Source organism: Aotus nancymaae, unplaced genomic scaffold (genome assembly GCF_030222135.1).
Source record: "Aotus nancymaae isolate 86718 unplaced genomic scaffold, 86718_ANA_hifiasm-v0.15.2.pri h1tg000040l, whole genome shotgun sequence".
Taxonomy (NCBI): Eukaryota; Metazoa; Chordata; class Mammalia; order Primates; family Aotidae; genus Aotus; species Aotus nancymaae.
Genome location: NW_026988454.1, coordinates 60193526 through 60337704, shown reverse-complemented (window position 1 = coordinate 60337704; position 144179 = coordinate 60193526). Strand labels below are relative to the sequence as shown.

Below are 144179 nucleotides of genomic sequence, written 5' to 3'. Positions count from 1 at the left end.
TAACCATTAGGTCACACTCCTTTGTGCAATTACATTTCCAGGAGGATGTCCATTCTTCATCAAACCTAAGCAGAAAAGCAGACAGTTCTCCCTGGGTCCTTGGTTTTCATTTCTGAAGGTTCCTGTGTCATGTAAAACTTTGATTTTGATAAAATAAACATGTTATATTTGTTAATCTGTCTTTTGTTACAGGAGTGTCAGCTGTGACCCTTATAATGGATTGAGAAAGACATCACCCATTTCCATCTCTCCAAATGTGTTAGAGTGGACAAGTATTAAACAGAGTAGGCAGCACTGGAGGAGCTGAGGGGGTTAGCAGAGTGGACATCTCACCCAAGAGCTTTCCAGACTGAGGGAGAGCTAGCGTGGATGCCAGGAGGCAGGAGCATAGCTGGAATCGTCAAGGAATGGCAAATGAGCAGTGTGGCTGCAGCAGGGTGAGCAGGGCAGTGGTCAGAGAGAAGCTCAGAAAGTTTAAGAAGGAGTCTTCAAGGACCATGATTCTTCCTTCCTAAAGACACGTTACCAAGATGATTGTATCTTGAAAGGTGACACATCCCACTGAAGAGCCTTGGGCCCAGAGTACTTACCCCATGTCTTCAAATCACAGAAGAGAATACACTGTTTACACTGTTTACTTTTTCTAACTTGCAGAAGGCACCCTGCAAATCTCCATTTATTGCCACTTTCCATCCTTAACGTTTAACTTGGAAAGGCTTCCCAGCAATAGTTCTTTCAGATGAATGTTGTAAACATTACCTTTCTGTTGGCTACAAAATTGTTGGCACTTAAAAATGGCGTTTGCTTTTAGTTCAGACACATGACTTTCTTCTCCAGCCTTTCATCACAGTTGTGAACCTTACCAAGACACTGAAGGGGATCAGAACATGCCATCCCAAAACACACCACTCTGTCGTATTGATTATTTTGAACTGAAGGCAATCGAGAAACAAGTATGCTTTGCCCTCCCTCTTTCTGTCTAAAACCAGAACATAAATTTCCTGTGAGAAAAGAACCTTCCCAATACTAAGAAGAAGATAACACTCTTATCACCAGAGATGAAAAGTTGGTGCCAAAGTGATTCTGCACAAACAAAGCTTATCTTCCATTAGTTTGCCCCAGATATTTCCCTGTCACATTCTCACAATTTACTGCCCCAGATGCTCAAACCTCTTTCTTTTCTAGTGACTTCCATGCAATGTTTCACCCTTCGCTAAGATAGTACATAAGCCCTGGAGTCTAACTGCTTCTTTGGAGCTTTCACTTCTTTTCTATGAGGCCCCCCTGTGCCATGTAAAAATACTAACATCAAATAAGATCTGTATGCTTTTTCTCCTGTTAATCTGTCTTTTGTCATTTTAATTCACAGGCTCAAGGTACCTAACTTAAGCAGGTAAAGGAAAAGTTTTTCTTTCCCTGCAATATTTTATCTCATTCCAATTCTTAGTCCCTCAGTCCTCCACTTTCCACCCTACAGGCCTCTTTTCTGTGCCTTCTAGAAAGAAAAATTACTTTTTCATCGTTCAGAGGAGGGCTAGCCATCTTGTGGTTCATTTACACTTTTTGCATACTAACTTCTTTTCCCATTTTAGTCATTTCAAAGCATCATTACCAGAGAAACTTGGAGATAATATTTTATAAAATACATTTACCTACATTTGATAAAGTATCATTATTTCACCAAATCCCATTTTATTTTTCTCTTACTGTTGCACCTGAGAAACTACCTTTTCCAGTTTATCTTGCAGTTTTACTGAGGCCATGTGACTCAATACTGGCCAGTGAGGGATGGGTGGAAATGACATAAGCCACTCCCAGGTCTGAACATTAAAAAATACCATGCAGTCCTCATCCTCTCTTTGCTTTCCTCAACAATCTTGGAGGCCTCATGTTGAGGTTACATCACAAGAAGATGGAACATGGATCCCAGGGTCTCCAGAAAGAATCCCCATTGGCCCATGCATGAATAAACTTTGTTTGTACCAAACCATTGAAGTCACTGAATTTCAGAGTTATTTAGCTCTGTAACACAATCTAGAATATTCTAATACTATACTCTTATTTAATTCTTGTTCTGCTCCTCCATGCCTCCCAAAAATATTTCACCAATGGAGAAACCAGAGTCAGTGAAGCTACTGACCTAGCTAAGCTAGCACACCCAGTAAGTGAGGCAGACACTCTTCAGTTCTCTCCACGTCATAGCTACCTTGTTGCTAGTGCTCTTTTGTGTAAACTTTCTGTATAGAAGAGGAAAAGGAGCCCTCCTAAGTTCTCCGGCTGGAACCCTGTAGATTAGACTGACAAAAGACAGACTAGCAAGAGAAAAACAAAGTGTATTAACACATGCATCATACATATACATGGGAGTAACCAGAGATGAGTACTTAGTGTTTAGAACTTGGACACGTACAGCATTTTAACAAAAGAACAATCTGTATGTAGAGAAGTGGCAAGGCAAAGAAAGGGACTTTGAGCTTCTAGGGTGGCAAATTGTATAACACTAAATGTGTGGGAGAAGCTAATGGAAGATGAGGGACAGTTAGTAAGGTGAGTTACACAGATTCTTCTGATCCCTTAGCAGCTTCTCTCGGCTGATAAGGGTCTACACTTGTCTCTGGTAGTTAACCTTTGTCCTTCCTAGGAGAAAAGAAAGGGAGAATATCTTTCCGAATTTATGTTCTGCATTTAGGTGAATAGGTGGAAGGCAGAGAGGTTTTTTTAATAGCTGTTTCTTCTTAACTGCCTTCAGCTAAAAATAATCCTTATGCTAAGGTGGCATCTTCTGTTACCCTTCAGTAGTGGTCTACAACCCTCAGTGGACCATTCATCCCAAAGTGTCATACATTTAATCTCTTCAGAAAGGTCATTTATTCCTATCCATCACTACTCTGTTTAACACGCAATAAGAGACACGCTGTAGCTATGAGGTCATGATGAGAGATATCATAATGGGGAATAATATCAGACCCCTCTGATATTCAGCTTATAGCACAGAATAGCTCACAAGTCTCATGCTTCCAACCACGATGGTTAAATAAACAAAAAGCCATGTATCACAGCAAGGACTCTAAAGAGAGACTAGAGCAAAAGTCATCATATGCTATAAGGGGTGGAAGCAAATCATCAGAATTCCGCCCTTTCTAGTACTATGTGGGTTAGAACCTCAAAACCACCTGCAACGTGTTGCAGCCACACTGCCATCTATAAATAATGATACCTCCCAAAAGACATGAGAAGCATAATTCTCCATTTACATGTGTGTGTGCGCATGTCCAGGTTTTAGAGATACCTTCAAGAACTTCTTATATCTATTCTTCCCTCTCTATATAGATGGCACTACCATCTACCCAGTAATGAAAACCAGAAACCTGAGCATCATTCCTGACTTAGCCATTTCTTTCACCCAATACCAGGTCCACTAATTCTTCCTCCAAAATAATCTTCATCTCAGACTTTTCCTCTCCATCTTCAATATCACCTTATCTCTTTCCTGAGTTAATGGAGTATACTATTAACTGGTCACCTGGCTGTCACTTGAAATCTCCTCTACTCCCATTTCCTCAACAAAAGGGATCTAAAAATATAAGTCAGGCCGGGTGCAGTGGCTCACGTCTGTAATCCCAGCACTTTGGGAGGCCAAGGCAGGTGGATCACCAAGTCAGGAGTTCGAGACCAGCCTGACCAAGATGGTGAAACCCCATCTCTTCTAAAAGTAATAAAAATTAGCCGGGCATGGTGGCGCATGCTTGTAATCCCAGCTATTCAGGAGGCTGAGGCAGGAGAAATGCCCGAAACCAGGAGGTGGAGGCAGCAGTGAGCCGAGAGTGTGCCACTGCACTCCAGCCTGGACGACAGAGTGAGACTCCGTCTCAAAAAAAAAAAAACGTAAGTCAGATCATGTCATCTCTTCACTTAAAATTCCTTTTGGTTTTTGTTTGTTTGTTTTGTTTTGTTTTTGAGAAAGGGTCTCAATTCTATCACCCAGGCTAGAATGCAGTGGAGCAATCAGAGCTCACCACGGCTTCGACCTTCTGGGCTCAAACAATCCTTCTACCTCAGCCTCCTGAGTAGCTGGGACCACTGGCGCATGCCACCAAGACCAGCTAATTTTTTTTAAATAGAGACATCGTCTCACTCTGTTGCTCAGGCTTTGTCCCGTTCTCACATTGCTATAAAGAACTACCTGAGACTGGGTAATTTATAAGAAAAGAGTTCTAATGGGCTCACAGTTCCACAGGCTGTACAGGAATCATGGCTAGGGGGGCTTCAGGAAACTTACAATCGCTGCAGAAGGAAAGAGGAAGCTGGCACATCCTACATGACTGGAGCAGGAGGAAGAGAGAGTGAAGCAGGCTGGGATGCTCTACGCTTTTAAACAACCGGATCTCGTGAGAGCTCAGTCATGTGGCAACACTAGGGGGATGGTGCTAAACCATTAGAAACCACCCCCACGATACAATCACCTCCCATCAGGTCCCTCCCCCAACACTGGGGATTACAATTCGACATGAGGACACATAGCCAAACCGTATCAGACTTCCACTTAAAATTCATAAATGGTTCTTATTGCACCTACAATGGAATCCAAACTCTGTACTGTGATCTCCAGTATTCCATATGACCTGGCCCTTCCTGTCTCTCTTGCCTCATCTCACAGAGTTTTCCCTACTCCCCACTTTCCAATCACTGTCCCCTCTGCATCTTTCTCTCATCGTTGCCACTACATTTGTTCTTACCTGTGTCTGAAAGGCTTTGCCCTGTTTCCCCTCATGGCCAGTTTCTTATCCCTCAGGATTATATTTAGATGTCACCTCTCCAGGGCGGCCATCTGACCACCATACCTGGAGAAGGTCCCTTATCCATTATTCTCTGTCATGATATTCAGTCTCTTCAGAAAACTTATCAGTCTGTGCAGCCATAAAAAAGAATGAGTTCATGTCCTTTGCAGGGATATGGATGAAACTAGAAGCATCATTCTCAGCAAACTAACACAGGAACAGAAAACCAAACACAGCATGTTCTCACTCATAAGTGGGAATTGAATAATGAGAACACACGGACACAGGGAGGGGAACATCACACACTGTGGGGAAAGGGGAGGGAGAGCATTAGGACAAATACTTAATGCATGTGGGGCTTAAAACCTAGATGACGGGTTGATAGGTGCAGCAAACCACCATGGCACATGTATACCTATGTAACAAACCTGCATGTTCAGCGTATGTATCCCAGAACTTAAATAAACAAAATAAAACTTAGTCTGCAATGATCTTGTCCATCTTATGTTTATTTGCCTACCTTCCCCACTGAAATGTAGCAAAGGTAAAATAACAATAACGAATACTTTCCTTTTATCTTTTTTTGAGACAGAGTCTTACTCTGTTGCCCAGGCTGGAGTGCAATGGTGCAATCTGTGCAATCTCTGATCACTGCAACCTCTGCCTCCCAAGCTCAAGCAATTCTCCTGCTTCAGCCTCCCAAGTATCTGGGATTACAGGCACATGCCACCAGGCCCAGCTACATTTTTTGCATTTTTAGTAGAGACGAGTTTTCACCATGTTGGCCAAGCTGATCTCGAACTCCTGACCTCAAGTGACCCAACCGCCTAGACCTCCCAAAGTGCTGGGATTACAGGCGTGAGCCACTGCGCCCGGCAATAACAAATACTTTCTTTGTGCCACATGCTGTGTCGAGTGCAAGTATAGCCTGCCCAGTATCTCCCAGAAACACCTTTTGTTTTTAATTCCCAAACTTCATAGAATGTATGTATCTCTCAATACAGAGTTCACTTGTTTATACAGTAGCTATGATCCCAAAAGGTACCAGAGGAATATACATGTAGTCTTTGAATGTTGCTGTTGCTAAGAGTGACTTCAGAGCCTCATGTTTGACTGAGAAACACTATGCTATGCGCAGGTGCTTGTCTTGAAAACATTTCCCAGCTTTTCCATTTTGAGGCATTGTTCTGCCTAGAGCTATACAATGAGTACCAGAAAAGTTGATAGCTTTGAAGAGAATTATGGATAAGGAGTTAAAAATAAAAAGTGATTACAATGGAAGATATATTAATGCACATAAAGCAATGTTTTAATTTTCTGGTGTTTAATGTTTTAAACATTTGACATGCTTTTTTTTTTTCTGAAACGGAGTGTGTCACTCTGTCGCCCAGGCTGGAGTGCAGTGGCACGATCTTGGCTCCCTGCAACCTCTCCCTCCCAGGTTCAAGCAATTCTCCTGCCTCAGCCTCCCAAGTAGCTGGGATTACAGGCAGGCACCACCATGCTCAGCTAATTTTTTTGGTAGAGACGGGGGTTCATCATGTTGACCAGGCTGGTTTTGAACTCCTGACCTTGCGATCCACCTGCCTCGGCCTCCCAAAGTGCTGGGATTACAGGCGTGAGCCACCGGGCCTGGCCCAACATTTTACATTCCAATGTAATGATTGCTTCTAATACATAGGTGTGTGAGGGGGAGGAACACTTTCGATAGCCTTTTTTTTAAAAAAAAAAAAAAAAAAGACAGGGTCTTCTTCTGGTACCCAGGCTGGAGTGCTGCAGCATGATCTCAACTCATGGCAACCTCCACCTCCCAGGCTCAAGCAATCCTCCTGCCTCAACCTCCTGAGGATCTGGGATGACAGGCACACACTACTGTGACTGGCTTATGTTTTTTTTCTTTTTATTTGGAGCGGGAACAGAGTCTTGCTCTGTCACCCAGGCTGGAGTACAGTGGAGTGATCTCAGCTCACTGCAACCTCCGCCTCCCGGGTTCAAGCAATTCTCCTGCTTCATCCTCCCAAGTAGTTGGGACTAAGGCATGTACCACCACACCTGGCTAGCTTTTTGTATTTTAGTAGAGACAGGGTTTCACCAAGTTGGCCAGGATGGTCTCAATCTGACATTCTGATCCACCCGCCTTGGCCTCTCTAAGTGCTGAGATTACAGGCATGAACAACTGTACCCAGCCTAATTTTTATATTTTTTGTAGAGACAGAGTTTTGCTGTTTCTCAGGCTGGTCTTGAACTCCTGAGCTCAAGTGATCCACCCACCTTGGCCTCCCAAAGTGGATTACAGGCATAAGCCACTGTGCCCAGCCTTCTGAAACCATTTATGTTTACTGATTGGGGCCTGCAAATTAAACTCACAAAAGACAGATTAGCAAGAGACCAATTTTTATTCAAGTACGTATGTGGGAGGTCACAGAAAAATATGACTCAAAGAAGCAGTTAGAACTGGGGGCTTATATACATGCTAATAGAGGATAGAGAGGAGCAAGGAATACTTCCAGGAGAACAAATGACTTTGTAGAAGAGGGAGGTAGAAAGAAGCGCACTTATAGAAAAACAGTGACTTTTTTGAAAGCGAAATGGCCCCTTAGAATAGATGAGAGGTGTGATAGTTTGTACCAATGTCTGCCCAGGTATGGTACCAACTACTTGGCGCACAGAAGAAGGATTAGAGTTGCTCCTGGAAAGGGGATTTATGACAATTGGGTTTTTGGGGACACTCTGCTTTTAGGCAGATAAGAGATTTCAGGAAACGAAATTCCTTCAGCTCAAAATAACTCTTATGCCAAAAGTGGCATATTTTGGGGTGGCATATCCTGATTCCTTCCAGGAGTGTTAGTGTCTTTTAGTTATGCTTTAGAAAATTGGTGGTTGGGGATTTGGGGTTGATGTGTAATGATGTATTATAATTTTTTTTCTTTTAAAACAGCATGAAATAGAGCCCACGTAGCACAGAATATCTAATTTTCAGACATAGAGTACTGATATTTTAAAAGAGAGGCTGGTATTAACTCATTCCAAACAAATCTCTATCTTGTGTGGTGGGTATTCTCATTCACCTTCCCTCTTTCTGTAAGGCATAGAAAGGTTAAGTAGCGTGACCAAGACCTAATGAAGTAGGTAACAGAGTTGGATCCTGAACCTAGACATTCTGTATCTGAACACACTATAGAAAATTCGAGGCTGGGTGCCGTGGCTCACGCCTGTAACACTAGTACTTTGGGAGGCGGAGGCAGGTGGATCACCTAAGTTCAGGAGTTCGAGACCAGCCTGGCCAACATGACAAAATCCCGTCTCTACTAAAAATACAAAAACTAGCTGGGCATGGTGGTGGACACCTGTAATCCCAGCTACTCAGGAGGCTGAGGCAGGAGAATCACTTGAACCCGGGGGACAGAAGTTAGAGTGAGCCAAGATCACACCACTTCACTCCAGCCTGGGCGACAGAGCAAGACTCCATCTCAAAAAGAAAAGGAAGAAGATTCTAGGGCCAGGCGCAATGGTTCATGCCTGTAATCCCAACACTTTGGGAGGCTAAGGTGAACAGATCACTTGAGCTCAGGAGTTCAAGACCAGCCTGGGCAACATGGTGAAACACCATCTCTATCAAAAATGCAAAAAATTAGCCATGTGTGGTGGTGTGCACCTGTAGTCTCAGCTATACGGGAGGCTGAGGCAAAAGGATCCCTTGAGCTAGGGAGGCAGAGGTTGCAGTGAGCCGAGCTGGTACCACTGCACTCCAGCCTGGATGACAGAGACTTCATCTCCAAAAAAAAGGCTCTAGGGGCCCTCTCCTAAGGGAAAGCCCACCTCTACCTCATGCACTGTATACCCCAAATGCCTGACCGGGCTCAGCATATAGTATTAATAGATAATCAATTAATATCTATCCTGAACGAATGAATAGATGAATAAAACACACTAAGTTTTGCCTTAATAACTGGCCTGTACTCTTCAAAAGTATCAAGATCCTGGAAGTCCAAAACAAAGGAACGCCTCGATTGAAGAAAACCAAAGCTAAATGTCTCGAGCGATCCTAGATCAGATCTTTTGCGCTAAAGGATGCTATTGAGGCAATTGGCAAAACGAATGGAGACGGGATTAGAAGGCAGTAACTGCGGAGACTGACAACCCGCCTGAGTGATCTAAAGATTCCTTAAAAGTGAAAACAATCTGAGCTACAACAAATGCAGAAAGACATCTTGTCTGATCTTTCCTTATGAGAGCTTTAGGAGGTCAGCTGCCACAGCTGCTCCTCCTTCCCCACCTCCAATCCGGGAGACCGGACCTCGCGCACTGGCCGTTCCGAAGACTGTGTAAACAATCCTCATCCAAACCTTCCATCTTTTGAAGCTGTAAACACCACTAGCTAGTTAGTAGATCTACGCACCCCTCTCTCTAGTTGTTCTCTAGCTTCATTTGAAAACTCCCACGTGTAAATAAACTTTTCTCTGGTTCATCTGTCTATTGTTAGTTAATTTGTGGTGCCCCCATCATGCAAACCTAAGACAGTAGAGGAAAAATTTTTCTCCCAACATAACCTATCAGTGTGAATTTTCTGATGTTGATGGTGGTGTTATGGTTATGTAGGAGAATGTTTTTGTTTATCAGAAAGAAAACTGTTTTCTGTGAACACTTTTGCCATGAAGTCTATGGAATCTTTTTTTTTAATTATGAGGTGGATGAAATTTGCACTCCCTCACAGAGGGAGATGAGCCAAGTTCTATGGTAGTGGAAGAATGAGTACCAATAGTCACAGATATTAAGGCTGGTGGCCATAACTGCCAACAGAGGCGGAGTTGGTAGAACCCAGGAGAATTTCCTGCAGTCTCAGACCTCTGAACATCAAGGACTAGTGGCCATGAGGTAACCGCCAATCAGGAGAAGAGCAAAGGGTGAACTTTCAGGTGACTTTCTTATATCCCCACCTCCAACCACGAACATCACCTTCTGCACCCACTCTAGAGTCCACCTGAGTTGCCCATAGTTAGGCTGTAATTGAAGAAACAGTCCTGTGTGGATCATCAATTGTCCCTAATAAAGTCCATTTGGGACGACTCCAAAGATGATTGCCACCAAAACGGAATTTTCCTTTCTTTTTCAGAAGGTTTGCTGTCATACACCTACCTGGGTTTTTCTCAACATCAGCTGACAAAGGAAGGTGCAGACCCAACCAGATTTATAGCAGTCTGCTTTCTATGGCAAATGTCTTCCTTTGGGGAACAATTTAGATTCTTGGCTCTCTGATTTCCTGCAGATACTGAAATAAATGCTGCCAGTCTTGGAAACTTATTTTAATTCCATTTTATATATTAATTTGATGCAAAGACATCATTAACTCTTCCACCATACCTTTTCCTCTGGATGCTTCCCTTAACTACCTGGGAATCTGATTCTCACATATTAACAAGGGTGGTTCTAAGTTTTGGCACACTTAAAAGGCCCAATGGGGCTTCTCCTTTCTTCTTCACCTGTTAGTATCAGCCATAACTCAAGTTTATGTTCTATTTGTTGAGTATCACTTTAGGCTTTATTTTCACTGTGTGGAGCATTTTATCACCATGAATCGACCCAGTTACTATGCCCATTTAATTATATTGCCTAACTTTCTTCTTTGGAGAAATCTTTCAAAACCTTAAGAAGGCATTTTAGAGAGTGATCGATCAGGCTGGTTTCCAGGGTTTTAATCTTCACGCTTAAGAATTTTATTTAAAGTGAGCATAGTTAAAAACAAAACGAACTATAGACATAGAAAAATTATTGAAAGAAAATACATCAAAATATGTTTTCTTTTTTAAGTTAATGCTGGAACGAGTTACAATTTTCAGGGACTATTGGGAAGGCATGATTGCATTTTGCAGTGTAAGAAGGACATGAGATTTGGGAGGGGCCAGGGACAGAATGATATAGTTTGGATATTTTTCCCCACCCAAATTTCATATTGAACTGTAATCTCCAATGCTGGAGGTGGGGCCTGGTGGGAGGTGTCTGGGTCATGGGGATAGACCCGCTATGGCTTGTTTTTGTTTTGTGATAGCGAGTTCTCATGAGAACTGGTCATTTTAAAGTGTGTGGCACCTGCCCCTCGCCCTCACTTGCTTGCTCTTGCTTTCCTCGTGCCACATGCCTGCTCCACCTTTTTGCCTTCCACCCTGACTGTAAGTTTCCTGAGGCCTCCCTAGAAGCTAAGCAGATGCCAGCACCATGCTTTCTTAAAGCCTGCAAAACCATGAGCCAAATAAACCTCTTTCTTTATAAATTACCCAGTCTCCATATTTCTTTATAGCAATGCAAGAATGGCCTAATACAGTGGTGAATTGTTTTCTGATGGGTAACAGATGGCACATCCTTGCCTTCTATGAGGGTACATGGAATTCACTCTGTGAATCTAAATAATGACCAATTAGTGAGAACTATTACTCATTACTGGTGGAAAGTGGAGGTGGGGAGCTTGAAGGTATTATTCTTAAGCGCACACTTGTAAAATAGTTTACACTTATGTACTCTGTGAGCAATTCTCCTGGTCTTATCCAGATCGTGGCTATAGCGGTGACCTGAGATGGCCCAGGCAGAGTGAGAGCCTCCACAGATCAAGGGCCGACACTCATCCCCACGTATGCACATAGCAAAACAAAATGTATTAACATCAGTGTATTCATTAACTTGTCTCCTCCTTTCATTTACCAAAGAAGATCCCAGCATTTCCGGTCCAACTTCCCTTCCTCCCAGCTACACCCTGCCTCTGAGGAGAGGCCACTCTGCACAGTTCCTCCTGGACTTCATATGAAAAGAAAGTCAAAGGAGGAGAAATAGTTTGTAGGGAAGAAAAAAGCCTTTTTTCCTCTACCCTCCTGGGTTCTCCAGCTGGGAGCTTATAAATTAGACTGACAAAAGACGGATTAACAACAGAAGCCATACAGAAGTTATATAAATGTATGCATTGAGCATACACATGGGAGAACTCAGTGATGTGTAACTCAAATGGTTGATTGTAACTTGGGCTTATGCAGCATCTTAACAAAGAACGGTACATTTTTTTAGAGAAGGGACAAGACAAAGGAAAAGAACTTTTAGTTTCTACAGGTGGAAAATTATGGAGAGGGAGATATCTAGGGGATCTAATGAAAGAAAAAGGCAAATTAGTAAGGCTTATTATGTAGATTTCTCCTGTGCTCATTCTGGGCTGAAAGGTCTAGCATTGTCTTTGGTATATAATTTCTGTCTTTCCCGGGAGAGAAGGGAGGTGGGGAACCTTTCCAAATGTATGTCTTGCTTTTATGAAAATAGGGGGAGTGTAGAGCGTTTTTTGTATCTTCTTCTTTTCTATTGCTTTTAGCTCAAAATAATCCTTATGCCAACACAGCATATTTTGGGGTGGCATATTCTGCTACCCTCCAAGTTTAAAGAGATTTAGTCAATCCACATCCTTAAGAGATTCTACAGCGGGAGTCAACACACTGACGCTGGGGAGAGTAATGTGGAAGTGTGGATTATGACACACCTTGTGGAACAAAAAAAGGGACCTGAAAAGGGCTGCTAGGGAGTATGACAGTGTTCTTCATCACCTTGTAGAAACCTGAATGAAGAAAATAAGCATATATTTATCTATCCATCTATCTTCTTTGCCTTTTAGGACCACACTTATTTAAATGTGACATATTTTTCTAGGACTGAATGCTGAAGTCACATAGCATATCTAGACACCTCTACTTCGTTCTGATGAGAACTGATGTGTGTCTTCCACTCATTGTGTCCAGAAATGAACTTTTGATTTTCCTCCACCATCTGCTCTACCCACAGCCACTCCTCCTCAGATAATGGCAACTCCACCCTTCCAGACACGTAAGCCAAAACTCATGATATTCTCCATGACATCTGACCTCATTCCAGCATCCAATTCAAGAGGAAATCCCGCAGGACCTATCTTGCAAATATATGTAGAATTTGACCACTTCTCACCACTGCCAGGGCTCCTCCCCATCTGAGCCTCCATGGTCTTGGATAATAGTAATGTCCTCCCAACCTGCCCTCTGTGTCCACCCTCACCTTCCTACTATTCTCAATAGAGCAGCCAGAAAGATCTTTATAAAGTAAGTCAGCACATTTTCCTCCTATGCTCAAAACACTGCAATAGTATTCCTTTCTCTCAAGATAAAAGCCAACATCCTTTTAACAGCCTAGCAGGATAAGTCTTTCCCTGCCCATCTCACTTCATCCACTATTCTCCCTTGGGATGTCTCCCCTTCAGCCACAATGGCCTCCTCAATCTTCCACGCCCTTACTGAGTATGCTCCGGCTTTGGGACTTGGGAACCATGGTTGTTTCCTCTGTTGAAACTCTCAATAGCCTCAAGGCTAACTTCCTCCTCTTCTTTGTAGCATCTCAGAAAATCATAACCCAAAATGAAGCCCTCAGAAACAAGAGACTCTCTAACCTTCTCCTGCCCTCCTGTGCCTGGTCCCTCATCCTCCCCAAGGCCAGCCATAGAAACTAGAATTCTTCTTCCCCAAGACAGGTCATAGAGACTGAACCCCCTTTCCCCAAAGCTAGTCATAAAACCTAAGAATATCGTTCTAACCACCCCACTCCCCTACCTTTCTGTTTAAAAATTGGCCGTAAAAAAATAATCTCACCTACCTTGTTTGACTGTAGGTCATAAGACCCCTATTCCAGAGAGTGTACTGCCCCATGCCCAAAAATCAGGAATGCTGCACAAAGAGCCCAAGAATAATCTGAACAGACAAGACTTGCTGTGTTTCCCACCCAGTCTGTTACCATTACATCATACTTCTTTTGTCCAATCACATTTCTACAATGCTGTCCACACTTTGTTTGAACCTAAACATAAACATGGACAGCTTCCCCATATCTTTGAGTCTTCCTTCTGAGGACTCCCATGTCACATAAAACTATGATCAAATAAATTTGTATGACTTTTCCAATTAATCTGCCTTTTGTCAGTGATTTTCAATAAACCTTCAGAGGGTGATGGGGAAGGTTTCCCTTTGCCCCTATGCTTTCAAGTCTGCTCAAATGTCACTTTCCTAATGAGACATACATCTTTAAAATTTTGCCACTCTCTCGGCCGGGAGCGATGGCTCATGCCTGTAATGCCAGCACCTTGAGAAGCCAAGGCAGGCGGATCAGTTGAGGCCAGGAGTTCAAGACCAGCCTGGCCAACATGGTGAAACCTCCTCTCTACCAAAAATATGAAAATAAGCCTGGTGTAGTGGCGGGCCCCTGTAATCCCAGCTACTTGGGAGGTTGAGGCACAAGAATTGCTTGAACCCGGGAGGCAGAGGAGGTTGTGATGAGTGAACATCACGCCACTGCACTCCAGTCTGGGTGACAGAGCAAGACTCCATCTCAAAAATAAATAAATAAATAATTGCCACTTTCCCATAAAGCCCCCATTCCTGATCCCCCTTACCCTGCTCTATTATTTTTAGCACTTACCACCTTATCAACAATGCTAATTGTTTAGCCTGACCAGAGTGTAAGCTTCTTGAGTCCACAAGGGCAGTCACCTCTGTTTTGATCCCTACTGTATTCCTATCACTTGAAAGAGTGTCTAGCACAGAGTAACAGCTCAATAAGTATTTGATGAATGAATGAATGAATAAACAAATATAATTGCTTTATACCAACAAGCAATCAAGGATGACTTCAAGGCTCAGGGACCTACCAGTGCCAGGAGCAGCCACTGTGCGCTGGGCTGTAAGGAGCTAGTCTTACCCCATGACAGATGTCAGCTGGGTTCAGAGTCAAGTTCCAGGGCACCTGACATACAGACTTTTATATTCATTATTAATCTGTTTTGCAGCTGAACAAAGGCGAGGACATTAAAGTTGACACAATTCAACGACAACTCCTACAGCATCGGTGCTTCCCTTTGTTCAACGGCTGGAAATGCAGCAGGCCCCAAGCTCCAGACCAGATGAGGGCAGCGGATGGTTTCAACAAAAATCTTGGATATATGTGATAAACACGTGTGTGGGCACGCTTCCTAAATTCCTTTCAGGAGGTCTGAATGCCGAAGCAACTGGTCTCCAATGCAGTATCTGGCAGCAGTAGGCAAGGTGGAAAAGAAAGCTAGGGGAACATCAGGGGCCTCTTCATCTTTTCTGGGGAGACATATTTCCCTCTCCAGTCTCAAGGCAAGAACAGGCAATGTTTACCCTTTTCACCGTGAATCAGGAGCAAATGTACCTAATGCTGCAGTTACAGGGCCTCACCAGGAGCCGAAACCCAGCCCTGAAAATGAGCACTGTGAGAACCGTGAGAAAGATGGATCAATGAGCTCTGGGGCTGGGTGTCGTGTGAGGGGGTTGCTGCATACATAATAAGAAAATTGAGCTTTTCTCAGCTTTGAACTTAAAATATCTGAAGGGAACAACAATGAAACACAGGCTACATTTCACTGGTGGCCCTACAGACAGTGCAGTTAATTCTGCTTGCTTATGTTTTATGTGCTTTCTGTGTGTAAGAGAGAAAGTGAGAGAGAGGGAGTGTGTGTGTGTGATGTATGTAAGTATAGGCCAGGTGTGGTGGCTCACACCTGTAATCTAAGCACTTTGGGAGGTTGAGGTGGGAGAGTTGCTTGAGCCCAGGAGTTCAAGACCAGCCTGAGCAACACATAAGGAGATCCCATCTCTACAATAAATAAATAAATAAAATTGGCCAAGCATAGGGGTGCACAGCTGTGGTCTCAGTACTCAGGAGGCTGAGGTGGGAGGATTGCTTGAATCCTTCCGAGGCAAAGGCTGCAGTGGGCTGTGATCGTGCCCCTGCACTCCAGCCTGGGTGACAGAGCAAGACCCTCTCTCCAAAAAAGTATGAATGTGTATATATAATACATATATAATATATCTTTTTAAAAGAAAATTGGTATTTTTCAAGATAATCAAGTGTTGTGAATTGAATTATGTACCCCACACCAAAAAAAATTTATGTGTTGAACTTCTAACCCTCTATACCTCAGAATATGACCTGATGTGGAGATAGGGTCCTTACAGAGATAAGATGTTAAAACGAGGTCATTAGAGTAGGCCCAAATCCAATATGACTGATTTCTTTATAAAAAGATGATATTTAAACTCAGGCATACATAGCAGGAAGATGATATGAGGAGACAAGGGAGAAGGTGGCCATGAACACACCAAGGACAGAGGCCTGGAACAGATCCCTCCCTCACAGCCCGCAGAAAGAACCAGCCCTGCCAACACCTTGATCTCAGGCTTCTAACTCCAGAACAGTGAGACAGCACATCTGTTAGTGAAGCCAGCCAGTCATGGCACTTTGTCATGGCAGTCCTAGGAAACTGACAGATCAAGAAAAGTACATTTCACTGTGTAGTTAATACGATAATCCTGCCTCGGTTTACTTCATTGCCATTTCTTTTTTTCTTTTTCTTTTTTTTTTGTGACAGACTCTCACCCTGTCACCTAGGCTGGAGTGCAATGGCAACATCTTGGCTCACTGCAAACTTCGCCTCTCAGGTTCAAGCTATTCTCCTGCCTCAGCCTCCCGAGTAGCTGGGATTACAGGCACCCACCACTACACCCAGCTAATTTTTGTGTTTTTAGTAAAGATGGGGTTTCACTATGTTAGTCAGGCTGGTCTCGAACTCCCAACCTCAGGTGATCTGCCCACCTCAGCCTCCCAAAGTGCCGTGATTACAGGTGTGAGCCACCGCACCTGGCCCCTTCATTGCTATTTCAAAACTCGCTTTGACTTGATCTTTCAGTTTATGTAGCAGTGGGCCATGGCGGGAACTGCCAGAGCCCCAAATACTGATTTCAGTGTTCGGCATGTTACAAAAGGCTGTCATTCACCAGGAGAGTTTGTTCGCATTACCTATGGCCATCACTCATCTTCCATTTCCCTTTCAAACAGGACTTTCCACTCAAAACCTGAAAAACTTATCAATGCTCCAACATCCCCCACCCCTACCCCATCCCTCCTCCCCAAGTCTCACTTGAAGAATATGCTTGACTAGTGATTCCTTTTGGCAAAACCAGATTACTCTTTTTATCAATTCTCCCTGAACCATAAATTCATGCCTTTCGGGGTGGACCTTCCACAGCCCATTCCACAGCAAATTTATTGCCCACTCCATCTTCCCTTTGCACTACTTAATCTGCTGTATTTTAATTGGGTAATAAAACTCTGTGTGCCACCCAGAAAAATTCCAGAGCAAGCAATCATCAGGGACATTCTCTCAGCAGCCAATTTCTAATTATTTATTCAGGCCCAAAGCCTAATTCCACCCCTTTGTGTGGTGGTTCTCAGCTGCTGCACTCCCTTAGTGGAGCAGAGCCAGAGTGTGGTGGGGGTGACTGGCCAACACTGGAGCACATCCCTGGACAGGAGACTGTCTCTGAGACAGGATGATGTGAATGTACGGGAAGGGCTCTTCTCTGTTGTTAGGCAAATAGGAGGATTGCCTTGGGGCTTTTCTTTGTCAGGCCCTGAGACGCTCAGAAATGAGACTGCCCCAATTTATAAGGGAGTGTCCTCCACTAGGTCATGCTTGAGGAAAAAAAAGACTAGTCAGCTACCAGCTACCAGGACAACTGGATAGGCATCTATTCCATTTCATTCATTTAGATGGAATTTACACAAGATAAATTTACTCAGGATAAATTCCATCTAAATAAAAACATTATTATAAAAATAAGTATATTAAAATGTTAGGATAGGCTAGGTATAATGGCTCATGCCTGTAATCCCAGCCCTTTGGGAGACCGAGGCAGGAGGATCACTGGAAGCCAGGAGTTCAAGACCAGCCTGAGCAATATGGCGAGACCCCCATCTCTACAAAAAAAAAAAAAAAATTTTTTTTTAATTAGCTAAGTACTGCGGCTGCACCTATGGTCCCAGCAACTCTTGAGGCTTAGGCAGGAGGGCCACTTGAACTCAGAAGATCAAGGCTACAGTGAGTCATGATCACAACACTGCACTCCAGCCTAGGTGACAAAGCAAGACCCTGTCTCAAAAAAAAAAAGAAAGAAAGAAAGAAAGGGCTTTCTAACTACAGCACAAAATCCAGAAATCTTAAAAGATCAATAAATTTAACTATATAAAAAATTTAGAAATTCTAGGCCAGTCACGGTGGCTCATGCCTATAATCCCAGCACTTTGGGAGGCCAAGGCGGATGGATCACTTGAAGTCAGGGGAGTTCAAGACCAGCCTGACCAATATGATGAAACCCCATTTCTACTAAAAATACAAAAATTAGCTGGGCATGGTGGCGTGCACCTGTAGTCCCAGCTACTTGGGAGGCTAAAGCAGGAGAATTGCTTGAACCTGAGAGGCAGAGGTTGCAGTGAGCCAAGATCGTGCCACTGCACTCCAGCTTGGGCAACAGAGGGAGACTCCGTCTCCAAAAATAAATAAATAAATAAATATAAAAATTTTTAAATTCTGAAACATGCATTTTCCGCCCCCTCCAAAAACATATGAGCAAAATCAGAAGAAAAATGATAGATGGGCAAAAATCAAATCAATAAGAAATATCAACAACCCAATACAAAAGGTATAAACATTTAAAAAGAGGGTTATTAAAGGGAAATAATGACTAGCTCTTTAAAAAATTTTAAAGTCCATTATTTAAAAAATGAAAATGAAAATTACAAGGAAATAGCATTTTTCACTTATCAGACTGCAAAAACCCAATGTCATGCATTGTTGGTGGGAGTATAAATTGGTTCAATTTCTGTGAGGAGCAATTTAGCATTATTCAAAGTACAAATACATATGTCCTTTGACCCTGTGAATATGTATTCCAGATATGCTCACACACGGGAAAGAACACCTTGTATAGGATTATTTATGAGTCATTGTCCAGAATAGCCCAGATGTCCATCAAAAGGGAACTGATTTGATCAACTATAGTAAATACTTACAATGAAATACTCTTTAGCTGCAATAAAAGAATAAACAGAGTCTTAATGAATCAATGCAATAAATCATGTATACAAATACCAAAACACATACCATCCAAGTGGGTAAGGCAGACAGCCACGTATATAGAAAAAGTGAGGGAGGATTAAATATGTCTTTATGACTTACTTATTCATAAAAAAAAACTAAAAGGACAAACAAGAAAGAAAGAATATAGAGCTGGATCTAAAATAGTTATTAACGGAAAAGAAAAAAGAACAATGGTTACTTTACTTGTGGGGATAGGAACTGAATAATGATGGATAGTGGAACAGAATATTTTTGTTCTATGGCCTTTTGTTCTTTTCGAGGTTTGAACTATGTGACTGTTACCTACCTACTCAAAAAACTAAATTTCTGTGAAGAATTTCACAGGTAGAGTGAGAGGAGGGGACTCAGAGACTGATTATATACATACTGTGGTTTCCTGGTAACCAAACCTCACCAAACCTCATTCCCTCCCTCCAGAGCCTATCATGACAGCCACAAGAGGTGAGGGTGGAGGAAGGAGGAGAGGGAAAGGAGGGGGACAGATCTAACATGACCCCACCATCCACGTAGTTCTACTTTTGACATTACTGTCAAATGGAATTATACACACAACATTGTTGTCAAAGGAAATTAAACCTAAAACATTGTGTTGTATGTGTGAAAGTGTTCTTGGCTAAATGAATATTTTGAACTCTGTTTTTCTATATGTAAAAATAGGCCACTAGCCTAAAATAAAGGAAGCAGCCTTTTATTTAATGGCCTCTTTGGATTTCTAAGAAAACCGACCCATGGATTTTTTGTCACATTTCCCTTTGTTCTTAAAACTTCCTCCTGAGTGTTCACTGTAATCAAATTTCACCGGGACATAAATATGACATGGGGCACTCACAGAAGCCTCACCAGGCGCTGCACACCCCTAGGAGGCCCCAGCTCAGGGAAGTAAACAGAGGCCACATGCTGTTTGTCCAAGGTACACCTGCCGCTTCTACGTGATTCAATATTCAACAACTATCTGGTGCAGCACTGCTTCGTAGGTATTTTGATACACTGTTAACTGAAGAATCATGAGGTTCATAAATTTGGAAAGGAGAGCTTTATTTCTCATAAAGGGTTGCAGTTTGCAGGGTGGCCGTTCTAACAGGCTGGGAAGTATGGCCTCCAGTCAGATGCCAGAAACAGCACTTCAAGGGAGTAGTAAAGGCAACAGGAATTTATGCTGAGCAGGGTGGCCAAACATACATATTGAATAAACTATAAGATGAGTCATGAATATTTATGAAAGGAGAAACACAAGTCTGCGCGATTGAACTTTATGCTCTTCATGGATCCCAGGGTGGAGTTTTCCGCCTTCTAACGTCAAAAGGTGAAGCAGAGGACGCGAATGTATTCAGTGCACATCATCTGTAGACTGGCCAGGACCACTCCACAGGCAATGAGTGGTCTCTCATCAGGAAGGAAGGCTGATCAGTGTGTCAAAACCACAAAAGGGAAGAGGAGTGTCAGCGAGTTGGTTGATATCCACAGTGGAGTCTTTCAAAAGGGCTCGTTTCTGTTTAACCCTTAGGGAAGAAAGACTAATAGCAATTATCAAGGGAGGAGGTATAATGAGGCATGTCTGACCTGTCTGACCTCCCATCCCATCATGGCCAGGAACTCAGGTTTCAAGGTTTCTTTGGGGTCCCCTTGGCCAAGAGGGGGTTCATTCAGGCAATTGTCTGGAGGAGCTTAGGTTTTATTTTTATTTCTCAGTATTGCGAATCTTACCCATAGGGCTTTCTGAGGCAAAGCCTCTCCAATTTTGGTTCCAATGTTAGTTATTAATGAAAGGTAAGAGTGGGAATTTGTTAGCAAAGAAAGGGAATTTGATGTCTTTTAAAAACAAAACATGGTGTAAGAATGAATAACAAAATCCGAATTCTCTGGAGAATTCACTTCCACTGGCATATATACTGTTTATTTAGGGTGTCACACAGCATAAAGAGGATTTAGCACCTGGCAGGAAAGACTGAATGTTCCAAAGATGGAGTAAACCTAAGATCCTATAAAGAATTGCTGGTGAAGGACTCCATCTGCTCTCTTTGGCTGGAGTGACTGGTCATAAGGCATTTCTGAAGCATGATTTTGAGTAGAAGAAGCCATATCCATGTACTGTTTGGTTTGGGGGAGCCCAGAGAAGAGGGGCCCAGCAAGTTCTAGGAGAAGCAGGAAGAAGTCCAGGAATGACACCATTCCACCCACAGCTCTGAAGACTAGAAGAAGCCCTCCATACTAACACGCACCAAGGTCCCAGCTCACCTGCCCCCGCAATGCCAGCATCACCCTCCTGCCAACCCGCTCTCTCACCTCGGCACTCTCCCAGGTTCTAGCACTGCTGCCTTGATGTCTACAGAGCTTCCAGGGTCCATCACAACAAAGCCACAATCATTTTGCACCTAAGATGTAGAGCCTTGACCTTGGGGAGTCACAGAGATTACAATGAGAGATACAGGATGCAAGGAAATTCCCACTGGGTTTTACTCCTCTTAGGCTGCTCAAGTCCTGACGTCTACATAAAAGCAAGTTACCATGAAGATGGGAGGCAGCCACTGTCCGGCCTTGATTGCCCTCACGGTCCTCTGGGGTAGAAGATGAGCCTTTAAAGCGGCTAAGTGCACACTGTGAGGAAGAGAGTTTTAAGTGTTACACTGTGGGAAGAAAAGGTCAAACAGAAATCCAAAAGGATCATCTAAATGCCATGTTGAAAGAAAGCGAGAAAGCATAGGTCAGGAACCAGGAACAAGTAAGGCCTTGGGAACTTTCTGGAACCTTTCTAGTTTCCTCATGTTTGCGGCTTCTATTATCTTTCTAGTATACTTTCCAGCAGCACAACCTTTTTAAACACTTAAAGCAGAAAGGATCTGTGTGTTTGCTTTGAGATCAACAGTTAATCACAGGCCGAGGCAGCCTGAAAGGAGAAGGAAAACCTGAGGAACAGGGTGAGTTGGGAAACTTTGGAGAAGACACACAGTTGTCATAGAAGGAAGGAGAAGCAGCTGGACCTGTTAGGTGACCCAGAAACTTAGTAATAAAGGAGCGGTTTCTCCAGAGTTTTTATTTTTACGCCCTTGTACAGTTTTTGTATATTCCTATATAATCTATTTTTTGTTTATAATCTACTTTTTTCCATAAAAGATTTACATAGTCTGTAGGATATAAGAAATATATTTAATAAAATATAAAGTTAGGACCAGGAAAATGCAAAATATTTTAAAAGGTTATGACCAGGAGAAAATTAGAACATGTGTTTGCATAAGGCCCTACTCTGTCACTAAACAGAGGCTCAGATGTTTCTCTGAACTTCTAGGCAGCTGAGGACGAACAGAAATCAGATGGGTTACTTAAATCTCATTGTTCACTAGAAGACAAACAAATGCTGAGGTAAAGTAAAAGATACTTATAGCACCTCACAGAATGATTGGCAAAAAGCAAAGTGACACTTCCACATTATCATCAGGAGAAAGTTCACAAAGTTGTCTTTCTTGCTAAGAGGATGACTCGAAGTCGTTACTCAGCGTTTCTGTGGGAACCCTCCCCTCCTCACCTAACTAGGAAGCAGCAGAGCCAGATTTGGAACACAGGTCCTGTGACCTCAGCTCCTGTTTGCTTTGTACCTCCTTTCACCCAGCTATTTCCTACTTCTCTTTCAGTCTCAATTTAAGCTTCACTTCCTGAAAAAGACCTTTCTGGCCCTGGGCTGACTAGGCCCCTGTTAGGTTCTTAGCACCCTGGGTCTTCCCTATCTTTCACATATCACATTCTTTGTTCTCATTGGTTTGATGTCTATCTTTACCAACAAAATGAAAGCTCATGAGAGGAGGGATCATCTAGTCAACTATTTTTTTTGTTTGAGACAGAGCTTTGCTCTTGTTGCCCAGGCTTGAGTGCAATGGCACAATCTCACCTCACTGTAACCTCCACCTCCCAGGCTCAAGTGATTCTCCTGCCTCAGCCTCCCAAGTAGCTGGGATTACAGGTGACCACCACCATGTCCAGCTAATTTTTTTTATTTTTAGTAGAGACGGGGTTTGACGATGTTGACCATGGCTGATCTCAAACTCCTGACCTCAGGTGATCCATCTGCCTCAGCTTCCCAAAGTACTGGGATTACAGGCGTGAGCCACCACACCCGGCCCATCTGGTCATCTTAATAGATGCTGAAGGCCAGGTGCAGTGGCTCACGCCTGTAACCCCAGCACTTTGGGAGGCCAAGGAGAGTGGATTGTTTGAACCCAAGAGTCCAACACCACCCTGGGCGACATAGAGAAACCCTGTCTCTTAAAATACACATGTATTTATAAATTTATATTCCTATATATAAAGAAAAAAATAGATGCTGAAAAAGAATTTACAAAAATCACCACCCATTTATGATGAAATCTCTCAGCATGCTAGAACTAGAAATAAACTTTCTCAACTTGATAAAGAACATCTGAGAAAAACTTAACATTAATATTATTGTACTTAATGGTGAAAGACCAAATGCTTTCTCCTGAAGATCAGCAATAATGTCTACTCTAACCACTTCTGTTCAACATTGTACCAGAGGTCCTAGCCTGTGAAATAAAGCAAGAAAAAAGAAATAAAAGGCACCAGATTGAAAAGAAAAAAAATAACACTTCTTTTATCACAGATAACATGATTATCTATGTAGAAAATCTTGAGTTTGATTTTTAAAAATCTGTGCCTATTAGTAAATATAGCAAATATAAAAGATACAAAGTTAATATATAAAAATTAACTGTATTTCGGCTGGACAAGGTGGCTCACGCCTGTAATCCCAGCACTTTGGGAGGCCAAGGCAGGTGGATCGCAACATCAGGAGATCAAGAGCATCCTGGCTGACGTGGTGAAAACCCGTCTCAAAAAAAAAAAAAAGTTAAAAAAATAAATAAATAAACTGTATTTCTATAGAACAGTAATGAACAATTTAAAATGAGTTAAAGAGCAGTAGAGTAAAATAACATCAAAAAATGTGAAATACTTATGGATACATTTAACAAAAAATGTGCAAGACATACAAACTAAAAACTTCAAAACATTTCTGTGAGAAATTAAGAATGATCTAAATATATGTAGAGACATTCCCTGTTCATGGATTGAAAGACTCAATATTGGTAAGATATCTATTCCTCCCAAATAGATCTATAGATTCAAACTAATCCCAAATGAAATTCCAGAAAATGGCTGGGCACAGTGGCTCACTCCTGTAATCCCAGCACTTTGGAAGGCAGAGGCGGGTAGATCACCTGAGGTTGGGAGTTTGAAACCAGCCTGACCAACATGGAGAAACTCCATCTCTACTAAAAATACAAAATTAGCTGGATGTGGTGGCAAGCACCTGTAATCCCAGCATTAGCAGGGAGGCTGAGGCAGGAGAATCGTTTGAACAGGGAGGCAGAAGTTGCGGTGAGCCAAGATCATGCCATTGCACTCCAGCCTGGGCAACAAGAGCAAAACTCCATCTCAAAAAAAAAAAAAAAAAAATCCAGAAAATTTTTTGTAGAACTTGACAAGCTAATTTTAAAATTTATATGGAAATGCAAACGACAGAATAAGCAAGCAATTTTGAAAAAGAATAAAGTCAGAGGACTTTATTGCAAATACTACCTGATTTCAAGACTTATTATAGGCCAGGAGCAGTGGCTTCTGCCTGTAATCTCAGTATTTTGGAAAGTCAGGGCAGGAAGATCACTTGAGCTCAGGAGTTTGAGTCCAGCCTGGGCAACAGAGACCCTATCTCAAATAAAGAAAAAGAAATAGAACCACAGATAATGTATGTAGTTAACTGACTTTCAACAAAGATGCCAATTTAATTCAATGGAGAAAGGATAATCTTGTCAATAAGTGATATTAGAATAATTGGATGACCCTTTGGGAAAAAAGACACCTGAACTTTTACCTCAAATCTTATACAAAAAAATAACTAAAATAGATAATAGAGCAAAATGTAAAAGCTACAACTATAAAACAACTAGAAGAAAACAGAGGATAAAATTTGTGTTCTTGGCTAGGGTCTTTAGCTTGGCTTTTATGTCACATTTAAGAAATATGTGGGTATCCAGCGGGTACCCAGCAGATGGCATTATCTGAGCCAGTGGAGAGACTACTCAGTCCTTTCTGAGTCCTTTTCATTTTTCCTCTACTTGTAAAATAGAATCTGACAGTTGTTCCTCATACTTGCCTCCTTCTCTTTCCTTTTCTATACTGTGTCTAGGAATGAAAAAAATGGTGACACGAAAGGAGAGGGCAGGGAGGAGAACAATTGTTATTGTTTTCCTCTTTACCCCCTGTCTCTTTCTGATGCTAATTTCCTAAAGGAGTATTTGGGAGTGTGGGGTGAGAAATGAAGGTCCTGTGTGATCATCGGGGCATGTACCAAGTTCTTAAAATTATACTAAATGTAATATTTGCATGAGATGATTGTGATGGTTACTTTTATGCATCGTCTTTCTGGCCACTGGATTACCAGATATTTGGTAAGACGTTATTCTGGGTGTATCTGTGAGGCTGTTTCTGGATGGCATCTACATTTGAATTAGTAGAATAAACAAATTGCCCTTTCAACTTGAGTGGGCCTCATCCAACCTGTTGAAAGCCTGAATAGAACAAATGGCACAGTAAGGGAGAATTTATTCTCTCTACCTGATGACCTTTAAGCTGGGACATTGGTCCTCTTTTGCCTTCAGACTTTCACTCAGATTGGAACTTACATCTGGTCTCATAGTTCTCAGGCCTTTAGACTCAGGCTACAACTATACCACGGTTTCTGCTGGGCCTCCACCTTGTGACCACAGACCTTTGGGATTTCTTAGCCTTCATAATCACCTGAGCCAGTTCCTTAATTCTTTATAATAAATATCTTCTTATACACATACATATATATATGATGTGTATAAAAAGAATATATAGAATATGTACTATGTATATATAGAATATATATTATATGTATATATTATGCATATGAATATATTATATAGAGAGCAAATAGAATACATTATATATTCTATATATACATATGCATATCATATATATATATATATACTATTGGTTCTGCTTCTTTAGGAAACTCTAATACAATGACTCAAATGTATACAAATCAAATCAACTCCAAACAAGACTAAGTGTAAGCTTATTTTGTTCCAGGCTTTGTAATTCTCCATACAGAGCTGTGGGGCTTGGTCCTGCTTTGATCTCTTACCCCTAATCTTTAGCAAAATGTTGAACGAGAAACTGGAGATGTCTGAATGAGCTGCACGTTCATCCCCATCTCTCTCATCTGTCACAAATCCAAACTCCCCACAGCATAAAATCCTTGTAACAGTTAGTCCTCTTCAGCCCGAAGAGAACCTCATGAGCCATAGGTAAAATACAGTCTCATTTTGTTTTTCTTTTCCCTGTTTAATTACTCACTTCATTTAGTTTTATTTTTCTCTTTCTCGTTGGGCAAAGACAACTTTGTATTTGGGTAAATTAGTCTGGGGTCTAATGATAAAGGAAGAAACATTTCTCTTTGACATTTATTACTATGATGAAAATTCCCAAATGTGCCCCAACCCATTAATATTTATTTCTTATTACAAACAAGCTCAGATCTTTTCTCTCATTAAGCACCTAAGATGATCCCATTTTCCTGCGAAAATAATTCTGGTGATTTTCTGTTTAAGCCATTGCTGCGAGAAGCAGCTGCCAGTGTCAAAAGGAAACAGGTGGCCTTGGGAGCATGCTTGCTTAGAGTAGTCGGCACGTGTGCTTCCAAGGAAACTCTATAGCATTACACTCAGCTGCCGCAGCTTGTACATTTTCACATTGTTTGTTTTTGTTTTTTGTTTTTTGTTTTTCCCCCAGGATGTCCTTTCCCACCATTCCAGACTCCATCACAGCCGATTCCAGTCCATGGCACCATTCTTCCAACCTGGAAGTCTCTCCTGGGGTTTTTCCCAATGGATCACTTTTCCTAATGGGAACTAATGGCTTTCCTTTCCAGTGCTATGTTTTGACAACCAAATGAAAGGAGTGTCCATGAGACTGTGAAAACATTTCATTCAGAGGCCTCTAAGCCACTTCATCTAGCACATCAGACCTGCCTCTGCCCATACGAAGGAACAAGAAAGATTCTATTTTCTCATCCCACAAAAAATCACCCAAAAACGCTAAGGCTATGCATGGCCATGTAATGTAGTCAATCATTTTCTTTCCTTTCCTCTTTATTTTTTTTTAATGTCTGCTCACATCTACTTCAGATGTGGACTTGTTCTATTATGAAGCGTTCCTTTTTTTAATAGAAAGACTTGCTACATATTGTACTTTGGAAATGGAAGTACTTTTATGTAAAATAAGAATCAGCTGAGAGTAATACTTGGTTCTCACCTGACTAATGTGGTTTAGTGGATTTTGTGTCATTAAAGGATTTTGTACCATAAATCCTGTCACTCTAGACTGGCTTTCTGGCAAAGTCTAAACAATTAATGACATTTAATATATTGTAGCTCACATGGACACATTAGGGATTGCCACAAGCTTGAGAAATGGTTATAAAATTAAATTTATCTAAAGTGTCAGTTGCTTTCAATAGCCACTCATTTCCCACTTCTTACATTAGCTGCTAGTTCCCAAATATGATCCAGACATGGTTGGTGGTAATTAGCAAAATCTGTTCACCATTTTGTATTTTTTATGTAATTCTTATCTTTGGGCAGTTTCTTTCCAGTCAGAAAAAGAGCACGACAATCCTAGGCATCGTGGAATCCAGTGTCCCCACTTTATAGAGGGATACTGAGGTCCAGAGGACATTTTAACATTGGATATTCAAGTAAAGATGGCACCATAATATTTATGCACAGCCTTAACCATTTTCTTTCATCTGATCTTCACAAAAATCCCATGAAGTTGTGCAGGATCCGGATTTTTTTTTTAATCTCATGAAGTAGGTAAGACAATTGCTATCATCATCCTGTGTTAGGACGAAGGCTGAACCGCATAGTGAGACTAACAATACAATGGCTTAAAGAGCAAAGAAATGTTTTGCTCATTCACATAGCAGTGTTAAGGCGAATGGTCGAGGTTGAGGACAGTTCTGCTCCACACAGTCATTCAGGGATTCTGATTCCTCCTGCTGTGCAGCTCTGCCATTCTCGCAGGTATTTTTAGGGTCAAAAGCTGGGAGGCCACAGATCCATCCCTAGCAGGAAGCAGAAGATGGCACACATGAAGGTTACCCACTGTTTTAAGACCTAGATCCAGAATTGGCATACATACCTTTCACTCACGTGCCATTGGAAAGAACATAGTCATGTGTTCCCACTACCCCTTGACTGCTAGGGATGGGAAATGCAGGAAAACGTGCCCATGAAGAAGGTGAGAGTGAATTTTAGTGGATGACTAACAATTTTTACCATACTTCTTTTGTTTTACAGATGAGGAAATTAAAATTGGGAGAGGTAGCCTATAATACAGAAGTAATTAAGTGATTTTACTTGCAAAATATTATATAATTTTGAATGGCATCTATACAAAAAAAAAAAAAAAAGCATGATCAACATATCAGTCAAGGTCCTCCAGAGAAATAGAACCAATAAGATGTATGTGAATATAGAGAGAGAGATTTTTAAGAAATAGGCTCGGCCAGGCACGGTGGCTCATCCCTGTAATTCTAGCACTTTGGGAGGCCGAGGTGGACAGATCACAAGTCAGGAGTTTGAGATCAACCTGGCCAATATAGTGAAACCCTATCTCTTCCGAAAATACAAAAATTAGCTGGGCATGGTGGTGTATGCCTGTAGTCTCAGCTACTCAGGAGGCCAAGGCAGGAGAATCACTTGAACCCGGGAGGCAGAGGTTGCAGTGAGCTGAGATCATGCCACTGCACTCCAGCCTGGGTGACAGAGCAAGACTCCAAAATAAATAAAAGAAAAAGAAAAAGAAATTGATTCATGTGATTATGGAGAATGGCAAGTCCAAAATGTGCAGGTTGGCCTGGCAGACTGGACCCAGGAAGGAGCTCATGTTGCAGTTCAAGTCCAAAGGCAGTCTGCTGGCAGAGCTCCTGCTTCCTCAGGGGATGTCAGTCGTTTGCTTTTTGTTCTTGTTTTGTTTTTTGAGACATCTGTCACCCAGGATGGAGTGCAGTGGCACCATCACAGCTCACTGTAGCCTCAACCTCCTGGGCTGGGGTGATCCTCCTACCTCAGCCTCCCAGGTAGCTGGGACTACAGGCGTGCCCCACCATGTCCACCTAATTTATTGTATTTTTTGTAGAGATGATGTCTCACCATGTTGCCCAGGCTGGTCTTGAACTCCTGGGCTCAAGCAATTCACCTGCCTCAGCCTCCCAAAGTGCTGAGATTATAGGTATGAGCCATCATGCCTGGCCAGTCTTATTCTATTAAGGCTTTCAGTGAATTGGATGGGACACACTTACATTATGGAAGCTAGTCTGCTTTACTCAAAATCTACAAATTTAAATGTTAATACCATCCAAAAAACAACCTCATAGAAACATCCAGAATAATGTTTGACCAAATATCTAGGCACTGTGACCCAGCCAAGTTGACACAAAATTAACCAGCACAGTTAACAACTCCATAATCCCCCAGATCTCCTCTAGATCCCTGAGTACATGAAATGTACCTGATATCTAATATCCCCTCTGTCAGTAACTTTAACATGTCTAATCATCAGCTCACTGCACAGTAGAAATGGTATTGTTACTATTTCCTTCGCATTGAGAGCATAGAAGGAAGTAACAATATACATGTGGCTATGTGAAATTTATTGAAATTTTGAGCACCACCAGTGCACTATTTCCTCTACAGACCAGTCTTTTCTCAGGAGGCCTAGAGACATAATTTTATTTTATTTTTAAATTTTACATAGAGATGGGGTCTTACCATGTTGCCCGGTTGGTCTCAAACTCCTAGGCTCAGGGATCCACCCACTTGGCCTCCCAAAGGATTAGGATTACAGGCATGAGCCACTGTGCCCAGCTAGGATATTATTTTATTTTATTTTATTTATTATTATTTTTTGAGATGCAGTCTCATTCTGTAGCCCAGCTGGAGTGCAGTGACGTGATCTTGGCTCACTGCAACCTCCACCTCCTGGGTGCAAGCAATTTTCTCTGCCTCAGCCTCCCAAGTAGCTGAGAGTACAGGTGTGTGCCACCACGCCTGGCTAAATTTTGTATGTTTAGTAGAGACGGGGGTTTCACCATCTTGGCCAGTCTGGTCTTGAATGCCTCACCTTGTGATCCACCGCACCCGGCTGACATAAATTTAAAAGAAGACCGGGTGCAGTGGCTCATGCCTGTAATCCCAGAACTTTGGGAGGCCAAGGGGAGTAGATTGCTTGAGCCCAGGAGTTCAAGATCAGACTGGGCAACATGGCAAAACCCAATCTCTACAAAAAAATACAAAAACTAGTCAGATATGGTGGTGCATGCCTGTGGTCCCAGCTACTCAGGAAGCTGAAGTGGGAGGATCTCTTGAGTCCAGGAGAAATAGGCTGCAATGAGCAAAATTGCACCACTGCATTCCTGCCTGGGCAACAAAGCAAAATAAAAAAAGAAAAGGAATGGGAAAGGAAAAAGCAAAGAAAATGGGAGAAGGGTTTTTCCATACTACCTCTGTCACCTTTCCAAATGCCCACTGTAAAAGCATTGCATTTTGTCCAGCATTCTTCTCATCAAAAATGTGCTAAGTGTCTCCTAATGTATTAGTTGTTGTGTCCAGCTAAGGTATGAACATCAGCTAAAGCAGACTTCAAATTAGAGTGCTCGAAAGCATTATCTGCCAGGTGTTTCACCAGCCGACAAACAGGCATGATTTCAAAATCAATGTCAATAATTTCTAGTCATTTCCTTAAAAATTACTTTCCATCTGCACATTGCATAGTGTTCTGGGAAGTGGTGTGTTGTGTTTTACTCCATTCTGTTCTGCCAGCAAAATGCTGAAACCTGCATCCTGCTCATCTACTAGGGCTTCTTAGTTTGATGTGACTATCTGCATGTCCTTGAGTTTGGGCTCTTGTCCTAACCCAGGCTCACTGCCTGCTCCAACCCCGAGGATCCTGCTCTCCTTCCACCATCGTTACCTTCTTTGTTACCCAAACTAATTTTATTTATTTATTTATTTATTTTCAGGAGAAAAAAAAAAACAGTCTCACTCTGTCACCCAGGCTGGAGTGCAGTAGCCTGATCATGCTCACTGCAGCTTTGACCTCCCCAGGCTGAGGTGATCCTCCCACATCAGCCTCCTGAGTAAATTTTTTTTTTTTTTGAGACACAAGGTTTTACTGTATTGCCCAAGCTGGTCTCAAACTTCTAGGCTTAAGCAATCCACCTCCATAAATGTTGTATCAATTTATATTACACCAAAAATATAGAGGAGGGCTTTGTCAATGCACTGTTTTATCAAATACCTGGATTTTTGCCTATCTGATGTGTGAAAATGGTATTTAAGTATAAATTTGTGTGTCTCCTATTATGAATGATGTAGAACATTTCTTTTAAAATATTTAACAACAATTTGTATTTCCTTTTCTGTGAATTCTAGACATAGCATTGTCCCACCTTTCTTCTGAGTGCTCGTTTATTTTTCTTATTGATTCACAGAAATAAATATGTTAGGGAGATTATTATCTGTGACATGAGTTGCAAATATTTTTTCCAGCTTGTCATTTGTCTCCTGGCTTAGCTTCTAGTAGCTTTATACAAACATTTTCATGTGGTTGAATCTATCGTTTAAAAATAATTTTAAGAGATTTTTGCCCTATTTTGAGGTATTAAAATAATTTGTCTACGTTCTTCTCTAGTCTCATTATTATTTACTTTTTTAATCACTTTTGAGCTTTTTAAAGAAGTGTGAGGTATGGATAAAAATTTATTTTCTTCCAGAGAGCTACTCTGTTGTCCCAAACACTTAGGGATGGTTCTATCTCTTCTGTGAACTTTATTTAAACTATTATAATATAGAACAAGGGCAGATATACTGCATGATGAGGGAAGAATTTGACCCACAGCTTGCCTTTATACACAAAGTGTTACTGGAACATAGCTTGCCCATTTGTTTACGTCTTGTTAGAGCTGCTTTTGCACTACATGGGGCAGAGTTGAGTAGTTGCAAGAGACAGTTTGGTCTCCAAAGCCTGAAATATTTAACTTCCTGGCTCTTTACAGAAAAAGTTTGCTAACTTCTAATACAGAAGAAGAACAAGGAGAAGAGGAGGAGGAAGAAGAGAAGGAAAAAGAATGGAGGAGAAGGAAGAAGGAAAAAGGAAGGAGGAATGGGGCAAGGAGGAAGACAAAGAAGGGAAAAGAGGAAGACATTTTGAAAATAAATTGGATTCTCTTGGCATAAATATATGGTGAAAAAAATATTCTTTAGGAGAAAAAACTGAAATGAGATGGTGGGTTTATTTTCCTCTTTTAATAGTCTTCTCCCTTGGTAGGGCCTGAGGTGATTTGTTTTGGTTTTATACTATACTGTGATCCACTTCATAAAACCCACAAATCTCTCATCATTTTTTCTGCCAGGCTAGGCTAGAAGTCTCTGCAGGGGTTCCAAGTCTCATGCTTGTTCATGTATTTAATGAGGTGTAGGATGTGCTCAGGGGACCCCTTGAAATGTGGGAAACTGGAGTTCCTTTTTTAAAAACACATCCCTTTAGGAGTACTACCACCTTTCAAATCTCCTTCTGTCTTTTAGGGCTGACAAGAAACCCTTCTAAACTGGCTTTTTAAAATTATTTTTTAAATATGTTGTAATAAGACCCCCAAAATTTTTTTCCAGAAAGTATAGTGTTTCTTCCTTCTACATATCAAAGGACTTCCCATTCCAGTGTCTCAGTGGGTTGGTTACACAAGCATTTTAATGATCCAGCTGTTTTCCCTTTTCTTAAACACTGCAATTTTCTACAAGTTACTACATAATCTCATTAAGCCCTTTCAATCAGCTTGAGCATGCTTTACCTTCTTTTGAGGCAGCTGAAAAGTACCTTTTTTTTTTTTTTTTTTTTTTGAGACAGAGTTTTGCTCTGTTGCCAGGTGCCAGGCTGGAGTGCAGTGGCAGAATCTCGGCTCAGTGCAACCTCCGCCTCCCAGGTTCAAGCAATTCTCCTGCCTCAGCCTCCTGAGTAGCTGGGACCACAGGCACACACTACCACACCCAGCTAATTTTTGTATTTTTTAGTAGAGACGGGGTTTCACCATGGTCTCGATCTCTTGACCTCATGATACACCTGCCTCGGCCTCCCAAAGTGCTGGGATTCGAGGCGTGAGCCACCCAGCTGAAAAGTACCAATTATTAAAAGACAAAAATTATGTTAACTGCATGAATGAAAAGACTGCAAAAGGAAGCACAGGATAAAGTTCTTTTTATATCATAGCCACACTACAGTGAAAAACTCTAAAATACCTCACAAATATTTAATTTACTTATTATTATCATTATTTCAGAGTTATGACCAGTTCTAAACTCCAAATTTTTTAAAATTTATTTATTATAGTTTAAGTTCTGGGGTACATGTGCAGGCCATGCAGGTTTGTTACATAGGTATACACATGCCATGGTGGTGGCCAAACTCCAAAATTTAAGAGGCACGTGGAGAACTTAAAGTGTCCATATTTTACTAAAATACTAGCAATAAACATCATATGTGAAGAACACATATTTTTCAAAACACCTTTACATACATTATTCTATTTGATTCTCAGGACAATCAAATGGATATGACTATATCCATTTCACAGAGGAAGAAACTGAGTCACAGATAATTTATTCCATTTTTATTTAAATTTATTCATTCATTTTTATATAGTTGATGAAATCACTTTATTCAAAATTCCAAAAGTACATAAAGGTGTATGGTTAAAAAAAAAACTCCCCTCCACTTCTCACTTCTATCTACACAATTTCCCTTCCTAGAAGAAACTGCTATTTCTTATTTCTAATATATATCCTCCTGGAAAGATTGTATGCTTAGTACAGATGGCTATACATGATTTTCTTTCTTTTTATATAATATCTTAATATAGTCATTGTTCTGAACCCAGCTTTTTTTTTAATTTAATATATCCTGGAGATCTTTCATATGACTATATAATGAATTTCCAATTTTTAAAAATTATTTCTTAGTATTTGGTTGTATGAGCTTATACTTTAAACAGTCTTATATTGATGGATTTTTTTTAAGAGACAGGATCTCACTCTGTCATTCAGGCTAGAGTGCAGTTGTGTGATCGTAGTTCACTGCAGCACCAAACTCCTGGGCTCAAGGAATCCTCCCACCTCAGCCTCCTGAGTAGGTGGAACTGCAGGCATGTGCCACGATGCCCAGCTAATTTTTAAAATTATTTTGTAGAGATGGAGTCTTGCTATGTTGTCCAGGCTTGTCTCAAGTGATCCTCCCACCTTGGCCACCCAAAGTGCTGGGATTACAGGTATGGGCCACCATGCCCAGCCTGTTGAATCATTTCTGTGTTGGAGTTGTAGGGTCAAAAAATATGTACATTTAAAATTTCGAGAAGTATTGTGAAACTTTCTCCATTTTCTCCAAGATTAGACAGAGATTTTAGGTGACACAGTCAAGACTGAAGAGCTAATTTTTAATGTATACAAAGTTACAACAAATGTTTTCTAACCAGTAAAATAGGGAATGTGAAGAATAGCGCAATTGCGTATTTTAGGGCCACTAATTCTTGGTGAAATAGATTTAATTGAGGCATCTGCAAGAGAAGAGAGGAGTTACCTCTCTTGCTGACTCCATTGTTCTTTGTTGCCTTCTGTATTTTGTTCCCTGAACCCTAGAGCCAAGTGATGAATTAACTACAGCAGGCCCAGACGAGTTTACCTCCTGTCAGCCAGAGCCTCTCCTTCTCATAGACTACTGAGACATGGGCTCCTCTGCCTGCTCTGAAAAATTGAAGACATAACATCATCTACCTCAATAAAAATAGGAGGCTAAGAAGAGAAGAGGAATGAATTGATGAAGACTTTCAAAGATATTAAAGGTCATCAATATTCTCTCCGGGCAAGTTTTACCTCTGTACAATGCTTGCCTCGCCTGAGAAGGTGCTGTCCATGGTGCTGACAACATCTCCATGACCTGAGGCATGATTGCTTTTCCTATTCCTAGGGTGTTAGGAATCATACAAACTCTCCTAGGCATTCTGAACCAGGGGAGAAATTAGGAAATAAAGAGAAACAAGAGGGGCAAAGGGACAAGGGCTACTTAGAGAGGCAGAATATTTGTGAGGTTGTATAAAGAAGAGAGATTGATCTAGAACTGGTATTGTTTACAAATCATCATAGATACTAACAGATAATTCTGCCCCCTTCATGATGGGAAGAGGGTCATATGTACTTTGCTATATGCCCTCCATTTGTTATATGCATATATACCCTGAGGTCTTAAAAACAAATACAGTTACAAAAAGGACCATGGAAAGAGTTATGTGGAATTCCTTGAGTGGGCAATTTTAGAAATAAGATGGATTGCCATCTGCCTGAGCCGGTTTAACTGTAATCCTGCCAAAGGCTGAAAATAGACTGGATAACCTCCTGAGACCCTCACAATATTTGAAGTTAGGACTTCAATGAAAACATTCATCCTACTCTTGCTCTTTATCTCTGTTTGAGCTTCAGGGCAGACTGGATTTAAACTAAAGTAACATCACAGGCTATACTGATTATTTTGTCTTATCTAAAGTCAGTTGCCTTCAAGTGTTGTTTTAATACACATGAGAAGTTAATAACTTTTTCAACCTGTCACTTCTTTCTCTAGTAACACAAAAATATAATACAGAATGTGAATTCAATAAATTCCATTTACTCCCCTCAATGCTGCACTGGAACCAATCTTCCATTTGTATGATTAAGTTTGAAAAATATTTATACTTTGGTGTAAAAAAGAAACATTTGGATTTATATAAAGTTTAAGTATAAAAATATAACTGTGGGCCAGGTGCAGTGGCCCATGCCTGTAATCTCAGCACTTTGGGAGGCCGAGAAGGGTGGATCACCTGAGGTCAGGAATTCAACGCCAGCATGGCCAACATGGTGAAACCCCATCTCGACTAAAAATACAATAATTAGCTGGGTGTGGTGGCACATGCCTATAATCTCAACTACTCAGGAGGCTGAGGCAGGAGAATTGCTTGAACTCGAGAGGCAGAAGTTGCAGTGAGCCAAGATCATATCATTGCACTCCAGCCTGGATAACAACAGTGAAACTCAGTCTCAAAAAAAAAAAAAAAAAAAAAAAAAAAACAAGAACTAGTTGAGTGTGGTGGCACATGCTTGTAGTCCCAGCTACTCAGGAGGCAGAGGCAGAAGAATTCAGCTACTCAGGAGGCAGAGGCAGGAGAATCACTTGAACCCAGGAGGCAGAGATTGCAGTGAGCCAAGATTGTGCCACTGCACTCCAGACTGGGCAACGAAGACTCTGTGCCACAAAAAAAAAAAAAAGTGTTTACATTTTTATATTTGATTTTTTTTATTTTTTTAACGGTGGATTTTCAAATTGGAAAGAACACATAATATTGGAGATTAGGCCATAGATTTCATAAGTTCTAGAATGTATTTTTCAATATTTTAAATGGCCTCATTGGCAATGCAGTTGGCTTTGTAGGCCTGGCTGTTATTATAATTATTGCTGCTAGTGCCCTAGTGTCTGGGCTTGGGGTGCACTTATCTATGAGCAATCAAAGCAACATCCAGATGTCAAGTCACCAGACATAGTCCTCAAAGGCCCCCGTTAGTGTATCTGTCTTCACACAGGGTGAGATCTACCCACAGGCCATGGGGAAGGGAATCTGTTCTCCCCAGGGATATCTAATTCTGCCTGTGGGCACTGACTCATAACCCATCTGATAGTCTAAGCATAAGGACTGTCTTCACATTCTTCTTTAAATGTCTCTATTCCAGAGCTGTGACTCAGCTCCAATCTAAAATCCATTTGAGAAAAAGAAACATTTAAGGGAAACTGTATTGTCCTTTCTTGTAGATCATTGGTTCTCAACATTCTTTCCTTACATGCAGCCAACAGAACGACCATCTCTCATTACACTACAGTGATTCCACCAAAGTGTGAGTGGGAAAGGCAGGAGGGCAAGTCCCTTTCTGCTCTACCCAGAGAGGATTATCAAAATGGGGGAACTCTATAAAGCTCCCCAATTTCCAATGTGTCCTCCTGGCTGGATAGCTTCCATATTTCCTTTCTCCACCCTTTCTCTGCACCAGTAGGCTAAAAGCACCACCAGACTCCCTGTGCCTGCCCTTAGCTTTTAGTTGAACTCAGCCAATGAAAAGTACCAGCAAGAGATCAGAGGGAGTAGGAGGAAAGTTAAAGGTATTTATTTCCTTGGCTCTCTTTAGGGATGCCACAGGCTGGGTTCATAACCTGACTAGAGTCACTACTCCTGTCCAAGAGCCTTCTCTCCTCAGTCTCCATCTCCAAGTTCTCTTCTGCTGATGGCATCTTCCCTTTATCCCTTTCAAACCTAGGAGAGTAACAGTGTCCCTTGTTACTAGCCCCACAGGACTGCACAATTCCTTATGGTTTCTCTGCATTCTACATACATCTTTGTAAAGAGTCCCTTTATCAACTCAAATTAGTTTCTCTTTTCTGCAAGAATCCTCACTAATACAATCTCCACCTCTCATCCAAAAAAAAAAAAAAATACCTTACTCTGTAAAATCTAAACACTAGAGTCTAGGTTTTTGTTGAAGAAAAATATATAAATTACCTATGTGGCTTAATGTTTCTTGTATAATTAACTACATGATAATTTTTTAAATTAAATATTTTTAAAACTTAAAATATTTTATCCCAAGGATCTTATCTCTCTGTTCTCAAATAATGAGAATTTTGTAGTTTATAGCCTATAATCTATGCCATCATAGCTTGACTACTAGGAAGCTGACAGCAAAATTTATACATAAGTCAGAGTAAAACATTAGCTTAGTTTTTTGTTTGTTTGGTATTGTTTTGGTTTTTTTTGAGATGGAGTCTCGCTCTGTTGCCCAGGCTAGAGTGCAGTGGCACAATCACGTCTCACTGCAACCTCCACCTCCCAGGATCGCGCAATCCTCCTGCCTCAGTCTCCCAAATATCTGGGATTACAGGCATATGCCATCATGCCCGGCTAATTTTAGTATTTTTAGTAGAGATGGGTTTTGCCATGTTGGCCAGGCTGATCTCAAACTCCTGACCTCAGGTGATCCACTGGCCTCGGCCTCCCAAAGTGCTCGGATTACAGGGGTGAATCACCGCGCCAGGCCAAGCTTAGATTTTGCTCTACTTATTTCTCCTTCCATCAATATAGAATTTAATGGTCTATTTTCATTTTAATCATCATGTTAAACATGTCTTTAGTTGCAACTGTTTTGAAGTTAGAAAGTCCATATGTCACACATAAATGCTTGTTATGCTTCTTAATGATTATTCATTGTGTTCCCAGTTATATTGATATGGGACATTTTTTTACACTTGAAAAAAGATTCAGCAATAAGGTTCTTCCAAAAATTTTCTTTGAAAAAGAAGTCTAAATTGAAATGAAATGCATGTGTCAATCAAATGTTTATACAAATATAATTACATACTGCTGTTCATCTGAACTGAGTGAGAGGAAGATCTGGTGGAAAGAATTCCTATGGGACTTCAACATGAGACAGCCACCCAAAAGTGGTAAATGAAAGAGAGATAGCAAGATGAATCCTGAAGGGAAAGCTAGAAGGGCCTAATAGCAAACTCCCCGACTCACAATCTTCCTTGAATCTGGTTAATCACTCTAGCTACTGGATTCACCTCTGGCTTATACCTATTCCAAACTATCACTTCTTAGTAGATCAGATAAACTTCTTGGTAAAGACTCAAATGGAGAGAGGTGCTGGCAGGGCTGGAGAAGGCAGTAGTTCTTGCAGCAGAGCTGAAAATAATGCAGTCTCAGTAAGCCAGGGGAGACCTCACAAAGAGCCAATAACACTTGTATCCATGGATCCATATCTGTGGCTTCCTTTTATTTTATTTTTATTTTCATTTTTTATTTTGTAGGATGGAAACTCGCTCTGTCACCCAGGCTGGAGTGCAGGGGTGCAATCTCAACTTACTTCAACCTCTACTTCCCGGGTTCAAGCGATTCTCCTGCCTCAGCCTCTCAAGTAGTTGAGATTACAGGTGCCTGCCACCATACCTGGCTGGTTTTTGTACTTTTAGTAGAGAAGGGGTTTCATCATGTTGGCCAGGCTGGTCTTGAACTCCTGACTTCAGGTGATCCACCCGCCTTGGCCTCCTAAAGTGCTGGAGTTACAGGCATAAGCCACTGCACCCGGCCTATGTCTTTGATTTAAATGTAACTAATGGATTTGTCCTTCTCCCTTCTCTCTCTCTCGCTCTTCCTGATTCTGAGAATCTGATGAAGAAATGAACATGGCTAGGAACTGACTGGCCTTGTGTTAAATCCCAAGGTCCCTAAGGGATCTTTGAGAGATGGAACCCACCTCCAGCAATGGTGGCTTTTGAGAGGTTTGGTTCAGTTTCCAGATATTTGGGAGAATCTCACTAAAACCAGGAACTCTGTATCATACAGTACGCTGTTGTAAATGCTCTGTAATTTGTTGGAAATTGTGTCAGCACTGAAAGTTAATTGCCAGATGTTTGGATAGTAAATACAGATACTGCTGAATAACACAAATACTTGCTTCCTCAAATATGTTTCATTTGGTGAAATGCATGTGCTGGTCTCTAAATAACCTAGAAAACTAGATGATGTATGGTAAAACTTAACAATCAATGAAAGAAGCCATAATAAGTAAGTACTCTTGAAGAATCATAATCAAAATTCCTTTTGATATCTAGTCAAGCAAAAAGAAATCCTAGATTCTGGTTGCTACTTTCAAAGGTTTATTATGAACTCACAGGAGGCCACTTGCTACTATGGAAAGGACATCAGCTTGGTGTTAAATCAGATACCAAATCCCTGCTCTGTGACATACTGACTGTATGACTTTGGGCAAGTGATTTAACTTCTCTGAATATCAGTTTCCATGTATAGAATGGGTTGTTGAGAAGATTGAATAGAAAATGTAATTAAGGTACCTAACAATGACCTCACCTAGTAGGTACTTGCTACAGACTGAATGTTGATATCCACCTCCCAAATTCAAATCTTGAAGCTCCAATCTCCAATGTAGTGGTATTTGGAAGCAAGGCCTTTAGAAGCTGATTAGGTTATGAGGGTGAAGCCCCCATGAATGGAATTAGTGCCCTTACATGAAGAGACCCGAGATTTATGTTCTCTCTGTCAGGTGAGGACACAGCAAAAAGGCAGCTGTCCGCACATCAGGAACTGAACCTGTCCACATCTTAATCCTGAACTTCCAGCCTCCAGAACTGTAAGAAATAAATTTCTGTTGTTTAACTCCCAGTCTCTGATATGTTTGTTATAGCAGTCTGAACTAAGACAGTACTGTATAATAATAGTGCAGCCCCACCACATCTCCCCTTCTCCCCTACCCGCTCTGCCTCTCCTCCTCCCAGTCAAAAAAAAGAAATAGTGCAGTAGAACAATATTTTTTGAAGTCATAACTGATATTATTTTTCAAGTATTCTCTTATCATTTGACTTTTGGTCCCAGCCCGTCATGTAGATCATTATGTAAGGGGTATGAGGGCAGAAGGCAGAGAAAAGATGTATAATTCCTTGGCTTTTGAATTTCAAAGGCCGAGGCTTCGAAGGAAGGGAATGAACAGATAAGAGATTTGGGTGGTTATAGGATAAATAAGAAAGACTTACCACCTACCCTCACCTCAGACCAAAAAGATTCCCTGAGGTAGCAGGAGGAGCCTACCATTGACTGCTGGAGGTGTGCGGGGCTGAGAAAAGAAAAGGGACGGTTGAAAGTCTGTGTAAGGAGTAGTGAGGTCCCATGGACACTCTCGCTGCCTCCCATGCCAGGCTAGGCAACCTCTACTCCTAAACTCTGGCAAAAAGTGAAAAAGATGAAACCCCCATCTCTGCAGGGTTGAGATATAAAAGGTTTAAGCACAGCAGGGACAGGTACATGAAGGTATGGGTAAGGGACTATAGAGAAATGAAGATTTAATGAAAGTTGGAGTTTCAAATGGCTGTCAGTGTTTTGATTGCCACTTTCCCCTCTGGCAATCAAAACACTGACAGCAAGACATACACTCCCAGGGAGAAAATGAGACGGTACCTTTCAGTGGAAACTGACCAAGTCAAGAAAAACACCTACAGACACTGACATTTGGGATTTCTCAAAAAAAAAAAAAAAAAAATAGCCAGGCACAGTGGCTTACACCTATAATCTGAGAACTGTGGGAGGCCAAGGTGGGCGGATCACAAGGTCAAGAGACCGAGACCAGCCTGACCAACATGGTGAAACTCTGTCTCTACTAGCAATACAAAACTTAGCCGAGCACGGTGGCGTGAGCCTGTAGTCCCAGCTACTTAGGAGGCTGAGGCAGGAGAATTGCTTAAACTCCAGAGGCAGATGTTGCAGTGAGCCGAGACTGTGCCTCTGCACTCCAGCCTGGCCACAGAAGGAGACTCCATCTCAAAAAAAAAAAAAAAATTGTTTGCTGGCTTCTCTCTCTCCAGTGAATCCTGCCAGTCAATGAGCCCTCTCCTCTCCTCTCCCACACACACCTAGAACTTCTGATCAGCTTCTTGAGTGCTTGTGTCTTGGCTGTCCACGAATTATCAGACATTTGAGGAGAACCACTAACAGGAAGACAAAGAGCAAAACAAAGGAATAGAATTAAATGATCTTGGAGAAAACAGATAACACAAGATGTATTTATTAATTAAAAAAAAATTTTGGCTAGCTGCGGTGGCTCACACCCATAATTCTAGCAATTCGGGAGGCCAAGGTAAAAGGATTGCTTGAGCTCAGGAGTTCAGTACTGGCCTGGGCAACATAGTGAGACTCCAATTCTACAAAAAAAATTTTTTTTAAATTTCCGCCAGGTGCAGTGGTGCATACCTATAGTCCCAGCTACTTAGGAGGCTGAGGTGGGAGGATTGCTTGAGCCCAGGGGGTTGAGGCTGCAGTGAGCTCTGTGATCACGCCACTGCACTCCAGCCTAAGTGACAAAGCAAGACCCTGCCTCAAAAATAAATAAAAATTTCAGATTAGGGGCATGAGGCTAACACATGGTGGATGCTGTGCTGTTCGAGTTCCTACACACAGAGATGGCAGCAAAGCTGTGGGCTCACAAACCCAACTCTGTCTCGGGGGACAGAAGATGAGCCTGTTGATCCTGGAAAGCATGGATTTCTGTGTGAGCCAGGTTCTAGGCAAGAGACTGCCCCAGGAGATGCTCGTCTCAGGGAGGAGCTGGGTGGCCTCAAATTCCTATGCAAAACCCTGTGGGTGGCTGTGTTCCAACAGCTGAACAGCCTGTGCACCAATTACCGACTTTTTGCAGGACAACAGCTTCCACTCCTCATCCCGACGGCCTTGGGCCTGCAGAATCTGGAGGAAGCACCCAAGTTCCTGGCTTCACTTGTGGCCTCCTGCATGGCACCCTCAGTATCCTGGGCATGGAGAGTTTGGTCACTGCCCCCGTGGCAACCCTGATCACTTGTAAGCTCCCAGTGATAATCTGGAAATCTTGAGGACCGCAGTTCCCCACCCCAGCTGAGCTTCATAGCTGCTCCTGGCCCTCATTCCCTCTGGATACAGAAGATCCCTTTCAGTCCAAGGACCCTGGGCCTGCTGCTTTTGGAGATGATCTTGGGGCTGGTACTGGGGATTGCTGCCTCTAGGGATCACATGTGTTCAGGAAGTGAGTATCAAAGAGAGGTGGGAGCACCATGGGAAGCAAGGAGATACCAGCTAGAGTTGGGACTGGAGTGGAAGATTCCCATACTGGGCACATTACTCTGCATGGCAGATGCTCACTAAAAGTTCTATGTATGGAAGAAAATTTCAAAACATTATTATACTTATCCTCAGATAAGCAAGAAATGTAATTCATCCATAAAACAAGAGCAGAATGCTATGGAAAAAGAACACTCTGAAAACAAGAAATAGCTCTAGGAAATTTAAAATATGATTGCCAAATTTAAAAGATATTAATTAACAAATTAGAAAATAGGCCTGGCAAGGTGCCTCATGCCTGTAATCCCAGCACCTTGGGAGGCCACAGCAGGTGGATCACCTGAGGTGAGGAGTTCAAGACCAGCCTGGCCAACACGGTGAAACTCCATCTCTACTAAAAATACAAAAATCAGCTCCCAAGTAAGTGGGCACACCTGTAATCCCAGTTACTCAGGAGGCTAAGGCAGGAGAATCACTTGAACCTAGGAGGTGGAGGTTGTAGTGAGCCGAAATTTTGCCACTGCACTCCAGTCTGGGTGACAGAGTGAGATTCCATCTCAAAAAAAAAAAAAAAAGGAAAATAAAGTTTAACCCATTTTCCAGCAATAATGAGAACATGATAAAAGATAAGAAAATTAGAGGGTTAATCCAAGAGATCTACAATCCAACTAATAGAAATCCAGAAAAGGAAAGAAACTAAAGGGAAGAATTTATTAAAGGAATAGCAATATTTATCAGAATTAAAATAGTTCACAAATTAGCCAAGTGTGGTGGTGCACATCTGTAGTCCCTGCTGCTTGGGAGGCTGAGACAGGAAGGATTGCTGGAACCTGACAGTTTGAGATTACAGTGAGCTATGATCATACCACTGCACTCCAGCCTGGGCAACAGAACCCAGTCTCGAAAGAAAGAAAGAAAGAAAAGAAAATAGTTTACAATTGATGGGCTCAGGGCAAGGTATAAAAAACTTTCAACCATTAAAGATAATCAGAAGCAGTTAACGAACAATGAAATGGGAATAAATTGTTCGTGGCCACATCAAAGTAAAGGGCTACTTTCCCTAAAATATAAAGAGTTCCTTTAAACAATAAGAAAAAGATTAACAACCTAATAGAAAAATTGGCAAAAGTTCACATAAAAGGAATTTTAAATGGTTCTTAAAATGTGAAAAGGTGACCAGCTGTGCTCATAATGAGAGAAATACAAATTAAATCTCACAGACACCTTTTTCACCTGTAAGATTAACAAATAGAAAAACATATAATGTCTGTGATGGCAAGAATATGCAGAAATAGCCAGGCATGGTGGCTCACGCCTGTAATCCCAGCGCTCTGGGAGGCTGAAGTGGGCAGATTACGAGGTTAGGAGTTCAAGACCAGCGTGACCAACAAGGTGAAAGCCTTTCTCTACTAAAAAAATACAACAATTAGCCGGGCGTGGTGGTGCGTTCCTGTAATCCCAGCTATTCAGGAGGCTAAGGCAGGAATTGCTTGAACCTGGGAGGTGGAGGTTTCAGTGAGCTGAGATCGCTTCACTGCACTCCAGCCTGGGTGGCAAAGTAAGACTCCATCTCAAAAAAAACAAACAACAACAACAAAAAGAATATGCAGAAATAAACACTCTTGTACAACAATGGTAGGAGTGTACATTGGTATAACCTCAATGGTGGGCAATTTGACCAAACCTATAAAAAAATAAGTGTATATATTTTTTAGCCAGAAACTTTACCAAAATTGTTTCCTATAGATATATTCACACATGTGAAATCACTTATATATGAGATTATTCTCTGCAGCATTGTTTTTGTGGATAAAGATTAAAAACGACTCATATAATAGAAGACAGGTTAGATACATTATAGTATGTCTATAAATTGGCATAATATACAAGAACTAAAAAGAATAAGGTTTATGTAGTTAATTTATAAAGTGAAATGGAAAACATTTTAGTTTAAAAAACAAGGCCAGTGGCAGTGGCTCATGCCTATAATCCCAGTACTTTGGGAAACTGAGGCAGGTGGATCACCTGAGGTCGGGAGTTGGAGACCAGCCTGACCGACATGGAGAAACCTCGCCTCTACTAAAAATACAAAACTAGCACGGTATGGTGGGCATGCCTGTAATCCTAGCTACTCGGGAGGCTGAGGCAGGAGAATCACTTGAACCCGGGAGGTAGGGGTTGTGGTGAGCCAAAATCATGCCACTGCACTCCAGCCTGGGCAATAAGACCGAAACTCTGTCTCAAGAATAAAAAATAAATAAAATAAAATAACAAAAAGCTGCTAGTCACAATAGAAATAAAATGCATGGGCCAGGTGTGGTGGCTCATGCCTGTAATCCCAGCACTTTGGGAGGCTGAAGTGGGCAGATTACGAGGTCAGGAGATTGAGACCATCCTGGCTAACATGGTGAAACCCCTTCTCTGCTAAAAATACAAAAAATTAGCCAGGTGTGGTGGTATGTGCCCATAGTCCCAGCTACTTGAGAGGCTGAGGCAGGCGAATCACTTGAAACTGGGAGGTAGAGGTTGCAGTGAACTGAGATCACGCCACTGCACTCCAGCCTAGGCAACAAGAGTGAAATAAAATGCATGAAACACTTAGAAATAAGCTAAATGAGTAATATGCCAATGAAATAAGAAAAGCTATAAAACATCAAGGAACACTGAAGAAAATGAAGAGAAATGTCTTCTCACATCGGCATACTGCATGGCTATTTTTATAGCACTTGTCATTGTTACTGTCATTTCACCATCGCCCCAGCATCCTCGCTACTGATTTCCCTTCTCTGGGTTCCCCACCATGTGCAGGCTTATAGCAACTGTCACTCAAAGCATCCTCCAGGCAAGGAGTAGACAAGCTACCCAAAGGAGGACCATTGAATTCTTTCTTAGAATCTGAAATTCAAGCAAAATGCCTGAGAGATGGAAAGCTGGAGGAGCTAAGAATGTAAGTGGAGTTGAGTTCAGCTGGTTTGAGCCCAACAGCTGCTTTCATTTTCCCATTCCCACATCGAGCTCTTCAGTTTTTCTTCACATCTGTGAACTACCCCAAATCCTTTCAGAAAATCCTTTCTTTCCATTTTTCCTTTAAGTCAGCTGCCTTAGTTCAGGCTGCTGTAACAAGTAACCATAGACTGGGTGGCTTAAACATCAGAAATTTATTTCTCATAGTTCTTGAGGCTGGGAGTCCCAGGTCAACGTGCCTGGCAGATTCCTTGCCTGCTGAGAACACTAATCACCTCTCAAAGGCCCCGCCTCCTCATGCCATCATATTGGGGATTTAGGATTCAACATATGAATGAATTTGGGGGAAACACAGACAGTCCATAGCACTGGCCGAAAACTGTTTCTGATTTTTGTCAACTAAAGAACTGTGACCAAATGAACTAGAAAGACATGGTATTATAAAGATGTCAATTTTCTCTAAATTAATCTATAAATCAATGCAATACAAATAAAAATCATAACAGAAATGGAACAAAATGCTGTTAAAGTTCATTTTGCAAAGTGGTACTCAACTTTGATTACATATTTAGAATCATCTGGGGAGCTACTAAAACTCTGTTTCCGTACTGCACCCCAAGCAATTAAACTGGGACCTCTGGGAGTGAGATGAGATTACCAGCATTTATTAAAGTTCCCTGAGTGATTCCAATGTGCAGCCAAGGTTGAGAACTACTGTGCTGGAAGAATAAACATGTAAAAACAGCAAGAAATTTTAGGAAGGAAAGAAAAATAAACAGATTTGCCCCATCAGCAATTGAAATAGATTATAAAGCTACAGTAATTAAAGCAGTGTAGTACTACCACAAGAACTGACAGACAAGTCAATAGAACAAAATATACACTTCAAAAAAAGTCTGGGCATGGTGGCTCATGCCTGTAATCCCAGCACTTTGAAAGGCCAAGGCGGGCCAATCACCTGAGGTTAGGAGTTCAAGACCAACCTGACGAATGTGGAGAAACCCCACATCTACTTAAAAAAAAACAAAATTAGCCAGGCATGGTGGCACATGCTTGTAATCCCAGCTACTCAGGAGGCTGAGGCAGGAGAATCACTTGAACCCGGGAGGCAGAGGCTGCAGTGAGCCTAGATTATGCCACTGCACTTCAGCCTGAGAAGAGCAACACTCCACCTCAAAAAAAAAAGAAAAAAAAAAAACCACAATAAAAACCATGAGATATCAGTTGTTGCCCATCATGATGGCAAAAAAAAAAAAAGTGATTGATAATATCTGCCCCTGTTGGGGGAGGGTTGTGTGTGAGAATTAGAAACCCTCAAAGCAGGTCAGGCACAGTGGCCCACGCTTGTAATGCCAACCCTTTGGGAGGCTGAAGCAGGCAGATCGCATAAGGTCGGGAGTTCAAGACCAGCCTGGCCAAAATGGTGAAACCCTGTCTCTACTAAAAATACAAAAAAATAATTAGCAAGGCATGGTGGCGCACACCTGTAGTCCCAGCTACTCAGGAGACTTGAGGCATGAGAATTGACTGAGCCCAGGAGGCAGAGGTTGCAGTGAGCTAAGATCACACCACTGCACTTCAGCGTAGAGAGAGAGAGAGAAAGAGAAAGAAAACCCTCAAAATATAAATGGCAATATTATTGTAAGTGTATCTTTCTTTTTCTTTTTTCTTTTTTTGAGATGGAGTCTTGCTCTGTCTCCAGGCTGGAGTGCAGTGGCGCAATCTCGGCTCACTACAACCTCCGCCTCCTGGGTTCAAGCGATTCTTCCGCCTCAGCCTCCCGAGTAGCTGGGACCACAGGCGCGTGCCACCAAGTCCGGCTAATTTTTGTATTTTTAGTAGAGACGGGGTTTCACCATATTGGCCAGGATGGTCTCTATCTCTTGACCTCGTGATCCACCCGCCTCGGCCTCCCAAAGTGCTGGGATTACAGGCGTGAGCCACCACACCCGGTAAATGTATATCGTTCAATCCAGTAATTCAACTTTTAGTAACAGAATGCAAGTTGACAATAAACCACAATCACAAAGATGTACAGGCAAAGATTTTATTCATCACAGCTTTGTTTTCACAGTAAAAAGCTAAAAACAAGCTAAACGTCTCTCAAGAAGATAAAATATATCTATATATGTGTTGACATTAAAGATTCTCATGGCTCTTTACACTCGGTAGGATGGCTATTATTTAAACAAAAAAAATAAATGTTGGTGAGGATGTGGAGAATTGGAAGCCTTGTGCACTGTTAGTGGGAAGGGGAAATGCTGCAGTTTCTATGGAAAACAGTATGGCCGTTCCCTAAAAAATTAAACATTGAATTATTAAATGATCCAGCAAGTCCACTCCTCAGTATAGACCCAAAACTCATAGGAGGGACTAGAGCAGATATTTGTATATCCATGTTCACAGCAGCATTATTTACAGTAGCCAAAAAGTGGAAGCAACCCAACTGCCCATCAATGGATGACTAGATAAACAAATATGGCATATACACACGGTGGAATACTATTCAGCCTTGAAAAGGAAGAATGTTCTGATACATGCCACAACATGAATGAATCTTGAGGACATCATGCTAAGCCAAATAAGTCAGTCACAAAAGGACAAATACATTTCTACTTATATGAGATACCACAGGAGTCAAATTCACAGAGACAGAAAGTAGAGAGGTGTTTGCCAGGGACCAGGGCAATGGGGAAAGGGGTTGCGATGAGGATGGAGCATTAGTGTTTAGTGAATACAGTTTCAGCCTTGTAAGATAAGAAAGTTACAGAGATGGATGATGGTGACGGTTGCAGACCAATGTAAATGCCACAAAACTATACACTTAAAAATACAAGATGGGGCCGCACGCGGTGGCGCACACCTGTAATCTCAGCACTTTGGAAAGCTGAGGTGAGTGGATCACTTGAGGTCAAGAGTTTGAGACCAGCCTGGCCAACATGGAAAAACTCTGTCTCTACTAAAAATACAAAAATTAGCCAGGCATGGTGGCACATGCCTGTAATCCCAGCTACTCAGGAGGCTGAGGCAGGAGAATCACTTGAACCTGGGAAGCGGAGGTTGCAGTGAGCTGAGATCACACCTCTCACTGCACTGTGCATTCCAGCCTGGGCAACAGAATGAGACTCCATCTCAAAAACAAAAACAAACAAACAAACAAACAACAAAAAACCCAACAACAACAAAAAAACAACTTGGTAAATTTTACGTTATGTATATTTTACGCCACAATAAAAAACTTTTCCGTGGAAAAAAAAGGTGTGCTGACTTTCATTTCAATATTTCTCTTTATCATTGCTGTCAGAGAAATCTACTTCTATGGTAAGTCATTTGAGAATGACTCCAAAACACAAATTTTGAGAAGACCAAGCAAAATTTTCTAGATGTCATCTTTTCACGGTTGCTTTTATAGTTTGTGATCATCAATCATTTTACTTGTAATTTTTTTTTCTTTTTTTTGAGACGGAGTCTTTGTCACCCAAGCTGGAGTGCAGTGGCTCAATCTTGGCTCACTACAACTTCCAACTCCCGGGTTCAAGCAATTCTCCTGCCTCCGCCTCCCAAGAAGCTGAGACTACAAGCACCTGCTACCACACCCAGCTAATTGTTTTTGTACTTTTAGTAGAGACAGGGTTTCACCATATTGGCCAGGCTGGTCTCAAACTCCTGACCTTGTGATCCCCCCCACCACCGCCTCAGTCTCCCAAAGTGCTGGGATTACAGGCGTGAGCCACCGCACCTGGCCTTTTATTTGTAATTATTGTTTATTAAGTAGAAAGAGTTCAGGGGAGAAAGAATATATAAAGTCAACCACAAATGCAATCATGGGAAATCAGTGAAACTCAGTGAAGTTGTTCATGGGAAGGTGGTAACATCACATCTTAAATTACAAGTCACTTCTTTGTAGGATAATTTTCCATATTGGAATTTTGTTCCACATTTTCTCAGCAGCTCTATTTCATTCCCACAAGCCACTCAGAAAGAATCTAGTGGCCCGATCATGCATGTCAGAGACCTAAAATATGAGAGGATTCACTTGGCTAGCCAAGAACTCCTAACTAGAGACGATCTGATTTCTTTCTCAGGACTGGAACAAAATACTGAAAATATTTCCACTCAAAATAGGAACTGCAATCTAGAAGAAATCCTGTTCCTTGTCTTTTAAAATAAGGACACAGCAGAAATATGAAATGGAATTTTGGATTACCTTATGCTGTGATTATAAGAAAGGAATTGCAGCACATAAAAAACAAAATCTCAAGCAGCATTAGACTACATGGCATGTACTTTATTTTAAAATTGTCCCTAGTGCAGCTGCTAAGCACAGAATGTGATCCAGATAGAAGGGAGATAACACCAACTTCTTGTCAGAAAATTCAAACACTAAGGCATCTGAAAGCAGGTAAATGCCTTCCCTCAGGCTGGGCACGATGGCTCACACCTGTAATCCCAGCACTTTAGAAGACCAAGGCCAGTGGATCACCTGAGACAGGAGTTCGAGACCAGCCTGGCCAACATGGTGAAACCCTGTCTCTACTAAAAATACAAAAACTAGCTGGGTGTGGTGGCATGCGCCTGTAGTCCCAGCTACTCAGGAGGTTGAGGCAGGAGAATCGCTTGAACACAGGGGACAGAGTTTGCAGTGAGCCGAGATCATGCCACTTCACTCCAGCCTGGGTGACAGAGCGAAATTCCATCTCAAAAAAATAAAAAAAAAGAAGCAATGCTTTTCCTTTATGTCCATGTAAATATGAGCTGAGATTGATAGACACAAGGATGCCATTGTGTATGCAAGACAGGACCTTATGCAATTTGATCCAAGGAACTAACTGACCTTGATATAAAGTTCTCCATTTATAACCAAAGTAAGTGAAGTTGTTCAAAAGCAGGGGCCAGGTACAGTGGCTCACACCCATAATCTCAGCATTTTGGGAGGCCTAGTTGGGCAGATCACCTGAGATCAGGAGTTCGAGACCAGCCTACCAACCTCCCAGGAGGCAGAGGTTGCAGTGAACCGAGATGGAGCCACTGCATTCCAGCCTCGGTGACAGAGCAAGACTCTGTCTAAAAAAAAGTTATGACTGACTTATCTCTGACCACCTGTGCTTCTGATTCCAATATAAAGTCACTCTTTTCAGGGACTTCACGCCATCTGTTTCTGAGGTTTGTTTAGACTAGTTTTGGTGATTTTGTACCAAAGGTGCACACAAGTGTTGTTATTTAACTCTGACATTTGGTAAGAGATTTCTTGGGGCATGATATATTCATATTTCTAAGATTTTAAAATTATTATTATCATTCCTTTTTTTTTGAGACTGGGTCTTGCTCTGTCACCCAAGCTAGAGTGCAGTGGTGCAATGATAGCTCACCGCAGCCTCGACTTCCTGGACTCAACTAATCCTCCTGCTCAGCCTCCCCAGTAGTGGGGACTACAGGCACACACCACTACATCTAGCTAATTTTTTCATTATTTTTTTTAATTTTTAGAGTTCTCACTGTTTTGGCCAGACTGGTCTCAAACTCCTGGGCTCAAGCTATCCTCCCACCTCAGCCTAACAAAATACTGGAATTACAGGCGTGAGACAATGTACCCAGTTTAAATTTTTTTTGAACATTACACAGAAGTACGACATCACAAAAACATTACCAAAGGTCTGCCTAGTCTCATTATTGCAGGTGACTTTGTTCACTCTAGTCATTCCACTGTACCTGGGCATGTGTTTAGAATTGAAGTAGCATACTGCATCCAGCAAGGCCAGTTCTTGCTAAGAAACTTCAGAGATCTATTTAACAGCCATCTGGAGGTTCAATGAAGGCAACGCCAATAAAACAGTTGACTAACACAATCAGTTCTTGCCATCTAGTGTAACTGGAAGTGAGCGTATCTCATGCCCGGCCGGCAATTTCATGTCTAGGTATAACTGTAAAACATATGCACGATGAGACACGTACTAGGAGGGCCATCGCAACATGGTTTGTAGGAGCATAATTGGAAAAAAAACTAAAATTTTCCAGCAGAAAATTAGACACATAAATTGTGGTGCAATTGTGTAATTGTGGATATAATAGAATACTCATAGAAGTTAAAACACATAAATTGTTGTATGTATTAGCAGAAATTGGGTACATAGCAAATTATTTATAATAGTTGCTTGTAAGAGCACAGGAGGAGAATGGGACCAGAGAGAGGACTCCACGAATTCGATGGTGTCTGGTATTTCTTTTTCTTTTTCTTTTTCTTTTTTTTTGAGACAGAGTTTCACTCTTGTTACTCAGGTAGAGTGCAATGGCGTGATCTTAGCCCACCGCAACCTCCACCTCCCAGGTTCAAGCGATTCTCCTGCCTCAAGCCTCCTGAGTAGCTGGGATTACAGGCATGTGCCACCATGCCTGGCTAATTATGTATTTTTAGTAGAAATGGGATTTCTCCATGTTGGTCAGGCTGGTCTCGAACTCCCAACCTCAGGTTATCTGCCCATCTCAGCCTCTCAAAGTGCTGGGATTACAGGTGTGAGCCAGCACGCCCAGCCAGGTGTGTGGTATTTCTCCAAACATATTGAGGCTGAGCACGGTGGCTCACATCTGTAATCCCAGCACTATGGGAGGCCAAGGTGGGTGAATCGCCTGAGCTCAGGAGTTCAAGACCAGCCTGGCCAACATGGTGAAACCCCGTCTCTACTAAAAATGCAAAAATCAGCTGGGCGTAGTGACAGGAACCTGTAATCTCAGCTCCTCGGGAGGCTGAGGCAGGAGAATGGCTTGAACCCAACAGGTGGAGGTTGCAGTGAGCTGAGACCATGCCATTGCACTCCAACCTTGGGAACAAGGGCAAGACTTCATTTCAAAAAAAAAAAAAAAGTATTGAACTGCAACAAACAGTTGCAGACAAAACACCAACATTTATTCCTCCTGATTATGAAAGCCCAGATTAATATAATAGCCCATGTACTTTTCTGTATTCTCCTTCTCCCCAATACACCAAAAAATAAATCTGGCATTAAATTTCAGGGAGGTTTTGTTTGTTGGCTGGTTGGTGGTTTTGCTTTTCTCTCTATTGAAACCACAAATCTTTTTTATTAAAATCCCTCAACAAAAACCTTGTCACTTAAGGATCCAACTTAAAATTCTTGACAATTTCTCTTGGTCATTTGAAGTTTGTTTTTTTAAGGAAGTTGCTTTAAGACATCAGAGTATATTGGCCGGGTGTGGTGGCTCACGCCTGTAATCCTAGCACTTTGGGAGGCTGAGGAGGTCAGATCACCTGAGGTCGGGAGTTTGAGACCAGCCCAACCAACTTGGAGAAACATCATCTCTACTAAAAATACAAAAACATTAGCTGGGCCTGGTGGTGCATGCCTATAATCCTAGCTACTTGGGAGGCTGGGGCAGGAGAATCCTTGAACTCAGGAGGCGGAGGTTGCGGTGAACCGAGATCATGCCATTGCACTCCAGCCTGGGCAACAAGAGCAAAACTCTGTCTCAAAAAAAAAAAAAAGAAAAAAAGAAGAATGTATCATTGCTTGTAATAGCACTAAATGTATGTGTGTGTGTGTGTATATGTAAGTGTGTATACATGTATATACTACATATAAATATATTTTATATGTATAGGCTACATGTACATATATACATACATGTGTGATATATAGATATACATGTATAAATATATACACCTATATAGATACACACATGTATGTCATAAAACATTTAGAAACCATTTAAATATTCATGATTAAGAGACCCTTCTTCGAGGGTCTCCCATTTCAAAGGTTGCCATCCATTTATTTGTGCATGCTGAAAACTTAGGAGGCACCCCTCAGTGCCTAGAAGAAAGAGTGCCTGGCATATTTCAAAGAGTAGCTGTTCAACCAATATTTGATTAATAAATATTTTTTGGGGGGAGATTTTTTTTTAAGGAAGAAAGAAAGAAAGAAAAAAGAATGAAGAAGAGGAAGAAAAAGGAAGAGAAAGAGAGAGAGAGAATGGGAGTATTGCTTTCTTGCCCAGGCTAGAATGCAGTTTAGAAATGGGTATTGAAAACCTCTTTTATACCAATAATCATACTTGATGTAGACAGGAAGGAATAAGGGAAGAAAATAACAAACAAGCAGACAACCAATATTTCATTTAAACCTATGAAATGCTATGCGATTACTGAGGAGTGATTTACTTCCAATTATGTAGTCACTTTTGGAATAGGTGTGAGGTGGTAATGTATGTTTTGTGCACTTAAAGTGGAGAGTTTTATAAATGTTTATTAAGTTTACTTGTTCCAGGTCTGAGTTCAAGTCCTGGATGTCCTTGTTAATTTTCTGTCTTATTGATCTATAGAATCATTAGCTCTTCTTGTTACATTGATAATGTCCTTCTTTGCCTCTTTTGATCTTTGTTGCTTTAAAGTCTATTTTATCAGAGGCGAGAATTGCATCTCCTACTTTTTATTTATTTGTTTATTTTTACTCTCTGTTTGGTTGGTAAATCTTCCTCCATCCCTTTGTTTTGAGTCTTTGTGTATCGTTGCATGTGAGATGGGTCTGGATGCAGCATACCGATGGGTTTTGGCTTTTTGCCCAATTTGAATATATATGAGTTTAATACTGCCATTTGATGCTAGCTGGCTGTTTTGCCCATTAGTTGGTGTAAATTTTTCATTGTGTTGATGCTCTTTGCTTTTTGATATATTTTTGGAAAGGCTGATATTGGTTGTTCCTTTATATGTATAGTGCTTCTTTCAGAAGCTCTTGTAAAGCAGGTATAGTGGTGGTGAAATCTCTAAGTACTTGCTTGTTCACAAAAGATTTAATTTTTCCTTCGCTTGTAAAGCTTAGTTTGGCTGGATATGAAATTCTGGGTTGAAAGTTCCTTTCTTTAAGGATGTTAAATATTGGTCCCCACTCTTTTCTGGCTTGTAGGGTTTCTGCTGAGAGATCTGCTGTAAGTCTGATAGGTTTCCCTTTGTGGGTAACCTGACCTTTCTCTCTGACTGCCCTTAGTATTTTCTCCTTCATTTCAACCCTAATAAATCTGGCGATTATGTGCCTTGGGTTGGTCTTCTTGAAGAATATCTTTGTGGTGTTCTCTGTATTACCTGGAATTGAATATTACCCTGCCTTGTTAGGTTGGGAAAGTTTTCCTGAATGATATCCTGAAGAGTATTTTCCAACTTGGATTCATTCTCATCGTCATATTCAGGTACACCTATCAAACGTAAATTAGGTCTTTTCACATAGTCCCTTATTTCCTGGAGACTTTGCTCATTCCTTTTCATCCTTTTTTCTCCAATCTTGTCTTCTCGTTTCATTTCACTGAGCTGGTCCTCGACTTCTGATATCCTTTCTTCTGCTTGATCAATTCGACTGTTTAAACTTGTGCATACTTCGTGAAGTTCTCGTGTTGTGTTTTTCAGCTCCATCAATTCACTTATATTCCTCTCTAAATTGTCCATTCTCGTTAGCATTTCGTCAGACCTTTTTTCAAGGTTCTTAGTTTCTTTGCATTGGGTTAGAACAAGTTCTTTTAATTCACAGAAGTTTCTTATCACCCACCTTTTGAAACCTGCTTCTGATAATGGAACACACTCATTCTCCATTAAGCCTTGTTCTGTTGCTGATGAGGAACTGTGATCCCCTGTAGAGGGAGAGGCATTCTGATTTTGAGTATTCTCTGCCTTTTTACGCTGGTTTCTTCCCTTCATTATATATTTATCCCTCTGTCGTCTTTGTAATTACCAACTTTCTAACTAGGTCTCTGAGCGGACGTCCAACTTGTTGATTCCCAGAGCCGAAATCTGAGCAATCCACTGCGCCGGCCAAAACAGCAGTGTTAAGATTGATGGTGCTTTTCTGCCCAGGAGTCTCCAGACTCTGCACCAAGAACTGCCGCACTAAGGCTCCAGCAAAACCACAAGAGTTGCCCTGGCGACCTGTGGGGCTCCTCTGCTGGGAATCTCTTGGTCCGTGAGCAACAAAAATTCGTCTGAAAGTGTGGCGTCCTCTCGTTCTCTACACTTGCACTGGGAGCTACGATCCCGAGCTGCTAGTGATCAGCCATCTTGGATCTCTCTCCAATAAATATTTTTAATGGCTACTTTCCCTCATTCAGAATATCTACTCCATTATCAAGGTCGATTTTACTTCCTAAATATCTCTCGGCCGGGCGAGGTGACTCATGCCTGTAATCCAGCACTTTTGGGAGGCTGAAGCAGGCGGATCACATGAGGCCAGGGTTCCAGACCAGCCTGGCCAACATAGTGAAACCCCATGTCTGCTAAATACACAAAAATTTGCAGGGCATGGTTGTGGGCACCTGTAATCCCAGCTACTAGGGAGGCTGAGGCAGAAGAATTGCTTGAACCTGGGAGGTAGAGGTTGCAATGAGCCCATATCATGTCACTGCACTCCAGGCTAGGTGACAGAGCAAGACTCCATCTGGAAAAAAAAAAAAACTCTCAAATTTATCCACCATTGCTAGGAGTGTAGTCTATTTGTTTTTCCCTCACCTGAATTACAAAATATCTTCCTATTTGGTATCTCTTCATCTAATGCACTCTGCTTACCTTCCAGTCAATTCTTAGCTGCAGCCAGGTCATCTTTCCAAAATGAAGATCTGATCACATCACCCAACCCCCAACACTTCCATGACTTCCCATTTATATTAGTTTGCTACAGCTGCATAAAAGAATTTCACAGACCAGGGGCTTAAACAACAGAAATGCATTCTCTCTTCAGTTCTGAAGGCTTGGAGTCTAAGGTCAAGATGACAGCAGGTTTGGTTTCTCTGGTGGCCTCTCTCCTTGGCTTATAGATGGCTGCCTTCTTGCTGTGTCCTCACGTGGCCTTTGCTCTGGGCATGTCTGTGTCCTAATCGCTTCTCATAAGGAAGTCAGTCTTACTGACTTGGGGCCCACCAAAATAATCTATTTTTACTTTAATTACCTCTTAAAGTCCCCATCTCCAAATAGTCACATGGAGGTATTTAGGGCTTCACCATATGAATTTGGTGGTGGGAATGCAGTCCAGCCCATAACACCAGTGCTCTTAGGATAAAAACCAACACTGTCACCATGGTTGTGCTGGTGATCTTTTCTTTGTCCCTCCATGTCCATTCTTCACTTGGCTTCAGCCTATGTCCCTGTAGACTGACCTGTGTGAAGCAACAAGGGGTCTTGTGCTGTCCAGGGTTTCCAGAAGGGTTTGGCAAGTGGGAAACACCAGTAAGAAGTCTAGGAGGAGAAGGAGGGTAGCATTGACGTGCTTGTCCCTCTGGATGCCCCTCTGCCAGGTTAGCTGGGGTGGACCACATCCCTCTGCTGAAGACTGCAGCTCTTGTCAGGAGCCCTCTCCACTCAGTGACTTCTGGATTCAGTAGGTGCCACTAACCCTGGCTCCTTCAAGGGGAATGAATGACTCCCTGCTGGTGTTAGCCCTAGGATAACTTTCATCCCTCCTTGCCTTTACTAAACCCAACTCACATCTTTACTCTTCATTCAACTATCCTCAAATGCCCCAGTTGGATGTGTCATCTGCTTCCTGCCATGACTTTAATACAAAGAAAGCTTGCCAAGTTCTTTATGGTCTGGCCCTTGCAAAACTCTCCACCTTCATCTCACATGTCTCTCCTCCTCACTCTGCTACGATCATGCTAGCCTTCTTTCACATCTTCAGATAAGCCTGCCAATTTGCTATACTAGCAAGCATACTTTCCAGTTATTTTTAAACTATTTAAAATTGTATTAAAATGTGGAGTTGGGCATGATGACTCACACCTGTAATCCCAACATTTTGGGAGGCTGAGGTGGGAGGATCACTTGAGCCCAGGAGTTCAAGACCAGCTGGGCAACATAGTAAAACCCTCTCTCTACCAATAATAATAATAAATATAATATTTTAAAATAATTGTAGAAAAATGTATGTAACATTTCATCTTCAGTCAGGTTCCCAGGGGAGCAGATACTAAGATGAAAATTTATGTGCAGGAAGTTTATTGGGGAAACTCCTAAGGACTGACACCTTTGAGGGTGTTACCAAAGCAGGACTAGGCAGCAGGAGACATTGGGCTGTGGGCATCCCCAGCAAGGCCTCACCTGGTCCCATGGAAGCTGGAGCTGGGAAGGTCATTCAGAGCTGTCAGAACTGAGGCAAGGAGACTCCACATCAATAATCACTGGAAGTGAGCTGTCCCTGGGAGAGGGCATAAACATGGGATGAGGCAACTGCCTTCAGTGAAGGCTGGTCCTGGAAAGGAAAGCGTGAGCTGTCACCCTCTGAAAGTAGGAAAATGAGCCCCTTGATCCTGAAGGGAAGATCTGGGGGGCATATCATAACATCTACCAAGAAATCCTACCCTTAACAATCTATGGACTGGTCACAGTGGCTCATGCCTGTAATCCCAGCAGTTTGGAAGGCCAATGGGGGAGGATTACTTGAGGCCAGGAGTTTGAGACCAGACTGGGTAACATGGCAAAACACTATCCCTACAAAACTTACAAACATTAGCCTGGTGTGGTAGTGCGTACCTGTAGTCCCAGCTACTAGGGAGGCTGAGACAGGAGGATCTCTTGAGCCCAGGAGGTTAAGCCTGCAGTAAGCTGTCATCGTGCCACTGCACTCCAACCTGGGCAAAAGAGCTAGATCTTGTCTCAAAAAAAAAAAAATTATTGAAAGTAAACATAGATATAAGCGAAGAGCTGGGCATAAAGGTGTTAATTAAAAGAGTATTTATGTATAATTGGGAGAACATTAGGTACAATCTAAATACCCAATAATAGGAAACAAATTAAATTATGTATAGTACATCTGAAGATTGTAATACTATGTAGCTATTTTTAAAACCATAAATTGGATAAATGGTTAATCACCTGCACAAATGGTCAATCAATGACATATTAAATGAAAAAATAGGTTATAAAATAACTTTGTTGAAGTATTGTGTTTCTATTTACAAACAATTGTATAGAAGCATAAGGAAAAAAGACTGGAAAAGACACACCAAGATGAACATTGTAGGCCGGGTACAGTAGCTCAGGCTTGTAATCCCAGCACTTTGGGAGATCAAGGTGGGTGTCGGATGCCTGTAATCACAGCTACCTGGGAGGCTGAGGCAGGTGGATGACTTGAACCTGGAAGGGGAAGGGTGCATGAGCTGAGATCTTGCCACTGCACTCCAGCCTGGGCAACAGAGCAGGATTCCATCTCAAATTTTAAAAAGGGTTCAAATTGTAGTTTTTGCTAGATGGCAAGTTATAGGTAATTTATAATTTATAATTTCTTTTTATACTTTTTTCATATTGTTAGCAATGAACGTATATTGATTATACAATCAGAAGGAAATGATAAATTTGGGGATTTAAAAACATTATTGTGTTTACGATGGCACATAACAGTAATATTCACAGAGCACAGTGGCTCATGCCTGTAATCCTAGCACTTTGGGAAGCCGAGGCAGGCAGATCACCTGAGGTCAGGAGTTCAAGATCAGCCTGACCAACATGGAGAAACCCCGTCTCTACTAAAAAATACAAAATTAGCGAGGCATTGTGGCACATGTCTGTAATCTCAGCTGCTCCAGAGGCAGAGGCAGGAGAATTGCTTGAACCCGGGAGGCAGAGGTTGTGGTGAGCAGAGATCACACCATTGCTTTCCAGCCTGAGCAACAAGAGAGAAACTCTGTCTCAAAAGAAAAAAAAAATAGTAATATTCAACTTGGTTTACCACAGAAATTTTTGCTTAATTAAAATGTACATGTAAACCCCAAAGGGAAACAGATCACCATGGAATTGCTCTATGTCGGAGAAGGAGACAGAGCCAGGAAAGGCCCACGAGGCTTAGTCTGCAGAGTTCTCTCTTTCATCATTTGCCCCCACCCTCTCGAACCCTTGACTGGGTCTCTTCATGTGTTGCTTAAAAACCGTTAGACCTCTATAGCCTGCATCACCAGTTTCACCAGGTGCATGTTGAAGAAGATCTGAAATTGTTTTCTGAGTAAATAAGCAAGTAATAAGTAAATATAAAACCAAATACACGCTGATGACACATAGTGGTAACAAGAAGCTACACAGGAAACCCTGCTTGCTGATTGCAGTCACAGTCATGTCTCAACAAGGGTTGTGTCACTGGTTGTCTTGCCCCACCAAACAGTTCAAAGTTGCTTGCAATCTCATTTAAGAGGAGCAGCAACTACCAATGAGACAGCTGGTTGTGCCAATCTATCATTAAGGGAAATTCTTCCAAGTCTTCATAAAAAACAGTAGGTTGCACATATGACCAGTCGCAGGGGCTCACACCAGTAATCCCAACACTTTGGGTTGCTGAGGCAGGTGGATCACTTGAGGTCAGGAGTTTGAGATCCAGCCTGGCCAGCATGGCAAAACCCTGTGTCTACTAAAAATACAAAAATTAGCTGGGTGTGGTGGCACACGCCTGTACTCCCAGCTACTCAGGAGGCTGAAGCAAGAGAATTGCTTGAACCCGGGAGGTGGAGGCTGCAGTGAGTTGAGATCATGCCATTGCACTCTAGTCTGTGTGACAGAACGAGAGCCTGTCTCAATGAAAAAATAAAACTAGAAAATATTACCAAAAACTGCAATCCTCTGGAAGTCCAAGGATGTTTTCAAGGGCCAAGCAGCATGTTGGCAGACCCAAGTCTGGAATCCCCTGACAGTGGTGTCTCAGGCACTGGACACAGGCAACTGTAGCATGAATCCATGGGTCCATTCAACCAGACCCTGCTGTGGTGGTTACCACACTTTCTAATCTGTAGTACCACTTTACTCATCTTCCAGTTAAAGCTAACCTGCTGGAGAGGTTCGTAGCCTTGGAGCAATGGACGACTGCATATAGCCCAGATGTGTAGTAGGCTATACCATCTGGCTTTGTGTAGGGACACCCTATGGTATTCACACACCAAGGAGATAGCCTTACAGCGCACTTCTCAGAATAGATCCCTGTTGTGAAGCAACACATGACTGTGGCTAGAAGAGAGGATCTTGCTTCTGTTTTGTTATTTTTGGTTGTTTGTGTTTTTTGGGTTTTTTTGAGACTGGTTCTGACTCTGTCGCCCAGGCTGGAGTGCAGTGGTGCAATCTCAGCTCACTGCAACCGCTGCTTCCTGAGCTCAAGTGATCCTCTCACCTCAGCCTCACGAGTAGCTGAGACTGCAGGTGCACACTATCATGTCCGGCTATTTTTTGTATTTTTGGTAGAAACGGGATCTCACCATGTTGCCCAGGCTGCTCTTAAACTCCTGACCTCAAGCAATCCTCCTGCTTCGGCCTCCAAAAGTAGTGAGATTACTGGTGTGAGCTGGGATTATTGATTTGATCATTACACATTGTGTATGTGAATCGAAATGTCACACTGAACCCCACAAATATGCACAATTAATATGTGTCAATTAATTAAAAAAAAAAAAACCTACAGGATTTCTAGTACTGAGAAACAAACAAACAAAAAAAACTACAGATGACTGAGCTCCACCCCGACCAATTAAATCAGAATCTCCTAGGTAGGTAGAGGTGGCAGACGTCACTATTTTTAAAAAGCTGCCTTGGGAAGCCAAGGCAGATGGATGGAGTTCAAGACCAGCCTGGCCAACATGGTGAGATTCCATCTCTACAAAAAAAAAAATATTTTTAAACTAACTGGGTGTGGTGGCCCACACCTGCAGTCCCAGCTATTTGAGAGGTTGAGATGGAAGGATCACTTGAGCCTGGGAGGCTGAGGCTATAGTGAGCCATGTTCCCACCTCTGCATTCCAGCCTGGGTAACAAAGTCAGACTCTGTTTAAAAATAAAAATAAAAATTTGCATCCCAAGTGATTCTAATATGTGGTCGGGGTTGAGAACCACCGCTATAGATAAACAAGGAGGCTGCCTACCTAATGAGAGCCGAGCAGCCCCGAGAGTCCACCCTACTTAGCAATAATCCCCACCACCCTCTCAAACATCCCCCCACGACCTCATACAGTACCCAAGCTCTGCCCTCCCCTCTCCAGGTACTAAGTTTGCCTGGTACTAAGATATTAATTGAGCACCTACTCTCAGTCATACACCAAGAACCCAGAAGTGAACATGACACAGCTCCTGCTTTCAAGGAGCTCACAGTCAGGGCAACATTAATTGAGCACCTACTCTCAGTCATACACCAAGAACCCAGAAGTGAACATGACACAGCTCCTGCTTTCAAGGAGCTCACAGTCAGGGCAACATAATTTTTATACATCAATAGAAAATAATGTGCTGGCCAGTGTTTATGAAGCACTCACAATGTGCCAGACTCTAAGACCTTGTGTAATACCTCATTTAATCCTCCCAACAACCTTATAAGATAGGTACCATTACTATCAAGCCCATTTTACAGACAAGATTCCTGGGCCATAGAGAATTTATGTAACTGCCTAAGATCCTTTAGCAGTAGTTTGGCTGGGAGTCAAACTGAAGCAGCCTGGCTCTGCATCCATACCTTTACCCACTACACTGAGCAGGTAAGTGAATATACCAAAAGTCACAGATTCATGAAAAGATGTTGATTCGAAGAATAGTGACCAGAGATCAGGAGTTTGAGACCAGCCTGGCCAACATGGCAAAAACTCATCTCTACTAAAAATACAAAAAATTAACTGGGCATAGTGGTTGGTGCCTGTAATCCCAGCTACTCAGGAGGCTGAGGCAGGAGAATCACTTGAACATAGAAGGTGGAGGTTGCAGTGAGCTGAGATCGCACCACTCAACTCCAGACTGGCAACAAAGCAAGACTCATTCTCAAAGAAAAAAGAATGGTAAGCAATTCAGGGTAGCTGGCCATGGGGCTGAAAATTTGCGTTTGGGCCAAATTATGAAAGCCCTTACAGACCATGAACAGTGGCTTCTGTTCTATTTCCTCTAGACAAAGGGTAGCCCACCAAAGTGTTTTTTCTTTTTTCATCTTTTCAATGTTTATTTTAGATTCAGGGAGTACAAGCGCAGGTTCATTGCAAAGATATATTATGTGATGCCGAGCTTTGGGCTTCTAACGACCCCATTGCCCAAGCAGTGAGCATAGTACCCAATAGGTGATTTTTCAACCCTTCACGTCCTCCCTCCCTTGCAACTTTTCAAATCCCCCGTGTTCATTGCTCCCATCTTTGTGTCAGTGTGTACCCAATGTTTAACTCTCATTTATAACCAAGAACATGCAATCTTTGGTTTTCTGTTTCTGCATTAATTTGCTTGGGGAAATGGCCTCCAGCTGTATCTGTGTTGCTGCAAATAATATGATTTCATTCTTTTTTATGGCTGTGTAGTATTCCATGGTGTATATGTACCACATTTTCTTTATTCAATCCACCATTAATGGGCACCTGAGTTGATTCTATGTCTTTGCAATTGTGAATAGTGCCACAATGAACATACAAGTGCAGGTGTCTTTTTGGTAGAACAATTTATTTTCCTTTGGATTTGCCAGCCAAAGTTTTAAATTGAGGAACAAAGTGTGCAGACCTAAATTTCAAAAGATAAGGGTAAGAATAACCACAGGGTGGAGAGATGGGGACAGAGAGGTACAACTGTGACAGATGATGCAAGTCAGGGGAAGGCGGTGGGGCAGAGGAAGAAGAGAGGCAGGACACCTAGACACTTCTAACTTCGAAATGATAGGATTTTGTGGCTGATTGGAGAGGGAGAGAGAAGAGGAAGGCAGCTCCCAGGCCTGTAATGAAAGTGATTTAACAAGCAAGTGCTCTGGAGAGGAAAGGAGTTGGTCTGTGGAGGAAGGTGATGAGCTCACTTCTGGACGTGTTAGGTTTCCACAAGCCTTACTATCTGCCAGTTAGTTGCTAAGAGGCATGACAGTTAAGTCACTTCAGATCCTTTGGGCTCACAGAGATATTTCTTTGCAAAATCATAAATATGGATACCTCCTAAAGTTTCTTAGAAATGCACTGATTCTAGAATTTAGATGTAATTTGAAGAAAAACTGAGAAGGAACCCATGATGGTGATTTTGTTGTTTCAAAAAGTGCCATCCTACCAAAATTAGAAAAAAAACACTCTTTTATACTGAATAAGGAATCCAAAGATGACCAAGCCAACCCCAAATGAGGCCTATGAGACATGAAAAACATATGTTTTTCAGCAAACTAAATATTTGAGTTCTATTTTAAGGACAGTGGTGGCATTGGATGTGTGTCTTCAGAATGTTTCATTCTAAATAGATTTTGTTCGACCGGGTGCAGTGGCTCACGCCTGTAATCCCACCACTTTGGAAGGCCGAGGCAGGTGGATCACCTGAGGTCAGGAGTTCGAGACCAGCCTGTCCAACATGAACAAACCCCGTCTCTACTAAACATACAAAATTAGCCGTGTGGTGGCACGCTCTTGTAATCCCAGCTACTTGAGAGGCTGAGGCAGGAGAATTGCTTGAACCCGAGAGGTGGAGGTTTCAGTGAGCCTAGATTGTGCCACTGCGCTCCAGCCTGGGCAACAAGTGCAAAACTCTGTCACAAAAAAAAAAAAAAGATTTTGCTCATCTTCCCTTTATGGATAATACTTCAAATAAATTTTTGCTTCTACACTGTTTGCTTGTATCTTCTAAGGTTAAACTTCACTGAAGAGACACTCATACAATGGCTACTCATTACTCAATTTAACCATAAATTATATGACTAGGATTAAGTGTGAGTATTCAAAATATAACCTCAGAATGGAATTCGGAGAAATAAAATAGTCTGAATGAGTTTAAAACTATTTTCAAAGACAAGAGGAAAAAAAGTTAATTTCCTCACTGAGGAGGAAATTATTTTGTTTGTTTTTTTTCGAGATGGACTTTCACTCTTGTCACTCAGGCTGGAGTGCAATGGTGCCATCTCGGCTCACTGCAACCTCTGCCTCCTGGGTTCGATCAATTCTCCTGTCTCAGCCTCCTTAGTAGCTGGGATTACAGGCCCCCACCTCAGCTAATTTTTGTATTTTTAGTAAGACAGGGTTTCATCAAGTTGGCCAAGTTGGTCGCAAACTCCTGACCTCAGGTGATCCACTTGCCTCTATCTCCCAAAGTGCTGGGATTACAGTCATGAACCACCCCACCCTGCTGATCATCACTTTTTTTTTTTCTTTTTAGACAGAGTTTCGCTCTTGTTGTTCAGGCTTGTGTGCAATGGCTCAGTCTCAGCTCACTGCAACCCTCACCTCCCAGGTTCAAGTGATTCTCCTGCCTCAGCCTCCCAAGTAGCTGGGATTACAGGCACTTGCCACCATGCCTGGCTATTTTTGTATTTTTAGTAGAGATGGGGTTTCACCACGTTGGGCCAGGCTGGCCTCGAACTCCTGACCTCAGGTGATTCGGCCACCTCGGCCTCCCAAAGTGCTGGGATTACAGGCATGAGCCACTGCACCCGGCTCCAATCATTACTTTTTAAGAGATTCACCCAAATTTTTTGTTGCTTATATTATAATGATCCAGGGTTGGTATGATGGTGACTTTTAGTATTTCAAGGCCTTGCCAATTATCTGCAGACAGCAACTCTTCTTGGAGAACAGTTGTTGGCTTGCTACTGTGCTTTAGTGAGACTGAACCCTTAACCATGGGCTACCATGGGACGGAGCTGCCCATCAGGAACTGGTGGGTTAGACAAAATGATGTGTATATAAAGTTGGGTGTGCACAGTGGTACTCATTGTCAAATGAAAGTGGTATATATAAGATTGGCTCAAGCAGGCCCTAAAGACAAGAGTAAATTGTATGAGAAAGGGGCCCAGATGCCCATGGTCCCTACTCCTGCTACATGACCTTCTTTCTCCCAGCCTGTACCTCTTTCCTCATGGAAAGTTCCTTATGATCAGTTGATTGAGGAAGAGAAAACTTGGGTCTGGTTTATAGAAAAAAACTCGGTCTGGTTTTTTCTGCACAATACATGTATCTACCTAAAAGTGAGGAGCTGCAGTTCTACAACCCCCTCGAGGACATCCCTGAGGAACAGTGATGAAGATAAATACCCCCAGTGGACAGAATTACAAGCAGTGCACTTGGTTGTTCATTTTGCTTGAAAGGAGAAATGGCCAGAGATATGAATCTGGCCATCAGGCTACGGTCCATAGTTTGGCTGAATGGAATCAGAAGAGACATAATTGGAAAGTTGGTGACAAGAAGATCTAGGGAAGAGATGTAAGGATAGAGGTATATGGGCAAACAACGTGAAGATATTTGTGTCTCATGTGAATGCTCATTAAAGGGTGACCTCGGTAGAGGATTTTAATAATTAAGTGGATAGGAGGACCCGTTCTGTGGTTATCAATCAACCTCTTTCTCCAGCCATCCTCGTCATTGTCCAGTGGGCTCATGAACAAAGTGGCCATGGTGGCAGAAGCCCAGCAACATAGACTTACATTCACTATGGCCAACCTGGCTACAACCACTGGAGAGCGCCCAACCTGCTGCTGCAGAGACCAACACTAGTCTCCTCTGTGGCACCATTATCCAGGTAATCCGCCACCTATGCGGCAGAAGGTTGATTACATTGGAACTCTTCCATCATGGAAGGGGCAGCATTTTGTTGTTAATGAAATAGACACTCAGGATATGAATTTGCCTTTCTTGCATACAATGCTCCTGCCAAAACTACCATTCATGGACTTACAGAATGCTTACCACCATCATGGTAAGCCACACAGCACTGCTTCTGACAGGGAACTAATGAGTGGTGATGGGCCCATGATCATGGAATTCACTGATCTTGGCACAGTATGTCCCTCATAAAGCCACTGACTTGACAGAACAGAGGAATGGCATTTTGGAAACAAGTTACAGTACAATTAGGTGGCAATACCTTACAGGACTGGGGCAGTGTCCTCCAGGAAGCTATATATGGTCTAAATATGCTGCTGTTTCTCCCATAGCCAGGTTTGCAGGCCCAGGAATCAAGGAGTGGAAATTTAGTGACACCACTATTACACCAGCGATTCACTAGCAAAATTTTTACTACTTTAATCTCCGCTGGTAAGGAAGAATGCTTCCAGCTAGAAACACAGTAATGATCCCACTGAACTGGAAGTTGAGACTGCCATCCAGTCACTTTGGGCTCCTCAAGCCTCTGCATCAAAAGGCAAAGAAGGGAGTTACTGTGCTGTTGGGGTTACTGATTCTGATTGCCATGGGGAAACTGGGTTGCCACTGTACAATGGAAGTTAAAGAAAAGTAAGTTTGAAATACAGACGTCTTAGGGCATCTCTTAGTACTACTATGTCCTGTCACTAAAGCCAATGGAAGCCGGGCGAGGTGGCTCACGCCTGTAACCCTAGTACTTTGGGAGCCTGAGGCAGGCAGGTTACTTGAAGTTAGGAGTTCAAGACCAGCCTGGCCAACATGGTGAAACCCTGTCTCTTAGTCAGGCATGGTGGTATACACCTGTAGTCCCAGCTACTCGGGAGGCTGAAGCACGAGAATTTCTTGAATCCAAAAGGTGGAGGTTGCAGTGAGCTGAGATCATGCCACTTCACTCCAGCCTAGGTGACAGAGCAAGACTCTGTCTCCAAAAATAAAATAAAATAATAAAATAAATGGGAAGCCACAATAAAATTTGAGCAAAGATTTGGTTCACCTTGCCAGACTTATTGACCAGCTGAGACGCTTACTGACAGTCAGGTTAATATGGAATTGACAATGGAAGGTAACTATAAAAACCAACTACAGTCAAATGACCAGCTGCAGAAATGAGAATTGTAATAGTTATGTTTCTTCCTTATGTTTGTGTGTGTGTGTGTGTGTGTGTGTGTGTGTATTTAACTAGATAGATACCTAGATCATCTATCTAGGTATCTTATTCCATCCATTGAAAAGCCTTAAAAGCAGAAGTGAAGTTCATTAAAGAAAGCACACTTGTGGACTACAACTTCCACATATTCCCAAGTTCCAGCCTGCCTTTCCAGGTTGTCCCTGAACCACCACAAAGATGGTGGAGCTGAGTCTCAGAATGCACTTAAAGTGTCTCAAAGGAATTCAGATGTGTGAAAGGAGCAGATGGAAGTGACAACTTAATGACCAAAGAGGGCCAAGCTCGGTGGCTTGAAATCCCAGCAATCTGGGAGGCCAAAGCGGGAAGATTACTGGAGCCCAGGAGTTCGAGACCAGCCTGGGCAACATGGTGAAAACTTGTCTCTAAAAAAAATTTTTTTTAATGTGTTTTTAATTATTTTTAAAAAATTTAACGGGTTCATAGAACCAACATTACCCACAAAGTATTCCTCACACTGGAAAAACTTAAAATGCAAGATTGCTTTCAGCCATTTCTTTCTTTTTATTTACAGTTTGTGTTCAATGCAAATCAATTCCATAACATAGGAAGTTACTATGAATCAAAGCATAAATACACAAACACAATATACAATTCAAAATAGATGTACAGCATTCTGGAATGAAGCAAAAGAGTGTTCATTCACACACACAGTAACTTCAGATCTGTTCAATCTGTTTGTTCCCATGTAGTCTTCTAAAGATGGAAAAAAAATGACTTTGGTCATCAAGACTACTGTGGCCATATTAGATTACTGGAACATCTAAGCATCAGTGTGTGACCATGCGAACAAAAGACTTCAGGGAGTGTCAATTTTCAAAAAGGTTTCTGTGTGTTGAGACAGTTGTAAAAGATTTACTGCAGAATCAAGCCCACTTTTAGGCTTAGGACCAGGTTCTAATTATCTAAAAATATTCACTGATAACAAAAAGTCTTCCAAATGTGGCTATTCTGATCCGTAGTTGTTTAAAAAAAAAAAAAAGTATGTACAGGAAGAGTATAAAAGTTTTTGTGAATTAATGCAAACTAGCTTCCAGTCTTCACTTTCCAAATACTTGATTTACAGTTTTGGCTCTTTTACATTTTTGCCTTTTTATTTCCAAGATTTGTAATTTTACCTTCAAAATATCTTTTTTTTAAAATTGTAAAAAGTATTCAACCTATGCAGAAATAAAAAGCATTTCGACAGTCAGGCATGGTATCTCACACCTGTAATCCCAGCACTTTGGGAGGCTGAGGCAGGAAGATCACCTGAAGTCAGGAGTTTGAGACCAGCTTGGCAAACATGGTAAAACCCCGTCTCTACTAAAAATACAAAAATTAGCCAGGTATGGTGGCGGGCACTTATAATCTAAGCTACTTGGGAGGCTGAGGCAAGAGAATTGCTTGAGCCTGGGAGGCAGAGGTTGCATTGTGCTGAGATCACACCACTGTACTCCAGCCTGGGCAACAAAGCAAGACTCTATCTCAGAAAAACAATAATAATAAGCATTTTGAAATTAGTCGCGATCAATGCAATTCTACTCTTTAAAATCAGTACTAAATGAATGTAGTGCTCTTGTTGAATAGAAATAGGTGATAGGAAATGCCTACCATTTGACTCTATATGGATAATCAAGAGTTACACAGAATGCTTGGACCTGGGGGTAGATCCTAATTCATCACTGCCCTGGCACATGTCAATTACTGCATAAAAGGTCAAATGCAATGTCAAATCCAAAGCCTCAAGAGGAAAGTGAGTTCAGTTCCCAAGATAACAGTGATAGCTTAACAATGTAAAACTTCATCTAGAGTATATCAGCATTAAATTAGTGCTGTTCAAACAATACGTTGAGGAATACAGTAACACCTGGAAGTTCCTTCTAACGTACATATAAATAGAATCATGGAAGCTTTCTATATTACCTGTTTTATGGCCTTATAGAATTAATGAACCAAATGAAAACTGAATCTCCATTCCACAATCACATCCTTTATTTCTATTCTTATTTTCAAGGAAGTGTCCATATTTCTTAAGCCACATTCAAGGGAATCATGTCTTAACTATTTTGGATGTTTCCTCTCCTTCATCTTGTACATGAAACTCCAGCAGATTTAATATTGGCTTCCATCATCTAGTCAAACCTCTCACATGTTCTTTAAACCAATCAAATTTGGGATTTTCAACATTTTCTGTGTCAATAAAAGGTGTGGAATTAGTAGATTCGACGAAGACCTGTTTTTCCTTGCCACATTGGACTTCCAGACGCCATTTGGATTGGGTTTAGAAGATGGGGAAGTACAGATGTTTCTTGACCTGAGTCTCTTAACAGTAGAGATGTAGAAGAGAGAGTGAGACCACGAAGATACTGGCTGTTGACTGCAGGGCGCCACCAGCCGCCTTGGTGGTGGCATTAGCTGGACTTGGGGCAGCTGAAGTACTCTGGGAGGAGTTACTTGAAACTGTTACAACAGTTGTTTGATTGGAATAAATCTAAAACATATAAAAAGTAACACGGATAAATTTCCACATCACAGCTACCTCCACATGCTCTAATACAAAATTAAAGTAGGTGATACATTCTTAGACTGTTCTCTTACCATTATTCTCTTACATCATTAAATTCTGAATTCTTGCTCAGCCCACCTAGGTCATTCGCTTTAGTTTCAAAACAAACTAGAGATGCCTCAAATGCCCAGTGGCAACAAGAACAAAAAAAAGTTATTCAATAACTTTAACTCCTGTTTTTATTTCTTTGCAAAGGAAAAAAGGACCAAGTTAACTAATTCATTTTCTGAGATTATACCGACTTAATGGTATTGCAATAATGTCTATTTTCCCAGAAAGGGAGAGATTTTAAAGTTGTACAAAAAAGTAGGGATTTTTAAATATTGTAACGGAGATTTACGGAACTAGAATTAACTGGGTCACTGTCTATCCTGGATTTGCTAGGTAACTTTCACATATTCATTTAATACAGCCTTGGCAACTTAGCCTTTTCCTTAAGGGGGAATTGGGCTCTTACCTACTCCCTTGAAATTTGAAATAATAACTCTTCTAAAAAATGGTCACAATATTTGTGTTAAATTGAAAATGAATTTTTCCTTTAAGGCAGAATGACTTCAGGAAAACACCATGAAGTCGGGACGATTTCACAAAAGAGGACGAGAGGGTATGGTGTTAAGTTTCACAAACAGCAGCCTCACTGGTCATTAAGCTCAGTGCTGTGGCCAAGAACCAAGGTTCCCCCAGTGTCCCAGCGTCTGAGTGGCATCATTCACCACTGATTTTTCAAGCCACGAAATGCACAGTCCAGTAGGGCACGTGATAATCTCTCCTTTGTTACGGAACAAAGGCAGATCGGAGTTTTCAGCCCTCACTGCAAGGGAGGGTTTACAAGGGCTTCTGATTACAGGCGGGAGGGAGGACGTGGCACCAGGCAAGAGTCTGGGCCCCATGTACATTTGGCTGCCTATTAATCCAAAGATAAAGCCCTCCTACATCAGCACCAGCTCCTTTTGTTGTAAAAACCCATAAGGTCATTAAACAAATATTGACTAAAGAAATATACAAATCCTATCCAAAATAGATTAGTGACAACAACAAAAAATCTTGATCAACTCAAATTTATTTATTGGGCACCTACTGTGTGCAAGATGAAGTGTGTCCCATCAGGAAACGGCACTCCCAATAAAGGAAAGCATGGATGTGGTAATTTACTTAAGACAGGGTGCCTGTATTGGAGACCTGATTTGGGGAATCCCTGAAAGTAACCTGTTCTTTATTCATACAATGAGTTTTAGTGCAGCAGGTGATGTTTTCTTTTTAAAACCCAGTGTATTGATCCGATAATCTAAAGATCCTCTACACCAACAACAAAAAAATTTTGTTTATTAAATTGACACTAAACAAAATTTTCTCTTCCAAGCTAGATTTATTCGCGTTATTAAAACTTCTCACTTAAAATGTTGGAGGAAAAAAATCTGGTCCGAGAGGAGATGGGGCGGGGAGTGGGGGGAGCCGGTTTCTCCCGGCCGCGCCCCTCCCCCACCAAAGAATTGAGCAAGGCTCGGGAGCGCAGCAGACTGGGAGGAAGACAATAGGGTACGTTTACCCGGCCCGCGGTAGGGAAGAGGGCTCCACTCTCAGGCTGCACTCCCAGGTAAGCCCAGACGTTGGATGCCTGGGGACGGCGGACCCAGCGCGCCCAACTTTTGGGGGAGAAGCCCCAGGGACAGTCCTCGATTAACCCCAACCGAAGGAGCTAGAGAGCGGTCACTCCCATGCTCCAAACCCGAACTGCCCCAAAGAAACGTACCTTCTTCGCCCCCGCCCCCGCCCCCGCCGGGGTCTCCCAGTCCCCGGTCTCCCTCGCCGGCGTCGTGCGTCCACCCTCGAGGCAGCGCTGCACGGCCCCCGGTACCCGCACCCGGGGCGAGGTTCCCCGGATAAGAGGGTCTGGGGAGACGGCGCTGGTAGCAACGACCCGGACAAAGCCTGGCGGGGATTCGGGACAGAATCGTCCCACCATGCTGCCTCCCCAGAACTAGCCAAACTGGGCTAAAATAACTTGGGGCTCCTAAGATAACAAGCGTTGGACGTGAAAGGTTGCACCGCAGAGAGCGCAATGTCAGGCGAGGGTTCCCGCCTCGACTTCAGCCCCAAACCTCCCGGGACTGGGGCTTCAGATAGGGCCGGATAACCAGAGCTTCCCCGGGATCCCCAAGCCAGCTCCGAGGGTAGAGGATGGGCGTGAGCCGCGCTTCCCGAAGGAGACCGTCGCCTCTCTTTGTGTAGAGCACTGGGAGGGCGAAGACACTCCTAGGGGAAAGCGGGTGCTCGGGACCTGGGACGACGTCCCACCGGAGCCTGAGCTCTCAAGGCGCTCTTCCCTGCAATCACCTCGGGCCCCTGGGTGAAAGCGGGCAGTAGGCACCTGGCTGCCTGGGAAGAGACAGCGTGGAGCCTGGGGTGGGGCAGGGTCCTCTCAGCCCGCGAGCGGAGCTGCATTGTTCCCAGGGCCGTGGGAGGGGAGGAGGGCAGCATGCAAAGGAATGGAAAGTGGGGTCCACATGGCCCTCTCCCCGGTCAGCTAAGCAAGATTCTCTCCCGTTCCCTGTCCGTGGCCCGAGGTAGGGGCGCAGGACGGTCCCCAGGGACCGGGTCCATACCCCGCCCCCACCCTGGGCAGGGCCCTCGAGCCCCGCCGGGCGCCAGGGCCTCACCTGCGTGGGTAGGAGCAGTGCCAGAAGCAGCAGCCCCAGCCCGAGCCTGGCCACCATTGCTCTGCCCATGTCCCCTCCGTCGGTGCGCGGCGCGTCTCGCTGGATGCTGGGTGCTCGGAGAACCGCTGGCTCCGGGCGGGCGCAGGGAAGGTGGGGAGCGCGGCGAGCCGGCGGGACCTTATATACCAGGACAGCCACAATAGCCGTGACGTGGCGCCGCCCGCCCACCCCGGCTCCCCTCCGCCGCCGCCCGCCGCCTCCCCGCCTTCCCCGCCCCGCTCCAGGCTCCCCAGCGCCCCCTCCCCCGCCGCCGCCACCGCCGCTGGGGCCCTAGCGGACCGGGAGTCCCCCGGGCGGCCGCCGCGGCAGGTGGGCGGGCGCCGCCGGCTCCTGGTACCCGGCTGGTTTTCCCCGCCGGCTGCGGGCTGCAGGCAGCCTGGCACAGGCGCCAGCGACTCCCACACAGGACCCGGGGCGCACACGCGAGCCACACACGCCGCTCCGGGGGCCGGGCCCAAGTTTCCTTTGTTTCCCGGGACCTGCCATCTTACGCCCCAAAAGAAAAGTCCGCGCCTCCGCCGCGGCGGGTCAGCCGCTGGTCCCGGAGCAAGTGCGCTGCCACCCAGACTGCAAAATGCGCCCCGGGACCCGAGAGGGGCCGCGTTGGGGGGCAGGCGTCGGGGCCCCTCGGGCGGGGTTATCTCTCTGCCCGCCGCAGAGGAAAGGGGAGCGCGGCGGGCGTGGCGGGAACGCGGACCGGACGCTCACCCTGGCCGACGGGACCCGGGCGCCGCCTAGCGCGAGCCCTTCCGGGAGGGTCGCGGGGCTCGCAGGCGGCGCCCGGGTCCGGAGCGATCTGCGCGCTCGGCCCAGCGGCCGCGCCCTCCCCGAAGCCCCTGCTTTGTTTTGTGAGCGCCTCGTGTCCGCCAGGCGCTGTGAGCTCAAGAGGGCGTCCCGGGTCCTCATCCTCCCGGGAGCTGGAGACCCACTGCCTGACGCTGCAAACTATGGGGTTTGGGTCTCCCGCGCTCCTGCCGCAGAAAACCGCCCACCCTGAAGGGACTCCCCCCTCTCCGGCCCTGAAGGCCCTACCGCCCTCCCCGCGCGGCTCCTACTCCTCCTCCCCGCCCGGTCCTACTCAGGGGGCGGGAACCTCCCTTCATGGCGGTCCCGCTACACTTCACTTTCCCTCCCGAATTCCTGGGGACACACTTTTTCGGTCTCTGTTGCCCGTCATTCGTTTAAAGCGCAGAGCCGTTCAGGATAAAGCCGTTTACTTATCCGTAGTTGCCATGAGGCAATTTAATGAACTGGCACAAAGAGGAGATTCGTCATTATTCTTTAGATTTTGGTGGAATACTTTTGTCCTATCCATCCTGTTTTGAAAACTTTAAAGCATACGGCAAAAGTTGAAGGAATTTTACTGGTGGAGTATTTTGAGTTTAAATTTTAATTGCAAGACTTAATCTTTTTATTGAAGGTTTAGCCCAGGTGTTTTTCAGTCTCTAAAGCAAACAGCAAACAGCAAACACCAAACCTAGTATGGTTGTAAATTTGTTTAAATTTCACTTTTACAGAACACTCTCTTAGTATTTTTGGTTCAATTTTTAATTGCAAGACAATCCTTTTATTTAAGGTTTAGCCCAAGCATTTTTCGGTCTTTAAAGCAAACCACAGAGTAGTGAGATTCTAAATTTGTTTAAATTTCACTTTGGCAGAATGGTCTCATTAAAACAAAGTAAGTTTCAGGGAAGCAAAGTGACAACGAAATCTGCAGTCGGTCTGTTGACTGAATCGGGACTGAATCGGTTTGTGCCTTGAAGGTCAGCCACTTTAGCTCAGTAACTTTCCAAGTACGTTTAGGATGTGCTTGGGAACACAAGAATTTCTGTCGAGCACCAGTGGACTTTCCTGTTTAACAATGTAGCACATTATATAGAAATACTCCGGCCCGGCTTCTCCATTCCTCTTCCAAGGTGAAAAAATGGACTGTTTGTGACTCAGGAGTGCCGAGTTCCAAGGCAGGGCGCATAGTATGTCCTCCACAAGCTGCTTGTTGAACTAACTGGTGGTATTCCTAGGGTAAGAGCTTCTAGAGACAGACTGCCAGAGTTCAAACAGTGGCTCTGCTCATTTTGCTGGAGACAAAAAGGCTCAGTTCCTCCTTCATCTATAAAATGGAGATAATAACATCATTACTAATTAGTTATTAAAGAGTTATTGTATATGTAAGTGTTAGAATACTGCCTGCCTCAGATTAGTAACTCTCACTTCATATTTGCTCTTCTACTGAAGGTGCCAAGAACCTTCTCTGCTGCTGTGTGATACATGAAAGAATATCAGCCTCCAAGTAATTCCCAAAACTGGCAAGGCACTCTGGATCTGTGCTTCGTGAACCATTTCAGAACCAGCTAATGAAACTGCATAATTAAAAGAGCAAAGCCCTTCACCTCTGCCCAGGAGTTCCCCGGGCATCCTATCAGGGCTGTTGCCCAGGACTTTGACAACTGGAGGCCCAACCCAGGTAGGAAACTTCTCTTTACAGATCTCCACCCTACCCTGTTTCCTGTACAGCTAGAAACTCAAGAAAACTGCCTGATTTTTCCTATGGAGTTCTTTTGGTTTGTGATTCTTTCTTCCTATTTTTTATCCACTTCTCCTGGTTTTTCATAATTTGTTTGCTAATAAAGACTTAGCCACGGCTAGACATGGTGGCTCACGCCTGTGATCCCAGCACTTTGGGAAGCTGAGGCAGGCAGATCACGAGGTCAGGAGATTCAGACCATCCTGACCAACATGGTGAAACCTCATCTCTACTAAAAATACAAAAATTTAGCCAGGTGGGGTGGCACAAGCCTGTAGTCCCAGCTACTCAGGAGGCTGAGGCAGGAGAATCTCTGGAACCTGGGAGGTGGAGGTTGCAGTGAGCAGAGATCATGCCACTGCACTCCAGCCTGGGTGACAGAGCAAGACTCTGTCTCAAAAAAAAAAAAACTTAGCCAATAATAACTCATGTCACTCGACCAAATTGAGACTCTTAACCAGTTATCCTGAACTTTTTGTTGAAAAACATGGCCAATTTCCATTTTGTAGAGAAAGTGTAGCATAGAATGATTTTGAAACAGATTGATTGCATAAACTGATGTATGTGTGGAAAGTTGTAACTTTCAGTTTTCATGAGAGAGCATGAAAAACTCTCATTTGATGCCGGTTCTCTTCTGAGGAATACTGAGAGAGGGAGCAATGCCTACAATTTCTAAGTGCAGACCTGAGACCAGACTGGCACAGCACATAGTGGATTCTGGGATCAGACCTGGATTTGAATCCTGCATCACCACTTTCTCTCTCTTTTTTTTTTCAGACAGGGTCTCACTCCATCATCCAAGACAGAGTACAGTGGCTCACTGCAACCTTTGCCTCCCTGGTTCAAGCCATTCTCCTACCTTAGACTCCCCAGAGGCTATGTCTTATCTACTCAATATCACTGTACCTGGCATGCAATCAGCATTTACTGGTTGTTAAGAGACAGAATGCTTGTTCTTAGGTACCACAAGGAATAATTAGTATTCAGACAAAAAGTTTTCTCAGCAAGGCAATTTTACTTTCTACAGAAAGGGTACTGTTGGTCAGCCATCTTGCCATGAGAGTACAATGAACAAAGGAAAGGCAGGGCATATTTCTTCCTTATGCATTGGGTCCTTACTGCTGTATCCTATCTTTGTTGTATCTAAACTGAGCCCGATTGGCTAACCACTTAAAACTTTCCTAAATCGGTAAAAGCAATGGAGAACAAAAGAAGAAGTCCAAATAAGGAAGGCAGAGGAAGTTGCTTGCAAACAGACTTAGAAAAGTAATAACATAAATATCTTGGTTAAAGTATAAGGATATAGAATGTACTTATTCCTTTATATCTAACAGCTACATAGGATAGGGCTTAACAAAGAGTTACTAGCAAATAAAGCAAGAAGGCTTTGAAGAAAGTTACTCCTTAAAAGAGACTATTGCTGGGTGCAGTGGCTCACACCTGTAATCCCAGCACTTTGGGAAGCTGAAGTGGGCTGATCATGAAGTCAGGTGTTCAAGACCAGCCCGATCAGCATGGTAAAACCCTGTCTCTACTAAAAATACAAAAAATTAGCCAGGCATGTTGGTGCGCACCTGTAGTCTCAGCTACTCGGGAGGCTGAGGCAGGAAAATAACTTCCACACGGGAGGCAGAGCTTGCAGTGAGCTGAGATTGCACCACTGCACTCCAGCCTGGGGGACAGAGTGAGACTCCATCTCAAAAACAAAAAGAGAGACTATTATTTCTAACATTTATTATTATTATTCTTTAACAAGAAGGGAAACTTTGAAGAGAAACTTTTTATTTTCTACAGTGGTTGAATGGACTAATATTAAGGAAAGAGGTTAATTTGCCTTTTAAGATAAAATAATAAATCCTATTTCTAGAGAAACAGAAGATGCAGGGGTTAGTTGACATTTTTAGCACTTTTTGGCAAAATAGGTATGAAATATAATACAAATCTAACAAAAGTATTCCTTCTGTGCTTTATGACACAAATAGTGGCTGAAATAATCAGATATTTAATTTATTTATTGGCCTTTTTTTTCTTTTTATTTTTGAGACAGAGTCTGCCACCCACGGTGGAGTGCAGTGGCATGATCTTGGCTCACAGCAACCTCCACCTCCAGGATTCAAGCAGTTCTTCTGTCTCAGCCTCCTGAGTAACTGGGACTACAGGCACCCGCCACCATGCCCAGCTAATTTTTGTATATTTAGTGGAGACAGGGTTTCACCATGCTGGCCAGGACAGTCTCAAACTCCTGACCTCATGATCCACCCACTTTCGTCTCCCAAAGTGCTGGGATTACAGGCGTAAGCCACCACTCCAGCCCAAATATTTAATTTAAATTCTGTTCTACAACATGATGCTATTCTTAGTTGTGTTCATTATACTCTTTTCCTTCTTTTTTTTTTCCCCCTTTAAGAAAGAATCTCACTCTGTCACCCAGGCTGGAGTGCAGTGGCATAATCTCAGCTCACTGCAACCTCCGCCTCCAGGTTCAAGCGATTCTCCTGCCTCAGCCTCCCAAGTAGCTGGGATTACAGAGGCATGCCACCATGCCCAGCTAGTTTTTGTATTTTTAGTACAGACGGGGTTTCACCATGTTGGTCAGGTTGGTCAAGAACTCCTGACCTCCTGATCCGCCTGCCTCTGCCTCCCAAAGTGCTGGGATTACAGGCGTGAGCCACCGCATCCGGTCCTCTTTTCCCTCTTAATTCTGTGCCACCCTGCACTTGGTTGGCACTGAATATTTCCATTTATCCTGGTCTTTTAGTCGAGCTTTTTTCTTTACTGCCAGCCATGAGAAGGCAGCGAAAGTAACACCGTGAGTTTGTATTTCTGACTGATGAGGTCCGAGTTGAATCAGCTGGTGGCGTCCCAGCCGGACTCTCTGTGTGGACGTGCTGCCCCCTGCTGGCCACGGGGACCCTCCGAGCTCACTGTCAGGAAAACAAAAACTCTTGTGCTGAATGTAAAAAGCCCTGCATTTTGGAAGCCTTATAAAGCTAATAAACCAGGATGGTTTTCTTTAACTATTAGTTCCCTTTTCCCATTAAACCTCATTGAGACAGGAAAACAAATGTAAAGAGAAAAAAATGTGGCTGTTTTCAGATGCAAATTGAGTAATGGGATGCTTACCTCTAAGCATCCTTGGCTGTTTGAAATAAAAGAAAGAAGCAATCCTGAATCTCTAGGCCACAATTTAAGTTTGGTGTCTCCCTTGTGTTGGCAAGGATGTAAGAAAAGTCTTTCTCATCGATGCCGATGGGATTATGGAAAGGAATTTGACATCTTTCGATATTAAAAATGCACATCATAGAAATTCTAATTTTAAGAATTTGACCTGGCCAAGTACAGTGGCTCAGGCCTGTAATGCTACACCTGTAATCCTAGCACTTTGGGAGGCTGAGGTGGGTGGCTCACCTGAGGTAAGGAGTTCGAGACAAGCCTGGCCAACATGGTGAAACCCTGTCTCTAACTAAAAATGCAAAAATGAGCCAAGCGTGGTGGTACATGCCTGTAATCCCAGCTACTTGGGAGGCTAAGACAGGAGAATCACTTGAACCCAGGAAGCAGTGGTTGCAGTGGTGGCGATCATGCCACTGCATTCCAATCTGGGTGACAGAGATGAGACTCTGTCTCAAAAGACAAAACAAATTTAACCTACAGATAAACTTCTACAAATGCAGAATAATGTATGTTCAGGGATTTGCTGCAGTACTGTCATATCATGAAATATTATGAAGTTATTAAAAAGAGTAAAGGAACGTAATCTATACTATAGGGGAAAATCCAAGATAAATTCTTAAGTGAAAAAAGCGAGATACATAGCAATGTGTACAATATGGCACTTCGTGATTAAAAAACCAGAACTGGCCAGGGGTGGCTCACACCTGTAATCCCAGCACTTCGGGAGGCTGAGGCAGAAGGGTTGCTTGAGTCCAGGAGTTTGAGGCTGCACTGAGCTAAGGTGGTGCCACTGCAACTCTGGCCTGGATACAGAACGAGACCCTGTCTCAATAAATACATAAATAATAAATTTTAAGAACAAAAAACAAAAACCTGACAGAGAAAGTATTTCCAAAGAGATACACAAGAAATTGATAGTCTTGGCCACTGAGGAGAGAAACTGAGTGGCCAGGGCACAGAAGAGTGAGATGCACTTTTCATTATACACTAGCTTGTACCATCACTCATTCACAAATAAAGTTATTTAAATAAGTTAATAAGTCAATATATTCTGTGGCCTTTACCTTCCCAACTCCCACAAAGTGAATATGTAGAAAGCAACTCTCTCCAGCCCCCAGGGCCTCAGAATCACCCTCCTCCCATCACTGGCTAGTTCTCAAACAGAAATTTGAGTTTACCTCAATTAATCCATCCTATGACAACTGTGAGACCAAATTCTCTCAGTCCAGATGGCACACACGAAAAATCTTTCAGTAAAAGTGAAGAAAAATGAAGAACCCAGCTGCAGAAAAAATAATGAGAAATCACTTGGCATCGAATCAGTTTCCACAGTTTCTTCTTCCTTCCGGAGCCTCAAATTATAGAGGCTGTGAGGAAAGAAAGCCTCTGGTGGGGCAGAGTTTGCCTCAGAGAATGGCCTGAGCTGGGTGGGCTCATCCAATGAAAAGCACCTTTCTAAGACCCCCTTGCCCCTGCCACCGCTGTGCAGGAAGTAGAGTCCAGGCCTAATTGGTGTAATTAAGTTCTAGCAGAAATGAAATCCCACTTCTGCCTCCCAGAAAAGAGTCTTCAGAGCACAAAAGTGCTACGTCATTTGCCATTTGCAGGCAGACCCTGAATGATCCTTTGCTAGGAAATAATGAAATTGGAAGAGTGGAAAAGTGTATATATATTTTATACCCATATTATTTATAGTCTTATTTCCATGTCTATTTGTTTTCTCAAGTCTTTCGCCTTCTGTTGGGTTTAAAGCAGGAGCATCCCTTATGCTATGAGAGATTAGTAAGATTTTAAATGACCAAGAAAATTGAATTTTTAAATATTTTTACAAATCAAAAGAACATTATACAACACAATGGCGTACTTTTTTTTTTTTTTTGATACAAAGTCTCGCTCTGTCGCCTAGGCTGGAGTGCAGTGGCATGATCTCAGCTCACGGTGAAACCTCTGCCTCCTGGGTTCAAGTGATTCTCCTGTCTCAGCCTCCCGAGTAGGTGGGATTACAGGCATGTGCCACCACGCCCAGCTAATTTTTTTTTGTATTTTTAGTAGAGATGAGATTTCTCGGTGTTAAACAGGATGGTCTCAATCTCCTGAACTTGTGATCCACCCGCCTCAGCCTCCCATAGTGCTCGGATTACAGGCGTGAGCCTCTGCGCCCGGCCTCACGCGCCCGGCCAATAATATACTTAATGAAATGTTACACTGAGCCTGAAACAGGGATCACATTTTCAGACTTCGTGAAATCCTTTCTCAATCTGTTAACATACTTGTTCCAAGATTCCACTCAATAAATATCTAAAGCAGATGCTGGCTGACATCTCATTCAATATGGTTTGAAGATGTCACTCTGAGGAAAAGGCATTCTGTAATAGTCAGCCATTAAGAGAAGAGCATATGAATTTAATTAGCAAGGTTGAATAAGGACTTCTCTGTTGCGAGCCATATATTTGTGTGTAGCTCTCAGAGTTAAAAAAGAAAATACTTGGCCAGGCATGGTAGCTCATGCCTTTAATCCCAGCACTTTGGAAGACCAAGGCAAGGAGGAGCACTGAAGGCCAGGAGTTTGAGACCAGCCTTGGGAACATAGTAAGACCTTTTAAAAAAGAAAAAACTTTCTCTCAATATTCTTTTTTTTTTTAAGAAGGAGTCTCACTCTGTCTCTCAGGCTGGAGTGTAATGGCGCAATGTTGGCTCACTACAAACTCCGCCTCCCAGGTTCAAGCGATTCTCCTGTCTCAGCCTCTCAAGTAGCTGGGATTACAGGCATGTGCTACCAGGCCGGGCTCATTTTTTTGTATTTTTAATAGAGACGGAGTTTCATCATGTTGGCCAGGCTGGTCTCGGAACTCCTGACCTCAGATGATCCACCCAGCATGGCCTCCCAAAGTGCTGGGATTACAGGTGGGAGCCATCACACCCTGCCTTCAATAGTCTTTTATATTTTTTTTCTTGTTCTTATTATAAAAGTAATACACGTGCAGTATAGAAAAATTTGAGCTGGGTGTGGTGGCTTACAGTTGTAATCCGAGTACTTTGGGGGCCAAGGCAGGAGCATTCCTTGAGTCTAGGAGTTCAAGACCAGCCTGGGCAACATAAGGAGGCCCTATCTCTATGAAAAAAATTTAAAATTAGCTGGGTTGGTCACACATGCCTGTGGTTGGGAGGCTGAGGCAGGAGGATCGCTTGAGCACAGGACGTTAAGGCTGCAGTGAGCCATGATTATGCCACAGCACTACAGCCTGGGCAACAGAGTGAGACCCTGTCAAAAAAAAAAAAAAAAGAAAAAGGAAAAAAGAAAAAAAATTGTAAAATGCAGAAAAGCATAATAAAAATATTAAAATTGCCAGGCACAGTGGCTCTCATCTGTAGTCCCAGCACTTTGGGAGGCTGAGGCAGACAGATCACAAGGTCAGGAGTTCAAGAACATCTTGGCCAACATGGTGAAACCTCATCTCTACAAAAAATACAAAAATTAGCCAGGCATGGTAGCACTTGCCTGTAGTCCCAGCTACTTAGGAGGCTGAGTCAGGAGAATCGCTTGAACCCGGGAGGCAGAGGTTGCAGTGAGCAGAGATCGCACCACTACACTCCAAACTGGGCAACAAAAGCGAAACTCTGTCTCAAAAAAAAAAAATTAGCTGGGTATGGTAGCGCATGCCTGTAATCTTAGCTACTCAGGAGGCTGAGAGCCGGAGAATCGCTTGAACTAGGGGGCGGAGGTTGCAGTGAGCCAAAATCACACCACTGCACACCAGTCTGGGCGGCAGAGCAAGACTCTGTCTCAAAAAAAAAAAATTAAAATTACCCATAGCCAGGCTGGGGGTGTTAGCTTATGCCTGTAAGTCTGGCACTTTGGGATGCCAAGGTGGGAAGATTGTTTAAGCCCAGGAGTTCAAGACCAGCCTGGGCAACATAGCAAGACCCCCATCCGGAGTAAAATAAATAAATAAATAAGGATAAATTTTTGAAAAATAAAATTACCCATAGCCCACTAATCAGAGGCAATTACTAATAACATTTTAAAATATGTTCTTTTCACATATATAAAGAGAAAGAGAGTTTGCTTATTTATTTTGCTGAATGAGGAGCAAATGTATGTGTTTTCTTATTTATGTATTTATTATTTTATTTTATCTTATCTTTTTGAGACAGGGTCTCACTTTGTCACCCAGGCTGAAGTGCAGTGGTGTGATCTCAGCTCACTGCAGCCGCAACCTCCTGGGTTCAAGCTATCCTCCTCCCTCAGCCCCCTAAGTAGCTGCGACTACAGGTGTACACCTTACAGGCATAAGCCACCAAGTCAGGCCCATAAAGTTTTCTATCTTGTTTTTTTTGTTGTTGTTGTTTGTTTTCTGTTTCGTTTTGTTTTTAACACAATAGAAAATATTTTTTTAAAATCACAAAATTAGTGGTCACAATCCTGCAAACTTAACAAAATATCTAGGATGACTTATGCAGGTGATCAGCCAGGATTTCTGCAAGAGCCAGATCCAACCTGGTCCTGGCTTCGGTTTGAGGCCCCTGGTGATATTTATCTGCACCACGTATCAGGGGAGGCGATTCTGGGTTCAGGACCTCCAGGACCACAGTGGCAAGGCTTGGAATCTCTTGGATGTAGGAGAACCCTAGGGCAGAACTCCCACCTCCTTGCTTTTGAGAAGGGATTTCTGTTTTTCCCAACTCACCTCGTCCTCTTTCTGCGTTCCCCACATCCTAAAAGATAAGAGCTTTCTTAGTGCACCCCATTAGAGAAGGGGCTCTGGTGAGGATGGTAGCCAATCTGAATTTGCATTATCTTAGGAAAAAGTTTTTGCCAGATTTTACTGTATTTTTATCGGTCATTACATGTTTTTCAAAAACACTGTTTATAATGACTATACAATAGTCTTTCTAATTGGACAATTGCTCTTATTGTAAATAATCTCATAAGAAATACTGTTACACGCATGTTTTGCTTTTATTTCTGGTTTTTTTTTAGAATACACTTCTAAGGTCGAGGCTGCAGTGAGGCAAGATCACACCACTGCACTTCAGCCTGGGTGACAAAGTGAGACTCTGTCTCAAAAAAATAAAATAAAAATAAATAGGGCAGGCACAGTGGCTCACGACTGTAATCCCAGCACTTTGAAGGGCCTAGGCAGGTGGATCACCTGAGGTCAGAAGTTCAAGACCAGCCGGGCCAACATGGTGAAACCCAATCTCTACTAAAAATACAAAAATTAGCTCACTATGGTGGTGCTCACCTGTAGTCCCAGCTACTTGGGAGGCTGAAGCAGGAGAATCACTTGAACCTGGGAGGCAGAGGTTTCAGTGAACTGAGACTGCGCCACTGCACTCCAACCTGGGCAACAGAGTGAGACTCCATCTCAGAAAAATAAATTAATTAAATAAAAATAATAATAACAAATAAATTAGGAAGTTTATTGTATACTGGAAGTCTGGGTCTTGATGTAAACTGCCAAATTGTCCTCCAGAAATGTACACTCATAACAGCAGTGTGGAAGATTGTCTAATTCACAAACTTTTGCTAACTATGTGAATTCTAGTGCAAAATGTATTTTTTAAATTTCATGGGAGAAAAATATTTCGTTTTTATTTTTATTTATTTATTTATTTATTTGAGACAGAGTCTTGTACTGTCGCCCAGACTGGAGTGCAGTGGCCTAATAAAGATTTCATTTTTAATTGTATTTTTACTGTCAATGAAATTAACCTTTTTTCCAGATATTTATTGGCCATTTGGATTCTCCTTATATGAAGCAAATTGTTTGTTTTTCATAAATTTTGCCTGTCTATAGGAGTGACACATGTCAAGAGTGTACTCAGGGTAAGGGGAAACTAGACCCAGACATCTCTTGGTTACATCAATAGAGCTTAATCATGTAAAGGATGTAGAATCAGTTGGTGACAACACACACACACACACACACACACACACACACAAACACACATACACACGATGTAGAATCAAGTCAGTGCAGTCCGGCTCAAAGCAGACAGAGATGCAGTATTTTCCAGGAGAGTCAGAACACGTTTCCAGGTCCTGAAATCTTCACTGGGTGGATGATAAAATCTGTGTGCATGAAGGTGAGATCAGAATGTCTAGAAGTCTACTGGTCTCTCTATACCCAGTCTTAGGTACATAGGCTAAAACAGTTATGCATGTAAACTCCTCTGAATATGTACTGGAACTTGGCTGGGCCAGGAGCACCTCTTCAGTTTTGAAATTTTACAATATACGGTTTGATTACAGAATATGGTACCCTGAGACATGAACTCAGTCCTCTTAACTGCTTAAAAAAAAAAAATTTAATGCTGTATTCTGGTTTGTTTGTGTTTTTTTTGTTTGTTTTATTTCTTTTCTGAGACCAGGTCTCGCTTTGTCACCCAAGCTGGAGTGCAGTAGCCCAGTCACGGCTCACTGCAACCTCCGCCTCCCACCACAGCCTCTCAAGTAGCTAGGACTACAGGCACTTGCCATGACACAGGGCTAATTTTTGTATTTTTTGTAGGGATGGAGTTTCATGACGTTGCCCAGACTGGTCTCGAACTCCTGAGCTCAAAGGATACACCCACCTCAGACTCCCAAAGTGCTGAAACCATAGGTATGAGCCACGGGCACCTGGCCTTTAATCCCTTCAAGAAATATGTTTGTCAGGGCTGGGTCCATGGTTCATGCCTGTAATCCCAGCACTTTGGGAGCCAAGGTGTGAGGATTGCTTGAGCTTAGGAGTTCCAGAACAGCTTGGGAAACACAGCAAAACCTCCTCTCCACTAAAAATAAAAAAATAATAATAATTTTTTTTTAATTAGCCAAGTGTGGTGGAGTGTGCTTGTAGTCCCAGCTACTTGAGAGGCTGATGTAGGGGAGGATCACTGGAGCCCAGGAGGTCCTCAGCCATGATGGGGCAACTACACACCAGCCTGGGCAACAGAGCGAGACTCTGTCTCAAAAACCAAAACAAAACAAAAACCCATGTTACTGGACACTGGAGACTGCTTGAGGGAGGAGGAGGAGGAGGGGTGGGGTTTGGAAGGCTACCTATGGGATAATATGCTGACTACCTTGGTGACGGGATCATTTGTACGCTAGTCCTCAGCAACAAGCAGTTTACCCAAGTAACAAACCTGCCCACTTATCCCCTGAACCTAATATTAAAATAGAAAAGAAGGAAGATGTTGGAAATCCACTGGCTAGGAGGGAAAAAATAAAAGGATAAAAATAAATTAAAAGGAAAGAAAAGAAAGAAACATGTGGTCAGGCGCAGTGGCTCATGCCTATAAACCCAGCACTTTGGGAGACCGAGGTAGGTGGATCACCTGATGTCAGGAGTTCAAGACCAGCCTTACCAACGTGGTGAAACCCTGTCTTTTCTGGGTGTGATGGCTCATGCCTGTAATCCCAGCACTTTGGGAGGCTGAGGCAGGTGGTTCACAAGGTCAGGAAATCGAGGCCATCCTGGCTAACGTGGTGAAACCCCATCTCTACTAAAAATACAAAAAGTTAGCCGAGTGTAGTGGCATGCACCTGTAGTCCCAGCTACTCAGGAGACTAGGGCAGGAGAATCGCTTGAACTAAGGAGGCAGAGGTTGCAGTGAGCTGAGATCAAGCCATTGAACTCCATCCTGGGCGACAAAGCCAGACTCTGTCTCAAAAAAAAGAAAAAAAAAGAAACCCTATCTCTACTAAAAATACAAAATTAGCCAGGTGCATTGGTGCACATCTGTAATCCCAGCTACTTGAGAGGCTGAAGCAGGAGAATCACTTGAACCTGGGAGGCGGAGGTTGCAGTGAGCCGAGATTTTGCCATTGCACTCCAGCCTGGGAGAAACTCTGACTAAAAAAAAAAAGATAAAAGAAACGTATTTATGAAAGATTCATCTGGGTGAAGATCTTGCACATCTGACTGTCCAGAGTCAAACTAAAGGTGAGGACTGCCAAACAGTTCCCAGTGTGCCAATCTACAAGGGGCCTGAAGCACCTCTAGAAATAAGATGGAGACAATATTTTCCTTAAAATTCTTCTTTCCTGAGAATTCTATATGTGGTGCGAAGGAATGTTTGATACACACTTAGGAAAGTACTTGGATGAGGTAATATCAAACGGTGTTGTTTTGTTGTTATTTGTTTTGTTTGCTGGCTAAATTGCTTGAGACAACAGGGAAGATACTGAGTGGTGCTGCTGCTGAAGTTCCTCACTTTTCCCTAAACTTCTCAAACTCCTTTAAAGAAAGATACATGCGGGCGTGGTGGCTCACGCCTGTAATCCCAACACTTTGGGAGGCCGAAGTGGGCATATCACCTGAAGTCAGGAGTTCCGACTAGCCTGGCCAACATGGTGAAACCCTGTCTCTACTAAAAATACAAAAATTGGCCGGGCTTGGTGGTGCACACCTGTAATCTGAAGGCTACCCAGCTAGTCTGAAGGCTGAGGTAGGAGAATCGCTTGAACCCAAGAGGTGGAGGTGGCAGTTAGCAGAGATTGCGCCATTGCACTCCAGCCTGGGCAATAGAGTGAGACTCCATCTCAAAAAAAAAAATGAACAAATAATGAAAGGTATACATATTTTTAAATACCAGTTTAAATTTAAAGGCACAACAACTAGTTACCCGTCCCTGAGCACCCAAGTGTCTCAGTTAAAATTATTCTCAACACTTTTTTTCTGTTCTAACACACTGAAGGGTTGTAGCAACCTACATTAGCATCAATTGCTTTGGGCAGCAGCAATTCCCAGGGGACTGGGGTAGCGGGGTCATGTGTGAAAGAGTCCTCTAGAATTTAGAGTCGCTAGTCATGCCACTACAGCTTTATTCATTAGCCACAAAGGATGTAACATAAACTGCGGAGCATTAATCAGTAAAAGGCAAACATATGACACAATGCATAAACAAATAATTCAGAATAATTAGCATGTATTCCCTGAATGTGTAACTTCTGTAGCAAATAAGGAAATTCAAAATTTCGTGCTTAATTTGCAATTGTTTTTTTCCCCTTTAATTGCATCTGACACCTGCTGTTAATTTGAAACAAATTAAACTCTGAAGGCAGTATTCAAAAGTAAGAAGACTGCAGATTTCACCTTTGGGCAAAAAAAATATACAACAGCTTCACCCAATTTAAAAAAGAGTGAAACATTCTTTTCCAGAAGTAGTAAAGTATTTTCTGTTTGCATGGCATGCCCTAGTAAGTGAGAGGGTAATGCTAAGGATGTGATAGCCAACTCCTTTTAGTATGCTGGGCTACATAAGCTACATGAAATTCTTGTCTCCTTGGAGATCTATACCAGTGTTGCCAATAGAAATACAATGCAGCTGGGCGCGGTGGCTCACGCCTGTAATCCCAGCACTTTGGGAGGCTGAGGCGGGTGGATCACGAGGTCAAGAGATCAAGACCATCCTGGTCAACATGGTGAAACCCCGTCTCTACTAAAAATACAAAAAAAAAAAAAAAATTGCTGGGCATGGTGGTGCGTGCCTGTAATCCCAGCTACTCGGGAGGCTGAGACAGGAGAATTGCCTGAACCCAGGAGGCGGAGGTTGCGGTGAGCCGAGATCGCGCCATTGCACTCCAGCCTGGGTAACAAGAGCGCAACTCCGTCTCAAAAAAAGAAAAAAAAAAGAAATACAATGCAAACCACAGATTTTAACTTTTAATTTTCAGCCAGGTTCAGTGACTCACACCTGTAATCCCAGCACTTTGGGAGGCCAGGGCGGGCGGATCACCTGAGATCAGGAGTTCGAGACTAGCCTGGCCAATGTGGCAAAACCCCATCTCTTCTAAAATAGAAAAAATTAGCCAGGTATGGTGGTGCACACCTGTAATCCTGGCTATTCGTGAAGCTGAGGCAAGAGAATCGCGAGGCGAAGGTTTCAGTGAGCAGAGATTGCACTCCAGCCTGGGTGAGAAGAGCGAAACTCTGTCTCCAAAAAAAAAAAAAAGACTAAAAATAAAATTTTAAAAATTTTTAAATTTTTTTTTAAATGAGAGTTTTCTAACAAGATGGAAGCTACAATCATATGTAACATAATTATGAAAGTGACATCCCATCATCTTTATCATATTCTATTGATTAGAAGCAAATCGCCAGTCCTGCCCACACTAAGGGGAAGGAGATTTCACAGGGCTGTGAATACCAGAAGACAGGAATTATCAGGAGTCATTTTAGAGTCTGTCTACCATACATATTAAGTCTTTGAGATCTAAAGTTCTGTGTGTTCTCCATTTACAGCATATCTCAAGGCAGAGCAGCCACATTTCAAGTACTCAAAAGCCACTAGCTAGTGGCTGCCATATTGAACAGTATTATTCTATATCAACCAAACCCAGAGATCTGGGGAATTACAGGATACCTAAACACTGGTGTTAGCAATCGTGTGTCTCTATAGAGAATTCAATCTCAAAAGAACTAGAAGCATAAAGGTGTAGTAGATTAAGAACATTTTGTTACCTTTTTGTTGTTGTTGTTGTTTGTTTTGTTTATTTGTGAAACAGCATCTCGCTCTGTCACCCAGGCTGGAGTGCAGTGACACTATCTTGGCTCACTGCAACCTCCACCTCCCAGACTCAAGTGATCCTCCCTCCTCAGCCTCCTGAGTAGCTAGGACTACAGATGCGTACCACCATACCTGGCGAATTTTTGTATTTTTTATAGAGACAAAGTCTCTCTATATTTCTCAGGCTTGTCTTGAACTCCTGGGCTCAAGAGATCCACCTGTTCTGGCCTCCCAAAGTGCTAGAATTACAGATGTGAGCCACAGTACCCAGCCTTGTCATTTCCAATAGATAAAGAATGTATTGATATTATTTTAAATCTGGATCCTCAAAGCAAGTAGAGGCTAGAAAACAGGATTTGCATGTATTTTTACAATTCTACTTAATACTTGCCCTGGCTTAATGGGCAAGTCCTATAGGCTGAGAGAAATAGTTAAATAAAGGCCATTTACAGAAGGGTCAGATGACTGTAACATCAGAGGGCTCCCAGGAAGATATCTTGGTAAATACTCTTACACCTTTCCCCTTGACTCATAGCAGGACCACTCTGGGCCAGTCAACAGAAAGAATCCATCCTGTTCCCTGCATGCCATTTCACCAGTAACAGGAGGCTCAGATGGGGATATTTCTCAAGCAATTCTCCAGTTTCCCACTTGACTGCTTATGTGAGAAACCCCTGTGGAGGGAGGATCTGACCCCTGAATATGGCAGCCTGAAGAGGAATCTACAGATGGACCCCATTCCTCACTAAAACCTGAGCATCCCCCGCTGAAGCCAGTGGCACACTCCAATTCTTCCCAGCTCCTTCTGTACCACCCCAAACTCAATTCAAATATTGGCTGGGTGCGGTGGCTCACACCAATAATCCCAACACTTTAGGAAGTCAAGGCAGGCAGATTGTTTGAGCCCAGGAGTTCAAAACCAGCCTGGGCAACATGGCAAAACCCTGTCTCTATTTAAAAAGAATAAATAAATAAATAAAAATTTTAAATTAAAAAATTTTTTAAACCCACAAGTACTAATTACATATGCAGGTGTGCGCTTGCTTCAGTTGTCCATGTGACATATTCATGTATCTCTTTTCATGCTTTCTCCTGTCTCCTCTCTAAGGACAGCCCAAAACCTATGCCAGTTTCTCACTGGAATTTCCAGCTCCACATCACCACCTGCCTCATGGGTGTTTCTGAATATTCCCCTTTCATCTTCAGTAATTTTTTATTTGTCTTAGAGCCTCAGATGTGGCCATCCTGGGTACAACATGGCATGTCATTTTTTTTTTTTTTTTTTTTTTTTGAGATGGAGTTTTGCTCTTGTTGCCCAGGCTGGAGTGCAGTGGCACAATCTTGGCTCACCATAATCTCCGCCTCCTGGATTCAAGCAATTCTCCTGCCTCGGCCTCCCGAGTAGCTAGGATTACAGGCGTTTACACCACGCCCAGCTAATTTTGTATTTTTAGTAAAGATGGGGTTTCACCATGTTGGTCAGGCTGGTCTCGAGCTCCCGACCTCAGGTGATCCGCCGGCCTCGGCCTCCCAAAGTGCTGGGATTACAGGCGTGAGCCACCGTACCTGGCCAACATGGCATATTATTTCTGTCTCACCTATAACCTACAGGAACAAGCAGACCTGAGCTCAGATTTCAGCTCAGCCACTTCCACCACAGACTTGCCTTTCTGAGCCTCCTGTAAAATGAAAATGATCATATTTATCCTGGAGACTGCAATAAGGTATGAACATTGGAGTCCTTTCTGTCTCTATTTCAACTAAAGCTCAAAAGCGTTCAACAAAACAAGTTCTCCAGTTCCAAAGCGGGGTGCCAGGCGCCCCCTGCAGGAACTGCGGAGCAGGGCGCTTTCCCTCACCCCAGTCCAGCGAGAGGTGCTTTTAGAGGAACACTGGCAGAGACAGGCTTGAGCCACCATGCCCGGCCAATGACTCTTAACTGTACAACTTTCCTGCTTTACAGCTAGATGAGGCCAGGGACACAAGAAGTTAGACAATGAAAAGAGTCAGAACTTATCTGCACTTCTGTCTGCTGTTGTAGCCTCCCCACCTACATAATTAAAATTCTGAATTTACCAAGGTTTTCACCAAAAGTAAAAGTTGCTAAGAGTTAACAGTGTGCCGGGCACAGTGGCTCATGCCTGTAATCTCTGTTGCCCAGACTGTAATGCAATGGCACAATCTCTGCTCACTACAACCTCCACCTCCTGGGTTCAAGCGATTCTCCTGCCTCAGTCTTCTGAGTAGCTGGGACTACACGTTTCACGCTACCACACCCAAATAATTTTTTGTATTTTTAGTAGAGGTGGGGTTTCACCATGCTGGCCAGGCTGGTCTCAAACTCCTGACCTCATGATCCACCTCCCTCTGGTCCCAAAGTACTGGGATTACAGGCATGAGCCACCGTGCCTGGCCCAACAGATATTCTTAAATGCAAGTTTTTGATAATTTAGCAAATTGCAACATTAGAATAGAGAAAAAAACTTTCAGGACTCATGGAGGGCTGAAATATTTATGAATATCAATCAGAAGTTAACTGTATGAACTAAGCTGAAGAAGTCAAAAGTAATTTTTTTAACTTTGCTTAAAATGTTGCTGATCCTTTGTTTTGTTTTTCAGAGTCAAGGAAACTTTTCAGCTAATTACAGCTTTTAACAATTCACTTCTGTGAACACAATTTGAAACATATTTGTTTCTCTCTGCCTGATTTCTCCATAATTTGAAACTATTTGTATTCATAACTTATATATAGTTATCTGCATAAGTGCAATAAGAATCTGTTTACTGGCTGGTGCAGTGGCTCACACCTATAATCCCAGCACTTTGAGAGGCCAAGGCAGGCGGATCACAAGGTCAGGAGTATAAGACCAGCCTAACCAACATGGTGAAACTCTGTCTCTACTAAAAATGCAAAACTTAGCCGGGTATGGTGGCGCGCGCCTATAGTCCCAGCTACCAAGGAGGCTGAGGCAGGAGAATTGCTTGAACCCAGGAAGCAGAGGCTGTAGTGAGCCGAGATTGTGCCACTGCACTCCAGCCTGGGCAACAGAGTGAGACTCTGTCTCAAAAAAAAAAAAAAAAAAAGAAAAGAAAAGAAAGAAAATTTGACTTGTAGACCCAATAAAAGCCCTTGAGGAACTGGCCTCAAACCTTATCTACAAGGCCACTGCACAAGGTTTCTGACCTGTGGTAAGTAATGAATGTCACTTTCTTACAGGTCCAGGAGCCCCAAGTTATTAGGGACCTCAAGAGGAGAGGAATTTATTCAACTCATCGGTATTTGGGGTTACAAACCCAATGCAGGGCTCAGCTTTAAAAAAAAGTCTTATCTGGGATTCCTTCTATGGAACAGAGTTCCATAATAGCCAATTTAAAAAGAGTTTATGTGGAAAATAATTATTCTTGTTGCACTTTTCACTAATAATCAGGCCAAGTATGATAAAGCAAATTGGTCTTATCATGATTTTTCTTTAGTAAAAATGAGAAACTGGAGAGAGAAAAACTATGTTTTTGTCTTGTTGAGATGGAGTTTATTTTTTTCTTTCTTTTTTTCTTCTCTAATTTTTTTTTTTTTTTTTTTTTTTTTTTTTGTAGATGGAGTTTCACTCTTGTTACCCAGGCTGGAGTGCAATGACGTGATCTTGGCTAACCTCCACCTCCACCTCCCAAGTTCAAGTGATTCTCCTACCCCAGCCTCTCAAGTAGCTGAGATTACAGGCACACACCACCATGCCTGGCTAGTTTTTGTATTTTTAATAGACACAGCGTTTCTCCATGTTGGTCAGGCTGTTCTCAAACTCCAGACCTTAGGTGATCCACCCACCTCAGCCTCCAAGAGTTCTGGGATTACAGAAGTGAGCCACCTCACCTGGCCTGAAAAATTATGTTTCAAGAACTATGGTATGCTTATTAAATTCTAGTCTTGCCCATTGTTTTTAAGTTTGTTTCTGCAATTTAGACTAACCCTACTTGTTCCTGTGAACCAAGCAGTAATCTCTGACTGCAGCACAGAGTGCTCCTGTAATACCAGCACTTTGGGAAGCCGAGGTGGGCAGATCATTAGAGATCAGGAGTTCAAGACCAGTCTGGCCAACATGGTGAAACCCTGTCTCTACAAGAGGAATGGGTAATGTAAAAATCTGGATCAATATTCTAATCTTGGGCGTGTATTGGAATCATCTAGCAACCCCATATCAGCTTGGTTCCAATAGTTGCCCAGTTCATGGAAAGCCTTCTAATTTAGTTTACTTAGGATAATTTTACTTATTTTGTTTTACTCTTGTGGAATATATTGCTTTTGTACTCCTTGTGTAGGAATGCGGGATAAGCTTATTGAATGTTTTCTTTTCTTTCTTTCTTTTTTTTTTTTTTTTGAGACAGAGTTTCACTCTTGTTGCCCAAGCTGGAGTGCAATGGTGCCTTACTGGCTCACCTCCCGGGTTCAAGAGATTCTCCTGCCTTATCCTCCCAAGTAACTGGGATTACAGGCATGCACCACCATGCCCGGCTAATTTTTTGTATTTTTAGTAGAAACAGGCTTTCACCATGTTGGCCAGGCTGGTCTCGAACTCCTGATCTCAGGTGATCTACCCACCTCGGCCTCCCAAAGTGCTGGGATTACAGACGTGAGCCACTGCGCCTGGCCAAGGGTTCTCTTATAAAAGGGAGTGGGGAAATGTCAGAGGCATTTAAACCAGAGCAATTCCATCTTGAATAGGAGCTGGGTAAAATAAGGCTGAGAACTACTGGGCTGTATGACCAGAGAGTTAGGCATTTTAATTCACAGGATGAGATAGAAGTTTGACACAAAATATAAGTCATAAAGACCTTGCCAATAAAACAGGCCAGGCACAGTGGCTTGCTCCTGTAATCCCAGCACTTTGGGAAGCTGAGGTGGGCGGATCACTTGAGATCAAGAGTTCAAGACCAGCCTGGCCAACATGGTGAAACCCCATCTCTACTAAAAATACAAAAATTAGCCAGGCATGGTGGTGTGTGCCTGTAATATTAGCTACTCAGGAGGCTGAGGCAGGAGAATTACTTGAACCCAGGAGGCAGAGGTTGTAGTGAGCTGAGATTACGCTACTGGACTGCAGCCTCGATGCCACAGCGAGACTCTGTCTCAAAAAAAAAAAAAAAAAGAAAAGAAAAAACAAGTTGCAGTAAAGAAGCTAGATAAAACCCACCAAAACCAAGATAGTGTGAGAGTGACGTCCAGTCATCCTCACCACCGCACTCCCACCTGCAGCCTGACAGTTTACAAATACCATGACAATGTCATGTATTTTTAGTAGGGACAAGGTTTCTCCATGTTGGCCAGGCTGGTCTCGAACTTCTGACCTCAGGTGATCCACCCCCCTGGGCCTCCCAAAGTGCTGGCATTGCAGGCGTGAGCCACCATGGGCCCAGCCTCACCCTGAATTCTTTCTTGCATGAGATCCAAGAACCCTCTCTTGGGATCTGGATGTAGACCTCATTCCTGTAACACACCCATTCTGTGGCTTACACCGTTCAGGCCTCAGGGAAATGCTTCTCCACATCTCATCCTATGTCCCCAAAACAGAGGTACCTGGCTACAAACACCAGGTCACTTGGTAGGCTGTGCCACTGCCAAAGTTGAACATAGACATTGCTTTGGGTTGTGGGAAGGATAGGAATGATGTAAAAACAATTTAGATCCAAGAAAAACAGAATTCTTTAACTTGGCAATCTTTCCTCTCGGACACTGGGAAGGCAGTAGTTTCTTACATAATGGGTTCTAATCTTCCAGTGGGCTGAAGGTCCATTTTCTTCCTCCTCTTCATGTTCTGATTTGTGGTTCTGTTGGTTTTCAGGACTTAGAGTGGCATCCAATACAATGCCAGTGTCTGCCAAGGAACATTGTGCAGTTTGCTATAACGTGTAAGCCACCATGCCCAGCCAGTATTTGACCTTCCTTCCTTCCTTCCTCTGTCCTTCCTTCCTTCCCTTCCTTTCTTTCCTTCCTTCCCTTCCTTCCCTCCCTTCCCTCCCTCCCTCTTTTCTTTCCTTCCTTCCTTCCCTCCTTCCTTCCTTCATTCCTTTTCTCTCTCTCTCTCTCTCTTTCTTTCAAGACAGGACCTCACTTGTCACCCAGGATGAGTACAGTGGCACAATCATGGCTCACTGCAGCCTCAAACTCAGTTGAGTGAACTACCATGCAGGGCCAGTATTTAATAATGAAAAACTAAATTTAGGCCGGGTGCAGTGGCTCATGCCTATAATCCCAGCACACTGGGAGGCCGAGGCAGGTGGATCACTAGAGGTTAGGAGTTCAAGACCAGCCTGGGTAATATAGCGAAACCCTGTCTCTACTAAAAATACTAAAAATTAACGGGGCACTGTGGCGGCTGCCTATAATCCCAGCTACTCCAGAGGCTGAGGCAGGAAACTTGAACCTGGGAAGTAGAGGTTACGGTGAGCCAGGATCACGCCACTCCACTCCAGCCTGGATGACAGAGCGAAACTCCATCTAAAAAACCAAAAACCATACCCACAAAAACTAAATTTGAAATATCAGCTTTATAGAATGTAAATGTCAATATTCATTAATAATATACTTTTTAATTTTAGTAGAAATTTTGAATATTTTAGAAGGAAAAAATTTTTTGAAATACCTTTTTTTAATATTAAATCCACTTAATTTTTCACAGCCAAATGTGATGGCTCACTCCTGTAATCCCAGCAATTTGGGAGGCTGAGGTGGGAGGACTGCCTGAACCCAGGAGTTTGAGACCAGCCTGGGTAACATAGTGAGACCCTATCTCTACAAAAAATTAAAAAGTTAACTGGGGGCCAGGCATGGTGGCTCAGGGCTGTAATCACAGGACTTTGGGAGCCCAAGGCGGGCAGATCAGTTGAGCTCAGGAGTTCGAGACCAACCTGGCCAACAAGGTGAAACCCTGTTTCTACTAAAAATACAAAAATTAGCCAGGTTTTGTGGTGCACACCTGTAGTCCCAGCTACTCAGGAGGCTGAGGCACGAGAATTGCTTGAACCTGGGAGCTGGAAGTTGCAGTCAGCCAAGATCGCGCCACTTCACTCCAGCCTGGGCAACAGAGCAAGACTCCTGTCTCAAAAAAAAAATGACTGGGCATGGTCTTGGCACTTGTAGTCCCAGCTACTTGGGAGTCTGAGATAGGAGAATCGCTTGAGCCTGGGAGTTCAAGGCTGCAGTGAGCTGTGGTTATGCTACTGCACTCCAGCCTGGGTGACAGAGTTAGACCCTGTCTCAAAAACCTAAATAAATCAAATTAAATTTAATTTTTCTATTGTTTACTTTAATAAGTATTTTAAATAAAAACCTATTCAGCCTGAGCCCAGGAAGCAGCGGTTGAGTTGAGATTGTGCCACTACACTTCAGCCTGGGCAACAAAGCAAGATACTGTTTCAAAAAGAAAAAGAAAACCTACCCAACTAATAATTGAATCCAATTATATGTTCTTTGTTTCTTTAGGTCATTGCCAAAAATATTGACTATAACAACATAATGATTCTGCAGAAGTGAAGGTAAGTAAAATAAATTTATGAAAACAGGCTGGGCACAGTGGCTCATGCCTGTAATCCCAGCCTTTGGGAAGCTAAGGTGGTGGATAGCCTGAGGTCAGGAGTTTGAGACCAACCTGGCCAACATGGCGAAACCCCGTCTCTACTAAAAATACAAAATTAGCCAGACATGGTGGTGCATGCCTGTAGTCCTAGCTACTTGGGAGGCTGAGGCAGGAGAATCACTTGAACCTGGGTAACAACAGTGAGTCTCCATCTCAAAAAAAAAATTACAAAGATTACAAAAACATATATGAATTATATATGTCTTTTTGTTTCATCCAGCCATCTGTAGCCCATTAACAGAATGCTCAGACATGGGCAATAATAATTAGATTCCATAATCTCAGATAGCTCAGTAACTTTCTGTTAGTAAAAGGCATCATTTTATTTATTTGTTTGTATGTTTATTTTGAGACAGTCTTGCTCTGTTGCCCAGGCTGGAGTGCAGTGGCACCATCTCGGCTCAGGGCAACCTCCACAGCCCAGGTTTAAGCGATTCTTCTGCTTCAGCTTCGCAAGTAGCTGAGATTACAGGTGCACACCACACTCAGCTAATTTTTGTATTTTAGTAGAAACGGGGTTTTGCCATGTTGGCCAGGGTGGTCTCAAACTCCTGACCTCAAGTGATCTGTCCACCTCAGCCTCCCAATGTGCTGGGATTATAGGCGTGAGCCACCACACCTGGTAAAAGTCGTAATTTTAAACACATTTTAGGCCTGGTGCAGTGTCTCACATCTGTAATCCCAACACTTTAGAAGGCCAAAAAGGGAGAATCCCTTGATGCCAGGAGGTCAAGACCAGTCTGGACAACATAGCACACCCTGTCTCTACAGAAAATTTTAAAATCCACCAGTTGGGCGTGGTAGAGTATGTCTGTAATCTCATCTATTCAGGAGGCTGAGGCAGGAGAATCAGTTGAGCCCAGGAGTTAGAGGCTACAGTAAGCTATGATCATGCCACTGCACCCCAACCTGAGTGACAGAGCCAGACCCTGCCTCTTAAAAAAAAAAGTTAACACATTCTATTTTGTTATCATAAAGTGGCTTTTTAAAATTTTTTTGGGCTGTCTCTTCCTGCCACCCAAGATGCCGAAAGGAAAGAAGGCCAAGGGGAAGAAGGTGGCTCCAGCCCCTGCTGTCTTGAAGAAGCAGGAGGCTAAGAAAGTGGTGAATCCCCTGTTTGAGAAAAGGCCTACGAATTTTGGCATTGGACAGGACATCCAACCCAAAAGAGACGTCACCCGCTTTGTGAAATGGCCCCACTATATCAGGTTGCATCAGCAGAGAGCCATCCTCTATAAGCGGCTGAAAGTGCCTCCTGCAATTAACCAGTTCACCCAGGCCCTGGACCGCCAAACAGCTACTCAGCTGCTTAAGCTGGCCTACAAGTATAGACCAGAGACAAAGCAAGAGAAGAAGCAGAGGCTGTTGGCCCTGGCCGAGAAGAAAGCAGCTAGCAAAGGGGACGTCCCCACTAAGAGATCACCTGTCCTTCGAGCAGGAGTTAACACCGTCACCACCTTGGTGGAGAACAAGAAAGCTCAGCTGGTGGTGATTGCACACACGATGTGGATCCCATGGAGCTGGTTGTCTTCTTGCCTGCCGTGTGTCGTAAAATGGGAGTCCCTTACTGCATTAACAAGGGGAAGGCAAGACTGGGACGTCTAGTCCACAGGAAGACCTGCACCACTGTCGCCTTCACACATGTTAACTCGGAAGACAAAGTTGCTTTGGCTAAGCTGGTGGAAGCTATCCGAACCAATTACAATGACAGATATGATGAGATCCACCGTCACTGGGGAGGCAATGTCCTGGGTCCCAAGTCTATGGCTCACGTCACCAAGCTCGAAAAGGTAAAGGCTAAAGAACTTGCCACGAAACTGGGTTAAATGTACACTGTTGAGTTTCCTGTACATAAAAATAATTAATACAAATTTTCCTTCAAAAAAAAATTTATTTTTGGTTTGGTTTAGTTTGGCGGGGGTTGGTTTAGTTTGTTTTTTTTTTTTTAATTTTGAGACAGTCTCACTCTGTCACTCAGGCTGAAGTACAGGGCTCCACTGCACTCTGCTGACTGCAACTTCCATCTCCTGGGTTTAAGTGATTCTTGTGCCTCAGCCACTCAAGTAGCTGGGATTACAGCTAAATTTTGTATTTTTTGTAGAGAGAGGGTTTCATCTTGTTGGCTAGGCTGGTCTCGAACTCCTGACCTCATGTGATCTGCCCACCTCGGCCTCCCAAAGTGCTGGGATTACAGGCATGAGCTACCTCTCTTGGCCCATTACAAAGTTATATTTATCAATTTAGAAAGAGAAATTATATTTTAACAGCTGTTAACTTGATTTATAGCATTTACATACTTGGAATGTGCCTCCATTTTTATGCTTGCCCTAAATGTTGGTGACCTAGAATGAATTAGGTGCCTGTTATTAATCCATCAGAATTAAAAGCATATTATCTGTCTGGCCCATTTACTCAAGACTGAAATCTCTGCAATCATTCAGAAATGAGAGATGCCCTTTTCAAAAAGAAGGCCAGGCATGGTGGCTCATGCCCATAATCCCAGCACTTTGGGAAGTCAAGGCAGAAGGATCACTTGTGGCTGTGCATGTCTATGAAAATTTTAAAAATCAGCTGGGCATGGTGCTGTGCACCTGTAGTCTCAGCTACTCAGGAGGCTGAGGCAAGAGGATTGCTGGAGCCCAGGATTTCAAGGTTACAGTGAGCTATGATCATACCACTGTATCCCAACCTGGAGACAGAGTGAGACCCTGTCTCTAATAAATAATAATAATAAATATAAGTTAAAAAGAAACTATTGCTGAAAATTGTTCATTTATAATGCTGTCTTATGATAGGATGTCATGGAGAGTAATATATAAACCAGAAACATCCCTTTGTAAAGTTATATGCAGAAAGGTCGTATATCTCAAAGGAAGGAGAAAACGGCAGGGGAAAGAAAGTAGGTAAATTGAAGTAGACATCTCCACTGTTATTGGAAGGACCAGATCAATGCGGGTGTCAGACTTAATAGCTGGGGAAATGAGAAGAGAAATTGGCCACTCTCAGAGACTTAGAAATACACTGTGGACGAGCAGGTAAAAGTAGCAACTTGTTAAGAGAAAAGAAGAGCAAAAGTACAAGGAAGAAGCAGGGGCAGGAATCAAGATTTGTTGCATCTGCCATGTGCCAGGCCCAATGCTAAGCATATAACATGCCTTAATGATACCTTCAGCTACACAACACACCAGAGGTTTAATAGGATTTAGTATATGAAAGCTGTATGAAGGAGGCTACTTTTTTTTTATTTTTTTAATGTATTTATTTTACTTTAGGTGCATACTATATCTGGCATTTCTCCCCATGTTATCCCTCCCTTCCCTCCCCACCCACCCCCGCTGTCTCTCCCCTGTCCCCTACAACTGCCCCCAGTGTGTAATGCTTCTCTCCCTGAGTCCACGTGTTCTCGTTGTTCAACACCCGCCTATGAGTGAGAACATGCGGTGTTTGGCTTTCTGTTCTTGTGTCAGTTTGCTGAGAATGATGTTTTCCAGACTCATCAAAGTCCCTACAAAGGACATGAACTCATCGTTTTTTATGGCTGCATAGTATTCCATGGTGTATATGTACCACATTTTCCCTGTCCAGTCTATCATTGGTGGGCATTTGGGTTGGTTCCAGGTCTTTGCTATTGTACACAGGGCTTGAAGGAGGCTACTTTAAACAGCCCCTAGTACCTGTCAGGCAAAGTTCAAAATTGTTAAAAAGGTAGCCAGACGTGATCATGATGGCTCATGCCTATAATCCCAGCACTTTGGGAGGCTGAGGCAGGCAGATCACCTAAGGTCAGGAGTTCGAGACCAGCCTGACCAACATGGAGAAACCCTGTCTCTACTAAAAATACAAAATTAGGCCGGGCACGGTGGCTCATGCCTGTAATCCCAGCACTTTGGGAGGCCAAGGCGGGTGGATCACTTGAGGTCAGAAGTTCGAGATCAGCCTGGCCAACATGGTGAAACCCCATCTTAAAATATATATATATATATATATACACAAAATTAGCCAGGTATGGTGGCGCTTGCCTATAATCCCAGCTACTCAGGAGGCTGATGCAGGAGAATGGCTTGAACCTAGGAGGTGGAGGTTATAGTGATCTGAGATTACGCTATTGCACTCCAGCCTGGGCAACAAGAACAAAACTCCATCTCAATAAAAAGGCACACACTACCTGTTAACCACCCCAGGCTCACCTTCCCTCCCTTGGCATAGTGCACTTCTCACTGCCTCCAGCACACCAGCCATTTCATGCCTTTGTGCCTTTGTACATGCTATTCACGTGGCCAGGGGTGCCTTAGTTCATTGGCAAACTCATGCATCCTTCAAACCCCAATTCAAATGTTATCTTCTCTGTGAAGTCTTCTCAAAATCTGCCAGGCCAGCAACTCTTTCTTCTTTCTGCTCCTAGAAGTCCTTTCATAACATAAAGCATTTATCACTTGGCATTAAAATTGTTAATTCCTGTAACTATCTCCTCTAGACAGTAGCTCCTAGTGGGCAGTGCAATAGCCCAGCACTACACTAGTGCCAGGAACACATAGGGATGTAATGCTCACTAACCAAAGAATAGTTCAATGGCCGTTCATGGTGGTTCACATCTGTAATCCCAGCAACTTGGGAGGCTGAGGCAGGAGAATCACTTGTGGCCAGGAGTTCTAGCTTTTTTTTTTTTTTTTTTTGAGACGGAGTCTAGCTGTTGCCAGGCTGGAGTGCAGTGGTGCGATCTCAACTCACTGCAACCTCCACCTCCCAGGTTCAAGCAATTCTCCTGCTTCAGCCTCCCGAGTAGCTGGGACTGCAGGGTTGCACCACCACACCCAGCTTATTTTTGTATTTTTAGTAGAGATAGGGTTTCACCATGTTGGCCAGGATAGTCCCAATCTCTTGATCTCATGATCCGCCCGCTCAGCCTCCCAAAGTGCTGGAATTACAGGCATGAGCCACCATGCCCAGCCTGAGTTCTAACTTTCTAACTAGCTGGGCAACATACCAAGATGCTGTCTTTAAAAAATAATAATAATACAGAATAGTTGAATGGACCAGGTATGGTAGCTCATCGCTATAATCCCAGCACTTTGGGAGGCCAAAATGGGAGAATCACTTGAGGCCAGGAGTTCGAGACCAGCCTGGGTGACATGGGAAAACCCGTGTCTACAAAAAATACAAAAATTAGCTGGGCATGGTGGTGTGTGCCTGTGGTCCCAATTACTTGGAAACTGAGATAGGAGGATCGCTTGAGCCCAGGAGGCAAAGGTTGCAATGAGTTGAGATCACACCACTGCACTCCAGCCTGGGCAACAGAGTGAGACCCTGTCTCAAAAAAAAAAAAAGTTCAAGATGATATTTGGGTGGGGAAAAAAAAAAAGGCTGGGTATGGTGACTCACGCCTATAATCTCAGCACTTTGGGAGGCCAAGGTGGGCAGATCACCTGAGGTTGGGAGTTTGAGACCAGCCTGACCAACATGGAGAAACCCTGTCTCTACTAAAAATAAAAAAAATTAGCCAGGTGTGGTGGTGCATGCCTATAATCCCAGCTACTCAGGGGGCTGAGGCAGGAGAATCACTTGAACCTGGGAGGCAGAGGTTGTGGTGAGCTGAGGTTGCACCATTGCACTCCAGTCTGGGCAACAAGAGTGAAACTCCATCCCCCCACCAAAAAAAGTGAAAAAATAATAATATGACAACCAATGCATCCAACATCCCTCAGTGATGGAAATATTCTGTATCTGTACTTCATTATATAGTACTTCATTATATAGCCTCTAGCCACGTGCAGCTGCTGGGCACTTGAAATGTGGTCAGTGCAAATGAAGAACTGAATTTTATTTTTTTTTGAGATGGAATCTTGCTCTGTCACCCAGGCTGGAGTGCAGTGGTGCGATCTCGACTCACTGCAACCTCTGCTGCCGGGGTTCAAGCAATTTTCCTGCCTCAGCCTGAGTAGCTGGGATTACAGGCGCCCAGCTAATTTTTGCATTTTTAGTAGAGACAAAGTTTCATCATATTGGCCAGGCTGGTCTCAAACCCCTGACCTCATGATTTGCCTGCCTTTGCCTCCCAAAGTGCTGGGATTACAGGTGCGAACCACTGCACCTGGCCAGAACTGAATTTTTACCTCAATTAATTTAAGATAACCACATGTGGCTAGTAGCTACCACATTGGACAGCACAACTTTATATTATCATTGACCCACAACATAGGTAAATTCTACCTCATTATAATTTTTTTGTACTAAAAACAAAAACTCAGCCACTTACAAGCTGAGTAATTTCAAGAACCTTCTTTAGCCTTTTTGCTTCTCATTTGATTCACCTGGAAACCCAGCAAGAGTGACTAGATGACAGGAGAAGCCTGACAGCTGAAAGCCCAGAGAATTGACCTCGTCCCACCAAGCCCTCTGAAGAGACAGCTGAAGGGAGTAACCCATATCCCTTCCCCAAATAGGAGGACAAACAATGCTTACACATATACCCATGTGGATCCCAGGTGTTTCCTGCAGAGAGTAATACGTAATGAGTTTATTCCAATCCATGACCAAGAGCACCCTGCTGAAAACATCTACAAACTGATGAAGGCTTAACCCCTTCTGTTCTTCGGGTTGGAGAGATCTGAGGTCATTTATGTTTTCATACAACTTTCTGTGTCAGGGCGGCTGGGCATGGTGGCTCACGCCTGTAATCCCAACACTTTGGGAGGCTGAGGCAGGTGAATCACCTGAGGTCAGGAGTTGGAGACCAGCCTGGCCAACATGGTGAAACTCCATCTCTACTAAAATATACAAAAATTAGCTGGGCGTGGTGGCAGGTGCCTGTAATCCCAGCTACTCAGGAGGCTGAGGCAGGAGAATTGCCTGAACCCAGCAGTCTGAGGTTGCTGCAAGCCGAAATTGTGACACTGCACTCCAGCCTGGGCGACAGAGCAAGACTCCATCTCAAAAAACAAAACAAAACAAAAACTTTCTGTGTCAGGGATAAATCACTCAACTTCTTTCCCATAGGTTTTTGGGCCTACAGAGAATGAGGCTTGTAAAAGCAATGGAGCTTATAATTAGGTTCACTAAGCCTGATCATCTGATTTTCACCTGCAAAAAAAGCACTTTGCAATCCCTAAACTCCAAGAAGAAAAAATGCTAAATGCCCTTTCCAGATTTTCTGAGATAACTGAGTTTATGTGTGCATAACAGTGGGAAAGACTTATTCAGTTCCCTCTTCTTGAAAGATAATTAGGGCGAGAAGGAGGAGAAGGAGTAAAAGAAAGGAGGAAGGTTTGGAGGGAGGGGTTGAGGGAGGACAGATGCTGTAGCTGCCAAGTATGCATCAGAATCACTTGGAGGGCTTGTTAACCCATGGATTGCTGGGCTTACACAATTCATTTTGTTAAGTTCAGTGCAAAAGTAATTGTGGTTTTTGCATGGTTGAAATTTGCTATTCACTATTGGAAAACATTCTTAAATAAATATGGTTATGTTATACATCACTTTAATGTGCATTTCTCCCTTTATTTTTTTGGCTAATGATTACTTGCTGTTTGTTTATTTATTTATTTATTTATTTATTTTGAGATGGAGTCTTGCTCTATCACCAGGTTGGAGTGCAGTGGCACGATTTCGGCTCACTGCAACCTCCACCTCCTGGGTTCAAGCGATTCTCCTGCCTCAGCCTCCCCAGTAGCTGGGATTACAGACACGCGCCGCCATGCCCAGCTAATATTTTTGTATTTTCAGTAGAGACGGAGTTTCACCATTTTGGCCAGGCTGGTCTCAAACTCCTGACCTCGTGGTCCACCGCCTCGGCCTCCCAAAGTTGCTGGGATTACAGGCATGCACCACCATGCCCAGCCCTATTTTATATTTATTTTAGACCATGGAAATGATGTTAGACAAAAAACAAATTTGAGCGATTTTCTTGTTCAAGTTCAAAATGGATGGTAAAACAGAGAAGACAACTCACAACATCAAAAACACATTTGGCCCAGGAACTGTTAAGGAAGGTACAGCGCAGTGGTGGTTCAAGAAGTTTTGCAAAGGACACAAGAGCCTTGAAGATGAGGAGCATAGCAGCCGGCCATCAGAAGTTGAGGGCGAGCAGTTGAAAGCAATCATCAAAGCTGATCCTCTTACAACTACAGGAGAAGTTGTGGAAGAACTCAGTGTCGACCTTTCTACAGTCGTTCAGCATTTGAAGCACATTGGAAAGGTAAAAAAGCTTGATAACTAGCTCCTCATGAGCTGAGCGAAAATCAAAAAAATCTTTGTTTTGAAGTGCCATCTACTCTTACTCTGTGCAACAACAAACCATTTCTCTCTCTTTTTTTTAAGAGAGGGGGTCTCGCCATGTTACCCAGGCTGGAGTGCAGTGGCTATTCACAGGCGCGATCCCACTACTGGCTAGCACAGGAGTTTTGACCTGCTCCCTTTCCGACCTGGGTCGGTTCACCCCTCCTTAGGCAACCTGGTGGTCCCCCGCTCCTGAGAGGTCACCCTATCGATGCCAAACTTAGTGCGGACACCCAGCATAGTGCACTACAGCCCAGAACTCCTGGGCTCAAGCGATCCTCCCACCCCAGCCTCCCGAGTAGGTGGGACTACAGGCATGTGCCACCACGCCTGGCCCATTTCTCAATCAGATTGTGACGTGTGACGAAATGTGGATTTATATGACAACCTGGGACGATCAGGTCAGTGGTTGGACCAAGTGAAGAAGCTCCAAAACACTTCCCAAAGCCAAACTTGCACCCAAAAAAGGTCCTGGTCACTGTTAGGTGGTCTGCTGCCAGTCTGATCTATTACAGCTTTCTGAGTCCAGGCAAAACCATTCTATCTGAGCAAATCAACGAGATGCACCAAAAACGCAAAGGCTGCAGCCAGCATTGGTCAAAAAAAGGGCCCAATTCTCCATGAAAACATCCGACCACATGAACAACCAACACTTCAAAATTGGGCCGGGCACGGTGGCTCACACCTGTAATCTCAGCACTTTGGGAGTCCAAAGCAGGCAGATCGCCTAAGGTCAGGAGTGTGAGACCAGCCTGGCCAACATGGTGAAACTCCATCTGTACTAAAATATACAAAAATTAGCTGGGCGTGGTGGCAGGTGCCTATAATCCCAGCTACTCAGGAGGCTGAGGCAGGAGAATCGTTTGAACCCAGGAGGCAGAGATTGCAGTGAGCCAAGATAGCGCTATTGCACTACAGCCTGGGCCACAAGAGCAAGACTTTGTCTTTTTTTTTGACCAAAAAAAAAAAAATAGAACGAATTGGGCTACAAAGTTTTGCATCATCCACCATATTCACTTGACCTCTCACCAACCACCTACCACTTCTTCAAGCATCTTGACAGCTCTTTGCAGGGAAAATGCTTCCACAACCAGCAGGATGTGTTAACAGTGGAGGGTGTCCAGATTCTTAGTGTCTTGAACAAAGAATTGGACAAAACACAAAGTAAGGAAGGAATGAAGGGTTGTTTTGTTTATTTACTTATTTATTTAGAGACAGAGTCTTGCTCTGTTGCCCAGGTTGGAGTGCAGTGGCACAATCTCAGCTCACTGCCACCTCTGCCTCCCGGGTTCAAGTGATTCTCCTGTCTCAGCCTCCCTAGTAGCTGGGACTATAGGTGCGTGCCACCACACCCAGCTAATTATTATTATTTTTTTTAGTTTTAGTAGAGACAGGGTTTCAACGTGTTAGCCAGTATAGTCTTGATCTCCTGACCTTGTTATCTGCCCACCTTGGCCTCCCAAAATGCTGGGATTATAGGCATGAGCCACTATGCCTGGCCGAATGAAGGATTTTATTGAAAATGAAAGTACACTCCACAGTGTGGGAATGGGCCTGGGCATAGGGGCTCAAAAGCCCTGTTACAGAATTTCTGGGAGTTTAAATAACCTCTAGAGGATTCCATTGGTTACTTCAGGTATGTTATGTGAAAAGGGAGGATGAAGTAAAGTTACAAAGTCGTTTCCAGTGTATGCCCTATGGAGAGGATATTTCCTGTTATAGCTGAAGTGTGAATTGGCCTTACGTTCCCTGCCTCCAGACCCTATTTTCCTGGCTCAGATGCAGAAAATGCTTTCCAAGAGTTAATTGAATCCCAAAGTACAGCTTTTTATGATACAGGAATAAACAAATTTATTTCTCATTGGCAAAAATGTGTTGATTGTAATGGTTCCCATTTTGATTAATAAAGATGGGTTTGAGGCTGGGTGCAACGGCTCACGCAGTAATCCCAGTACTTTGGGAGGCTGAGGCAGGCAGATAATGTGAGGTTAGGAGTTTGCGACCAGCCTGGCCAACATGGTGAAAACTTATCTCTACTAAAAATACAGAAAACTTAAGCTGGGTGTGGTAGCACACACATGTAGTCCCAGTTACTCCAGAGGCTGAGACAGGAGAATCTCTTGAACCCAGGAGGTGGAGATTGCAGTGAGCTGAGATTGTGTCACTGCACTCTAGCCTGGGCAACAGAGCAGGACTCCGTCTCAAAAAAAAAAAAAATGTACTTGGCACAATTACTTTTGCACCTACATGCTATATGCTTACATATATATATATATACATATACACACACACCTATATGTATACATATACATACAAAGTTACATGTTATATCAGTAGTCCCCAACCTTTTTGGCACCAGGGACCAGTTTCCTGGAAGACAGTTTTTCCACAGCGTTGGGGATCATTTTGGGATGAAACTGTTCGACCTCAGATCATCAGGCATTAGATACTCATAAAGACCTCAAAACCTAGATCCCTCGCATGCGTAGTTCACAATAGGGTTCTCACTCCTATGAGAATCGAATGCCTCCACTGATCTGACAGGAAGCAGAGCTCAGGCAGTAATGCTTGCTCACCCACTGCTCACCTCCTGCTGTGCAGCTCAGTTCTCTAACAGGCCACAGACCAGTACCTGTCTGTGGCCCAGGGGTTGGGGACTCTTGTGTGATATAGACATGTTGATGTGTTTTCTCATTGCCACTCCACTTCACCCACACAGAAGTGCAGCAAGGGCAATGTGGTGAGCAGTGGCTGCCGCCAGCAACATGATCCACGGCAAATATCTAAAAAGTCCTTCCACTGATTCCAATTACCTGGCTAGGGACCCTGGTGGAGAGTCTGCCAGCCAAGAGCATGCCTGTGCACAGAGGGACAGCTTTCTCCTCAGAGCATCACAGCCCCCTGGCAGGACACTCACTGTACTCCAACCTGGGCAACAGTGCAAGACTGTCAAAAAAAAAAAAAGTCCTTCCGGTATTGTATAAATGGAGGACAGGGGTAGCATTTACTCATTATGGCAAAAATCAGCTGTGTAAATTTCTAAGAATGTGGGTTTCATTGAAAACATCAGCTCTGTAAATTTCTAAGAATATGGGTTTCATTGAAAACATCAGGTCTATAAATTTCTAAGAATGTGGATTTCATTGCAATACACACAGAAAACGAATGCACAGCAAGACCAAATGCTAGAAGCACATGATGCCAGAGAACAGGACAGTATACAATCAGCAGCAAAACCACTCTGGGGCAGGTTGGCGCTGACAGTATTATTAGTTTGCATTCTAGAACAGCTGGCCTCATTCTCATTTGAGATTATTGAGACAGCAACAGTCTTGGTTCTTCATGTGACAAGGCTGGGTAAAAATGAATAGTGAATTTAACTTGGTTCTTTGTGATATTGATTTTTTTCTTCTTTCTTTTCTTTTTCTTTTTCTTTTTCTTTTTTTTTTTTGGAGACGGAGTCTCACTTTGTAGCCCAGGCTGGAGTTCAGTGGCTCCATCTCAGCTCATTGCAACCTTCGCCTCCCAGGTTCAAGTGAGTCTCCCAAGTAGCTGGGATTACAGGCACCTGCCACCACACCCAGCTACTTTTTTTGTATTTTTAGTAGAGATGGGGTTTCACCATGTTGGACAGGCTGATCTTGAACTCGTGACCTCAGGTGATCTGCCTGCCTCGGCCTCCCAAAGTGCTGGATTACAGACGTGAGCCACTGCACCTGGCAATATTGTTTTTTTCTGTACTCTTTCCTACTCCCTATATCAGTCCTTTTTTTCCCAGGTGCTCAATACAAAACAAAGCCCATCTCACAGTGTGCCAAGAATTTGCAATATCACCAGTCTTTCCCTTTAGACTCAAAGCAAAGCAAAGGCTTATTTCCTGATAAGACTTTACCTGCTTATCCAAAGTTCAATATTTTGCCTGCCCTCAGAGACTTAAAAAACAAAGGAAGGAAGGAAGGAAAGAAAGGAAGGAAGAAAGAAAGAAAAGAGGGGGAAAAGTTCATAGCCTTGAATTTTAAGTGATCAACATAAGACACAACTACTTTAATTTTCTCCAATTTTTCTTTCTCTTAGCAGAAAAGGGAGTTTTCATGACCATGACCTAGGATTTGCTTCTAATTGTACAAGGTTGAGCCATAGGTTAAAAATGGTTGGCCAGGCACAGTGACTCACACCTGTAATCCCAGAACTTTGGGAGGCTGAGGCGGCAGATTGCTTGAGTTCAGGAGTTCAAGATCAACCCAGGTAACATGGCAAGAACCTGTCTCTACAAAAAATACAAAAATTAGCCAGGTATGGTGGCACACTTGTAATCCCAGCTACTCGGGAGACTGAGGCAGGAGGATCAATTATGCCTAGAAGGTCAGGGCTGCAGTGAGCCATGATTGCACCACTGCACTCTAGCCTGGGGAACAGGGGGAGACCATATCTCAAAAATAAAGAAATTAAAACATAGTTGAAGACTGGGCACAGTGCCTCAGGCCTGTAATCCCAGCACTTTGGGAGGCCGAGGTGGGGAGATGGCTTGAGTCCAGGTGTTCAAGACTAGCCTGGCCAAAATGATGAAACCTCATCTCTACAAAAAAATTTTTAAAAATTAGCCAGGCGTGGTGTAGTTCCATCTACTTGGGAGGTGGACGTGGGAGGATCACTTGACCCAGGCTGTCAAGGCTGCAGAGGACCATGGTCCTGCCACTGCACTCCAGCCTGGGTGACAGAGCCAGACCCTGTCACAAATAAATAATACAATATAATGAAATAAAAATGGTCAAAGATCAGCAATTTCATATGGTTCAACCTAGTATAAATACACGATATATAAATGAATGCAATCCTCCCTCATTCTTCTGGGTCTTTATAACACTAACAGACAAACAACAAAAAAATCTCTCAAGTTTCCTGGTTACCTGTACTATATACACCCAAATATGGATCTTAGAAATTATGGAATATGGCCAGGCGCGGTGGCTCATGCCTGTAATCCCAGCACTTTGGGAGGCCAAGGTGGGTGGATCACCTGAGGTCAGGAGTTCAAAACTAGCTTGGTCAACATGGTGAAACCCTGTCTCTACTAAATATACAAAAATTAGCTGGTTGTAGTGGCAGACACCTGTAATCCCAGCTACTCGGGAGGAGAAACTCTTGAACCCGGGAGGGGGAGGTTGTAGTGAGCCGAGATTGCGCCATTGCCCTCCAACCTGGCTGACAGAGTGAAATTCCATTTCAAAAAAAAAAACTGTGGAATAGCAAAGAGTGAATAGTGGCAAGGGGAATACTCATGGAAAATTAGAACAAATTATAGATTCCAGCCTTGACTATAATTACACAAAACATGAAAAGCTGCCCTTGAGAACATTCTAAATCACATGATTCAAAGAGCCAAAAATACTTCTGGCCAAAGAATTCTTCCTTTTCATTTTACTAGTAAGCTATAATTTTTAGTTCATCCTTCACGCTAGGGTAGAGAACAAGTTAAAAGCACATTCATGAAGAAAGCTGCCATTTTCCTTGATGTACTCCTTGCTACTTAAGTAAATATCTTGGAGCTGGGACTGTTTATCTTCAGTGTTCATGTTTTGGGTCCCTTGCTTCACTACTTATTATTAGCACTGTCTTATCCTTATTGATTCTAAGATCCTTATAACAAGGAATATTAGGTTTATACAACTTGAGGAAATGAATCACAACTAAAATATGCCATAGGTTTACTTTACCTAATGGGTAGAAGGAAGGAAGTGAGCAGTATCTCTTGCAGGTTTTTTACTTCCTAAAGTGATTATCACCTATAGAGAGTAAGTGCCAACAAATTTAGTTTACTTGCCATAAACCAATCTGCAACAGCGATCTCAACTGTGGTCTAAACAATAGTATTGGAAACCCTTGTGGGGTACAGTTTAAGCCATCCTTAGAGGGAACTGTTTAGTCTTCAGTGTTTGCATTGAAAAAATAAAAATCAGGCCAGGTGCTGTGACTCATGCCTGTAATACCAGCTACTAGAAAGGCTGAGGCAGGAGGATCACTTGAGGCCAGGAGTTTGAGACTAGCCTGGGCAATATGGCAAAACCCCATCCTTAGAAAAACAACAAAATGTTTTAATAAAAAAGTGTAATCAAGGCTCAGCACAGGGGCTCATGCCTGTAATCCTAGCAATTTAGGAGTTTGAGGCAGGAGGATCGCTTGATCCCAGGAGTTTGAGACCAGCCTGGACAACATGGCAAGAACCTGTCTCTACAAAAAATATTTAAAAATTAGCTGGGTATGGTGATATGCACCTGTAGTCCCTGCTACTTGTGGGGCTGAGATGGAAGGATGGCTTGAGCCCAGGAGGTAGAAGCTGCAGTGTGTCAAGATTGTGCCACTGTACTCCAGTCTGGGTGACAAAGTGAAACCTTGTCTCAAATACACACACATACACACACACATACACACAGAGGCATCTATTTCATGCGCTCCAGCCTGGGTGACAGAGCATGACCCTGTTTATAAAAAGATATATTTTAATCAAAGCAAACTTGTGGTTAAGGAAAAAAAAAGAAAATATATATATATATATTTTTAAAATTAGAAATAAAAAAATTGATAAACTCAGCATCCAGCTAAAGAAATCAGAAATGCACAACAAAATAAACTGAATGACAGTAAAATGAGAGGCTGGGTGTGGTGGCTCTTGCCTGTAATCCCAGCACTCTGGGAGACCAAGACTGGTAGATACCTTGAGCCCAGGAGTTCAAGACTGTCCTGGGCAACATAGCTAGATTCTCGTCTCTAAAAATATATGTATATATGTATATGGGCACTTGCTTCACTACTTACTATTGGCATTGTCTTATCCTTGTTAATTATATATACAAAAAATTATACACACACACACACACACACACACAAATATATGGTGATTAAAGAATAAATAGAAAGCCTGGACAATCTTTTTGGTTTTTTTTGAGATGGAGTCTTGCTCTGTCACCCAGGCTGAAGTGCAATGGTGTGATCTCAGCTCACTGCAACCTCCACCTCCTGGGTCCAAGCAATTCCTCTGCCTCAGCCTCCGAGTAGCTGGGACTACAAGCACGTGCCACCATGCCTAGCTAATTTTTTGTATTTTAGTAGAGATGGGGTTTCACCATGTTAGCCAGGATGGTCTCGAACTCCTGACCTCATGATTTGCCCGCCTCAGCCTCCCAAAGTGCTGGGATTATAAGCGTGAGCCACCATATCCCGTGACAATCCTATTAAAAATAATAATAATTGAATTGGTAGATACAAATCTTTACATATGCATGCACACACACACACACACATACAACCAAGTGTAAGATAAAAGAAATAGCTTTCCTTCCTATCTTAGGTTCATGGCTGAGGCCCCTATAACAAAGGACAGATTAACAAAGGAAAAACATACAATTTTTTTTCTTTTTTCTTTTTTTGAGATGGAATCTTGCTCTGCCGCCCAGGCTGAAGTGCAGTGGTGTGATCTCAGCTCACTGCAACCTCCGCCTCCTGGGTTCAAGTGATTCTCCTGCCTCAGCCTCCCAAGTAGCTGAGATTACAGGCACCCACCACCTTGCCTGGCTAATTTTTTGTATTTTGAGTAGAAACAAGGTTTTGCCATGTTGGCCAGGCTGGTCTCGAACTCCTGACCTGTAGTGATCCTCCCGCCTCGGCCTCCCAAAGAGCTGAGATTGCAGGTGTGAGCCACTGCACCTGGCCACAAATTTCTTTAATATAAGTTTTACATGCCATAGGAGACTTCATTAAAAAAATTAAGGCTGACTGGGCGCAGTGGCTCACACCTGTAATCCCAGCACTTTGGGAGGTGGAAGTGGGCAGATCACCTGAGGTCAGGAGTTCAAAACCAGCCTGGCCAACATGGAGAAATCCCGTCTCTACTAAAAATACAAAAAGTAGCCAGACGTAGTGGTATACACCTGTTATCCCAGCTACTCAGGTGGCTGAGGCAGGAGAATCCCTTGAACCTGGAAGGCAGAGGTTATAGTGAGCTGAGATCATGCCACTGCACTCCAGCCTGGGTGACAGAGCAAGACTCCATCTCCAAACAAAAAAGAAAAAAAAATAAGACTTGAAGAAGAGGGTACACCTGTGTACTTTTTTTTGGTTTTGCTGTCATTGCTGTTGTTTGAGACAGGGTCTCACTCTGCCACACAGGCTGGAGTGCAGTGGCACAATCTCAACTCACTGCAGCTTTGACCTCCAGGGCTCAAGCAATCCTCCCGCCTTAGCCTCTCTAATAGCCGGGACTACAGGCATGTGTCACCAGATGTGGCTAATTTTTTAACTTTTTGTAGAGATGGGGTCTTGCTAGGTTGCCCGGGCTGATCTCAAACTCCTGGGCTCAAGTGATCCTCCCAGCTTGGTCTCCGAAAGGACTGAGATTACAGGCATGAGCCACCATGCCCAGCCAACCTGTGTATTTTTAATGCTAGATTTGATAAAGAAATAGATCATCATGAACAGACAAAGGGGGTATGATCTAATGGTAATATGTTGGAGGAAAATTCAGCAAGACCTCTTTTTTGGTTGTGGTTGTTGTTTTTCTTTTTGAGATGGAGTTGTCTTGCTCTGTCACCCAGGCTGGGGTGCAGTGGCATGCTCTCAGCTCACTGCAACCTCTGCCTCCCAAGTTCCAGCGATTCTCCTGCTTCAGCCTCCAGAGTAGCTGGGATTACAGGCACGTGCCACGACACCCTGCTAATTTTTTCTATTTTTTTTTTAGTAGAGACAAGGTTTCACCTTGTTGACTAGGCTGGTCTTGAACTCCTGATCTCAATTGATCCATTTACCTTGCCCTCCCAAAGTGCTGGGATTACAGGCAGGAGACACCGAGCCCAGTCACAAGGCCTCTTTGTTCAGCATCTTCTCTGTGTCCCTGTCTTCAGAAATAAGGATGTTTCACTGGGCGCAGTGGCTCACGCCTGTAATCCCAGCACTTTGGGAGGCTGAGGCAGGCAGATCACAAAGGTCAGGAGATGGAGACCATCCTGGCTAACGCAGTGAAACTGCATCTCTACTAAAAATACAAAAACTTAGCTGGGTGTGGTGGCACACGCCTGTAGTCCCAGCTACTTGGGAGACTAAGGCAGGAGAATCGCTTGAACTCAGGAGGCAGATGCGTGAGCTGAGTTCAGGCCACTGCACTCCAGTCTGGGCAATAGAGCGAGACTCCATCCCAAAAAGTGAAATAAAATAAAAATTAATAAAAACATTGATGGGGCCAGGCCTGGTGGCCCACACCTGTAATCCTAGCATATTGGGAGGCCAAGGTGGGTGGATCACCTGCGGTCGGAAGTTCAAGACCAGCCTGGCTAAAATGGAGAAACTCCGTCTCTACAAAAAATACAACAATTAGAGGGCTGAGGTGGGAGGATTGCTTAAGCCTGGGAGTTCAAGGCTACAGTAAGCCAAGATAGTGCCAATGCATTCCAGCCTGGGTGACAGAGCAAGACCCTGTCTCAATTAATAATTAAATAAATAGGCTGGGCACAGTGGCTCAAACCTGCAATCCCAGCACTTTGGGAGGCCGAGCTGGGCGGATCACGAGGTCAGGAGATCGAGACTATCCTGGACAACATGGTGAAACACCATCTCTACTAAAATACAAAAAATTAGCCAGGCAGGCTGGCGGGCACCTGTAGTCTCAGCTACTTGGGAGGTTGAGGCAGAATTGCTTGAACCCGGGAGGCAGAGGTTGCACTGAGCCGAGATCGCACCACTGCACTCCAGCCTGGTGACAGAGCAAGACTCCATCTCAAAAATAAACTAAAAAATAATTATACTGATGGAAAATGATTGTTTTCATCTTTTGGTATCATACAAATAAAGCTGCATGAATATCTCTGTACATGTAAATTTATTCCATTCTCAACTCTTATTTATTCAGAACCTACTATGTGCTGGTCACAGTTCTAGGCACAGGATACAGCAGTACAATAAACATGATTTTTACCCTGATAGGGTTCCCATCCTAGTGGGAGTAGACAGAAGAGTTAAATAGGCAAAAAATAGATGATTAGTGTTGTGAAGAAAAATTGAAAATTTTGAGGACATTTAATTTAATTTATTAAAAAAATTTTTTAGGCTAGATTTAAAATATTCTCTTGCCCAGGCTGGTCTCAAACTTCTGGATTCAAGCAATTCTCCTGCCTCAGAGTCCTAAGTAACTGGGACTAGAGGCACATGCCATCACATAGGGGGTTAATTTAAAATAGGATAGCTAAGAGAAGGCCTGAGAAAGTGACATTTGTGTGAAAACCTGAAGTATGGAAACGAATCACATGGTCAGCTGAGGGAAGAGGATTCCAGATAGGGGGAAGAAGGTGTGCAAAAGTCCTAAGGCAAGATGTCATCTGAGGTTTCCAGAGACCTCATCCTGGAATGGCAAGGAGGCCAGTATGGCTGAACCAAGAGAGAAAGGAGGAAGGTGGTGGGAGACGAGGTCAGCAATGTACATGAGGTCAGATGCAGAAGGCCTCACAGGCCATTGAAAGGATTTTGGCTTTAAGCTCTAACATAAGGTGTGGGTAGCCTTGGGAGGGTTTTAAGTAGAGTAGTAACAGAATTTGATTTATGATTTAATAGGATCACTCTGGCTATTGTCCTGAGGATAACCTAAAGAAAGGTAAGGGAGTAGGCCGGCGCGGTGGCTCACACCTGTAATCCCAGCACTTCAGGAGGCTGAGGAGGGCAGATCATGAGGTCAGGAGATCCAGATATCCTGGGCTAACACGGTGAAACCCCATCTCTACTAAAAATACAAAAAATTAGTCGGGCATGGTGGCGCACACCTGTAGTCCCAGCTACTCAGCCTTTGGAGGTTGAGGCGGCAATCACTTGACCTAGGAGGTTGCAGTGAGCTGAGATCGCACCACTGCACTCCAGCCTGGGCGACACAGCAAGACTCTGTCTCAAAAAAAAAAAAAAAAAAAGGTAAGGGGCCAGGGGTGGTGGCTCACACCTGTAATCCCAGAACTTTGGGAGGCTGAGGCGGGTGGATCACCTGAGGTCAAGAGTTCAAGACCAGCCTGACCAACATGGTAAAACCCCATCTCTACTAAAAATACAAAAATTAGCCAGGAGTGGTGGTGGGTGCCTGTAATCCCAGGTAAGACAGAAAGGGAGAAACTGAGGATATCTCTAAGATATCTGACCCAAGTAACAGGAAGGGTGGAAGAGCCATTAACTGAAATAAGGAATACTGTGGGAGGAATGCATTTGGGTGTGGGGATGAGACTGGGAGCTGGGTTTTGGTCCTATTAGCTTTTAGATTTCTGTTGGATACCCAAGTGAAGATATTAAGTAGGCACCTGGAGTCTTGAATGCAAGAGAATGATCTCAGCTAACAGTACAAATTTGAGGATTGTCCACATATAGATAATATTTAAAGCCACAAAACTGTTGGAGATGAATTGGGGAGCTAGGATAGATAAAAAGGAAAAATATTAGAGTTCTAGGCCTGGGCACTTACTCTTTGGCCTTCTAAGGACGTAATGAAAAAACAGGCCAGGTGAGGTGGCTCATGCCAGTAATCCTAGCATTTTGGGAGGCAGAGGCGGGCGGATCACGAGGTCAAGAGATTGAGCCCATCCTGGCTAACATGGTGAAACCCCATCTCTACTAAAATACCAAAAATTAGCCGGGCGTGGTAGTGCACACCTGCTACTCGGGAGGCTGAGGCAGGGGAATCACTTGATCTAGGGAGGTGGAGGTTGCAGTGAGCCAAGATCATGCCATTGCATTCCAGCCTGGGGACCAGAGTGAGACTCCTCAAAAAAAAAGAAAAAAGAAAAGAAAGAAAAAGAAAAAAGAAAAACAGGGAGAAGATTAAGTGACAAGTGAGGTAGGTGGAACCAATGTAGTATCCTACAACTCAAGTGAAATCAGTTGAGGAATGAGAACAGACATTTGGATTTACATTGTGGAGGTTGTCTGTGACTTTGACTAGAAGTTTTGTTAGAATGTTGCAGGGTGAAATATTGTTTGGTGTATGAGTTAGAGTTCTCCAGAGACAGACCCAATGAGAGAAGGAGGGAGGCATGGACGGATGGATGGATGGATGGATGAACAGATGAGAGGGAATTTATTAGGGAAATTGGCTCATGTATAAATCGCTTTATTCTTGAAAAGGGGGTGAGCTCGGTGGCTGACACCTGTGATCCCAGCACTTTAGCAGGCTGAGGCTGGAGGATCGCTTCTCTTGAGTCTCAGCCTGGACAACATGGCAAAACCCCATCTCTACAAACAAAATAAAACAAAAATTAGCAGGGCGTGGTGGCACACACCTGTAGTCCCAGCTACCCGGGAGGCTGAGACAGGAGAATAGCTTGAGCCGGGATGGTGGAGGCTGCAGTGAGCCGAGATCACGCCATTGCACTCCGGGCAACAGAGCGAGACGCCGTCTTAAAAAAAAAAAAAAAGTTCAAAAGGGTTAGTGACCTCAGAAAAAGGATCACTTTATTACCAATTAAGATGATTAGCTGGTCTTGGTGGCTCACACCTGTAGTCCCAGCTACTCGGGAGGCTGAGGCACGAGAATAGCTTGAACCCGAGAGGTGGAAGTTGCAGTGAGCTGAGATTACGCCACGGCACTCCAGCGTGGACAACAGAGTAAGACTCCGTCTCAAAAGAAAAGAAAAGAAGAAAAGAAAAAGAAATTAAGATGAACTCCCTTCGGTCAGGTGGAATCAGGACGGGCTGGCTTTCTCGCTGGAGTCTCCTGAGGCTGTCTCTGGAGCCCACCTCCTGTGCAGTCCTCCGAGGCGCGACCTCCAGCAGGGGTCGCTGCTTCGCCGCCGCCCTGGCCTCGCGTCCCGCCCGACCCGCTCTCACCGCAGCAGCGCCGGCGGAAGGGGCGGGACGCAGGTAGGGGTGGCCTGGTGGCCTGCAGTCCGCGCGGCCGCGGGGAGGGACTGGAGGCCTTGACGTACAGGTGAGTGCGCCCCTGCTGGCGCGCGGCGCGGTGCCCACGGCCCGCGCCCCTTGTGACTTCGCCCTGCGCCCCTCTGCCCCGCCCATGTTCCCGGCAGGTCTCCCCCGTGAGTGTCCCGTGTCCTGCCAGCCTCGGGACGCCCCGCGAGCCCAGGGCTGCGTAGGGGCTGTGGCCGTTGAGTGCGGCGAAGTCTTCCGCCTTGCGCGGTTGCTCCTGCTGGCTCCGAATGCAGACTGAGAACCCGGGGACGCAGTTGTCCATTTCTTTTGACCTTGGGGACCCAGGAAGGTGCACTGCCCGGGGGGGCGGGGAGGGAGCGAGAAGAACCCGCCCCTGTCTCAGCCTGCAGCCTCTGAGGTCTCCAAGGGAAGGAAGGGATCTGTAGCTGCATTAGACTTCAAAGCGTTTAGACCAATTTCTCCATCTTACGGAGCGGTGAACGGGCTCCGTAATAGGTCAAAGTCTGCGCTGCTTTTCTTTCAATCTTCGGTTAGTTCAGATTATATACCTCTCCTGAAGATCTCACCCAAAACCTCCTATGAGCCTCTGCGGTGATCATCCCTCCACTCACCACACGCGAACGCCAAAGAGATCTTTTAAAATGAACTCTTTCAGGTGTTCTAACACCCATCATTGCTTGGTCTTTTCCCGGTTCTTCGAATGCACCCGTCCCATTGATGTATTTTTATTCCACAGGGTAGTGTTGTTTCGTTGTTTTTTAAGACTGTCTCACTCTGTCGCCAAGCCTAGAGTGCAGTGGTGTGAACTCCGCTCACTGCAGCCTCCCCCTCCCAGGTTCAAGCCATTCTCCTGCCTCAGCCTCCCGAGTAGCTGTGACTACAGGTGCATGCCATCACGCCCGACTAGTTTCTTTTCTTTTCTTTTTTTTTTTTTTTTTTTTGAGATGGAGTTTGCTCTTGTTGCCCAGGCTAGAGTGCAATGAAACTATTTCGGCTCACCGCAACCTCCGCGCCCCCAGGTTCAAGTAATTCTCCTGCCTCGGCCTCCCGAGTAGCTGAGATTAATAGGCATTCACCACCATGCCCGGCTAATTTTGTTTTAGTAGAGACGGGGTTTCTCCATGTTGGTCAGGCTGGTCTGGAACTCCCAACCTCAGGTGATCCCACCCGTCCCAAAGTGCTGGGATGATGCGTGAGCCACCGCGCCCAGTCAAGCGCTGCCTATTTTTATTTTAGATCTCACTATGTTGCCCAGGCAGATCGCAAACTCCTGGGCACAAGCAATGCAATTCTTCTGCCTTGGCCTCTCAAAGTGCTGGGATTATAGGCATCAGCCACCTGCCTGGCCTCATCCTGCCGTCTCAATCCCCCTTACCCTGCTCCACTTTCTTTCCCCAGAGCATTAACCACCAGCTATCATGTAATTTACAGGGTTTTTTGTTTGTTTGACTACCTGTACCCCCTACTAGAATATAAACTCTACCAGAATAGAATCTTCGTCTATATTTTTTTTCTCTGCTGAATTCCTAGTGCCCAGATTTGTGCTTGGCACATAAGTGCTTCATTAAAGGGAGAAGACCAGTGTTGCTGAAGCTGAATGAGCAAAGGTTAGAGTGGTAGATGAGGCTGGAGAGGAAAAGGGAGTTGAGGGAGCATCAGATCCTGTAGAGCCTTTAGACTGTGGTAGAGTCTTTGCTTTTTTCTGAGTGCTTTTGTAGCGATTTGAGGAAAGGAGTGACTTGGTATGAATGACTTTATTATGTACCCACATGGAGGTGTCAAATAGGCAATTAGATAATGTGTTGCAGGTCCCCAGGTTCATTGATTCACTAAGAGGATTCAAAAGACTCAAAGGACTCAGCACATAGTCATACTCACAGCTGTGATTTATTATCGCAAAAGGATACAAAGCAAAATAAGCAAGGGGAAAAGATGCATGGGACAAAGTCTGGAGGAAACCAGGTGCAGTCTTCTAAGAGTCTTCTCCTAGTGGAGTCACATGGGGTATGCTTAATTCTTGCAGCATCAAATTATGACAAGATGTGAGAGATGTATATCAGGAAAGCTCATACAGCTGATTTTTCCAATAAAAAGTCACAGAGGCACTGTGCTTAAAATGTGCCAAAATTTCAGCCTCCCAGAAAACGCAGGTGTTCAGAATCAAACACATTGTTTGGACAGTTTCAGCACAGTGAGTCACTTCTTATCCATCTGGGAGTTGTGGGAACCCTCATGAAGTTCAAGTTCCCAAACACTAGCCAAGGGCCAACTTTGCAAGCAGATATTTCTAGGGATAGCAATCTCAGGCCTGTTAACTCTTTTCTGCACAGATGTGTGAGTCCAGAATTTGGGAGAAAGTTCTGGAATGAGGATATAGATTAGGATGTAGTTGGCATATAGGTGGTATTTAAAGCCACAGAAATGACTGGTGTCTTGATAATGTATTTGTTAGATCTAAATAGGGTACACTTAAGAGCTGAGCTGCATAAAAATGTAGAAGAGAAGAGGACCAAAGTTAGAGCCCTGGGCCCCTCCAACTTTAAGATATCAAGGAGGGCCAGGCACAGGGGCTCATGCCTGTAACCGCAGCACTTTGGGAGGCTGAGGCACGCAGATCACTTGAGGTCAGGAGTTCTAGACCAGCTTGGCCGACATGATAAAACCCTGTTTCTACTAAAAATACAAAAATTAGCCTGGCGTGGTGGTGGGCACCTGTAATCCCAGCTACTCTGGAGACTAAGGTGGGAGAATATGGCTTGAACCTGGGAGGCACAGGTTGCAGTGAGCTGAGATCACACCACTGCACTCCAGCCTGAACAACACAGGGAGAAGAGAAGGAGGCAGCAAAGGAGTCTCTTTTTTCTCTTTTTTTTTTTTTTTAGATAGAGTTTTGCTCTTGTTGCCCAGCCTGGAGTTCAATGGCTTGATCTCGGCTCACTGCAGCCTCTGCCTCCCAGGTTCAAGTGATTCTCCTGCCTCAGCCTCCTGAGTAGCTGGGATTATAAGTGCTGCTGAGAAGTCAGTTAAGATGAGGACTAACATGACCTTTTGGATTTAGAAAATGAAAGGAGGGCCGGGCGCGGTGGCTCAAGCCTGTAATCCCAGCACTTTGGGAGGCCGAGGTGGGTGGATCACGAGGTCGAGAGATCGAGACCATCCTGGTCAACATTGTGAAACCCCGTCTCTACTAATACAAAAAAATTAGCTGGGCATGGTGGCGCGTGCCTGTAATCCCAGCTACTCAGGAGACTGAGGCAGGAGAATTGCCTGAACCCAGGAGGCAGAGGTTGCGGTGAGCCGAGATCGCGCCATTGCACTCCAGCCTGGGTAACAAGAGCAAAACTCCGTCTCAAAAAAAAAAAAAGAAAGAAAATGAAAGGAGTAGAATTGAGGAGAGTTAGACAACCATTTTGAGGAATTTTATAGTAAAGAAGAGCAAGATCAGGAGGTTGAGGCAGTAGAATCGCTTGAACCTGGGAAGCAGAGGTTGCAGTGAGCCAAGATCAAGCCACTGCACTCCACCCTGGGCAACAGAGGGAGACTTGGTCTCAAAAAAAAAAGAAAAGAAAAGAAAAGAAAAAAGGTGGTAGCTGAGCAGTGGAGGCGAGAGGTTTGTGTAATTGCCTGCTTCTGAATGAAAGAAAAGGAACAGCATCCTGCCCTTTACTATAGCCACCCCCATGTTCACTTATTTCCTCATGTATGCCAGATGCCTGGTATAAAGCACACAGTCCTTGTCATCAGGGAACTGCCATTTAAGTGGAAAGTGGGCAAGTAAACTGACTGCCAGGGCACACATGTGAAAGCAGGTCTAGGGAAGGCTGAGCATCCTTGAATGAGAGAAAAATAACTGCATGCCAATGGAATGGCCCATTAGAAAGCAAAAGAATCACTGTTGTAACTTGATGTTTCCCCATAGCTTAGTTTTAGGCCACCTTTGCTGTCAGAACTTTGTAGGCATCCTTGCTCTGAGCTCCGGCTGCTGCAGCCCTCAGCTTCCCCTGGACCTGCTTTCACATGGGTGCCATGACAGTCAGTTTACTTGCCCACATTCCACTTAAATGGCAGTTCTCTGACGACAAGGACTGTGTGTTTTATATTAAGCCTACCCAGGCACTTGTGAGCAAACGAATGAATTTTGGGGTGGTTACAGTGATGGGCAGGATACTCATTTCATTTCTAGAAATTGAATCTGCAGCCATTCACTGGTGTATGTCCTTTGCAGAGGAGTGAAGAACAGGGCACTGTGTAGGCCCTACCACTACCCTTAGAGTTTAGGAGGTAATTTGTGACCTAATTCAAAAGTAACTAAAAACGTATAGTGTTGGTGCAACCAGAGTATGGAAAAGGACATGTGGGGCATGACTTGGTAGAGGAGGATGGGGTTCATGTGGATTCTGGAGAAAGAGGAGACCATGACAAAAAGACAGGAATTTTTCAGTAGTAGATTTTGTTTTCTTTTTTCTTTCCTTTTTTTTTTTTTTTTTTTTCTTTTGAGATGGAGTTTTGTTGGCCAGGCTAGAGTGCAATGGCATGATCTCGGCTCACTGCGACCTCCACCTTTTGGGTCCAAGCAATTCTTCTGCCTCAGCCTTCTGAGTAGTTGGGATTACAGGTGTATGCCACCATACCCAGCTAATTTGTGTATTACTAGTAGAGATGGGGTCTCACTATATCAGCCAGGCTGGTCTCAAATTCCTGACCTCAGGTTATCCACCCACCTCAGCCTCCCAAAGTGCTGGAATTACAGGCATGAGCCACCACACCTGGCAGTTTTTTTTTCTTCTTTTTTTCAAATGAACTGTAAGCCCAGTATTCTCCAGTGCTGCTTCAGTTGAAGAGCTAGATGTCTGGTTAGCTTTCTTCTCTGGCACCCCACTTCCAACTCAGGGCTCCCCTGACCAGTTTCAAAGTTCTGAGGCAGAATCTGGGTCCTCAGGTTCCTCCCTTGTGACCCTGAATGTCCATTGCCAACATCTACAAATGGTTGTCATCTCCAGCAAGAATTAGGTTAATGTGTTTTCTCAATTTTATGTTTTTAATTAATTTTTTCTAAGCTTCCAACATTTGCCAACGTTTTCCTGCAACAAAGTTAAGCTGATCGCAGTGAGAGGCAGTGTGTAGCTAATAAACACAAGGGAATACTTGGCTTGACATTTTGGTATGTTTGTTGAATTTACAAGTGCATCTGATTTTAAATAGTTATTTTGTGCTAGGAAAGGTTTCCTAATGAAGGTAAATCTAACTCTGCTTGTGACATGGGCAGAGAGCCACATCCTATCTAGGCATTCTTCAAAGTAAACAGTGGTGTGGTATAAAGCTAGGACTTTTTTCCAAGGGCAGGAAAAGAGTGTAAAAAAGATATTTAAAAAAAAAAAATAAAACTAGGACTTATGGATGGGGAATGTGGACAGCCAGAGTCTGACACAGAAACAGGACTTCCCACCCCTCGCCGTGGGTACTTCCCTCCCCCAGGTGTCTTCTCTTAGGATTTCTTCTAAGTTGGGGCAACTGTTCCCCCAACTCTTCTAACCCTGAAAACTGTCTCTTCTCTCTGGTATTGCACTAGATGGTGAGTTTTTTGTTTATTCGGTTGTTTTTTTTTTTGGTAGTGAGTTTTTATTCAAGAAAATAGATGTCTGGATGTGGAAGAAAGAGCATTTAACTTGGAGTCAGAAGACTGATGGACAGTTCAGCTTGGTTGTAATGAGTCTAGGCTTTGGATGCCTGAATTTGAATTCACTTAGTATCTGTGTGACCTTGTAACTGAGATGGGCTTGTTGCAAGTAATACATGCGTTAACATGTATAGAGCAATGCCTGGCCCACAGTAAAAGCAATGAGCCTTAAGAAGACTTGATCTTGGGATCCCAGCCCTGTCATTTACTAGCTGTGCCACTTAGCTTATTCTTAAATTGCTTCAACTCTTCATTTGTACTCATCTGTAAAATGAGGGAACTGCACAAAGTCATCCCTCAGAGGCTGCTTTTTTTTTTTTTTTAACGGAGTTTTGGTCTTATTGCCCAGACCGGAGTGCAGTGGCACGATCTCAGCTCACTGCAACATCCATCTGCCTCCCGGGTTCAAGCGATTCTCCTGCCTCAGCCTCCCTAGTAGCTGGGATTACAAGTACTACCACGCCCAGCTAATTTTTTGTATTTTTAGTAGAGATGGGGTTTCACCATGTTGGCCAGGCTGGTCTCGAACTCTTGACCTCAGATGATCCACCCACCTCGTCCTCCCAAAGTGCTGGGATTACAGGTGTGAGCCACACCACACCCACAAGGCTGCCCTTTTCATCTCTGCAGATACATATGGCTCTGCAAGGGGAGTATCATCAGTTGGGGTGGAACATGCAGCCAGGACCTGAGCTCCAGTGTCTAAACACATTTTACATGACAACTCGATGTGTGTGTAATTGTAGGAAAAGATTCATGAAATAATATTTACTTTTGCTATATGTAATACACTAATATTTTCTATATTCTTCAATTCTAGTTCTTAAAAAGTAAAACTTTTTTTTTTTTAATGGAGTTTTGTTCTTTTTTTTTTTGGGTTGCTTCGAAATTTATTTGAGAAAAACAGAAGATAAACGTTATCAAAAGAACAGACAGGTTGGGAGGGGCCATGGCCAGTGGCGGCGGCACGGGTGGGCATCCGGGCTAAGGCTCTTACTTGGCGCAGACTGGTCGGATTTCGCAGCTTCTGGGCCCCCAAGCTGGGCCCGCGACTCGAAGGTGACAGGGATGGTGATGTCGTTGGACTGCGTGGCTGGCTTGGGCATGGGGGCCTCCACGGTCAGTGTGCCCTCAGGGGACAGGGAGGAGGAGACCTGGGTGGGGTCCACACCAGGGGGCAGCGTGTATTTCCGGGTGAAGCACCGAGAGATGAATCCGTGCTCATCCTGCCGCTCCTCGTTCTTGCCGGTGATCTCCACCACGCCATCCTTGGTCTTGACCGTCAGCTCCTCGGGGGCGAAGTGGTTGACGTCCAGGGACACGCGCCAGCGGTCCGCCGTGTGCCGGATCTCCGACACCCCGCTGCTGGGCTGCCGGCTGAGCGCGCGGCTGTAGGCGGGCGTGGCCACCGCGGAGCCCTCGACTGCGGCGGGGGGCAGGGGGCGCACGTAGCCCGGCCAGCTGCTGGTGCCGAAACACTGCGACCACTCCTCCGGCAGCCGGGGCATCCCGAAGGCTTGGTCGAAGAGACGGCTGTTTGGGTACCAGTCGCGGAAGGGGTCCCAGCTGGGGCTCCGCAGGAGCGAGAAGGGGACGCGGCGCTCGGTCATGCTGGCTGGCTCTGCTCGGCACGTCTGCTCGGAGAAGTCGGAGTTTTATTCTTTATGTCCAGGCTGGAGTGCAATGGCGTAATCTCAGCTCACTGCAAACTCCGCCTCCCAGGTTCAAGCGATCTCATGCCTTAGCTTTGCGAGTAGCTAGGATTACAGGTGCCCACCACCATACCCAGCTAATTTTTGTATTTTTAGCTGAGATGGGGTTTCACCACTTTGGCCAGGCTGGTCTTGGAACTCCTGACCTTAAGTAATCCGCCTGTCTCAGCCTCCCAAAGTGTTGGGATTACAGGCGTGAGCCACCACACCCAACAAAAAAAAGTAAAACTTTTAATAATGACTCTGGAACTTAGGAACAACACAGACTTCTTGAGGGTGATGTTAGAGAGCTCTGGCCACCTATGGCTAACCTTTCTGTGTGTTTTGGGTGGTTGGGAAAATATGAGAGGCTGTGCTCATGAGTTAATTATTTTTCTTCAAATTTTACATTGTGAAAGATCTATGCCAAAATCTTACAGTGGTTAACATAGAGTAGACTATGGCTGATTTTAATTTTTCTTTTTTTTTTTTTTTTTTTGAGATGGAGTTTCGCCAATAGCCAGGCTTGGTGGAGTGCATATGTAATCCCAGCTACTCAGGAGGCTGAGGCAGGAGAATTGCTTGAACCTGGGAGATGGAGGTTGCAGTGAGCTGAGATTGCACCATTGCACTCCAGCCTGGGTGACAGAGTGAGATTCTGTCTCAAAAAAAGAAGGCTGGGTGCAGTGGCTCACACCTGTAATCCCAGCACTTTGGGAGGGTGAGGCAGGCGGATCACGAGGTCAGGAGTTTGAGACCAGCCTGGCCAACATGGTGAAACCCTGTTTCTACTAAAAATAGAAAAAAAATTAGTCGGGCATGGTGGCACATGTCTGTAATCCCAGCTACTCGGGGCTGAGGCAAGAGAATCCCTTGAACCAGGGAGGTGGAGGTTACAGTGAGCTGAGATCGTGCCATTGTACTCCAGCCTGGGCAACAGGAGTGAAACTCTGTCTCAAAAACAAGCAACACCCCCCTACATACACACAAAGCCAGGAAACCTTTCAGTGCCACAGAAAATAGACTACGGAATTCAATAAGAATATCTCTGCCTCAGCCAGGCATGGTGGCTCACACCTGTAATCCCAGCACTTTGGGAGGCCAAGGCGGATGGATCACCTGAGGTTGGGAGTTTGAGACCAACCTGACCAACATGAAAAAACCCCATCTCTACTAAAAATACAAAATTAGCTAGGCATGGTGGTGCATGCCTGTAGTCCCAGCTACTCAGGAGTCTGAGGCAGGGGAATTGCTTGAATCGGGGAGGCAGAGGTTGTGGTGAGCTGAGATCACGCCATTGCACTCTAGCCTGGGCAACAAGAACAAAACTCCATCTCAAAACAAAAAGAAATCATTGAGAACTACTGTTATTTTTTTTTTTTTTTTTTTTGGAGCAGTCAGTACCCAGAGCTAATTTGGGGGAGGGGGAAGAGTAGAATCAGTGCTTTCACACCTACTAGTATCACATTAGACCTTCCTGACAATCCTATGCGCTAAGCACATTACTTGCAGCTCGAAGAGTCACTATGCTGTGGTATATGGCCCTCGGCACATGCAGGTTGATATGACTTTTTGTAGGGGTGCATAAGTATAGGACTAGACATAAAGTGTTCGTAGTACATATGGTTTATGTTGTAAGAATGTCATGACACTGCACTTGTGAGATAAAACTGAGTTATTATTTGTTTCAGATTATAAGCACCATGGCTATGACTAGTGTCAAATTGCTTGCTGGTGTTTTAAGAAAGCCAGATGCCTGGATTGGACTCTGGAGTGTTCTCCGAGGGACACCTTCGTCACACAAACTCTGCACTTCCTGGAATCGATACTTGTATTTTTCTAGTACCAAGTTATGTGCACCAAATTATAAAACACTTTTCCGTAATCTTTTCTCACAGAGACTCCCAGGGCTTTTAATATCTCCAGAATATATTTTTCCATTTTCCATAAGACTCAAAAGTAATATAAGCTCTAAAAAATCTAAAAAGTCTCTGCAAAAAGTAGATGATGAAGAAGACTCTGATGCACAAAGTGATCATGATGAGACAAGTGAGCAGGAAGAGGAATTTGAGGATGACCCTACTGTAGTCAAAGACTATAAAGACTTGGAAAAAACAGTGCAGTCTTTCCGGTATGATGTTGTCCTGAAGACAGGCCTAGATATTGGGAGAAAGTGAGTATGATAGACATTTTATTATAAACTCACTCGTCTTGTTATTTTAATGCAGCATTACAAATCACTTGGCCCATATCATGGTGAAGAATAACCACAACAAAAGGACCTTTATAGGTAACCTGTTTCAATTATTTCATTTTATAGATGAGAAAACTGATTTCCAAAGAAGTCACAAGTGACTGCCTGCAAATCCCATGTGCCATATTTCCTTGAATGTAAGACACAGTTGACTGTAAGATGAACCACTGATTTAATAACAGCTTCTTGAGGAGAAAATGAATCACCATATTAGATGTATGTAGCAAGCATAAAATGCATGTGGATATTTCACAAATGCTATAATGTGAGAAGGTACCTCTTAGAATTAACAGGATGATGTGTAATAAGATGATGGTTAAGAATGCAGGCTTTGGAGCCAGATTATTGGAGTTTTAGTCCTGATTCTGTGTGACCTCGGGCAAGTTACTTAAAGTTCCTGTGACTCAGTTTCCTCATCTGTAAAATGAGGATAGAACCTACTTTAGAGAGTGGTTGCTAGGACTGAGTGAGTACATATCTATCTCAAGCACTTATAATAGTATCTGGCACATAGTAGGTACTCAATATGTGTTGGCTGTTTTGAAGAAAATGCTATATATATTCACATATAATAGAGGTGTTGAGTATAACTTTTTTAAGATTTCTTTAATATTCTGATTCCCTCTCTGCTTGGTTAATTATATAAGAATAGTGGAAGAATAGTGGCCTTCATTATTCATTTTTTTTTTTTTTTTTTTTGGAGACAGAGTCTTACTCTGTAGCCCAGGCTGGAGTGCAGTGGTGCAATCTCGGCTCACTGCAACCTCCGCTTCCTGGGTCCTGGTTCAAGCAGTTCTGCCTCAGCCTCCCGAGTAGCTGGGATTACAGGCACGTGCCACCATGCCCAGCTAATTTTTGTTTTTTGTTTTTTGTTTTTTTTTTTAAGTAGCAATGGGCTTTCACCACGTTGGCCAGGCTGGTCTTGAACTCCTGACCTCGTGATCCACCCACCTCGGCCTCACAAAGTGCTGGGATTACAAGTGTGAGCCACTGCACCCGGCCTGTTCATTTATGCTTTTAGGAATGATTGCAGGCATATTGTATACAAGGCAAGAGTTGTGATATTAATAAACTCAAAAAAACTTATTATTTGTATCTTTATGACCTAATTTAATGGCGTAGTTTAATTTTTTAATCCTTGAAGCTTAAGAGATTCATAAAAATCAGTCAATCCACAGACCCTGCTCTTGGCATTCTGATCAGGGTGCCATTAGAGAATGTCCTCTAAATGCTGGCAGACTCATAAGGGTGCCTCTTCTCTCCCAGATGTAGTAGCTGCTGCTGTTATTATTAAGCTGAGCTCCACATATCAGTCACCTGGAATCAGATCAACAAAAAAAGGGTAGTGATTTTAGCTGCTCCCTCCCTGGTCTGGTTTCCCCAGTGACTTAAGTCCAGAGAGATCAGCAGCTGTCAGATTGGAATTTCCCCAGATAGTACAGACTGGCAGAGGGTTTCTTAATGGCCTTGCTATACACGTGGTGCCTGGTTTTTCTCTTAGTGTGCAAAGCAGGTACCTGAGGGGAGGGAAGTGCCCACTCACTTTAGCTGTCATGAATCATCAGAGCTATAGCCTGGCCATGTGGTCTCTGCACTGGGAGTCAGGTGGAGTACCCCAGGCCCCTGTCCAGAATGGAGCTTGACATGTATGCTAAAACCTCTCTTAAGGCTCCATCCAGTTAACTTCCCAAGAGCATTAGCAAATCTTTGCAGCAGTTCAACATCTGTTTAGAAATGACCTTTCATCTCCCTGTATTAGATACACACCAGAACAGGTGACTTTCACTTTCCCAGTACTCAAAATGGAGACTATGGGGAGTCACTGTCCGAATAAACATTAATGGCAAGTGTTTCTCTTAAACTTGTATACAGTTGATGCTTGAATAATGTGGGGGTTAGGGGTGTCAACCTCCGTATAACTTTTGACACTCTGAAAACTTAACTACTACTAGTTTGACATTCGGAAAACTTGACTACATAATATAGTCTACTGTTATATAGACTACATAATATAGTCTACTGTTGACTGAAGGCCTTACTGATACACAGTTACAATAAAGTAAGCTAGAGAAATAAAATATTAAGAAAATCATAAGGAGGTGAAAATACATTTATTTAGAGACAGAGTCCCTGTCACCAGGCTGGAGTACAGTGGCCCAATCTTGGCTCGCTGCAGCCTCCACCTCCTGGATTCAAGTGATTCTGCCTCAGCTTCCCAAGTAGCTGGGACTACAGGCACACGCCACCATGCCCAGCTAGTTTTTGTATTTTTAGTAGAGACAGGGTTTCACCATGTTGGCCAGGATGGTCTCAATCTCTTGACCTCGTGATTCGCCCACCTTGGCCTCCCAAAATGCTGGGATTACAGGTGTGAGCTGCTTTGCCTGGCCTATTTACTATTTTTTTTTTTTAAGCTGGAGTGTAGCAGCGTGATCTCAGCTCACTGCAACCACCACCTCCCAGTTCAAGCGATTCTCCTGCCTTAGCCTCCTGAGTAGCTGGGACTACATGCATGCACCACCATGCCCAGCTAGTTTTGTTTTGTTTTGTTTTGTTGTATTTTTTAGTAGAGAAAGGGTTTCATTATGTAGGCCAGGCTGGTCTTGAACTCCTGACCTCATGATCCACCTGTCTCGGCCTCTGAAAGTGCTGGGATTGCAGCTGTGAGCCACCCACACCTGGCCCTATTTACTATTTATTAAGTGAAAGTGGATCATCATGAAGGTCTTCATCCTGATCATCTTCACCTTGAGTAGGCTGAAGAGAAGGAGGAGGAAGAGGAATTGGACTTGCTGTCTCAGGGGTAGCAGAGGCTGAAGGAAATCTGCATGTAAGTGGATCTGCACAGTTTGGACCCGTGTTGGCCAAGGGTCAACTGCAATTGTTTTGAGTATATGTCTATATTTTAAAGCACTTTACCTTTAAAAAGAAAGATTTGAGGATACAAGTGCAGTTTTGTTACATGGATATATTGTGTAGTGATGAAGTCTTTAGTGTACCCATCACCCAAAATGTGTACATTGTTGCTTTTTTTTGTAGCAAAGTGGAAGATGCATTCTACAAAGGTGAACTCAGGCTGAATGAGGAAAAATTATGGAAGAAAAGCAGAACGGTGAGATACTAACCTAAAATAGCCAGATGTTTTTGTCTCTTGCTCTGTTAGTACCAATTAATGCTGCCCCAAAATTTCCCTCTGGCTCGTCTTCTTTCTCTGAGGTCCTCTGTGGTCCTCCAGTTCAAGCTGGTGAGAATCGCATACAGCCTTCAATCACACAGGCACTTCCACTTTTGCAGCCTTAATGACCCTCTGATAAAGCTTCTCCCTTTTTAAATTTTAGAATAAGCCACTGTTAGAAATGGCAGAAATCCATTAATTAAACTTCCAGGTCATTAATGTTAGCCCTCATGGAATCCTCATAATCAGATTTCAAAGAAACATTTGATTCATGTAGAGGTGTTCTTTGGCTGATGATGTCTGAGCAGATGTGTAATTCTGTACAGCTCAGCAGTACCTACCAAGTGCTTGCTGGATGCATGGCTTTGTGTGCAGAGCAGCTATAAAAAAGGATGTGTTCTGTATTTTCTGACAAATCCATATCAATACTGTTGTTAAGTGAAAGTTACAAGAAAATGTGTTTCCACGCTCCCCCCCAACCCTTTTTTTTTTTGAGACAGAGTTTCGCTCTTGTTACCCAGGCTAGAGTGCAATGGCGTGATCTCGGCTCACCACAACCTCCACCTCCTGGGTTCAAGCAATTCTTCTGCCTCAGCCTCCCGAGTAGCTGGGACTACAGGCACGTGCCACCATGCCCAGCTAATTTTTTTGTATTTTTAGTAGAGACGAGGTTTTACCATGTTGACCAGGATGGTCTTGATCTCTTGACCTCGTGATCCACCCGCTTCGGCCTCCCAAAGTGCTGGGATTATAGGCGTGAGCCACCGTACCCGGCCCCCTTTTTTTTTTTTTTATTTGAGACAGAGTCTCACTCTATCGCCCAAGTTGGAGTGCAGTGGCATGATCTTGACTCACTGCAGCCTCTGCCTCCAGGTTCCAGTGATTCTCCTGCTTCAGCCTCCTGGGTAGCTGGGAGTACAGGCATGTACCACCATGCCCGGCTAATTTTTATATTTTCAGTAGAGAAAGGGTTTCTCCATGTTGGCCAGGTTGGGCTCGAACTCCTGACCTCAGCTGATCCGCCCACCTCGGCCTCCCAAAGTGCTGGGACTGCAAACGTGAGCCACCACCCCAGCCCAGTCTCCACTTTTCTAACAATAAATCATACATAAAAATTGTGGGGCACAGTGGCTCACACTTGTAATCCCAGCACTTTGGGAACTGAGGCCAGCAGATCGCTTGGGCGCAGGAGTTCAAGACCAGCCTGGGCAACATGACAAAACTCTGTCTCTATAAAAAATACAAAAAATTAGCCAGGCATGGTGGCAGGTGTTTATCTCAGCTTCTCGGGAGGCTGAGATGGGAGGATTACCTGAGCCTGGGAGGTCAAGGCTGCAGTGAGCCATAATTGTGCCACTGCACTCCAGCTTGGGTGACAGAGACCTGTCAAAAAAAAAAAAAAAATCCTGTTAGAAAATATATTTTTGTAAAAGTAAATTACATATATATAAACATCTGGAATTAAAATACTGCTATTACTAGTATTTAAGTGAAACATGGGTTATATTGATTTTCTTCATGCTTTTTATTTTCTGAATTTTTTACCATAAGTATAAAAATTGGAAAAATACTGATTAAAATTAACAAAACACAATAAAAAGATATGACAGAGACCCTTAAAAACTGAAAGACAAAAGACATGTGAGGTATTGGAAGGTATAATCTAACTCAGTGTTCTGGGAACAAAGGTTCCAGAGAAGTTAGACATACTTTGGAGATTGTTTTTATTTCATCTTCTTTCATATTTCAAAACACCCCTGGGGTTGGAAGATCTGAGCTATATCCGGTTGCCCTAGGACTTGGGACATTGAGGCTGTCAGCCGTGCATTTGGGTGAGCACTGAGGCTTCCTGCAGTCCTTGCTAACTGGGATCATACAGGTTCTTGCAGCAATGTGGGCAAAAGGAGGGAAAACTCCCCCACGCTGTCTGAGCCCCCAAGTCACAGGCCCTGGTGATCCCCCTGACTTGAACCGGCATGCTTGCACTATGGCTGTCTGCTATTACTCAATGAGCTGCACGCAGTCATAAGCACTTCTCATCTCTGAATTGCTTTTTCCTGACTGTAGCCTGCCCTCCTTCTAAGCTGCAGTATTCCAAAAACAAGATGTGTTCTTGGAGTAAGGAATGATTACTCCCTGAACACCCTGTCTCTGTGCTGGGGCCTCATTTACAAACCCCACTAGACTATTTTTCTCCCCATTTTGTGATATTGTTAACTACAGCCTAATTGCTGCTGCTTCATTCTGCCTTGGGTGTTCCGTTGTCTCAGCTGCCTTCCAGGTTTCTTGTGAGGGTCAGCAGAGGAAGGGGGCATTATTAACACTAAGCTGTCTTGTTACTAGGAGGCCTGGTAGCCATAGAAACTGCAGCTGACTGGAGATTTGAAATGTAGATATTTGGAACAGCCCCTAATCTCCGCCAGTTTTGCTTTGTGTCTGGTGAGGGACAAGGCCTTGGAGGGGAATAAAAAATGTCTTGCCTTCCTTGGTCTGCTCTGTGGAGCCAGTGCCTAGCTGCTGGCCCCAAAGGGTCAGGTGCTTGTCTGATGCTGCAGCTCTAACCCTGGCTGCCTGCAGTTCAACAAAGCTTTTCTTTGAGCTGAAAACCAGGTGGAGCCCAGAGCTGAGCAACTGTTGATTAAGCAGTGTGGTGCCCAAGTATGGGGACTAAATCCTTCCTAAGCTCATCTCTTCTTGGGATCAGTTGGGTAAGGAGAAAGATGCCTTCTCTGTGCTACAAGGAAGCCCCAAAGGGATTCATTCTTTAGCCACACACTGGCCTCTCTTTTGAGAGGCTGACATCATGCACAATATCTCTATGGAAAGATATACATAGAGTATCCTTTTCTTTGTATATCTTTTTTTCTTTTCTTTGGAGACAGGGTCTTGCTTGGTTGCCCAGGCTGGAGTGCAGTGTATAACCACAGCTCATTGCAGCCTTGACCTTCCGGGCTCAAGTGATCTTTCCACCTCAGCCTCCCAAGTAGCTAGTACTACAGGCACACCACCACATCTAGCTCATTTTTTATTTTTGGTAGAGACAGGGTCTCACTGTGTGATCTAGGCTGGTCTTGAACTCCTGACCACAAATGATTTGCCCACCTAGACCTCCCAAAGTGCTGAGATTACAGGCATGAGACACCACACCTGGCCTGTATACCTTTTCTTTGTATACCCTTTTGTATCTTCTAAATTTTATATCACATGCATATATTACTTATTAAAAGAATTTTAGGCCCAGCACAATGGCTCATCCCTGTAATCCCAGCACTTTGGGAGGACAAAACCCCATCTCTACTAAAAATACAGAAAATTACCTAGGCATGGTGGCAGGCACTTGCAATTCCAGCTATTCAGGAGGCTGAGGCAGGAGAATTGCTTAAACCCGGAAGGTGGAGGTTGCAGTGAGCTGAGATCATAACACTGCACTCCAGCCTGGGTGACAGAGTGAAACTCCTTTTTTTTTTTTAAATTTTAGCTGGGCAAGGTGGTGCATGCCTGTACTCCCAGCCACTTGGAAGCTGAGGCAACAGTGTCATTGAGCCCAGGAGCTTAGACTGCAGTGCACTGTGATTGTGCCTATGAATAGCTACTGCGTTCCACCCTGCACAACATGTGAGACCCGTCTCTAAACATTTTAAAAATAATTTTAATGAAATAAGGTTATGCCAAAAAAGGTAAAGCAGAGTTCCTAAGCCTTGTTTTTCTAGACAGATAAAAATCTAGACAGATTTTTTTTTTAAATGTCCACACAGGCTGAAGTAGTCTTGTTAAACATTGAACCCATTGTTACTGATTCATATTCCTAAAAAAATAAAAATTGAATCCAGGGTCAGGTGTAGCGGCTCATACCTGTAATCCCAGCACTTTGGGAGGTCGAGGCTGGCAGATCATGAGGTCAAGAGTTCGAGACCATCCTGGCCATCATGGTGAAACCTCATCTCTACCAAAAACAAAAATTAGCCGAGCGTGGTGGCGTGCGCCTATAGTCCCAGCTACTTGGAAGGCGGAGGCAGGACAATCGCTTGAACCCGGGAGGCAGAGGTTGCAATGAGCTGAGATTGTGCTACTGCACTCCAGCCTGGTGACAGCGAGACTCCATCTCAAAAAAAAAAAAAAAAAAAAAAAATTGAACCCAGTGGAACTACAGAAAGGTGGAACGCCCCCTACCCGTGCCCAGATAATACCTATGTTGTTCTATTCCTCAAACCCAAGGAGAGAAACAGTCTTGACCATAGCTGTGGTATGAGCCTTTCTGTTTCTCAGCCCACAGGAGAGGAAGTTAGTGGTTTAAAATCTGCCCCTGCATGAGTTTTATATCCAGTTCCTGTGGGCTTCCTGGATTGGTCAGTATAGGGTTGTGGCAAGCAGGTGTGCATGCCATGTTGTGGACTGACTACTGGGCCTACAGAGGTCTTGAGTGGGTGGGAGAATAGGCATGGGCTTGTTCTGGTGAGGTTCAAAGGTTTCACAGTCTGAAGTTGTATCTGCCTTAGAGAACATTAATTGGAAAATAAAGGTCAGCATTTTGACACCATACTTCTTAAACAGAAGCCCTCCAGTAGCCTTATAAATGGCCATGTGTGCCCACTTACTGTCAGTGGTCCACACATGGGCTTGCTCACCCCATACTGGAAGCAGTGGTGAGGGTTATGAGATGGCCCCCAATCATCCCTGGCTTGTGTTTTAGTAGAAGTGAGAGCATGTGGCACCTGGGTCTGTTTGGCCCTTCTTGAGTGTCTGGAAAGATCCCTTGAGATCATGAGCTGCCTGGACCAGGTATCTGTCTTGGGCTGTCCATATCTCCAGCACAGACCAGTGTCCTAGGTCTCGGAGCTGACATAACTGCCCCAGGGTGTGCATTGCACTGCCTCAACTGAAGCTGCTTTCTGTGCAAGAATGGGTTTGACCTCAGCCTTTTAACCCATTGAATCAGATCCAACTCTACTTCCTGTGGCATTCCACCTTTGTGAGTTGAGGCAAGCATTGCCTGGAAATTGTCTTTCCAATGCATGTAGTAATTACTGTGCACACAGTCTCTAAGACTCCCCCTGCTTTGTCTTATTTGCCAGCATTACCAAGATAAATGTGTCCATTCAAATATTTCCTTAAGTTACCCAATAGATGTATTTGAACTACTCTGTACTATTAGTAACATAAAGGAAAAAGAAATGAAGAGTGGAGGACAGTGGAATATTAGGAAGGCTGGCACAGAGGGGTGATAGGGCAATGTTTCTCAGGGTTTCTTCAAGCGGGATTGGGGGTGACGTGGAAACCTAAAAATGGGAAAGAATGTAGACTGCTGGGAGATCTTGGGGCAAGGAGTGATATTGTGGAGTTGTTAGAAGGAGCATTTGTCATATTGACTGATTGGTTATTGCTTGTGTACGATTCTGTAGGAATTGAGAGATTAATCAGAAAACACAGGATCCAAATAAGAGAAGGACAAAGATAGGTATCAGAGGACAAAGAATTGGAAGAAGCCATGACACAGAGTGTCCAGCCAGCCCAGCCAGGTCCAGTATAACCATTTGCCTGATTATCGAGCTTTTGGGCTCTGTCCTTTAAATCTATTGATGGCATCATATACGAGGCTGGACTGGTTTACATAAAAACAACATTCTTCATTTAGGAATAGGCAAAGACCTCCTTTTTCAGCAGTCAGTAAATCAAGACCTCTGCAGTTTTGGAGGACAGTTGGCAGTTAGGGAATTTACTTGAGCTTGAAGAAGGGGTAGTAGTTGAGTTAATTCTGCAGTGCTAGCAGATAAATTGATAGAGAGACTACAGAAGGTGACAATTGAAGTAGTAAGGCCTACTATGCCTGTGCTGTAGTAATTCCTAACCCTGCAAGTAAGGGGATCAGTGGAATGACCCGCTTGTGTCGTGTCAGGAGCTCAAGGGGAACAGGGAGGCTTTCGTCTCTGTTGGCAAACTAAATTTTCAGAGTAAGGAAAACTAGGGTACAAGTGCCTGTCCAGTTGGTAGGAAGGCAGATGTAAGAAGAAACACAGAGGAAAAAAAGTCCTTGGCTTAGACAGAACTAGAAGTGTAAACTGAAAAGATGAGAAAGTGTTCTGGAGGGGCTGGGATCGTGTACCCAAATGCCAGGGGAACCAGCAAGGACTGCGGTTGTTAAAGGTGGTAGTGGGGTTTGGTAGGGTAACTGTGTGGAGGGAGAGATATGTTTTCACAGTGTATGAGGAAGCGTGTGGTATCTGTGAGTAACCACTCACTTTTATTAACAAGGCTAGGTATAAGCAGGCAGGAAGAAGGCTCTGAAGGAGAGTCTGATGACGGGGAGGGCAGCCAAGGATGGAGTGAGACAGGGTAAATGCCTACCTAGGCAAAACTTGAAGTTTATTTGCCAATCTTGTGTAGGGGAAAATTCGCGGGCCTGGTGTCTTGTGTAGGGGAAAACTCATGGGCCTGATGTGTAGGGAAAAGAGGGGTGGGTCTGAGAAAGCCCTGAGGAGTCATAGAGTGACAGAACATTGAGAAATGATTGTTTTGAGGATGGACTTCCATGATGGAAAAGAAATAAGGGGTTTTAAAAGATGAGCCATGGGCTTATATTCTACGAGGAAATGGTTATGAAGGGATGAGAAGACAGAGTGAACTTGTGAGGCAGGGAGGAGGAACTTCCTGTGGTTTAAGAACCATTTGCCGGCCGGGCGCAGTGGCTCAAGCCTGTAATCCCAGCACTTTAGGAGGCCGAGGCGGGTGGATCACAAGGTCAAGAGATCGAGACCATCCTGGTCAACATGGTGAAACCCCATCTCTACTAATACAAAAAAAAAAACTAGCTGGGCATGGTGGCGCGTGCCTGTAATCCCAGCTACTCAGGAGGCTGAGGCAGGAGAATTGCCTGAACCCAGGAGGCGGAGGTTGCGATGAGCCGAGTTCGCGCCATTGCACTCCAGCCTGGGTAACGAGCGAAACTCCGTCTCAAAAAAAAAAAAAAAAAAAAAAAGAACCATTTGCCTTGTGTAGGAAGTGACTGGTAAAGCGAGTTTTCGGAGGAGGAACAGGTAGGGGAGATAGGTGAGAAGGAATACTAGTCTTGTGGGGGAGATATTGGGGTGTCTGTTCTTTGCTGTTTTGTCACCTAAGGCATTTCCTTGGGCAATAGAATCTGAAGGTTTTTGGTGTTCTCTGCAGTGGATATGGCAGCATGGTGGTGTAGGATGTGGAAGCGTATTTAGAGTCAGTGTAGATATTAGTGGTCCTTTGGCAAGGGTAAGAGCATGCGTTAAGGCAGTCAGTTCAGCTTGCTGAGAAGTGGTGGAAGAGGGGAGTGTGGCAGCCTCGATAATAGATGGGTGGGATACAGCAGCATAACCAGCTTTGGCCAGTGCCAACCAACTGGGCTTGGAGGAATTGCCATCGATAAATCATGTGGGATCTGGAATAGGAAAAAGAGAAATATGGAGAAATGGGGAGGATGCTTTATGGATTAGGGAGATACAGTCATGGGGTTCAGGGTTTGTGTTAGGTATTAAGTGAGAGCCTGGGTTAAAGTCAGGACCGAGAGCAAGGGTTACGGTGGGGGTTTCAATAAAGAGTGCATAAAGCTGGAGACGGCGAGGGGCTGAAAGTAAGTGGGTTAAGTGTGAAGAAGAAACTAAACTTTGGAGGTTGTGTGAGCAATAGAGTAAGTGGAGCGTAGCCAGTAATTTTAAGGGATTCTAGGAGTATTACAGCCGCAGCTGCTGTGGTGCATAAACATGCCAGCCAGCCTAGGACTGTGAGGTCAAGTTGTTTAGACAAGGTGACTGGTCATGGCCCTGGCTCTCGTATAAGAACCCCGACTGCGCAGCCTTTTACTTCTGCTGTGTGAAGGGAGAAGGGTTGGGAGAGTTGGGGAGTGCTAGTGTAGGGGCTGTTTCTAAGGCCACCTTGAATGGGGGAAGAATTGTTGGTCTATGGGGTCAGCTAAGTTTCCTTTTGTAAGTTTATAAAGTGGTTTGGTTAGTAGGGCAGAACCTGGTATTCCAGCCTACAACACCTAGGAGGAAGAGAAGCTGTTGTTTAGTGGTTGGGGTTGGGGTTTGGGAAATTAACTGGATACGGTTGGCAGGGAGATCTCGTGTGTGTGTGCTGGCGAAGGATTATACTGAGATAGGTAACGGATGGGGAAGAAATTTGAGCTTTCAAAAAAAGTGTTTTTGAGGTCAAGAACAGTTTTTGAGGTCAAGAACAGAGTAGTGAGTTATGGACGAGGGTATGGAAGATAGGATGGTATAGGGGTTTGGTACAACCAGGTGGATGGGAAGTACAATCTGATTGATGAGGCAGAGGTCTTGGACTAGTCTGTAGAATTTGTCTGGTTTTTTGGACAGGTAGGATAGGAGAATTGTAAGGAGAGTTAGTGGTAACTAAAAGGCCATGTTGTAGTGAGTAATAACAGGCTTTAGGCCTTTTAAGGTTTGTGCTGGGATGGGGTACTGGCGCTGGACAGGATAAGGGTGGTTAGGTTTTAAGGGGATGATGAAGGGTGAGTGAATTCTGGCAAGGGATGGGGAGGTGGTTTCCCACACCCTAGGGTTAAGGTAGGGGGGCATACAGGGAGCTATTGAGGGAGGTATGAGGTGTGAGTAGGGCAGCAGTGAGGTGTGGCTGTAGCCCAAGAATAGTTAAGGCAGACAATTTTGCTAGGATATCTTGGCTTATCAGGGGAACTGAACAAGTGGGGATGATTAGGAAGGAATGTGGAAAGGAGTGCTGGCCTAATTGACACCAGACTTGGGGAGTTTTGAGAGGCCTGGAGGCCTTACCGTCAATTTCCACAACAGTTATGGAGGCCAAGGAGACAGGTCCTTGTAAAGAAGGTAGCATGGAGTGGGTGGCCCCCGTGTTGATTAAGAAAGAGATGGACTTACCCTCCGCGGTAAAAGTTAACCCAAAGCTCGGCGTCCATGACGGTCCAAGGGGCCTCCGAGATGTTCAGGCAGCATTAGTCTTCAGCCGCTAAGCTGAGGAGAGCAGGGAAAGAGCCTGAGGACTATGGGGTCGGGCTCCTGGAGCTTTAGAGACAGTGGTTTGAGTCAGGCAGTCTGACTTCCAGTGTGGTCCCGCACAGATGGGACATGGTCTAGGAGGAATCCCTGGCTGTGGACATTCCTTGGCCCGGTGGCCAGGTTTTCGGCATTTGAAGCAAGGCTTTCGGGGAGGAGGTCCTGAAGAGAAGCCTGGATGCTATGGGTCTGGTGATCTGAAACTTCTGTGAACTGAAGGAGAAGCTGGGATCTGTCTTACAGCTGAGGGGCAAGCATTTGTAATTCTGAAATACGCTGCTGCTCGGTAGCTTCTTCTCGATTATTAAACACCTTAAAGGTGAGGTCGATTAGTTCTTGTTGTGGGGTTTGAGGGCCAGATTCTAATTTCTGTAGCTTTTTAAATGTCAGGGGCTGATTGGGTGATAAAATGCATATTAAGCATTCCTCAGGGGTGAGAGTAGAAGGGTGATGTTTAAGTCACTCCAGGTGAGATAATAGGACTGGGTTAAGTATTGGAACTCTAGTATATATTTAGTAGAATCTGATGAAAAGGAACCTAACTGTTGGCCAATTTGGGAAAGGTCAGATAAAGGAATGTGCACCCTAACTATGCCTTTGGCTCCAGCCACCTCTCGAAGGGGGAATTGTTGGGCAGGGGTAGAGGAGGTAGCCGCAGAACTAAAGTATAAGCTGGACCAGGTATGAGGTGGGGAGGTGACCGGAGGGGCATAAGGAAGTGGGTTGTGGGCAGAGGAAGAGGAGGGAGCCTGCGGTGGGGGGGAGGGTGCAGTTAGGGCCTGGTTTGGGCAGGCAGGGAGGAGAATGGTCAGAAGAGTTGATGGACCAGGGGGATTCTGGGTCACCGGCAGAGGCAAGAGGGGCGGATGGAAGGTAGAGAAGGAAAATTTGGGGCGAGTTGCATTGACAGCAGAGATTAGGGAGGGAATGGAGTGTAAAAAAAATGCCTGGACATCAGGCACCTTAGGCCATTTGCCCGTTCATTGAGAAAAATTGTCTAGATCTCACAGAATAGAAAAATCGAAAGAGCTGTTTTCTGGCCATTTGGAACCATTGTCTAATTTGTATTGAGGCCAGGCTGTGTTACAGAAAAAATTAAACGTTTAGGTTTCAGATCGGGCGACAGTCAAAGAGGTTTTAGGACGCAGGCTAGAGGCGAAGACAGAGGAAAAGAGGACAGAATATTGCCTATAGCAAAGGAGATAAAGTTTGTTTTTTTTGTTGTTTTTTTTGAGATGGAATTTTGCTCGTTACCCAGGCTGGAGTGCAATGGCGCGATCTCGGCTCACCACAACCTCCACGGGAGATAAGTTTTAAGGAAAGAAGTAGAGACGATGAGAAGGAGCAAGCAGCTACCAGAGTCTTTAGTAGGCATCCCTGACTAAATCCTGGGCTGTAATATGGTTGAGTGGTCAAGGCAGGCATCCCCGCGATTGACCAGACACCAAAGGAAGACTGTCTTCCTGAGTCCATGACCAACATTCGAGTTTTTGAGCCCACGGATAAAGTGTGTGTCGTTTGCTTCTACTTAGAGAGGGAGACTTGTCTCCTGTTCTCTAAAGGAAAAGAGAGAAAGAGGGAAAGAGTTGTCTCCTTTTCTCTACCTAGAAGGAGAAAGATTGAAAGGAAAAGAGAGGGCTGGGTGGGGTGGATCACTTGAGGTCAGGAGTTCGAGATCTGCCTGGCCAATATGGTGAAACCCCGTCTCTTTAAAAAAAAAAAAGGAAAAGAGACAAAGAGGGAGAGACTGCTTACTCAATCTGAAGATGGCAAGAGGGTTGTTGGGCTGCTCTGATGTACTGAGGTCGCAGATGGGTCTCTTCACAGAGGGAGAGGGGAGACAGGGGGCTGGTCCTGGGTTTCAGCACCAAATGTTAAGCACACTCTGAATGAAGAAACCCCCTAAACAGACTTCATGTAAGCAACATGGCTGTTTATTCACCCAGGGGTGGGCTGAGTCCAAAAAGAGAGTCAGCAGAGGGCAGTGGATACGACTTGGTTTTATAGGTTTGGGGTAGGCAGTGGAAAGTTACAGAAGTTACAGTTCAGGGCAGTTTTTGCAAGCTGGGATGGGGTCATTGAGTCTGGAGTCACAAGGTTGACCTATCAGTTGAGCAAGGTCGGTTACAAAGTCCAGTTGCCTTATCAGTTGAGGCAGAAATAAGGAATAGAAGAATGTTTCAAAGTTAATTAGGCACTGCAGTGTTGGTCATTCTTCTCTTTTTGTGTTTTTCCAGTTACTTCAGGCTTTCTAGTTCCAGGAACTCCTCTGGAAGTGTATGTGCAGGTCACAGGGTACCATGCCATCCATGGCACAGTTGGCCTAAAAGACCTTCCATGTGGGCCAGGCACAGTGGCTCACGACTGTAATCCCAGCACTTTGGGAGGCCAAGGCGAGAAGATCACCAGGTCAAGAGATCGAGACCATCCCGGCCAACATGGTGAAACCCCATCTTTTCTAAAAATCCAAAAATTAGCTGGGCATGATGATACACACCTGTAGTCCCAGCCACTTCAGAGGCTGAGGCAGAAGAATTGGTTGAACCCAGAAGGCAGAGGTTGCAGTGAGCCGAGATTGCTCCACCGCACTTCAGCCTGGTGACAGAGTGAGACTCCATCTCAAAGAAAAGAAGACCTTACATGCACAGGGACGAACCAGCCAGCCGGTTGTTCTGAAGGAAGGACACTGGTTGATACTGAGCCCCATGTGTTTGAGGCACCCTCCCTTTTATTTTTTATTTTTTTATTTTTTTTGAGACGGAGTTTCACTCTTGTTACCCAGACTGGAGTGCAATGGCGCGATCTCGGCTCACTGCAACCTCTGCCTCCTGGGTTCAAGCAATTCTCCTGCCTCAGCCTCCCAAGTAGCTGGGATTACAGGCGCACACCACCATGCCCAGCTAATTTTTGTATTTTTAGTAGAGACGGGGTTTCACCTTGTTGACCAGGATGGTCTCGATCTCTTGACCTCATGATCCACCCACCTTGGCCTCCCAAAGTGCTGGGATTATAGGCATGAGCCACCGCACCCGGCCTCTTTTTTTTTTTTTTTTAAGATGAAGTCTTCCTCTGTCACCCAGGCTAGAGTACAGTGGGGTGATCTCTGCTCACTGCAATCTCCGCCTCCCAGGTTCAAGCAATTCTCCTGCCTCAGCCTCCCGAGTAGCTGGGATTAGAGGTGCCTGCCACCACGCCCAGCTAATAATTTTTTATTTTTAGTAGAGATGAGGTTTCACCATGTTCGCCAGGCTGGTCTTAAAACTCCTGACCTCAAGTGATCTGTCCACCTCAGCCTCCCAAAGTACTGGGATTACAGGCATGATGGGATTACAGCCATGAGCCACTGCGCCTCCCTCTCCCTTTCATGCTGAGGCACTGGGGATAGATGACAGTGACCGAGGTCAGAGCCTTTTCTCACCTGCCCCTCCTCTGCATCATGATCAGGTGGTGAAAACTCAAAGCAGTAATGTTTGTTTGCATTGGCCTGCATTTCCCAAAGTGTAACCAAGCCTCCATTTTCTTTTAATTTTCAGGTCAAAGTGGGAGATACATTGGATCTTCTCATTGGAGAGGATAAAGAAGCAGGAACAGAGACAGTTATGCGGATTCTCCTGAAAAAAGTGTTTGAAGAGAAGACTGAAAGTGACAAATTCAGAGTGTTGTTACGGCGGTGGAAAAACTTAAAGTTGCCTAAGAAGAGAATGTCTAAATAAATGGATTGCTTTTTAGCAATAAAGCTGCTTTCTAGTGGTAGAGGAAAGGGTCAACTGAAAAAGAGGACGTTTTTATTAAAATAAAGTTCTCTTAGCGTTTGTGGAATCTGCTGAGCCATTTTGTGGAAATTGGGATTCATATCTGGAGACACTGCCCAAGGCCTGCCCCTCCCCACCGCTGCCCACCTTGATTCATGCTCCTTTGACCTCCTCTTGTGAGAACCCTTTTGCCCAGAGTGAGACATGTGCAGAATGAACTAAGCCCCAGAGGGTTCTAATGGCTTGACTGCTGTTTCCCACATAAACTACCTCAGGAGTCACTGTAAAATAAACTGGTCTTGTTGTCTCTTAGTGTTTTTATTTAAAATGTTCCCTGGCCAGCTGGGCCAGATTCCCAGGTTCAGGCTTCTTTAGGCAAAACCAAGCAAAGTCAGAGTACCTTCAGATGGTTAGGGGAGACCCTCTGGAAGAGCCCTTTCTCCCCTGTCCTTCTGAATTACCACCAGGGGCACTTAGTTCCCTTCAGTGTGTCTTCACAAGTCTGGATAAATAAAATTGTTGTTACAACTAATTTCAAACTAGTTAGAGCCCATTTGAAGTTGTTTGGGCCAGGGATCCATACATCACACACACCCAGAGACCTGTGGCCTACAAAACCTAAAATATTTACTTTAAAAAAACGTTTTGGCCGGGCGCAGTGGCTCACACCTCTAATCCCAGCATTTTGGGAGGCCAAGGCGGATGGATCACCTGAGGTCAGGAGTTCGAGACCAGCCTGGCCAACATGGAGAAACCCCATCTCTACTAAAAATACAAAATTAGCCAGGTGTGGTGGCACATGCCTATAATCCCAGCTGCTGGAGAGGCTGAGGCAGGAGAATCACTTGAACCCAGGAGGTGGAGGCAGAGGTGTGGTGAGCCGAGATCACACCATTGCACTCCAGACTGGGCAACAAGAGTGAAACTCCGTCTCAAAAAAAAACTTTTTGGTCGGGTGCAGTGGCTCATGCCGGTAATCCCAGCACTTCGGGAGGCCGAGGCAGGCAGATCACCTGAGGTCAGGAGTTCGAGACC

The 144179-nt window shown here is 43.8% G+C and overlaps 3 protein-coding genes and 2 pseudogenes across 3 annotated transcripts; 3 read left to right on the top strand and 2 right to left on the bottom strand.

The window, feature by feature from the left end:
- Window positions 1-69271: 69271 nt before the first annotated feature.
- On the bottom strand, window positions 69272-72403 carry CD24 (CD24 molecule). Its single transcript, XM_021670507.2, is given in 4 exon segments — window positions 69272-69792; window positions 71618-71691; window positions 71694-71751; window positions 71753-72403. Coding segments are annotated over 4 exon segments (378 nt in total). The 5' UTR covers window positions 71831-72403; the 3' UTR covers window positions 69272-69624.
- On the top strand, window positions 71390-98429 carry LOC105707458 (large ribosomal subunit protein eL8-like; annotated as a pseudogene).
- A 5836-nt stretch (window positions 98430-104265) lies between these two features.
- Window positions 104266-106582, top strand: LOC135268301 (histone-lysine N-methyltransferase SETMAR-like; annotated as a pseudogene).
- A 10781-nt stretch (window positions 106583-117363) lies between these two features.
- On the bottom strand, window positions 117364-124865 carry LOC105707461 (heat shock protein beta-1-like). Its single transcript, XM_064360370.1, has 2 exons — window positions 124253-124865; window positions 117364-117911 (listed from the first exon to the last, which is right to left on the bottom strand). Exons 1-2 carry the CDS (start codon window positions 124863-124865, stop codon window positions 117364-117366), a joined length of 1161 nt encoding a protein of 386 aa, XP_064216440.1.
- MTRES1 (mitochondrial transcription rescue factor 1) lies at window positions 117547-143451 on the top strand. The gene is made up of 4 exons (XM_064360806.1): window positions 117547-117618; window positions 126638-127119; window positions 130240-130312; window positions 142926-143451. The coding sequence occupies exons 2-4, from the start codon at window positions 126650-126652 to the stop codon at window positions 143103-143105; spliced, it is 723 nt and encodes a 240-aa protein (XP_064216876.1). The 5' UTR covers window positions 117547-117618; window positions 126638-126649; the 3' UTR covers window positions 143106-143451.
- The last annotated feature ends 728 nt before the right edge of the window (window positions 143452-144179 follow it).

Bases quoted from the DNA above. Each gene is read 5' to 3' on its own strand.
- MTRES1 (XM_064360806.1), top strand. From the start codon at position 126,650: ATGGCTATGACTAGTGTCAAATTGCTTGCTGGTGTTTTAAGAAAGCCA. The intron at 127,120-130,239 runs GTGAGTATGATA...TTTTTTTTGTAG, and splicing joins GGCCTAGATATTGGGAGAAA to CAAAGTGGAAGATGCATTCT. The intron at 130,313-142,925 runs GTGAGATACTAA...TTTAATTTTCAG, and splicing joins TATGGAAGAAAAGCAGAACG to GTCAAAGTGGGAGATACATT.
- LOC105707461 (XM_064360370.1), bottom strand. From the start codon at position 124,865: ATGACCGAGCGCCGCGTCCCCTTCTCGCTCCTGCGGAGCCCCAGCTGG. The intron at 117,912-124,252 runs GTAAGAGCCTTA...CCCCCCGGGCAG, and splicing joins ATCCGACCAGTCTGCGCCAA to TGCACCTTCCTGGGTCCCCA.